At 36.2% G+C, this 144179-nt stretch overlaps 4 protein-coding genes, 3 long non-coding RNA genes and 1 pseudogene across 7 annotated transcripts; 4 read left to right on the forward strand and 4 right to left on the reverse strand.

The window, feature by feature from the left end:
* The first annotated feature begins 15319 nt into the window (after nt 1-15319).
* Nucleotides 15320-28420, forward strand: LOC113059684 (uncharacterized). Its single transcript, XR_003278129.1, has 4 exons — nt 15320-16017; nt 25523-25586; nt 27488-27577; nt 28405-28420. It is a non-coding gene; the product is annotated as an uncharacterized LOC113059684 (long non-coding RNA).
* A 15057-nt stretch (nt 28421-43477) lies between these two features.
* Nucleotides 43478-46319, forward strand: LOC113059685 (uncharacterized). Its single transcript, XR_003278130.1, has 4 exons — nt 43478-43576; nt 44405-44474; nt 44901-45082; nt 46047-46319. It is a non-coding gene; the product is annotated as an uncharacterized LOC113059685 (long non-coding RNA).
* A 1178-nt stretch (nt 46320-47497) lies between these two features.
* On the forward strand, nt 47498-56500 carry LOC113059334 (probable C-mannosyltransferase DPY19L1). The gene is made up of 22 exons (XM_026227760.1): nt 47498-47705; nt 48186-48210; nt 48295-48382; nt 48654-48791; nt 48911-49031; nt 49494-49587; nt 49744-49801; nt 49890-49981; nt 50186-50285; nt 52542-52619; nt 52704-52790; nt 53046-53105; nt 53185-53265; nt 53374-53475; nt 53552-53623; nt 53844-53914; nt 54020-54044; nt 54241-54360; nt 54482-54656; nt 54740-54839; nt 54940-55065; nt 55145-56500. The coding sequence occupies exons 1-22, from the start codon at nt 47498-47500 to the stop codon at nt 55314-55316; spliced, it is 2193 nt and encodes a 730-aa protein (XP_026083545.1). The 3' UTR covers nt 55317-56500.
* A 476-nt stretch (nt 56501-56976) lies between these two features.
* Nucleotides 56977-87419, reverse strand: LOC113059335 (sodium bicarbonate cotransporter 3-like). Its single transcript, XM_026227761.1, has 26 exons — nt 86984-87419; nt 81965-82046; nt 77687-77830; nt 77433-77571; nt 76731-76891; nt 76455-76643; nt 74212-74231; nt 71290-71385; nt 69088-69245; nt 68829-68916; nt 67856-68002; nt 67627-67730; nt 66633-66807; nt 66299-66432; nt 65210-65455; nt 65025-65130; nt 64454-64615; nt 64267-64380; nt 63264-63425; nt 62938-63189; nt 62793-62861; nt 62508-62681; nt 61726-61857; nt 61505-61599; nt 59746-59853; nt 56977-59140 (listed from the first exon to the last, which is right to left on the reverse strand). Exons 1-26 carry the CDS (start codon nt 87047-87049, stop codon nt 59059-59061), a joined length of 3405 nt encoding a protein of 1134 aa, XP_026083546.1. The 5' UTR covers nt 87050-87419; the 3' UTR covers nt 56977-59058.
* Nucleotides 87420-111782: 24363 nt separating this feature from the next.
* LOC113059336 (ankyrin repeat domain-containing protein 34A-like) lies at nt 111783-123871 on the reverse strand. Its single transcript, XM_026227762.1, has 2 exons — nt 123658-123871; nt 111783-116094 (listed from the first exon to the last, which is right to left on the reverse strand). Exon 2 carries the CDS (start codon nt 116000-116002, stop codon nt 114428-114430), a length of 1575 nt encoding a protein of 524 aa, XP_026083547.1. The 5' UTR covers nt 116003-116094; nt 123658-123871; the 3' UTR covers nt 111783-114427.
* Nucleotides 123872-128208: 4337 nt separating this feature from the next.
* On the forward strand, nt 128209-130701 carry LOC113059599 (DNA-directed RNA polymerase III subunit RPC7-like; annotated as a pseudogene).
* Nucleotides 130702-136710: 6009 nt separating this feature from the next.
* LOC113059337 (thioredoxin-interacting protein-like) lies at nt 136711-140789 on the reverse strand. The gene is made up of 6 exons (XM_026227764.1): nt 139334-140789; nt 138779-138854; nt 138544-138691; nt 138095-138454; nt 137551-137853; nt 136711-137451 (listed from the first exon to the last, which is right to left on the reverse strand). The coding sequence occupies exons 1-6, from the start codon at nt 139587-139589 to the stop codon at nt 137443-137445; spliced, it is 1152 nt and encodes a 383-aa protein (XP_026083549.1). The 5' UTR covers nt 139590-140789; the 3' UTR covers nt 136711-137442.
* A 32-nt stretch (nt 140790-140821) lies between these two features.
* Nucleotides 140822-142438, reverse strand: LOC113059338 (uncharacterized). Its single transcript, XR_003278082.1, has 3 exons — nt 142136-142438; nt 141303-141398; nt 140822-140952 (listed from the first exon to the last, which is right to left on the reverse strand). It is a non-coding gene; the product is annotated as an uncharacterized LOC113059338 (long non-coding RNA).
* Nucleotides 142439-144179: the final 1741 nt, after the last annotated feature.

Below are 144179 nucleotides of genomic sequence, written 5' to 3' on the forward strand. Positions count from 1 at the left end.
TAAACTATTTTTGTCAGTTTTATTTTAATAAAAATATTTTTTAGAGCTTTAGTTTTTTAGATAAAAATCAACACTGTTGCAGTATTTTTTACTCTCTCTCTCTCTCTCTCTCTCTCTCACACACATACACACACACATATATATAAAATATATTAAAACACAAAATATCTTCTTTCGTGTTTCACAGAAGAAAGTACGTATGATACTGAAGAATGACCTGAGGGGAGTAAATGATTAACGTAATTTCATTTTTGAGTGTTGCAAACCAACCCCAGCAACCACACAGAAACCATCAGAGCAGCAACCCACCAAGGTTTCGATTGTGAAAATCAGTAGTATGTTGTTTGTGGATGAAGTTTGAAGGTTTTATGATGTCCTGGGAATGTCAAGATCTGGGGATCCTGGATCACTGTGGTTATTCTTAACCTTGTTAGGGTCTCTGTACTGGAAGTGTTATTCAGACTCTGGATTTGAACTGTATTTCTCAGAACATTGAACTTTAGCCTAGTGTGCATGTGTGGGGTCAGGGAGGGGAGAAATGTTTGGAAGCTTGTAGTCGCAGGTCTGTCTAGGGTTAATCCTGCTCTCCTTACAACATCGCCAAAACCGCCAATTTACCATTCTCCCGCACCAGAGCAGAACAACTAACCACAAGAAAATAGTTCAAACAGAAATTTGCATGTGTCACAGAACTCTTTCCATCATACACAAGTTCTGTATATCCCCCACCTCTTGTGTTTTTAAATATATATAATTATTATTATTTTTTTGGTTTGCACTCATTTTTACCAGTTTAAATCAGATTCCCTTCGAAATTAGCACAGAAAATATGAAATCTGGTGATTTTTAGTTTTGTCATTTCTGTCAAAAGGAAAAACATAACTTTAAATTTTAATATTACATTTTTTAAATCTGGTTTATATGGCAATATTGTGAACTCTTTATGCTTTTAGTTGCTTAGTTGTTTTAAGTTGTCTGAACATTCATGTCATTTAGTTTTTTTTAAAAAGTAATTAATAATTTTATTCAGCAGGGACACATTCAATTTAACCAAAAGTGAAGCTAAAGACATTTATAATGTTACAAAATATTTCAAATTAATACTTTCAAACTTTTTATCCAAAAGAGAATCCTGAAAAAAAAAACGGTATAATGGTTTCCAAAAAAATATATCCTGTGCAGCAACATTAATAATAAGAAATGTTTCTTAAGCACCAAATCAACATATTAGAATAATTTCTGAAAGAAAAAAGTGTCATGTGACACTGAAGACTACAATCACTACTGAAAATTCTGCCATTATATAGGAATAAATAACATTTTAACGTATATTGTTATTTTTTAATAATATTTCACAATATTACTATGTTACTGTATATTTGTGTTTTAAAAAAAAATGCAGTCCTGGTGATCATAAATGCTTCTTTCAAAAAAAAAAAAAGAAAAGTAAACTTTTCAACCACTTATAGCAATGGTATAAAATATACCTTTTTAGCTTACTATATATATATATATATATAATATATATATATATATATATATATATATATATATATATATATATATATGTATATGGCATATAGCATCATTTACATCATATTCCTTTCAGATTTATACATTTTTTAATTTTTTTTCAAGAAAAATTAAAAAATCAGATTTTGTCAACAGTATATTGAATGAAAATCGTTTAATTAGCATTCCATGGGCCGTTTTTCATCTCATCTTCGTTATTGCTGACAGAAATCCTAAAACTGTTTTTTTTAATGACTATATTTGTGATGAAATTTACACTGGTTTGGGACCGACCTGTTCATCTTGACATTTAACGTTGTCTCCCGTTACACTGGCTTGACCAATAGAGGCGCAGAAAAATGCTGTGCTACTGAACGGTTTCCCAAATGAGTGTCCGAGTGATATCAGACAACAGGACTGGTGCTGACAATCCCTGCAATCACTATGTTTGTAGACAGTTAGTGCCTCAAGATGCCGTCAGGCCGAGGCGATAAGAGATGAGCTGACCGGCTGCGTCTCTGTATGTGTGTGAGATACATGGGCTCACGTGTAGCCCACAGACGCCCCAAGCAGAAGATAGTGGCACAGGATCAGAGACGGCAAACCGGTGGAAGGATGCTCTAACTGCCTGGGTCTCGCAGATTATGGGAGGAAGTGGCCCCCAGGAGCTCAGGCTCAGGCTCATTGGCTCTCTTCCGTGCCTGTCAATGCCCTCCGCAAATGATGGACTTTCTCCTCAATATTACAATGCATTTCTTATCCTGAAAGATAATGAAATCATGTCTGACATCACACAGTGACATTCTGCAGTGCCGCACCATTATTGACTAATAAACTCCCTTTATTCTCTCTAGTCATGAGTCAGACAGGAAATACATTACATGATGCTAATTTAATGAAAAACACCACCATGAAGTTAGAGCTTGCTGAATGGCCTAAAGGTAGAAAAATGACAACACTGAAATGGCTTCGCCAGCAAACAACCAGCATATTAATAGCGCGATACGGGAATAGGTCATTATGGTTTGGTTAACCTATTTACTTGCAATTCCATTTCCTTAAGTTAAACTCTCAATTTTCTGAAACTCTGTCATATAAGATGGATTTTGCACTTACGTGGTTCATTGATTTGGCTTGTGAGTGACCGGTTAAGTATTGTGCGAACGTGCACGCTGATTTCCGAAACATTCTTAATGGGATAGTCCATCCAAAAATAAAAAAAAAACATGTTCCAAACCCATATGAATTACTTTCTTGTGCTGAACATAGAAGAAGAAGTTTTGAAGAATGTTTATAAACAAAACCGCTTCCATTCCCATTGGCTTCCATTGCATAGACAGAAAAACAATGGAAGCCAATGGGGACTGAAATTCTTTGGTAACTTACCCATATTTTCTTTATGCTACACAGAAGAAAGAAAGTCATACAGGTTTGGAATGGCATGGTGGTAAGCAAATGATAACAGAATTTTAATTTTTGGTTGGACTTCCCCTTTAATGTAATGCAAACAATAAGAGGACACTACAACTTCTCTCTCACACTCCCTGCTTTGTGTTATCAGTATGTTTTTGGGATGGTGGGTGGGGGCGCTCAGGCCTGGTGTGGAGACGCTGTCGGCCCACTCCCCCTCAAATGGAGCCAGGCTTGGCTGATAAGCCGCGTCCCAGGCCTAGCAGGGAGCCAAGGCCTATCTAAGCCCCCTGAGTGACTGGGTGACACGCTCTTCCTTGGTCCAGACAGATAGACAGGCCATGTTGCACAGTGAGGAAGAGGAAGGAGGGGTTGAGGATGCAGCCATTGTCAATACCACTGGAAATAATCTTTTTCGAAATCTCTGTGAACAACTGGATTTGATTAGTAATGCAGGATGGCAAATGGTCAGTGGTATCATGTTTTGTTAATTAAAGAGGTAGTTTGGCAGAAAATATTGTCATCCACAGAAGAAAATCAGTCAGACTGGTTTAGATTGACGTGTGACAGAACTTTCTTTTTTGGGTCACCTAGTTGTGCAACCAGACCAAAACACCACTTGAACTATGGCAATTTTGTAAAATAGTGATTTTCAACTAAAGTTTATGATATTATAGATGGCATGTTCTATTAATTATATCGTATATGATACTCTATTAGGGGTTTTCAAAAATGTTTGATGCCAAGGACCCAATATGATGATCAAATAAATAATTAAACAAATATATCTTTATATTTTTATTTAAGCTTACCCATTTATACCATGCTTGAAAAATAGTAAACAGAATGTTATAAAGACAACATAATTTACATAATTTTACATACAGTAGTTTTACATTATTTATTTAAATACAGTTTAGAAAATTATTTTTCTAAAATATCTCTGAACATTATTATCTGAAAATATGTTCTGTAGTGTTATATGTATAAACCTGAAGAGAAATCTTTTCAAATTCTATTCTATTTGTATAACCCTTTTTTATATACAGTAAATATTTTTTCATGAAATTTTCCACAGACCCCAGAGTGCCCACTTGTTACCCTCTGGGGGTCTTTGGACCCCATTAAAACAACAACAACAACAACCACAACAACTCCACTATGTGTTATGGACAAAGTACGCTACATTTGCTGTTTGGATAATGTCACAGTCGGTCTACTATAATTAATACGATCTACTATCAATAATATATAATATAGTATGCACTGAATTGATGGTATGCTGCCACTAACTTGTATAGTTTAGTACTGATTTCATGCTTAAATAATTCAATGGTTCAGTATACCATATAGATGGTATGCCAAAACTGCATACTGTTCACAAGTTTGAAGAAGGATCTTATTCTCTTATTCTTATTACCAAGGCTACTGAATAAGAAACTAATATTAAAAAGTGGTGTCCCTGTCAACTATGATGAGCTACAATTGTACAACAGATTAATCTCTGCTTTAGGTTTGCTATACTATCTTGGCAGTATCTGAACAGAAGCACGGTGGTCTGCAGACATGTACATCAGCTCATTTCTCACACATTTGAAGTGCAGAGCAGAACAGAGCTCCCACCCTCACGGCGTGACGTAATGCAGAGAGATGACCGCTCAACGCTGACCGAGACGATACATGGCAGCTCTCGTATGTTGGCCAGGTATGTTCAAGAGAAGGAATGTGGGTGGTCAGGGGACGTTTGTGTGTCCTTTTGTGTGTTATGTGGAGACTGGGTGAAATTCAAAAGGGTCTTGTCACTCCAAAGGTATCGTGGTGGAAGACCACACATTTCTGTCAGGGTGACCAAAACAGTTTCGCCTGTTCAGTGACAAGAAGTGAGATTGTTTTGGACACTGAAACAGAGAGCTGATAAAGGCTACTGTTAATGTTTATGGGGATGAAATAAATCCACTGCCACTGCGGATAAATATAGACTCATGCAGGTCAAAAACTATTGATGTTGTTCTTTGTCAGTATGTGTATCATCATGTTTCTACTGCTCACCTAGGCTGCACTGATGCAAAATACTGTAAAAACTGCAATTTTGTGAAACATTTAAATAGCAATGTTTTTCTATTTTTAAAATGTAATTTATTACTGTGATGCAAAGTTGTATTTTCAGCATCATCACTCCTGTCTTCAGTTTCAGATGATCTTTCAGAAATATTTTTAATATGTAAATGTTTCTCAAGAAACATTTATTATTATTAGCAATGTTAAAATAGTTCAGCTGTTTTTTTTCCTTTTTTTTTGTGGAAACCATTTATTATTATTATTATTATTATTATATACCATTATTATTTTAAATTAGAATTTTAATGTAAAAGTATTTACTGTCACATTTGATCAATTTAATGTATCCTTGCTGAATAAAAGTATTAATTTATTTTCAAAAAAAAGGAAAAAACACATACTGGCCCCAAACATTTGTGTATTCTGACAAGAAAATGCCATATAATAAGCAGTTTCCCCCTTCCTTATGAACAGAGCAGAGAAGAAAAAGGAAATTAATATTAAGGAAACAATATTTTTTGTATGTATGTGTGTGTGTGTGTGTGTGTATATATTTATATACATATATATATATATATATACACACACACACACACACACACATTTGAGTATATATATTCAAATTAATTTTGATAAATAAGTCGCACCTGACTATAAGTCGCAGGACCAGCCAAACTATGAAAAAAGTGTGACTTTTACGAAAATACTATATATATATATATATATATATATATATATATATATATATATATATATATATATAGTCTGTGTATAAATAGAATAAAATAAAAATAAAAATGGAAAAATATGTTTATGTTTTACAATGATTATTCTTTGATAAATACAACATATATTTGAAATATAAATATTTTGTAACATAAAATTATTCTTATTAAATTATTAATACTTTTGATTAATTTATTGTCATTGCTAAATAAAAGTAAAAAAAAAAAACTAACGAAAAATGCTCTGACTCCAAAGTTTTAACCAGTATTTTGTCTATGAGCATGTGTGCACACAGTACCAGCTCTGAGACACTGTGCAGAGCCTCAGCGCTCCTTCAAACTCTGATAGTGCGTAAAGAACACCAGGCCAATCCCAAGAGAGTCTATGAAAAGCCAAAGAGAGGACGATAGGTAGTAGAGAGAACTGTAGTGGGGCAGCAGACAAAAGAAAGAGAAACAGTTCCAGAGAGAGAGAGAGAATGTGGAGTGGTAGACGGTTAGAGAATGGCTGCAGCAGGGTTTGATAGGAGCCGGCAGGGGGAGGTCTGCTCTGATAAGAGGGAGACAGGTAGGCTGGAGAGGGAAGCTGCAGCACTGATAGATGGAAACTTTCCTTCATCAGCCTCGCACACCCAGGACAATCTGGCCACCTTTTATGGCTGATTCAGATTTATATTACTTGGGGGAAAAAGAATAGTTAGCTGGTTAGTTACGGTAGTTAAATGGATAGTTTCTTTTCTTAAGCGAAATTAATACTTTTATTCAGCATGCATTAAATTGATCAAGAGTGACAGTAAAGATCTATTTCAAATAAATGACTCACTTCTAGTGTAAGCATACAGTAGTTATTGCTTTTTGGTGGAACTTTAAATATGTGTCACTGCGCTTGTTACACAAATCAGTCTGACTTGAGTAACACACGTTGCTTGTAACAGGCTATAGCCAAAACTGTATGACCGTTGGCAGTTTCACAAAGCTGGATTTCAAGAGGCCTTGTGTGAAGGTGGTTGACTTTGTTCAGTCTCAACTTCTCACATTCATCATCCTCCGGCATCTGGCAAGTCAGTCAAATTTCTCTTTATCTCCTCACATCGTAATGAAAGGGGTTTCAAGTGCTCCAATTCACCAAATTAGTCTGCAGCTCCAGATAAGAAATGATGTGCGTATGCTTGTGTGTGAGTGTTTGTTTGTGCACAGTAATGATCAATATTATGTCTGCCATTATTTGATGGATAAATAGATATATAGAATACAGCAGATTTAATATTGAACATAAATATGATATTTACAGATTTATAGTAATAATATGCTAATTTGATTTATTCCTGTGGTGGAGTCTTAGGAGTGTTATTAAAGAGCTGTCATTGTCAATGAGGAGCCACCAATAAGAGAGAGGGAATCTGTAGAGGGAATAAGATTACAATGGCAGACAATGTTTTATTAAGTAATTCGCCAGATTTATGTTTACAGCTGTGAACGTGTTGGCTGCCATGAGCCTTCATTCGTGAGCATAACTGAATTAATTAAATGTATTTATTTATGTAAATAAGAAATGAATTAGGTTAGAAAGATTAAAAAATAGATTCAATTTTTCACATGTGAAGAAATCAGACATCCTACTGAACCGTTAAACAATCAAAAAAGTATCATATTTGATACATTAGGCTTTTTTTTTTCTAAATATGGACAATATGGATCTTTTAGTAAGATGACATTTAAAGGTGTATGATAAAAACTCTGTTGTTTATATTGTTGGGGCAAAACATATAATGCATAAGTACTCTCAATGGGCTTCAGAAGCCTCATTTATCATATTTGACATGCACATTTTAACATTTTTAAATGATGCATTGATAATCAAGTAAATATAAGTTTCTTCAGTCCAGTAAGTATCACCTTGAAATATTATCAACATAAGTTATTCTTACATTTACTTTATAAAAATCAGTAAGGATTTCACAGCAAAAAGATGTGTGTACCTGTTAAATGTCTGGTACATTTTTAGAATTATACTAAATTCCATTTACTTGTTAAAAAATAAACTGTTGATCAGACAACTGGAGGAGGCATGCAGTAGATTGTGTTTTCGGGTTTTCCATTAACGTTTTGATCATGCTGATCATTTAGAGACTTTAAATATGAAGTGTGCGATTTCTGCTCCACAAGCAGCATCATAAAGAATGTTTTCAAGCAATCACCTTTTGTCTGCTTGATCCATTGCTTGGTCAAACAGGTTTTCCCGTCCACATCAATGCCATTGGCTGAGGCTGACCCAGTATCCGATTAATTGGGCCACTGTGTTGCAACTCTGTTCGATGGCACAAAATTCCTACATGTTTAAAGCACACTTTTTGCATGAACAAACCACTTTATGACTTTGTGGGAAGTCGTGGCCTAATGGTTAGAGGGTTGGACTCCCAATCGAAGGGTTGTGGGTTCTAGTCTCGGGCTGGACGGAATTGTGGGTGGGGGGAGTGCATGTACAGTTCTCTCTCCACCTTCAATACCACGACTTAGGTGCCCTTGAGCAAGGCATCGAACCCCCAACTGCTCCCCGGGCGCCACAGCATAAATGGCTGCCCACTGCTCCGGGTGTGTGCTCACAGTGTGTGTGTGTGTGTGTGTTCACAGCTCTGTGTGTGTGCATTTCGGATGGGTTAAATGCAGAGCACAAATTCTGAGTATGGGTCACCATACTTGGCTGAATGTCACTTCACTTTTCACTTTCACTTTCACTTTAAGTATTATGTGCTTTGCTGAAGGGCAAAATGGTCCAAATCAAACCACCAACAGTGTGCTTACCAGCCCTGAGTTTTAGCTGCTATGCCACACCACCTGTCTGATTTCTTGTTTTTCGCATCTCCTTTTAATAATACGTGACTGTTTCCTTCACCAGCCAAAACTGTTATCTCTTCTCTTAACTGTTAGCAATTAGTGAGTGGATAATGGGTCCACAGCCACACCAGACACTCCTGATCCTCATTTGCACCAAGCCTGGTTCTGTCAATGACGCACAATCAGTAACCTCATCGTGTGTGTTTATGCGGCTGCGGTGCAGACGGCTGGTTTGGTGAGCAGGTGCAGCTGTCATGGAGGGAGTTCTGTAAGAACTGGGTCTGCGAGTTTGTTTTGGATAGAAAGTGTGTGACGGCCCTTAGGGCTTCACTCTGCAATATCACAATCAACAGTGCTTTTGTTTAACCCAGGTCTGTTTTTAATGAAGGTTAGGGTCTCATGGGCTAATTCCCGACTGAAAAGAGCAGCAAATGCTAAATGTTAACAGACGCTCAGTATATCACAACAAATTGATGTTTCCGTGTTTAAATTAAACATAAGCTGTTTTTTTCAGGAGTGTTGCTCTTGAACAGGGCTTTTCAAACTGGGTTCCATGGGCCATAAGTTCAGGGGTGAGCCGATAAATTATGTATTTATTATTTATTTAATTACCTATTTTTTAAATAAGTATTATAAATAATAATCTTTGTAATTTATTCTGCTTTTTAAAGTTTGGTCATAAATTGAGATTGTGATAATTGTGTTAATTGATTTTTCCATGGGCCCAGTGAAAAATGTTGACATTAAAAGTAGAAATCTGAACTAGTTTAAAAATCCTTACTCCTGAGCCTAATAAGAGTCTCTATAATAATTTAAAATAAATGTAAAATAATAATTTTAAGATTATTTAGAAGTATAAATGGAAATATACAATTATACATTTAAATTAATATTTTTAAGTATTTTTTATCTAAATATTTTCAAGATAGTATTTTAATAATTTGCTTTAGTTAAATGTCACTTTTGTTTTACAAAGTTCTTCAATTCTGAAAGCAGTTTATTCATTTTAGAGCAATTTTGATAATATTTCTAATTCATAAGTTCTAATTGTAAATTCATAATTTTGTTCTGTGGACAGCTATTTTTCACCATTAAAAAGTCTGCATATCCACCTTTTTCATGGGAATCATATTGTTTTGTAAAAAAATAAATTAAAAAAAGACAATAAAAATCTAAAATTTTCCAGATGATATATATAGAAAACAACTTCATTACTTTTGTCCATTGCACTGATTTACAATATTTACAATATTACAGTACAGTAAAAATGCATCATCAGTCGTAATAATGTATAAAAGCCATCTTGATGATTTTTCTCTCTGCTGCATGGTGCTACTGTGGTGAAAAGGCTTAGAGTTTGGAATGTGTTGTTTAGGTTTAGGGTGATTTAGGGCTATGGAGATGCTCTTTACTGCTCTGTCATATGTCAGTAGAGGGAGAGAGAGAGAGAGAAAACCATGGTACTTTACCTCTACCCAGCTAAATTTTAGAGATCCTGGTGAGAGCCAGGGATTATCTTTGGCTCCTGACTTCAGATTCCACTGAGGTCTGGGGTCACTGACTGATTGGATGAGACTTGGTGTCTGCTCTTGACCCATCTCTGGCATAGTAACACTAAAGGGGGAGCTCACTAAAAAGAGACACTTTAAATGCATAGCTTTTTTCAGTGCAATAACCTGCATCTCATTCACTATAACCATCTTCAGGTAATTTGATTTGTTTATTGTTTATTTTGTGTGTAATAACATCTGCTTTTTTATGTAAATTATGTTTGGTACTTATGCCATTATTTCTCCATATCTTGGAGTATATGAATAATGCATTATATATAATGCATAATTTCTAGCTATTTTTGCAAGTTGTCAAGAGAGAATGTAACATTTGATGAAAAAGTCTGAAAAATGTATAATAAATAATCTTAAAAAACAATATAAAAAATAAACTTTAAATAATAGCTGTATAATTTACAAGCATAAATGTGAATATAATTAAAATTTTCTTTTTCTTTTTTTTTGGTAGGCTGTGGAAACGTTGACAAGGTAATCATTTTCTTTTTAAAAAAAATCATTTTCAAGTATAAATGTAAATATATCATTATACCTTTAAATGCAAGATTGAATGTATCTTTTTATTTTGGGCTCAGTGAACATGCTGACAGCAAGAAGAAATCTAGCAGAAAAAAAAATCTTTATCGTTGAGCCCTCAGTAATAACGTGTATTAATATTCACTAGGGCCATACGTATTTTATGCATGCCATTTCATTAGCAAATGCCAGCTTTTCATAAACCAGCTGATCATGTCAGACAACGTGGTGCATTAAAAACATCTCTGTTCTTCCCTGACCTTTCTCTAGAGGTCTCCAGAATTTGCAGAAGCCTTCCTGACTCTGACTATATCACTCAGCAGTGAGATCAGAAGAGCGTGCGGTGGCCATGATGAATGTACGAGCGCTGTAGACTCTAATCCTGTCCAGTCTCTCTGTCCCCCCAAATACCCCTCACTGAAGGAGAAAGAAAAGGACAGGAGATGGAGAAAGTGGAAACTTTATCGCCAGACTGTGGCGATACACTTATCTGCTACGGGACAGTCGGACAGGCCTGGCCCAGCTTATAGGTTCTTGTTAGGAGCAGCCAGCCAATAAAAGATAAGTCTGTGAGCATATCTGTGCCTTCCTTAGTGGAGAGTACACTAATGTTCTAGCTGCAGATATTATGTCACAAATACTCTCATAGTCTCTCGTAGTCTCACGAAACAGACTCATCCCAGGTCCCATATACTGTACCTTCTTCATTTTTCTAACATACAGCTGGGAACCAGGTAGTACTTATGTAAAAATCTTTCCTTTATCAAACCTTTGTTCCTGTAAACGGTGCTTGTGTGTGATGCAGAAACACCACAGCAACATCTCTACTGAATCTATACCATGAAACAGAGCAGTATTGATTCAGCTTGTGAAAACATAGCAGCTACAGCAAAAAAAAAATAAATTACATTAAAATTTAGACTTTTCCATCAAGCTATTAGTCCATGGAGATATAAAATTGAAAAGGTGCTGGCTAATGCTAAATGTAAATTCAGTAGGATTAATGTAAGATTTGCACAATTTATGTACTAATTTCGCCATCTGGGGATTACTAAAAGTAACATTAAAGAGGCGTGAGAACTTGCAAGTACCTTTTTTTTTTTTTAAACCTTTTTTATTTCTACCCAGTGGTAGAAACATGCTTCCATAATAACTGAATTGAATACATATATGCTGCCTCTTAAAAAAATAGTTAAAAGTCCATGATAAATTAGTTTGAAAGAATCTTCTGATGAATATATGATAAAAATAATAAACATACTATGATGTTCTAGTTTCATAAGATGTGCAGCTCTGTTACTCAGCCATTTTTGTGGTTTGTTCTTTAAAATTCCTGTCCAGTTGTAGTCGAATGATGCAGACTTGTCAGTCACATGACTCCCTCTATTCAACACATGCACTGGGAATAGTTATATCAGGTCGCGGAGAGTCAATCCTGTTACAGATGAAAATGTAGCTCTTATTGATCCCGCAGACTTTTATTGATTTTAGCCTTTTCTTGTTTTTCATCTTCCCCTCCTGCATGTTCTACTTTTACCTTTTCCTTTCTTTCATTCTCCTGTCATTCTCTCTATTGTCTAACTCTTGTCTGCTCATTCGGTCTCTCTCTCTCTCTCTTTTTATTTTCCTGTATGGATTCCTCAGTCAATTTGTTTACCGACCACTGTAACTACATCCATTAGTCTGACCCTAAGAGCTTGAGGACAGCCCTGTGACAGCCATCCGACTAATGCAGCTCTGACACAATAATTACACAATGACCTAAAGAAAGGGCCCTGCTGTCCCGTTATATGCGTGACAGGCAAACCTGGTTACCACAACGTCTAAGGTTTTGACCACTGCCACCCCCATAACCCACAAGCTCCAACAAAGCCACTCGGAGACGCATATGTTCGTATGACAAAGGAGAAATGAGGCTGTATGTTGATCACTTCTTCTCGTTTTACTAACAAGATTGATCAAATGACCCTATTAGTTTTACTTGGCCGAGTCAGTGCTTTCAAAGTTGTTTCCTCTGTCTTTGTATTGTTTCTAAAAATCTTTAAGTTTCAGTTCTGATTTAACTCGAATCAGTCGAATTCAGTGATGCAGAATGCAGGTCTATTATAACGAAGGCCTTGTGTATTAGTGATTTTCGACATAGTAAATAGATGTAACCATAACGGAAAGCAAAATTATTGATAAATTATCTTATATATAATAACCAAGTCCATGTTTTCAACAATAAAAATATGCACAGCAATTTGTTTTTATGTTTTTTATTATTATTATTATTAATGAGATATTTACAAATGTAATTTTATTTTAAATTTTTTTTAGATTCAATCATTAACCACACAAACAAGCCTTATTATTTTTGTTAAATTTTAAATTTAAATGTGTTTTTTTTTACATTTACAAAACCCCATGTTATTGATTTAATATATATACATATGTTTTTACAAATGAAATATTTACAAATGTTGTTTTTTATTCATAAAATAAAAGTTTCTATTTTGTACAATTTATTTTTTAATATAAACATTCACTTTTATTTTGTTTTTGCTTTTATAAAAGACGGCAACAACAATGTAATAATGTAATGTAATAACAATGTAATACCAGTGCCCATAAAATAATTACATTTATTAATAATAATAAAAATTAAAATATATTAAATCATTTTTCCACCAAGCAATAAAGTTCATTAGTCCAGCTGTCTTTATGTAGTAGTATAGTAGATTGATGTTAATATTCAATTGATGTTCAGTCACAAGTGTTTTTCAACTATTTTACAGTGACTTTGAATGTGCAACTCATCCACACTGCTGTGAGAACATGCTGGTCTGTTGGCTGCTTTTACATAAGACCAGCATAGGATAGTTTTATATTATTTTCCATCTGTTTTAAGTGACCGTAAATAATAATCATCATAATTTAATGGTTTCATCATATTTTTGGCACCAAAAAAATAAGACACAATGTAGTGTGTTAATATGAAAAAAAAATTTCATACTAATTTGTCACAGGTGTTTTACCTGTTTTTCAGTTTGCACACTCCATTGCGTTTTAGAGTTCAAGGACATGTCTGTAAACTTAACGTGTTGTGTCCTGGCACAAAATTACCATTACCGGTACCTCTTCTCTATTTTTCTGCAGATTTTTTCTGTGTAGCATCCAAACATGTCCCGCGCAGTTCCACTTTCACATGCGTGTCTCTTTGTACTCTGATCTCAGTCGTTACCTCTGCTATGAGGTATGAGCCCCCTCTCAGCACTCGCTAATGACAGACAGCTGAAGGCACACTCTCAGGACTCCAATCAAATTTACAGCCTTTTAATTGGATTAGAGGAAGCCGGGGGGAGGGTTTCCTTTCTCTTTTTGTCCTCTTGTTTGAGCTTTGGCCTGCATGCCAGTGTGGCTTGCAGTGGTCTGAGTGATGGACAAAAGGAGAAGAAGCTGTTAGCGGAGCTGGGCCAACGAGGGCCATATCTGACTCTTCCGCAGAGGCATGGCTGCTGCAGTCCATTGTGATGGGTGACAATGTTTTCTCTGCAGGCTGAGGATCTGTCCACAGACCGGCTGAATGAGAAGATCCTTTTCACGGATGACATAGAGAGCAGAAAGCAAAAAGGCAGGGCAAAGAGTGAAACATCACTTAGCTCATTCCCGCACTGCCAGCGCGTCCACTCTCCATCGCACGAGTTCAACGCCAGACAAAGCATGTCACTCCTTGTTTCTTTTAGTGCAAAGAACAGAACTAAAAATAGCAACGAACATCAACCAGAGCAGAAATCGTACATTAATGGATGTTGAACAATAGAAACTTTAGTGTATTAAAAAAAAGAATAAGATGAAAAAGTATGCTTTGGTTCAAAAGTATGGGGTCAGTACGATTTTTTTAAGATACTTTTATTCTGCAAGGACCAATAAAATGGATCAAAAAGTGATTGAAAAGACATTTATAATGTTACAAAATATTTCTGTTTTAAATAAATGCTGTTCTTTTGGATGTTCTACTCAAAGTATACTGGAAAAAAGTTTCCACAAAAATGTTAAGCCACTTAACTGTTTTTAACATTAATAATAATAATAATAATGATTAGAATACATGTCCCTTGTGCAGCTAATGAGCATATATAATGATTTCTGAAAGATCAAGTGAAGACTGAAGCGATGATGCAGGAAAATAAGGAATAAAATCTATAATAATATATTTTAAAATATAAGACAATATAAATAATTTAAGTTTTAATAAAAATAAAAAATCTGAATAAAAATGGAAAAGTCAAACCAGTTTAGAATGGTTAGGTTTTATATTAATTTCCATCTGTTTTTACGTGACTATTTGATATTTGAATGTTTCATCGTATTTTTTTCAGTAGTTGAAAACATGAAACAATGTACTGTTTTAATATGTATGTTAAGTTCACTGACATTTCTTTTAACCCTAAAACACAAAGCAATACATGAATCAAAAAACATGTGAAACACCTGTAAAAAATATATATATATATATATATATATATATATATATATATATATATATATATATATATATATATATATATATATATATATATATATATATATATACTTCATATTAACACTATTAACATGTGTACTCTTTTTACAGACTTTTCTTATAGTGTAATATTTCCCAATATTACTGTTATTTTACTGTATTTATATCAAATAAATTTAGCCTTGGTGAACATAAGAAACTAAAACATAAAAAAAAAATTACCAACCCCGAACTTTTTAACAGTAATGTGTTTTTGCAGAGTTCACAGGTGCTTATTCTTTAAGTAAACAACCCCTTGAAATACATACACATGCAATCGACTGGCCGCATAGTGACTGTCTTCCTGTCAGTGCTTTGTTCTGTTTCCTTCAAGGTTTATGATCAAAGTGTGCAGAAAAGGCCATCAGCACCTCAATTAAATTAGTTTGAGATGTAGCACAGCCATTGGCGACCACAGCTTCAGTGCTGCCCGCGGTGCATGTGTGTATGTCTGTCAGAGCGAGTGCATGTAAACACACACATGAGGGCTTAGCTTTGCCCCTATAGAGAGGTGACAGCGAACACACTTGTCACTTTCTGCATTGTCAGCAGTGTTGCTAGTGTTCCTGACACTCCATCATATGTTTTTTGGGCTGGTCCGTGGGAATGGGCAGGAATAGCTTCCTCTATCAGTTAGTTCACACAGGATCCTGTCACCTTCCTCATCACACACCTAACCGCTGCCATTCTTATCCCAGCAGGGTCCATGGAGATCTGCATGCCACTATATGGACACTGTCCATACTGACCACAGGACCAGAAGCCCAGAGCACTGCATGGGGCACCACAGATAAGGCCACTCTGCTGCCTGAAAGCTTAAAACAGAGACTCAAAACAGTCTCAGTTAAGTGTAAGTCATTAAAAACTTTACACAATTAGCAATGAATGGTACTTTTGACATTTACTTTTAAGTACATATGCATACAATTAAGATGAAGCAATATTATTTTACAATGTGGTAGTCCACCATGTCTGGATCACATGACCAGCTGATTAAATCACCAGCTATGAAGTAGATCAACAATTGACGCAAAAATGAATAAATTTCACAAACCCCTGGGGTTAATAAAAGCTAATAATTAATTGGCAAATTAAAAAAAAGCAAATGTAATTAATAAAAAATAAAAATAATAATTGAATGAATCTCTGCGTGTGAACCGCTGAGCTGTCTGCATACAGCTGAAATCAAACAGAGCGTCGGAGCGGGACTTCTGTTGATAAACACTTCAGCAGCTGCCATTCTGCCATGTAGACCCTCAGACAGACTCGAGGCAACTTAATCCCGTCCCACTTATCTTCATCCCTCGCTTTCAATCTCTCTCTCCATTTAACTCAATCTCTCACTCTCCCTCTCTCCTCACCAAATTTAGAAGAGGCGTGTGAGTGAGCGCAAGGCGGGAGGGGGCTGTTTGTCCTCATGAATCACTCCAGGTAACCTCTGGAAGCCTCCTTCCCCCGAACCACAGCTGACATGCCACAAAAAGAGATGATTGCATAAGCACCGAAACACTTGTTTTACCTGCAGGGGTCACGTAACATCCTCACCTGTGCTTTTTTTAATGCAATTTTAGTCAATGGCTGATTCGAAATAAAACCACTGTATTCCTCTTACCATTTCTGCCATATATACATGGTCTTCCGAATTCATCTAAAATTATCTTATAATTTACTGAACAGTGCAACGTTTATACTGCTTACTGCATAATGTTTTATTTTTATTTTTAATCTGCTAGAGCTAAAAAAGTTCTAGTGATACAGAAGTTATTTTTTGATAACATCAATATGGTTTGTCAGTTGACATAGTATCTTCGCATATTCAATTCAAATGTAGCTCTAATCCCTATTCAGACCCTCTCATTCGATAGCAGAGCAGGATCCTGAGGATTAGGGGCGAGTGCAGAGTGGCAGCTCTGTTTTCTGTCCCGATCTCCCACTGTTCGCAGACACTTAAGAACCTGGGATCGCGCTGCTAGTAATAAATATGTGGAGGAATTTTGTATAGTGTAAACATGTCCCTTGTACCAGAAGGTGTAAATCTCCTCTCGGGCGGAGTTAAAATGATGAAGCGGACTTGACGAGAAGCCTGTCTCCACCTTGTTGATTTACGGTATATTTAAACCTGTGACGTCCATGCGCTTACACGAGCACCTTGACCTCTCAGATGTTTATGTCTCTATGTGAATGAATATTAGTGTCAATGTTTCTGAGTGCACAGGAAAGTTTTTCCCACATAGATCTTTGTAATTTAGCATTAGCTTACTCGTACTGCAAGCCATGGTGTGAGCACAAGGCATAATGGGACATGATATAGTAGGCCTTTTAACCCCTAACTTATCTCATGCATAGATGCTGTGCATCACTCCATCAAACGGTGGTGATTGGTAGAGGCCCAAGCCTCTTGACCAAGAGCAATGGTCGTCCTTCTACTAAACGTAACTATTACTGTTGCACATATTTATGGTTGTGGATTTAAACAAAACCCTAACACTAAGCATTAAACTTCGGCTCATAACTCAACCAACACTGTGCTCTGGACATAAATGAACTCTCAAATCATTTACAGCAATCTGATATTTATATTTTTGCCTGGCAGACAATAAAATGGTTCAATAAAAATAAACATATAGTTACACTAAAGGAAAGATCCAATCCATGGACCAGTTGCATAAACGTAGCTGCTGTTAATGAGACTAGTTTGACCAACTAGTAGCTAGCCAAAAGGTAATCAGACCAACTTTTTGGATTAAAATTAGACCATTCTCCCTTTTTATAATTGACTGTAAAAAGTTATGACCAATCTTACAGAAAAAAAAAAATAGATGACAAACTTTTTAAGACTAGTCTAAGCAGTTTATACAACCGACCCCATATCTAAAGAACAGAATCTCCCTTAGAACATGTATTCTAGCAACCACCCAGAACACCCTAGCAACCTCTTAGCAATCAACCAAAACACCCTAACAACCCTGAACGTCCATACAAATGCATGGCATTTTGCTAAAAACCTTAAAAACTGCATAGCAACCCAAACATTTGTATAACTTATAAACATCCTGGCAACCATGTAATGACCTAAAGTTGCAATTCTATCTAAGCTAAGAGGAATGTCTGTTTTTGTTTTGGCACCCACTGCAAATATACCCAATAGTACTTTGTCAGCCACGGTTGGCAGCTGTGGAAAACCACAAGTATATACAGCCATGGAAGCGATCAAACGAACTGGCTCAGAGATCATGGATTCTACCCGATGTTAAAATGCAGATAAAACAGCTCATAAACTTACAGTGTAAGGCTTGTTGCCATCCATTGTCAACTGCACTCTTTCCTCTTGCATGTCCTCAATCTGATTACTCACGTGAGTATTGAATTTTGAATTCAGACTGCAATGCCCATTTCAAACACTATAGCTGTCAACAGTGATGGACGAAGTACACAAATCAAGTACTAGAGTAAAAGGAGATACCCTTATTAAATTATCACTCCAGTAAAAGTATTACATACTAATTTTCAATATTACTTGAGTAAAAGTACAACATTTATTGATTTTTAATGTGCTCCTTTATTAAATGTAACTGTACTTATTGATCGATGTTTAATTTGCATTAAAATGTTTTATCAGTTCAAAATAACAAGGTATGTCGTGTTTTATAAATTGTATATGTTTCTGTAAAAAGTATGACATTATGTTCGGAATGTAGTGAAGTAAAAAAGTGAAAGTTACCAAAAATATAAATTCTCTGTAAAGTAATTGGGGCACAACTGGTCGGTGATTAACAGAGGAGGCCTGCTGATGGCTATCAGACGTAATTACCTCTGCTTATGCAACACACTCTTTCCATAATTTCACATAATCTCCAGGTGTCAGAATTATATCAGATTAGCTTCACGCACATGCAGGTAACATTTGGTTTTTGGCTTAAACACAAAGATTGGAGACTCCTCAGATCCTGAGGTGCTATTTCTTTGGTATGAATTTAGTAATGTAATGCCCACAATTTATGAGACCAAAGTGTCCAAATGGATCATCTCAAAAGTAGAGTTTCTCTGCCCTGTCCCGGGGCTCTTAGTGAGGAGAGGAAATGTAAACCATGCTTCTGTATGAGAAAGTGCAAAGTGTGCTCCATCATTGTCTCCAAATCCTCCCAGAGCTTCAGCTGTCATTACTCTGTTCCTGTCAATGTAAATGGCATAATTCCATACATCAAAGTCTCTAAATGGAAATGATGACAGTTGGAATCATGGGTAGCTTATGTTCTTACTGAGAGTGAAGTGACCCCTGAGGCACAGCAGAAATGTGATTTATATTATTAAAGTAAGAACGTTTGAAGTCTAACCTTATCTTCCAGTATGAATATAAATGTAAAAGTTAATTCTAACTATGAGAAATAAAATAAATGGCTTGCTTATATCTGTTAACTAACACTTATGAGTGGACGTATCTGTTAAAAGCAATTAACATCATGTCAGGAATGACTTTTTGTGGTTTGTTTCAGAGGTGTGCCATATTGGTAAAACTGTATTCTTGTCACAACACAGATTTCTGAGTCCTCAGGGCAGCGTGGAAAGCCAAATGCTATAATTACTCGGTAGCTTTCACTTGTGTTTTTTTGGCAATTCCAAGACAGTTTTCCCCCTCTGTTTGTTCAGACACTTTATTGTGGTGGGTTTATGCCTCCTCTCAGTGGAAAATAATTTCTTAAAGGAATATTTCACTAGAAAAGTGAAAAATATGTCACTATCCTAATGTCACGTCACAAATGTTGTAAAAACAGAGTTGCAAGTAAAATAAATATTATTGGAGCAGGTTTTACAAGAAAATGCCTTTTCAGTATTTCTTTTAATTCAGTGTATTACTTTACATTTCTTTGTAATTAGTTGTGAAATGTAGGAATTTCTTTTCTATTTATATGATTCCATATGATATATTGTTAGTTCACAAAACCTCTCTGAATGATTCATTTAGGAATCAAACTGATATGGTTCTTGAGTTCAACTCATTGAATCAATGAACCAGCTTCCTGGTCATTGAAGAAGTATAATGATCAATGAATACAAAATTGTTATTACTCAAACAAAACTATCATTTTAGTCAGATTTACCACTTTTACACTGATACTCTTAAGGTGATTTGCTGTCATTTTGTTTGATCCTGAAATCTTCAGTCCCCGTTCATTATAATTGCATAAAAAAGTACAACCAGCAGAGTCACGAGCTTTAATGACATAAGGTTTGTAAATGATAACAAAAGAAAAATATCTTAAAGTTTTTTGTTTTTTTTTAGGCAAGAGGAAAGTAGCCTGCTCTTTTGCTCCTGGCCATATGAGGAACTGTCAAGTTCTGAAAAAGAGAGCACTAACAAGGTTATTTACACAGGGCACTTTCAGTTCCTTAGCAAAACAGTGTTGCAAAAAGGTTTAAGACAACACTCACATACATGTAAGCATGTAAAGTGTAAGTAGCATGTAAAGTGTAAAAGCAGCAGCCTTTTTGATGCAGTGACTTTCAGAATGTGTATAAAAACGGCTAAAGAAATGTATAAATGTTTTATGCTGTGGTCTGCAGAAGACAGAAACTGACCAAAAGAACAGAAAAGTGTTTTATGCTTACCAATGCTGCATTTATTTGATCACAAATACACTTAAAACACTCAAAAATATTACAATTTAAAAGAACTATGAACCAATTCTTATTATCATTGTTGAAACTCCCTGTGCTGCTTAATTATATATATATATATATATATATATATATATATATATATATATATATATATATATATATATATATATATATATATATACTGTAATACTTTTTAAGGATTCTTTGATAAATGAAAAGTTCTAGAGTACAACATTTTGGAAATGCGTATTCTATGTTATTATGTTTAAAAGGCTTCCTTACTGAAAAAAATCATAATCTCACAAACTCACATAGTGTTCCAAGGATTGTCTTTCCATAGCAAAAATGACAAATTACACACCGATCTATTAAGTCTGAAGTCTGAAGTCCTTTAGATACTTGAATATACTATTCAGTAGATATTTAAAAACCTTGGATTGCGACGGAGCAATATCATAATAAAACTGAAAAAACAATAGCCCCAAAATTTTGATTTTCATAGCCAACATACATGTTGCTATTATTTCCATTTATATTCAGCTATCACCACTTCTTCAAGTTACGAGCAAGAAACAACAACTGAATGGAAAATGTATGTTTTACTACTGTAATTATTTCTAATATAATGTATGCATGTGGTTGGTGGCTCTGAGAGATGTAAGGAATGCAAACAGACATTCAGCTTTATAACTCTTTGGCTCCGGTTCTTATCTGCCAACCCCCCAACACAGCAGGGCCAGAGAAACATGCAGTCCAAGTATGCGAGCAGGGTTAGGGTTCATATTCGGAGGTGATTTTACTCACTTATAAGGATCTTCGGCATGTATAAGGTTGAAGAAGCCTGGATGATGAAACATGAGTTATTGTAATGCATTACACCCAACAGTTCCCATGAGAACTAGAAGACTAGGACATAAATCTTGGACAATGCTTTCTGCACCAGGACTCGAGGTTCTTTTTCCGAGCCAATTCTTTACATATTGACTCTCATTCTCCTTCCGCTCAAGATGATGTCATCTGGGAGCTGCTGTTTGTTCCTCAGAAGGTGGATTCGGATCCCAGGTCCATCTGACCTCTGGAGCTTCTCACCCAAACTGTTTGTGGAGCCAGACTTGAGATTAGAGCGGCTGCGTTTCACTGCTTTCTTGACTTGCTTTCTTTTCTTTCTGCTGAACTTGTCCTTCGCCCCTTCCTCCCGCCCACAGTTCATGCTTTCCAGACATGTCACTCCAGCGGGGATATAAAGTACTTGAATAACTGTATTTTTCATGTATTTAAGGGGGATTTGTACTTTGATTGTTACTGAAAGTGAATTGCACTTTTGCTGAATCATATTTATGATTAAAATTGTTTTATTATATTTTTTAATCCTGGGTTGGGTTGGACAGTGAACAAATAAATAATGGACGATGGAAAACAGTGTTGTACCAGTGAGTCAGCATAAGTAAAAACACCCACATTACTTTTACACTACATCATTTATTTATGCATGGTATCTAACACACAATGCATTCATTTGCATAAATAAAAGTGTAAAGCGTGAGTCATTAGCTTTAAAGTAGATGTTAGACTTTCTTTTGATATTAAAGTTGTTTTAACTTTTTTTAACTTTAACTTCATGGTTGTCTTTCTGAGCAAACTTATTTCAACCATCTTTCAGTTGGACACCACCCCTTCTGATGTTACAAGCCAATGACACAAATATATATATATATACACACACTTATTGATATAATAATTTATAAATAATTTTAAACAAATAGTTATATATTATTTATCAAATTAAAAATACATATATTTTATAAACCAATATACTGATTTGTTTGATGATTTATTAATAACATATATATATATATATATAAATATTACATATAAAAAATATTTTTAATATGCATATTTATTTATTTATTTATTTATTTAAGCACACACACACACACACACATATACATACATATATATATATATATATATATATATATATATATATATATATATATATATATATATATATATATATATATATATATGTATGTATGTATGTATGTATGTATGTATACTTATTTATTTATTTGAAAATTAAATCATTCTAAAATTACAGAAGTTATTTAACATATTTACTTTCACTCAAATATGTTTTTGGCTGGATATTTTACTTACATTACGGTATAATTTCACAGTATTTTATACTGACTTGTGTGCCAAGGACACAAAGGCTGTAGTAATTAGATTTTCTGTGGCTCTAACCATGTTTAAAAGGGAAAGTGTGTGTGTGTGTGTGTTAGCCTATAAATGCATCTGTTGGCTTAATTAAAAGAGGTTAGATTTTGTGGTGTTAAAACATGTTTACGTTTGTCCCTAAATAAGTGGTTGTGTTGATTTTTACCATAATTGTGTTATGTGTTTGAAAGTGATAAAGCTCTCTCTCTCTCTTTCTCTCTCTGTCTGAGTGTGTGTGTGTGTGTGAGAGAGAGAGAGAGAGAGAGAGAGTGAGTGTTTGTGAAAGCAAATGACCAGGATAAGAAAAGGTCCTTGGCGCCACTGTGGTGATCTTTTTGTTCAGTCTTTCCTGACACCCTTCCTTCAGTAATAGCAATATCTAAGTACTATGCAACTGATTTTACAACTACTCATCTTTCAGCATTCTCTCTGTTATTGGGCACAGCTTCAAAGCGTTCCCATGCGACACACTGTATCAGCTCAAGAGACCACATATCTTTAATAAAAACCTACTCACCCACGGCTGTCTGGATACGACAGCTCACAAGTTAACTTTCCCTAATACGCCACGCAAATCAACTCGTTGGTCCTTAAAGCACTAGAAGACACTGGATACCGGCCGTTTGAGAATCACACGACAGCGAGCATGTGGAGAGCACAATCGATAGCCGGACCTCACACCAAGGTCACACCGTGACATGCAAACTAGCCTGGACCTTCCCGTCTCGCATGCTAAGTAGCCGTGACTGCTACTTGGGAAATGTTTGTCTCTCGGGAAAGGCTACGCAGTGCCATTGTCTGTGAAATCTAATAGGCTTGTGTTGTGTTCGCTCGCTTTATGCTGAGCTTTATTCCCTCATCGCCTCAGAGGCCTGTTTGTCCATTAATGCTCCATTAGGGAAATTAGTGCTGTAATTGGCGGGGCGAGAAGAGACCAGGAGACTAAACTGAAGGAGACATGATTGTAAGTCTTAAAGGGCTGCTGGATGTGGTGTGAGCAGAACCTGTGTGATTCTGAGGGAACTAACAAAATGAAAATGTCAATTGATTTACTCTGAAGCTGACACAGAATGTTAGAGGAACATTGAGGAAATGTAATAATAAAAGATGTTCTTAAGATAATGGTTGGCTTAAAAATACTGTGCATTATGCACTAAATATAAGATGCAAGTGGCCACAAAAAGTATTTGGACATGCAAGACACACTTGAAATATACAAATGTCATTGCATTAGATAAAGTATTAAAACGAATGGCATTTAATTTAAAGAAAGATAACACTTTCTTTACACAAGTTTATTTATGTTAGCTTTGAAACATTTACATCTAATTCAGTGACACTCATACATTATTATGTGTCTAAGAGTTGAGTTGTTGTAATTGCTATTCTTTTAAATGTTCTATTAATCAAAGGATCCAGAAAAAAAAAATATTTTTGTTTTCCATATATTATTTATTAAGCAGAACAACATTTTCAACAACATTTTCAACATTGATAAGAGTAAGAAATGCTTTCGAGCAGCAAATCAGTATATTAGAATGATTTCTGAAGGATCACGTGACACTGAAGACTGGAGTAATGATACTAAAAAATTCAGCTTTGCATTTGAAAATATATTTGAAAAGAAAACAGTTGTTTTAAATCGGATTGATATATCAAAATATTACTGTTTTACTACCTTTAATAGTAAATTCTCCAGGTCTGACCTCTTTGTTATAAGAGTTTTTGATAAACTGCAAATGATTGAAAGTTAGAGTAATCCCCATTTATAGACACTGGGATATTTGCTGTAGCAATTTAAATTCTGCAACCTGAAATCTGAGTTTGATAAACGTAAGCATTTGGAGACAACCATCATTATTAATATCACCTTTTTCTGTCTATTAATACTGCAAAGAATCTTTAAAATAATGGTTCCCAAAGGCATTTTGTAGCAATGCAATAGAAGAACCATTTTGAGTCCCTAAAGAAACGTTCAGGAAACAGTTCTTAAAAGAACCAATTTAACCTTAGTGTGAAGTACATTTTAATAATCTAAAGAACCACTTTCTATGTTAAATAACATTTGTGGAATGGAAAGGTTCCAATATAGATGTCACACCACACAGTTCTTTTGTTTTTTTGTCTTAATAATTAAAGAACTGCAGGAAAATTCTGTGTTTGTTTTCTACAGAAGAAAACAGGTGTTAGTCAGTTTGGAATGTCAAATGAAGGTTCTTGATTCTTTCAAACATACTGTCACTGATGTGATATCATTCTCTCAGGTCACTGCTCTCTGTCCAGTAGCCGTGTCAAAGGGAGTCAGACCCCTGTGGCTTCCTGCCAGACTAATTTCCTCAGGCTTTTCCTGAAAAAGACATCAGTAGCACATTTGGAATGAAATACAAACGCTTCTTCCTTTGCCTGGTGGTGGCATGTTTAAAATAGCACATCTGGTGTCACCAGTTTGTCCCGCCACCCTCGTGCACGGCCAAAACTCCCATACATGATGATTCATGCTCTGTTTTCTCTTGAAACAGCTCAGCATCCTGGCATTGTGAGGATGACCTAAACCTTGGGCCGACAGAAGCGTGAAGACCATGGGTATGGATTTTCCCCTGTGGTCAAGGAGATATCTGTCACCATATCAGAAAATGATTTCTACTCATTTCCACAATTTTTTTTTTTTTTTTTTTTTTGTGGCTGGGTAATTGACCCCGGATCGGTACTCCTAAACTCCACTGACCCCCCTCCACCTGTCTTGTCCCGGGACTTTTAACACCTCAGACTCCAAGCTTTTCCTCACATTTGAAAGCTATTGATGAGCCACTAAAGGGATTAGTAGCATAAAGGGTAACTGTATTCAGATATGATTATTCCCGAGCAGGACCCACAGGACTGAGACGTGTCAAGTCAAATCGTTCGATAAGGCCTCCATTAATTTCCCTTCATAGACATCAGCATAATCAGACCAACACATATCTGGAAAACAAGTCATTTCAATTAACATCTCCTCATCACATTTCCTTTCCTTTGGAAATAGTTGCTTCACGTACTATGACTTTATGACTTTATAACAGGTTTTCTTTAGAATGCAAGTCTGACAACTATTTACAATAAATAAATAGATATATATTTAGAAATAAATTAATTTAGAAAAATATAAATTTGTTATAAATAGTTAAGAAATATCATTATATATTCTTGCTGTATTCCTCATCTGTAAATCGCTTTACCAAATGAAACGTAAATATTAAAAAAAAAAACAACTCGCTATTTTATTTATTTATTCAAAAACATATAGATTTGAATTCCAATAGATTAAAAATCCAAATATAATATAAAGGAAATTCTACTGTATTAAAATTACTACATTTTCTGAAGAAAATATAAATATTGTTTATCTTGTCACAACCCTAGGGCTTCTTTTTAGTGTTTGCTAAGGTGTTCTGAGTTGAAATGTGTTGGTATGGAGTTTAATGGAGTTGCTAGCAGCTTTTTGGCCCAGTTCTCTTTAATGTTTGGTCTCTAGTTTTGGCTCTGGTCCCTCTTTCAGTGTAAGTTTATGGGAAATGGTCACATTGGTCTTTGCCGAGTAATGTTTTTGAAATGGAGTGGGGGGAGTTTGGGAAAGGGCCTGTCACTTTGATTCCATTAGATGATGACAAAAGGGATTATGTGTTAAGAGGAGTGCCATTGGAGGGATATCAGCTATTAGACCCTTTTCACTTTTACTGTCCAGTTTGCTGATTCTCTGAAATACTATTAGGGGGTTTGGTGGCAACACTCACCACACAGGGGTTCACTAAACTGTATGGGGGCAACAGAGCTGTCATTATGGGTGTGAATAGGGATATTATTCCATATCTGACCTTTTTATGAGATGGGGTGGGGCGGGAAATTATAGGGGCATTTTTGAGTTTTCGCGATTTAAGATTTGTCTATGGAGGATTATTTTAGGCATGACATTTTTATCGCACAATTCTGACTTTTTCCTTCACAATACTGACACAATTCTGTAAACTCAGAAAGATATATACCTGTATAAAAAAATCTGAATTGTGCAAAATAAAAAACTTGCAATTTTTTATCCCATGACAGAAACTAGTTTTCTCTGACGTCTCAAAATATCAACTTGAAATAAGACTTTCCTTCATGCAATGACTTTTTCCCTCAGAATTAAAAGTTAATATTGCACAATTGACACTTTTTCTTAGAATTGCATGGGAAAAAACATTTAATTGTGAGATGTAAAATAAGAATTGCAAGTAAAATTGTTAGAACTGTGAAAAAAAAAAGAAAAAAATATATATACCGGTATATTATTATTATTAAAAAAATATTCCATGGTCGGAAATAAGTTTCACACAATTTGTGCACAGGTCACTGTGATTAAACTTTTCTATCAATACTAGCAGCACGGTAAATATAAAGTTCTTCCTCTGTTTAGAGTTAAAAATTCATATAGATTTTTAGCATAACATTTATCTTTGTTTATCATGCAGATTCTTGTGCCATTTACAACATCACCGTTCCACTCCAGACAAGTGAAGGATGGCTGTGATCCCAGATGTGCTGCAGTCATAAGGATAAAGGTGCAATTCTGCCATGCTCTTGTAATAGAATAACTCAATCCCTATAAAAGCAATCGTAAGGTTATTATATTCTTAGGGTCCCATTTGTAGCGAGTAGCACTTAGGGAACGAGAGCTGGGGTCTAATCTCATAGTTGGGTTGCTTAGTCATCAGATTTACCTTCTGCCAGACACACTGAATGTCACTGTGGTTCTCATCCGTCGCTAATTTTAGTGGAGCGTTAGTGATAGTGGGAAGGTGAACAGTGGTGGATGACCCTGTCGAGGTGTGAATGTGTGGTGTGTTCAGATGTGTGTGGGTGATTCTCTCTGCTTACTGTACATTTTAAAAATTCATTAAGTTGCACCACTTTTTTTCTTAGTGAATTTCATCTATTCATGCAGACAGTGATTTGCGATGTGACTTTGTTTTTCTTATTTTCTTTTTATTTGCTTTATTTTTTATTAAAAAATATTTTATTATTATTATTATTTCAGTTGTAGTTTCAGAATAGGACTGCTTATTAGAAATTAACACAGCAACATTTAATCGTTAGTATGAGTGGGGCTTTGTACTCTGTCACTTTACACTCTCTCTGAAATGTTGTATAAATGTATAGATTAATATAAGTTTTACAAAAGTACAAAAATCATTATTTGGGCATGTTGCCATGTTTGTCGTGTGCTTTGTATTTCCCATGTAAAACTGGAAATGCTACTATGCAATATTTTCCATCATTTTTCCTTTAACTGAAATGTTTCATTTCCTATTAAATGTACTTTTTATTGCCTTTTTAAAATGTGCTGTTTTAATTGAACTCACTGGTACTATACTATGTTCTTCTTAAGGGCCGGGGCTGTCACAAGGGGCTTTTATAGACGATGGATGTCACAAGTGTCAGACTAAATAAACGGAGGGCAGATCTGCTTATTTGTATGGCGTTAACAGGCGCGCAAAACCCCAAAGAGCCATGAAAGAGCCGGGCCGCCACCCAACAAGCAGGTAAGCACGGGAGATGGCCAATTCCCACACACAGAAGAATTCACTGGCAAAATATACAGCGGACAAACGCGCACCCGCGCATACAAGCGTTTTAGCAAATAAAAAAGGCCTATGAGCGAGCCAGGTCGTATTGATCTTTTAACATAGGATTATACAGTCTGGCTCTATGGGCTTACCCGCTTTAATTCCCTCACAAAATAGATAGACTGACTTTGGCTCTATACATATATGGATCAATGCAAATGTACTTATGCCCCCATGGTTCAATTTTAAACGAATTCCATTAGCCATAAGTAAAAGTTTTCTAGTGTAATGTGATTAGGGTCCCCTCACCAACAGACTTTCTTCTCTGCAAGCGGTGAAATGTTTCTCTTTTTTTTCCATCCTCCTGACGGGCGCTCCTGTGATTGCGTAGTAGCGGCGTTAACGCCACCTGTCTCCTCTCCTCTGTCTTCCTCTTTTTAAACAGCACTTCCACTCAGTCTCACAGGCTCTCTGGTGTCCTCTTTGGTTATTCCCCAATCAGACTTCTCCATTGGCATCATCTAATTAAGGCTACTAGTGTGCATCCTCTCTCCTTCCCTGAAAACTAGACTTCGTTATTGGATTAACTGTGTGAGTTGGATGTCAGCTGGCATCCTTGACTACATCTTAAATGCTAAATCCCTGAGCCAGCGTGGCAAGTGAGACACAGAGCAAAGCTCTATGTAACTTTGGAAATGGCTGGCCACTTTTTATCTCTTTAGAGTGCATTTCTAATATTGTAGAACTAGATTTAGTGCTGTTTTCAATTGATTTTAGCAGTCAAGAAATATTGGTAATTTAATATAACAAGTTGTTAATAAGTTGGTCTAAGAAAATCTGACCTAAAAAGGTCTCAAAATTAATTGTTTGTTTACATTTTTATTTATTATTTATATTTATTTATTTAAATTTGTATTAATATTACTATTATTATGAACTTTTATTAGGCTATATTTATTTATTTAGCAGGTGTTGTTTTTGTAATAAATAATTAATTTGAATTTAAACATCATTTTTTTGGTCTCTTTTATTAGGCTGTTTATTAGTGTTTTCAGTTGATTTCAGTTGATGTGAGATAATGGCATCATTCAATTAGAATTAGCCATAAAAACTTATATATTTGTTTTTTGTTAGTTTTTTGTATTTAGTTGATTTTTTTTCTATTTAATTTTTATTTATTTAATGATTTATTTTCTTTTATTAGGCTCTATTTAATAATATTTTCTATTGATTTCAGCAAATAGGAAATAATGGCGGCATAAATTCTATTTTTATTTTTTTAGATATATTTCTTCTATGTCTTAAAACTTTGCCCCCCCCCCCCTTTATTAAGCTTTATTTATTAGTGTTTTTGACGATTTCAGCAGACAGGAAATCTTGAAACATTAAATGTAACTTAATTATAAAACCTTCCTCAAAAATATTAGTTTGTTTCTTTAAACCTATTTATTGATTAACTTTTTCAGCACTTTTATTAGTGTTCTTGAATCATATTGATTAATAATCCATAATAACACACTTTTTAAATTCTTTTTCTGATGCTTTCTGCCTTCGCCTGCATTGGTTTTATGTTTACATAATTCATCTCATCTTGATCATTTCACATAATGAATAATATCTGACAGACCTGTTACTCTCTACTTCTGATTCGATCTCACAATGTCTTTTCCCACATGAAAGTGTTGATCATTATGGACCCTGATTATGATCAGTTCAATAACGAATGCATCATCAACGCATTGCTCGTGCCCTTCACCCTAATCCCGTCATGACATCAGACATGTAAGTTGTTTAACAGCAGCTGCCAAGGCATGCAGCTAACCACTGACTGTTGTCCCCAGCCATTCAGCAAATGAAAATAAACAGTCCAGAGGGAAGCTCTCCCACCCTCCCGGACCCTCGGCCTGACCCGGAGCGTGTGTTTTCGAGAGAGAAGCTGCCCATGAGATGGAGAGAGAGAGAGAGAGTGATGCTGCAGATGATGAGGATGATGGCTGAGGTCGCTCTGTAATGGGAGCTATACTGTGCTCTGCAACATAAAGGCCTGCAAAAAACCTCATTGTCATCGCCAGAAAAACAGGAGACAGCCATCCAGTTGTAAAAATTTGCTGACAAGGAACATTGTCTCTGTTAGAGTAGAGAGGATAAATGTGAAGATTGATTCAAGTCATTAGGCTCAACATAATCAGATCACTCCCGGCAATTCATAGCTCCTCGGGCTTCTTGAGTGATGCAGACAATTGAAAATAATTTTCTCCCTACATCACACGCATGCCAAATTGTTAAAAGGAATGAAGAATAATTTTCTCCTTTTTACTAAATTAATCCACATCTCACAGCATTTTCTCCCTCTTTTGACTGACAAGTGTTTCCTTTTCTGCAGTGAATAGAGTGAGAAACGTCAATTGTTTTACTCTGAAACATTGTAAATTATAGCGTTTTTTTATTTATTTCATAATACAGTTAAGGTGTCAGTTAAACATCACTGGCAATGTAACTAAAGAAAATTGCTCATTCTTGTGATTCAGTACTCTGGATAAAATACTAAACTCAGTTCATATTGAATAGTTATTTTATTCCAATATCACAATTAAATTGTTTTATATAATTTCTCTGCATTGGTTTGAGGATGTTGTTGTTTTTAATCACCTTCCTTGGTGCTGCAACTACACTAATATCTAGCATGAAAAGAGTCAGTTTAGTGTCTTTGTGTTTCCAAAAATATATATAATATAATACAACTATATAATCTGAAATTACAATACAAGGAAATCCATACACATTCAGTTTTAGAAGGTGTCATTCAGGTTTTAGAAGGTACTGAATCTATAAAAATGTCATCTTAAGGTATATAACTGAGATATGAAGCAATATTCAGCCGGCTTGATCTCATACTCTACTTCTTTTTCCGTTGTCTTTTCTCTTGTTCAGTTCACAGTATCTGCGTCCAGTGTGAGAACAGTCTTGACCCACAGTTACTGGCATTGACTTCAATATAAACACCACACTAACCCAAACACGGCATCTGCTGGTGACTCTGCTCAGTAATGCTCATTACTATTTATATTAGCCATTTATTTCCTAACATATACTCCAGGTCCAACATCTCTGGAGCTTTTGGCGACATACAATTTTTCCTTTTCCCGAACGTATATGTGTCTCGGCGAGATTTAGAATCAGCAATTGCGCAAAAACAAACACACATTGACCCACAAATCACCATGTCCAAGTGCGACCATACCAAGCCAGAGGTTTATGTGGGAGAAGATTGTGATGCTGTGTGTGTGTATTTCCGAGAAAGGTGCAGGTCCAGCTGCGGGTGTTTGTTTGTCTTTGGTCTGTGTGACCCGGGACACTGACAGACGGCTGAAGCTGGTGGACGCCCGTGTGCTGCGGCCATGAGAGATATATGCTTCTGTGAACACTTCTGTGTCCCTCCTGGCAGCTGGGTTCAGACTAGCGCATGTGTTGGTCAACGCCCATTGCCTGTCATGTCGTGGTTTCCGTCCAGTGTAGCCAAGGTGTGAGTGTGTATTATTTTTTCCTCATTGCTCATGACATTTACAGTCTCTGTGAATTGCTGCCGTTTTATGATGCCATTGTTCAGTTTTCTGTGAACCTGGGAAGTGGGAAGTGACTGTTGTTGACTGATGCATATTGACAATTGAACACACAGAATAGTGTACAGTATATCCAACTGCAGCAGTTTTGGTCTTATATTTCAAACTGTCAGAAGTGCACAATAGATCCTTCTAAAAACACCGGTTCTAGCACAAAACAACCAGTAAGAGTAAAAGACTGGTGTTTTGAAAGGCTTTTCACTATTGATTCGATTCGATTAGATTATGTAACTTACTTAACATTTTAAATGTATATATCTTTATTAAGAAGCTAAATTATCATTGAAAAGAAAATATTTCACTGTAGTAATATTGCAGTAATTTTAAATATCAGGTAGTTCATTATATTTATATTTTATTTTATAATATTATATTTATACATTAGTTTTCTGTCAAAAAAAGGCAGCCACACACACATTCATTTAAATTTAGCTTTTTTTTTAAATATATTTTTATACATATTTTATATACAGTATAGCTAAATATTTCATATTTTATGTGTTTATAATATATATATATATATATATATATATATATATATATATATATATATATATATATATATAAATTATTAAATTATATTATATTATAAATATATTATACAGTACATACAAATAATTGTATATGAATGAATTTTTGTCTATTCAGCTATATATATATATATATATATATATATATATATATATATATATATATATATATATATATATATATATGTGTGTGTGTGTGTGTGTGTGTGTGTGTGTGTGTGTGTGTGTGTGTATTATTGTTTTTTTATACATTCACATGTTGTTACTCATTTTTAAAATCAAAATCAAATACATTTGGCTAAAAAAATTGACTACGTATACAAAGTGCAGTTTACTTTAGATGAAGGTTTAATTTCCAGATGAACATTTGTGGAGGATGATAGTGGAGAACATAAAAAATTACCTTATTGATTTTAGTCGTAATAAATGGCTTAAAGGGAGATGTAATTTGCTCTTAAACGCTCATATGTGCGCCTTCTATCTTTTTTTGTGGGCTTGATAATTAATACTAATCACCTCATTTGTCAGTACCACTAATTTCATAATAGCCTTCAGAAGAATTGCTCTGTTATTTTGGATAATTAATTAACGTCTGGTTTTCTATTCATTACGCATGTCAATATTTGGAGCAAAACAGGCATAGCTCTTTTACTCAGACTGTTTCGTACATGCCAGTGTGCATAACAAAAATGAGACACCCCGTTTTTCATCCTCCCATATAAACAGGACGGCCAGATAAATGAGTGCGGTGAATTCATACACAGGGAAATAGCCTGTGTTCCGGGAACAACTATAATCTGTTTCTCTTTATCATTCGTCCAGAATGACACCGTTTAGCATCGCTCCCCGTTCAGAAGGACTTCAGGACTCAGAATTCCAGGGCAGGCGATCCGCCTTCGGATGGCAAAACTAAATAAAGATGTTTAGTGACAGGCTAATGAACAAATGGGCCCTCTTGATTTAACCTTGATGAATGGTCCGGCCAGGTGTTTTCAATATCGACAATAAGCACTGCAAGCCACAGGCCCACTGATACTGGTATAATGCATTATTAGACCATTAGAGGCTAGGGATGGGAGACCACTTACGCGCTGCTCTATCAATAATGCTGTGTCCCAGTCTGCATTTAGGCCCGGGGAATTAGTCATACTGATATTCTATTTAATAAAAAATCACGAGAAGACGCATAAAGAATCTCATTACATTTTAACAGGGTTACAGTAACCCTGGAGGACCGCGGGTTTAATTTTCATAAGAGCATCCATTCTTCAATTATGTCAAGCAGAGAAAATGTAAATGGCAAATGGAATGCTAACAATATCTCTACAAGCGCATTGGCAGATAGAAACCCAGGGTCCGGATGGAGAGGGACAGTGCCGTGCACATGTGTGTGTACGTGTTTACGTGAACGTATTTCAGAGAGAGGCCAGAGAAGTGCAGTATGTTTTTGTTGCTTGCATCAGAATACACTTTTAGAGGTGTTTTTAGTTCAGTTAGAGATTGGACATGAAAAGAATAGCATGCAAGAAATGTGACAGTTTGGTAATGCTATCAGGTTTAGTTGTTTCATACGCCAGCGGGGGTGTAAGTGAGAGGTGTCAGTCCCTCAATTCGATGCCAGCCGCCCCCAGTGACAGCGTTTACCCCTGAAGTGTCAGTAGCAGTATTGGCATGTGGCTATCAGCGCCTGGTGCTGTGGGGCCTCTGCAATAATAAAGTGCTAATTGAAAGGCGCTCTCAGAGCAGGCCTGTTAGCGGGGAGCCAAGCTGCTGAAAGATTACTGCAGCACGCCGCCTCGCTTAAGTGCTGAAAGAGTCTATTACGCCTCTGCTCTCTACCTGTGAGGGAACCTGTGCTCTCACTTTCTCACTTTTTTTAGAGGGGACCAACAAGTGAGCCTAGTGTCAGGATAGAATCTGGGAGTAATGTGGCAACATTTTCATGCAAAGATTTATGCTGAGACTCAAACACATGGTAACACTAATAGCATGCATAAGTATAAACACGTAATTATAGTAAGTTTTGAGATTTCTAATGATTTGAATCTTACAGGTTTATATGAAGCCATTCATATGTAAGAGTAATATTCACCCCCAAATCAGATGCCTTTACTTTTGATCAAAAGTATAATTGATTTTCATAAATTCTTCTTTTAATTTTTTTGTAACCTCTTTTTTTATTATTAGGGGAAAACATTGTTTTAATTAATTAATGACAATTAATGTTTTTATATTTGTGATCATTTCATGGCAATTAAGCAAGTTTATTTTTCAATAAAATTATCCTACTGAAATTACAGATTTTTTTTTAAAATGATCATATTATCTTAAAATGTATAGAATATTTATATTAGTGTTTTGATATATTGCCTTGTTTTTGTTTTTTTTTTTTGCAATGAAGCTGCTAAGTTACAGAATATAATTTCATTTTTTATATTAGTTCATGTATATGATATTTTAGTTTTTTTTGTGTTTAATATGTTGACTTTATGCAGGTAAAAAAAAGATTTAATGTTATCATTATATTATTTTTAAATCATTATTTATAATTCTAATACTAACAAAAACAAACAAGAAAAGAATTAAATTTGTTTAATTGTTATGAATATATATTCAGATATATCTTCTAGCCACCTCAAGTCAAGCTCAAAGCCCCTGTCACCCGCCCCGTCTGGGCCTCCACGTGTCCCAGGGCCTTTAGAAAGCTGTAAAACAAGGGACCGTGTGCCGTCCAGCCATGCAGAAAACTCACAATCTTTTAATACGCACTGAGAAAGGACAGATTAAAACATTTGGGTGTTGACAAGTCACAGGGAGTCTCTTCTGTAAAGCATTCCGATGGGGTTCAAGATCAGGTCCTCCACTTTAATGAAAGTAATTGGCTTTCCACATTTCTATCTATAGATGATCAGGTATACCTCTGAGTAAGAGGCTTAAAACAAATATATATTTTGCATAATTAGCTGCTATGGGCAGCAGGACACCATTGGCTGGATCGTATGTCAGACAAATGATAGATTTCAAATTGAAATCCTCTCTCAACCTATCGCGTCTGCGCCACCCAACTACTTAACAGTTTGTTCTCTGTGCTTGTTCTCTTTATTAACTAAAGAGGAGCAGCTGCGACTTTGTAGAAAACCTTCTGTGTATTGTGTTGGGTTTGAATGAAAAGACATCTTGTAGGAGTAATTGCATTAAAGACCCAGTGTGTCTCAGCTGTGGTGCCATGTGTGTTTCTATGCGTGTAGGGGAGGAGGTTGTGTGCTATTTCAGCAAATAATATTGTCGTAGACTGCTGACAGAAATATCTTTGCTTTTGCGGCATCAGGCCCAATGTTAATATCTCGTGGTAAATTATGTTGGGTTTTAACTGCTCTCTCCCAGTAATTACGGTCTCTCACAAAGCCTGTTGCAGGTCATTTCTCTTTATGCTCACACTCACTGACGGCTTGTGGCATAAGCCCATCACATGACGCCATGTTCTGCACATCGGTCTAATCGTATGGAAGAGATGATCACAGGGCAGGAAATCACTGAACGGGGCCAAAGGAAACAATCTTTCTGCACTGGACTAAGCCAATCATGTCCTCTCCAACTTCCAACCACATCTTACAAAGAGCTTTTGATACAACTCTGATTAAATGTTCAACTGAAAGCGGCCAGCATTTATCTCCAAAATATCTTTATTTATCAGAATTTTTTATGTAAGTGCCACAGATTGTTGTGAACGCAATAAAGTTTAGTTCATTTATTCCCTCTTATGTCATTCGAAACATTAGGTATGTTGTTTGTGTGTGTGTGTAGTTATAATGATACAGTGTAATTTCTTTGGTAATCAGAGTCATTAGTGAAAAAAAAATAGTATAAAATAAATAGTAATTTAAGTTTCACTGAAAAATAATTTTCAAAATAATTTCCCCCAAATGTCAATCCAAAATAACACTGATAAATAAATTAAATATATAGTGAGATTATGTAATGCAGTTAAAGATTATTTCATTTATTGCCTTAATGTAGATTTAATATATATTTTTTTAATAAGTTAAGAATTTGAAAAAAAAAATACTATATTATGGTAGTAAGAATCACGTTTAAATGGTAGAAATAACACACACAAAAAAAAAACTCATAAATGATCATTTAAGTTTCACACAAAAATAATTTTCTAAATCATTTATTCCCTCGTATGCCCAAAACCACACTGATGCCTAAAAAACTAAATAGATAGTATAGTAAACATTATGAATACCTGAAAAATATATCTAATACAGATAAAACATATTTGATAATTTTTAATTGTAGTTTTTAAATGGTTTTATTTTTAATTTTCAAAATAATTAATAGGACTAAAAAAAAAAAGATAATTTGGACATTGTATAGAGAAAAATGAAAAATAATTATGATATTATTTTTTAAATAAAGAATTACAACTCTATGGTATTGAGAATCATTTTTTACAAAATATAGGACTAACACACACACACACACACACAAAAAAAACTATTAAAAATATATATCTTTTTTTTGGTGATCCGTAGAAATCAACATATGAATGGTTTATTTAGAATGCATACAAAGAAAGGATAGATGGAGCTCTTGTAGAATTTGGACAAAAAATACACACACCATATACTATTAAAATAAACAAAAACAAAAAGTCTATCACCTCAAAGAGACACAATTTGAAAGTTATCTTTGCATTTGTGTGTTTTAGCTAAACATTTATGATGATTTGAGGAACTAGAAATCACCATAAGAACAAGCTGCTTTTCCTTTTTCACAGAAAAGCCCATAATAGTCATGATGTGTATCTTGGGGATAAAGAAGAGGCTGACATAACATGTGTGTGATCACCTTGGAGAGGCAGCAGGTGACTGTAGATAGTGAGAGGAGAGAGCAGCTGTATCTGGATTAAAGCAAGGTCTGCAGACTTTACACATCACTCTGAGCAGGTGTGTCTGTACAGACAAGAACAGAGAGAAACCTTAAAGGAATAGCTCACACAAAAATCATCATTCTGTCATTATTTATTCACAAAGGGTCACTTTTGAAGATCATAGTTTAATAATCAAATGAATGATTGATAAAGCATGTCGTAAAGGGAATTAGGAGCAGACACACGTTTCTTGTGCTTTGCTCAGACAGCTGATAAACTCTCAGTGTGATTGATGTTCTGTTCTCTCAGATAAATGGCATCTGTGCAACCCAGGAGGGCTCTAATTGAATTGGTTTCCAGAGAATACTAATGGGGCGTAATGTTGAGATAACTGAAGCCCTAAGAATAAGTGATCATTGACAGCATGTGTTTCTTGCCAGTAATAAACATGTCACACAGACGGCCAGTCAGTAGCTGCAACGCAATTACATCACTGCACCACACACACACACACACACACACACACACACACACACACACACACACACACACACACACAGAGAGAGAGATACACAGCACTCCAAACACATCTTACACAGAATAGCACAACTATTTGTTATCACTAAAAGTGTGCAAAAATAGTTTGGGGTCAGTAAGATTTTTTTTTTTTTTTTATCTTGGCAACATTTAAGTAATAAAACTAATATTGTGAAATATTACTGGAAATGCAGATGCTCAAGAAATATTTTCTGACTTCTTCATCAGTGCTGCTTAATATATATATATATATATATATATATATATATATATATATATATATATATACACACACACACACACATATACATACATACATACATACATATATGTATATGAATTGACTTTTGTTTTATAATTAGATTTATTAATTTATTGCTTTAATGTTCATTTTAGTTAAAGTTTTAGTAATTCTGTTATTGTAATTAGTTTTTTTTAAATATATGGCTATATAGTTTTATTCATTTGTATTTCCGCTCCCCGCCATATATATATATATATATATATATATATATATATATATATATATATATATACATATTTTCACACATATTTTGGTAACATTTATTTTGTATTGTTTCATAGTTATCTCATAGTTTTAATTACTTGAATTTGATTTTACTCATGCATAAACTCTTTTGACACTCACATTCACACTTATAAACTTGGCTCAGCAAGTGAGAGAAAGTGAGCCAGTTTTCACTGTCCCATGATTACACTGGCATGTCTTTAGCCCGTCTGGGAAATATTTTTGCAGAGTTTTGGGGAACCTTCAGGGCACAAAAGCCCTTTACATAAACACTGATCCCTGATTCACTCTTCAGCAGGCCATTCGTACATGTGGTCAGTGGGTGGCTTTGCTGAATCTCCTTTTGATAATGGTACATTTTATCATCAGACTGAACTCAAATGTGATGTCATCACCTCTTTAGGGCATTTTTGCAGAACAGATTAGACATATGCAGATGAAAATAGCATTTTAAATAATATTAAATGAGAAAGATTTTTTCATGTTATACAATAAAAATAATATTAGTATACTATGCTTTGTCATGTACTTAATTATGCATCAATTTTCAATCTATGTGCGTAACTCAAACCACACAAAAATGTGAATAAAAAGCCTCCTATTCAACCTGCCTTCCAAATGATGATACAGCTGCCTCTGCTTGTTGGCTTTCATGATGGGCCAAGTGTACTGGCGACCCCAGCGGCTGGACCGGAGGTGTCATCAGCTAACAGCAGAACCCATGCTCTCACCCTCCAAACGGGCCAGATCTCAGCTATGTTTGGTGAAAAAACAAATTCCCTCAGTGTGGCCACAAGCTGTGCTAACAACCACCGACATTTCAGTGGCATCCATAACCATAACTTTCAAGATGGGCACAGAGTCTCGTTATTGTGTTTAAGTTATGTCTAGTGCCAATGATTCACTCAGAGGCCATGAAGGGCCATGGTGAAGATCAGTACAGCAGTGGAAAGCAATTCATCACATGGCACCCAAGACCATGACTGTCAAGTCAAGTCAAAGAGATTAAGTAAATTGTAATACAGTATATAAGGTTAAAAAAGCACTTTATTAATGTAAATATATGATATAATCCACAATCTAAAATAAAGTACTTTTCAAATAAATGAATTATTATATAATTAATTTATTTGTGTATATATATATATATATATATATATATATATATATATATATATATACACACACACACAAAGATATATATATATAATCTATTGTTTGACTTTAATTGGATAATCTATCATTTTTAATAATCTAGAATTATCTTTTATAAAGTTATTTATATTTTAATAATAATTTTTAATAACTAATATAATTACTTTTTATTACATATTGATAATACATGTGATGTTATATAAATAAAAACAGATATTTTGTATTAGATCATTTATAACAAGCTATTTTTTCTTCTTCTAAGGAAACAAGTCAAACTGTGAGTAAGACATTGCATTTGTCAGGTTCTCATGCATGCTTTCCAGTGAAAGTAAGCATCTTTCTGATCCCAAGGCCTACAAGTAAAAAAAGACAGTGAAAACAAACGGTTCCTCCTTCAGATGCCCTGTTGAGATGTCTGCTCTGGCGGTCTGGAGATGAAGAGAAACCTCACAAGCCTAATTCTCAGCATGTTCCAGACTAAACAGATTCCTGTTGCTTTAGTTCCTTCAGCTTCACTTAAAGAGCTCTATCCAACTTATTGTGGTACCATCAAGAATTTCATAGTAAACACACACCACTTATTAAACTTTTCACAAAAAGTATTTTTAAGACACTTAAGCCACACTTAAAATGTATGAATTTTAATGCATTTGAAATAAATCTTGAACAAAATGGCACCTGAAACCAGTGATTCTATACATTTTCTCAGATCTTCTGAGATCTAAATGTACTTTTGTAAGCTATTTTAAAATTATAAAAACTGGACCCAAAATCATTTTATTGACTCTAAATCTTTTTTCTTTTTATTATTAATTTTAAAACCAACAAACTAATTATGCGAAATAAACTGCTATTTTCTTCCACATAAATGTTTTGTTATGTTATGCAACATTTATACATTCTTAAGTGTGCAACTTCTAATTGTCCCAAAACTTTTTGTCGCAACTGTAGATTTTGTTTTAAAAAATAAATAAATAATTTACATATAGTGAACACGTGCATCTTAAAGTAAATTACAATTATTTGAGTCATTCCTCTTTTTAATTTATTATTCATTTAAACAACTAATCGTGAAGAGACACTTAGAACCGCTTAAATATTATAAATATGATTGAATATCCATTTAAATCAACAAGTTAACCATAAAAGCCTATTATATGAATTATAGCCCGCTTTCAAAGCTCGTCTGGCTCACAGCTGAACTTGCTGTATCACAGCGACATCTAGCGGTTGCTCTTATCTGAACGCATGGCCTCGTGTCCATTCTCCAACGGATTACTGAGCCAGTTCTTTAGTGAATGAGTGAATGAATTCGATATAGCATTACTTACTATTTCTTCAATATCTTTTGGTTAATGTATATATTTTTGTCTTCGTTTTTCAAATGACATTTTTATACAATTGGGCCTGTAGTTCAAGAAATAATTAATTACGGGGAAGTCGTGGCCTAATGGTTAGAGGGTTGGACTCCCAATCGAAGGGTTGTGAGTTCTAGTCTCGGGCCGGATGGAATTGTGGGTGGGGGTAGTGCATGAACAGCTCTCTCTCTACCTTCAATACCACGACTTAGGTGCCCTTGAGCAAGGCATCGAACCCCCAACTGCTCCCTTGGCGCTGGTGTGTGTGTGTGTGTGTGTGTGTGTGTGTGTGCGCGCGCATTTCGGATGGGTTAAATGCAGAGCACAAATTCTGAGTATGGGTCACCATACTTGGCTGAATTGTCACTTCACTTTCACTTTTTAATAGCAGTTTGAAGATATTGTTCCTTCAGATTTTAAACATGCTGTGGTTCAACCTCTGATTAAAAAAATACAAATAAAAATCCAACCTGGACGCTATTGTTCTCTGTAATTATAAACTTTTATAATACTAGAGAAATGTGTCTGTGTAGGCTACAGTTGTAGTCTTTCTTAGACATGCACAGATTTTTAGAAAGCTCTTCATGGCACAGAAATGGCACTTTTAAAGGTTTTTAATGACCTTTTATTGGTCACTGAATCAGGAGATTAAGCCATTCTTATGATATTAGATCTGACTTTTGCATTTGACACCAATGATCATAATATCCTATTTTCCCGGTTGGAACATGTTGTCAGTATTAAGGGTACTGCTCTGGAGTGGTTCAGTTCTTCACTTCCAGGACTTTTTCTGTCCACCTTGGTGACTTTGTTTCCTCATCAGTAGGCTACCCCTTCCATTTGGAGTCCCTAAACTTGAGGGAAACTAAATGTTCTGAGAATGGACCCTAATGGGAGCATATACATGGAAAATAGCATTGGGCCAAGAATAGAGCCTTGAGGTTCTTTCTCTGTTATGCAGATGACACATAAATTTATTTGCCATTGAAACGGAAACATGCCAATCTTTTAAAGGTCCTGTTTTTCATGCTTTTTTGAAGCTTTGATAGTGTTTACAGTGTGCAATATAGCATGTGTTCATGTTTCAGGTGTAAAAAAACACAGTATTTTTCACACAATTCACCTTCATCTTCACACAATTCATCTGTATGCCGCTGTTTTCACAGTCATAAAAAAAAGGCTGATGTCTTCCTTGATCTATAAAGTTCCTCCTTCAGAAATACGTAACGAGTTCTGATTGTGCCAGCGGTTCCTGTCTTGTGATTCGACACCAGCTGAGCGCACGCTGACCTCCTGGAAACGCGATTGGACTATTTTTGAGAAGCAAGAGGGTAGGATTTGTTTTGAAAACCTGGCAATCCTGATCTGAACCATAGACAGTAAAAGAACGCACATACGGGAGATGTACTTATAATCACAGGAGAGTTTTTACAGACGAGATGCGCATGAAAATCGCATTCGATTTTTTTGCACAGCCCTAACATCTAGTTAACAAAGCTAAACAGGGATGGTAGGATGTAATCCAAATGGGTCGGTTTTTGTAGGCGAATTCTGTTAAATAAAATATCTCGCATGGCATTGAACTTTGAGCTTTAGAATATTACAGATATTATTTATACTCTAACAACAACATTATACACTAACTAAAGTTTAAAACATGGGATCACGAAGAACGGGACCTTTGAAACTTCTGTTTGCCTCACTGTAACAAATTTCTGTAGTTTTCACAGCATTATTACTGTAAAACGGGCAAATGCTTACTGTAAAACCTGTATACAGCATGTTACTGTAGATCTGCAAAGCATCATGGTCAATTTTCAATGGTGGGAAATTCTACAGTAAAAATATTTTTTTCTGTGAATCACAATGCAGCAATTTCTAGAGGATTTTTTTTCCCCCAGAAATGGAAAGCTGAAAAGCTAGATTCCACACTTTCATTGGAATTTTAACTTCAGAAAGGTAACTTTGCTGATTTATTTCCACAGTTTACTCTAGTCAAGTTAACTATTTGTTCAACTAATTTATTATTTATTATTATTTGTTCAAGAGTGCACTGAGAGAGAGAGAGGTAAAAAGAGCGGGACACTTCCTAGTAAACTCGTGTCTTGTGTGCATTTTATTAGCAAAAAAAAAAAAAAAAAATAGTGCATAATTTCGATCGATTTTCTAATCTGGCAACATTCGATAACGTCATCAGTTTAGAGAAGGATAGCATTGTTGAATAAAAATTAAATTGGAATTGTGTATGTGTCTGTTGGTGCACTAGAAGGAGTTTTCTCCAGCCAGCTAACGTCAACTGTCACCGCCGACACCGGGTGCGTGCGTGTGGAGCAGTGAAGCCAAGCCAGCCGACTCCAGAGTCCAGACTCGACAGAAAACGCAGTTAGAGGTAAGACTTAACACATTTTTCATAGGTTCATGATTTTTCTGAAAATCATCGCAAGTCAAACCGCAGAAACAAGATTGTTGATAGTCTAATTTGAAGTGCCATTCCCGACATGTGGGAGCATACTGTATAAAGATTTGTCTTCTCTGGCAACATTAACGTACATTTATAACGTCTTCAGTTTGATTAAAGAGTAACGTTTAGTATTGTTGAATAACATTAATTTGAAATTGTGTATTTGATGTATGTGCTGACGCGGTAGACGTTTGAATAATCTCACTCGTCTTTTTTTTTTTTTTTTGCTTGCTATTAACGTTGGCGCCTGAAGAGTCAGACATTTAAGCGGGCCGATTCGAAAGTTTTATTCATTCGAGAGTTTTATTCATGACACGTGGAAGCATAATAATATATATATATATATATATATATATATATATATATATATATATATATATATATATATATATATATATATATATTAAGATTTTTCGAGATCTTACTCGTATTTTTATTTGCCATTTGATTCATTTCTTACAGCAAAGAGGCCTTAACAATTAATCCAGGTAACGTTACATAAATTACATGAACTGGCATGTAACTATACAGTGTTTTTCAAATGCAAGGAATGTTGTTTCTCTTCAGACACAATCCCTAGAAAGTGCACATAAAACGTGCAAACATTAAGACATTTTGTGCGTTACAGACCTACATGTACCGATATTACTCAAAACCTAAACCAGCTAACGTTAGATCTCAAAAGACACACTTTCCCTTATGAATATTGTACTTGTGATTTCTAAAAGTGTTTTTTCTGTTTATTCTGTGTTACAGGAAACTTCACCCCAAGCAGACGTTGAGGACCAGATTTCTCTGCCAAGCACTCTAAGACTCATCATGCTCGGTAAGATCCCAGCACTAGACATACTCAATAGATCCCCATTTTAAGTATATATGTATATTAAGTGTTTAGTATATTTGTATCGATTCACTGTGTGAACAAGGTTTTACGTCATTTTACACTGATCCAATAGAAAAAAATGAGGTCAATGCATGTATTCAAAACTTCATTTTAAAAGGTCACACTCACTCATCCTGTGTAATCCATGTCTCCAGTATTCTGTTATATGATCAGGACTTTACAGACACCCAGATTTTTACTAAATGAAGTGCACAAATTCTGCACTGTGCATACATGTGCATACATGTGCAGGCTCACTACCTGGCTGTGCATCAGAGGATGTTATGAAAGTGAACTGGGTAGCAAAGTGTTTTTTTTGCCAAACAGTAAACCCTATCAGATTGAATGCTATACAAATTCATTTTTTAGGAGAGTCCATTCTGGGGGCAAATAGGTGGATGCTTTCCATCGAGGGCAGAGTTCTCCAACCAAATCCAACTGAGTGACCGTTTCGAATTCACTTCTGCTCTGGCTGTCCTTTTTGCATCATACTATATATTTAACATGGAATATCCTGCGGAGGCAGCCACCACATTAGAATGTATCCAGAGGTAAGCACTTATTTGTTGTTGATATATTTTTGACTAGGAATGGGAACAAATATTTGAGTACTCATTCTTTAACCACCTACCTGATTAGTAAAATACTTATCAAAGTGTTTATTTGGGATTATATGGACTGTTGTGTAATTTTTAAACATCAAACTTTTATTTTAACTCACCATGCAAATGGTAGAAAAGTAAGCACAGCCGCTCTAAAGTCTAAAATTCATGCACATCACATTTTCTTTTCGTCACTTTATTACTAAAGTACTTGGTTTTTAGAGTACTTCTAAATTACTCAAACTTCCCATCTCTACTCTTCACACTTCCATTATTGTGCTCACTGTTATGAGCATATAAAATATCAAAACTAAAAATATTTATTTAAAAGACCATTTGTGAAGCTGTTTCATGACTAACGTCTATGAATTGTTGCAATATGATTTTGTCAAAGTTTAATAGACAGACAAATTGAAAGGTCACGATGACCGAGATCACAGTCTTTGAAGATGAATTGAGCAGCTCTATTTTATAATCTCTCTCTCAGCATCTAAGCAGGGCAAAGGCTTTTCAGTGTGTTCAGTCTCATGTCTCTTTACATGTCCACTCTGGATGTTACAACACTTTAATACTCCTAGATAACAACACATTTCATCCTCTCTTGGAACGAAAGTGGCTAACTTCTGTCAACCTCATCTACAAGCAAGAACATAGATTTTAGATTCTGAAATAAAAAAATAAACGATTTTAGAATCTATGCAATAGCTAGGTGAATCGATTTTTCTCTCCAGGCCCTAATATGTGTGTTTTAAGTAAGAGTTTTGGTTTATAGAGAAGTGGACATTGTATTACATGTTGTATTACACGTTGATTGGCTAAATCAAATGATCCAATCAAACTTTTATATATTGTCATCAACCCATCTGTCTTGCTTATAAACCTTTCCATTAATAATTAATTTCTTCCACTGCAGGGTAGAAGACTCCAGCCCAGGAAATTGTCTAATTCAGGCCCGTTTCTGAAGAAAAATACAGTTCTGGGAGAAAAACAACATTCAGGGACCAAATTCTACTGTTTGAAATCCTGCTGTTTTTAAATAATTAAATTTGCCTTTTATACATTCTAATTTTAACCGAACATATTAATCCATTTGAACAGGATTGATTTGTATGTTCAGAAAAGTGTTGTTGTATACAAAACTAAATGAAATGTTAACAGACAAATGTTTACCTATTGAAGATTTTTTTTTTTTTTTTTTGCTATGCTATTTTTATTTTATGAATTTAGAAATTAAAAGTGTGAAAAGTTATCAATAAATGGCATTTTTTTTGCAAAAACAGTGTCTTCATTTTACAGTACACAAAATTAATGCTGTAATCCTTATTACAGTAGTAAAATATGTGAGGTGATGAAACACAGTACTGTGATTATTACTGTAAAAAAAGTTTACAGTATTTGTAAAGTTACTGCAGTTAAGTTTACAGTAAGCATACTGTGAAATGAACTACAGCAACTTACTAGCTAATTGCTGCCAGCAAGTTGCTGTAAATTTCACAGTATTCTTCTTACAGTGCTGCCTCAGAGACATCAAATGTTGGATTTTATATTCTAATGAGACCAAGACTGAACTTATGATATTTGGTCCAAACTACTAATAAGGCCTCTAACATTGATCTGGGCACTTTGCTTCCCCATGTTAAATCCACTGTTAAAAATCTGGGTATAATAATGGACATGGATTTTAAACTTGACAAACAGATAAACTCTGTAGTAAAGTCAAATCATAAAGTTTTATCAGTTAAGGCTTTTATCTAAGATTAAGGCTTTGTTAAATGTTTTTATTTCATTTCGTTTAGACTATTGTAATGCCTTCTATGATGGTTTCAACTCTCACACATTGCAGTTAGTGCAGAATGCTGCAGCTCGACTTTTAACTCAAACACATAAACGGGAACATATTTCCCCCATATTGTCTTCCTTGGCTTCCACTCTGTTTAACAATGGGTTTTAAAGTTTTAGTGGTCTTATACAACTGTAGGTTTCATCCAGGTCTTTGATGTCTGCTGACTTGCTGGCTGTCCTAAGCACAGGGGAGATTGTGCATTTGCAGTAGCTGCCCCTAAACTCTGGAATTCATTACCACTGTAAATTCCCAATGAATAAAATAGGCTACCAGTTTATGTATGTGCAGAGTTACCATGGGTTATTCAAACACGTTGTCATGTTTACTCGACGTCAAGCGGACAGTTGAGCGCAGCGTCCAGACGGGGGCGATGGCCGCTTCATTCAACAGATCAGTGGAGTCCCACAGCACTGAAACTGTGCAGAACCACAGATGTGAGGCGCAAGGAAGAGTCAAACAACTGGTTTTATCGCGTATCTACGCTCCTGCCTCTCACCTGTAACAGACAGAAATATGAAAACATGGTAGTTAAAACCAGAAAACCAAATGCCAAGGACCAGAGCAGCGAGAAGGACAGGAGTCAGTCCGTGTCGGGGACCAAAACCAAGCGTGTGAAAGATGCAAAGTGCTCGGCTTTGAGTAAAAACGGACTTTTTGTGGGGTTCATTAGAAACAAATTAGGTTTGAGCCCGTCCGCTTTTGCAAGAGGAATTTCAGTATTGGTCCTCGGTAAGGCGTTTTTTCTTAGCCGCGAACGTTAGCTAACGGTTATTCAGATTAGCATCTAGCATGATCTCAGTGTCAGTTTTGTAGCCTCTCGCGTGTAAACAACAAAGATGTAACGCTATAGAACTAATATTCGGATTTATTCTTAAACTCCAAATTACCAGTTTAAACTTCAAGGTTATTGGGGAATGCTCACATGTTTACTCTAGTTAGCAACCAATCAAATTTCATTCATAAAACTTCAGTTATTAACCAATGATGACCCAACATCAACACATTTATTTGTCTGTAACATATAAACTACCCGCAGTTTTAACACAGATATTAACTGGTTGAAATTACTGACCAGAACTACTGATTTGTTTTAAAGTAGGAAGCTTCTATCACATCATCTAATAGAGACTCATTCTGTTTGGTCAGATAAGAGTCCCGTGGCGATCAGTCTTTGGACAGTCACCTAACCTTATGTGTTTATTTCCACAGCTCTTATTGTGGGATTTTTACACTGGTAAGTAGCTTTAGATCTTTAAATTCTGAACATAGAGTATTTCCTCCTGTTGTGACAAAATAAATACTGTCCTGTGTTTCTCAGGTATCATCTCTCACATATATTTGAAAATGACAGACACTTTTCCCACATGTCGTCCTTGGAAAAGGAGATGGCCTTTCGAACAGAGATGGTTATTGTTGCCTCCTTTTTTATTTACACATTTCCAATATGATTACTATATAATTAACTGTAATATACTATGTTTGTCCAGATAGGTTTGGGTAATTTATTGCTATTGTAATGACAGGGTCTGTATTATCCTGAGTTAGCCCTACAGTGTATATATAGCCCTCCTTCACCTTGCAACTCATTTGGTTAAATGCATAGCTTGAACTTTAATTGACATCTTGCTAAATTAGGTAATTTTCTCAAAGCAGCATTATCCTATTTTGTCTTTTTAGGGACTGTATTACTCATACTTTAAGACCATCATTGAGGCTCCTTCTTTCATGGACGGTCTTTATATGATCATGAACGACCGCCTCACTGAATACCCTCTGGTGATAAACACTCTAAAGAGGTTTAACTTGTACCCTGAGGTGAGATGATCTCTTTGGCATCTTCTGAATATCAGTGAAATCTTTTTATTCCACAGTATTTGCTTAAAGTCTTGAGCTCTGAAGTTAAAAACCTTTATTGCTCTGTTCTGTACTTGCAGGTGGTTTTGGCCAGCTGGTACAGAGCGTACACCAGCACAATGGATTTCTTTGGGATCCCTACTAAGATGTGTTGGAACATCAACAGAGGGGAGGGTCTAGATCCGGTGGAAAGTTGTGAAGGTGAACACATCTATTTGTTGTTTAATTTTAAAAGCATTTAAAGTACATTGTAAATAACTGTAGAGCCCCCCACACGATATTCAGACTCAACTCATTTTAGTTGGATTGTGGACCACAAATGAAGTATGCATGACCTGTTAATTAATTTAATAGTTTTTCTTTATAAAAGTCACCTTTAATTTGTCTTGCTGCCTTAGAAAACTTTCCTTCATTGTTGTAATTTAAAGTGCATGCTTTAGAAATAGGTCTTGAACCTTTTTTTTGTTTTTGCACTCGCTGACGTTTTTTTTTTACAGCTTTCACTTCTGCTAACACACTCATCATGATGAGGGTTTATTTTTGTAAAGTGGTATTAAGCTGCAGAAAAAAGTGAAAGCAGAAGGTGCTTTTTATTCACCGTGTCACTGACTGCCAAAAGTTCTTAATTTCATGGATATTTTACTTTGAGTGGCTTTTCCACAGGTTTGGGGGATCCCGCATACTTTTATGTCACATTTGTGTTCCTGTTAAATGGGGCAATGATGAGCCTCTTCTTCATTTATGGAACATATCTGAGGTAAGGCAGCCTAGATGAAACATCTCAGAGTCAGTTAATTGATAAGGAAAAAAGTGCATATTTGAGTTAGTTTTGATTATAAATGAGTTGATCCTGATAGCATGGTTTTAAAAGCTACATCATAACATGTACATACTTTTTTGGCTGTTCTTATAGTGGCAGTCGACTGGGTGGCACTGTTACAGTTCTGTGTTTCTTCTTTAATCATGGAGAGGTAAAGCAGATTGTTTTCTAAGCATCTCAAGCGAATGAATTTTTTCACTACAGACTTTCTGTCTCTCTTTTGAACCCTTGAATCCCAGAGTACTCGGGTCATGTGGACACCACCTCTGAGAGAGAGCTTCTCCTACCCCTTCCTGGTTCTGCAGATGCTTCTGCTCACTTACATCCTCCGGTAACTTGCTTTCTTCCCCAAATTTGGTGTAATCATAGCAATTTCACGTTCATATTCAACCTTTCATGTTCATGTTCACCCTTTTTCTTCGTGATTTGAAATCTCACCAGACATATTTAAGCAGTGTTTGTGCTAATGTTCATTCAAAGTTTGATTATTTTGTACAATTAAAATTAATCTTGTTGGATTTTTGATTTTTTTAAGGACAAGGAACCCAAGCAAGAACACCATGATGGCTCTGGGAATCTCCAATATTTTCTTCATGCTGCCATGGCAGTTTGCTCAGTTTGTTCTTCTTACTCAGGCGAGTGGTTTGAAGAAAGCAGCTGAATATTGCATTTTGCTTCTGTAACCTTTCGTCCCTAACATCCATGGATAAGTGTTTGACTAAAATACACTAGTTGTAAAAAGTTTGGGATCAGTAAGATTTGAAAAAAGTTTTTGAAATACACTTTTTTTCATAGTTTGGCTGGTCCTGCGACTTCTAGTCAGGTGCGACTTATTTATCAAAAAAAATTTGACATGAACTGAGAGAAATGAACCAAGAGAAATGAACCAATAGAAGCCACGAGAGGGCGCTCTATGCTGCTCAGTGCTCATTTTGGAATAAAAAATTATATATATATATATATATATATATATATATATATATATATATATATATATATATATATATATATATATATATATACAGTATTGTTCAAAATAATAGCAGTACAATGTGACTAACCAGAATAATCAAGGTTTTTAGTATATTTTTTATTGCTACGTGGCAAACAAGTTACCAGTAGGTTCAGTAGATTGTCAGAAAACAAACAAGACCCAGCATTCATGATATGCACGCTCTTAAGGCTGTGCAATTGGGCAATTAGTTGAAAGGGGTGTGTTCAAAAAAATAGCAGTGTCTACCTTTGACTGTACAAACTCAAAACTATTTTGTACAAACATTTTTTTTTTCTGGGATTTAGCAATCCTGTGAATCACTAAACTAATATTTAGTTGTATGACCACAGTTTTTTAAAACTGCTTGACATCTGTGTGGCATGGAGTCAACCAACTTGTGGCACCTCTCAGCTGTTATTCCACTCCATGATTCTTTAACAACATTCCACAATTCATTCACATTTCTTGGTTTTGCTTCAGAAACAGCATTTTTGATATCACCCCACAAGTTCTCAATTGGATTAAGGTCTGGAGATTGGGCTGGCCACTCCATAACATTAATTTTGTTGGTTTGGAACCAAGACTTTGCCCGTTTACTAGTGTGTTTTGGGTCATTGTCTTGTTGAAACAACCATTTCAAGGGCATGTCCTCTTCAGCATAGGGCAACATGACCTCTTCAAGTATTTTAACATATGCAAACTGATCCATGATCCCTGGTATGCGATAAATAGGCCCAACACCATAGTAGGAGAAACATGCCCATATCATGATGCTTGCACCTCCATGCGTCACTGTCTTCACTGTGTACTGTGGCTTGAATTCAGAGTTTGGGGGTCGTCTCACAAACTGCCTGTGGCCCTTGGACCCAAAAAGAACAATTTTACTCTCATCAGTCCACAAAATGTTCCTCCATTTCTCTTTAGGCCAGTTGATGTGTTCTTTGGCAAATTGTAACCTCTTCTGCACATGCCTTTTTTTTAACAGAGGGACTTTGCGGGGGATTCTTGAAAATAGATTAGCTTCACACAGACGTCTTCTAACTATCACAGTACTATCATTTTTTGCACCTCTTTATAGGTTTTCCCCTCTCTAATCAACTTTTTAATCAAAGTACGCTGTTCTTCTGAACAATGTCTTGAACGACCCATTTTCCTCAGCTTTCAAATGCATGTTCAACAAGTGTTGGCTTCATCCTTAAATAGGGGCCACCTGATTCACACCTGTTTCTTCACAAAATTGAAGACCTCAGTGATTGAATGCCACACTGCTATTTTTTTGAACACACCCCTTTCAACTAATTCAACTAATTGCCCAATTGCACAGCCTTAAGAGCGTGCATATCATGAATGCTGGGTCTCATTTGTTTTCTGAGAATCTACTGAACCTACTGGTAACTTGTTTGCCACGTAGCAATAAAAAAATATACGAAAAACCTTGATTATTCTGGTTAGTCACATTGTACTGCTATTATTTTGAACAATACTGTATATATATATATATTATTCTATTTTATTATTTTTTTTTTTTTTTTAGGATTCTTTTATGAATAGAAAGTAAAAAAAAAATGCTCATTTAAAATCTAAATGTTTTGTTCCATGTTTACTGTTTCTTTTGATCAATTTAATGTATTCTTGCTGAATAAAAGTATTAAATTATTCTTTAAAAACAAAAAAATCTTACTTATCCTAAACTTTTAAACAGTATTGATAGTTTCCTAATAGAAATATAAGACAGTTCACCTCCACCTGAAGAAAACCTACCGTAGATCAGCATAACATGATTGCCTGTCTCAGGAAAATCATGCAATGCACTTTTCAATTTCATCCATAATGAGAAAATTGTTTTGCTGCAAGATAGCAAAGGATGCTATAACAAGAATGTTTGCTTGTTTTACAGGTGGCATCACTTTTTGCTTCATACATCTTGGGATATCTGAGTCCGGCAAAAATCCAGTCCGTCTTAGTGACACACATGGTAATGTAACGTGATCTAGACTTGACTGATGGAGCCACAATATTGCTCATGTTGTCTTTCTGATTCACCGACTGCTCCTCACAGATCTCCCTGGCTGTCTGTTTTCTTCTGATGTTCGGGAACTCGATGCTGCTGACGTCCTTCTACGCCTCTTCACTGATCTCCATCTGGGTGAGTTGGAGAGATAAAGGCTCATTTGCTACTTGCTCAGGAAAGCACACAGGGACGTGTAATCGGTTTCTAGGACACCAGAAGCTGATATGATGAATGCTGTCTCGTGTAGAAAATGCTGGCAAAATAGTGCCATAGTCTGGCCAAATAAGTATCCATGAGTAAGTACAAAGTACCTACAAATAGGTGACCTCAAACACAAACATACTGTGAAGAAACATGTCAGTTTTACTGGATGGTCTGCTTTCATTTCAGGGCGTAATTTCACTCAGGGATCGTTTGGTCGGTATATTCAAACCTGGATTCTTCACATGGGTAAGAGCACCAGTATTGACTAATGCCTCAGTAAAATGTGCCTGAACTGACTACCAAAAAACAATTGTGTTCGTGTTAGGTCATGCAGTGTCTTGCATGGGTGGTCTCCACTGTTGTTCTGAAGTTCATGCTCTCAGTGATTTTTGGGGCATCAGATGATGTGAGTAAAATGAGAGCAGTGCTGTTTTCTCTTGCTGTGAACATCAGTTAGCTTTAGCTTCAGGGGTCCGCTGGGCTTTTGACATTTTCATTTTGTTTTGAAATATAGGCCCACATCAGCAGTCTGATCAAATCCAAGTTCACAAGTTACAAAGACTTTGACACAATGATGTACACGTGTGCGGCTGAGTTTGACTTCATCGAAACAGAGGTGGGTAATGTGATCTATTTCCTTGCAATCAGTCATCCGTTTCCCCTTTTTTTCATTGTGCTTGATGTATTTGCAGACTCTCATCCGGTACATCAAAACCATGCTGCTTCCAGTTAACGTGCTGATTGTGGCTTTTATTGCTGGAAGGGTGAGTTGTTTTCACTTCAATAATGGATGATTTCCCTCTCTTAAGTTTTGGTATGCGTGTTCTGCTTTTATCTATAGGCACCGATATTCTATGTTTAAAGTTTTCTGTCGGTTTGGTGTTTATCAGTTGGTTTATAGAGTTTAGCCTTTTCTCATAAGCATAAGGAAATCTACACACTAAAGTTCTCTCCATATGCTTCCTCCTTGTTTCCTGAGTACAGACTATCCAGGACATCATTGGGTTCCTCAGAAATGAGAAGACCGAAAAGTCAGATCATGATGAAATGGAGCAGTAAGTATTTTATATATCTTCAGCACTTCACTGGCATGCTTGATTTGAACAGTAAACAGACAATATGTGAAATACGAAAGGAAAAAATATAACTGTCTTTTGCAGAAGCCAGATGTTGGCAAAGGGAGTGGTAAGATGCTTTAGTTTTATTATGTATAGCTTTTTGTTTTTGTTGTATTATTTTTTCCTTCTGAATTGAGATATATATATATATATATATATATATATATATATATATATATATATATATATATAAGAAATGAATGTGACCCATGGCACACAAGTTGATATCCAGAGGCTGTATTTATCTTGTGATGTTTGTCTAGCTGGTTTATCACGGTCTGCAGCTGGTGGCGTTTGCAGCGCTGGCTGTGCTCATCATGAGACTGAAGCTCTTCCTCACTCCTCACATGTGCATCATGTCCTGTCTGATCTGCTCCAGACAGGTGACTGACCGTTCACGCTCTGTCACTCACCCATAAATCTCCACAATGCAAGGAAGCTGATTTGAGCAAAAGCTTTTAAATGAAAAATGTGATGTGACTAATGTTTTGATTTCATCTGCAGCTGTTCGGCTGGGTAGGAGAGAAGTTTAAACTCCAGCTGACTGTCGTGGGAATATTGTCCATCATGGCAGTCCAAGGAATCGCCAATCTGCAGAGTCAATGGGACATCATAGGAGAATTCAGTAACTTACCTCAGGAAGAGCTCCTGGAGTGGATCAAGGACAACACAAGGCCTAGTAAGAAACTTTTGCAGTTCATCTGCACAGAATGAAACAGTTGAGCAGTGTCTGACTCCTGCATCCATGTAATATTCCCGTAGATGCTGTGTTTGCTGGTGCAATGCCCACCATGGCGAGTGTGAAACTGTCCACAGGAAGAGCCATAGTGAACCACCCGCACTATGAAGATGCAGGATTGAGGTAGACATGATTTAACATACATTTTCCCTAATTAATATTTAATTCTTATAGTAATGTTCTGCCATTGTAAAGCGTTTGATTTAATTTTGTCCTTATTCAGAGAAAGAACAAAGATGGTGTATGCCATGTACAGCCGAAAGCCAGCTGAGGTAGTGAGGCGAAACTTGATAAAGCTGCAGGTGGACTATTTCATCCTTGAGGACTCGTGGTGCACCAGACGCTCCAAGTAAATGCCGCATACTTTGACTTAATACCAATGTTTGAGCATTTCTTCTATCTCATGTGTGTTTCTTCTTCACCTCCAGGCCCGGTTGCAGCATGCCTGAGATCTGGGACGTGGAGGATGCCCAGAATGCAGGAAAAGTGCCACTTTGCACCATCATGTGGAAGGATTCACGTCCTCACTTCTCCACTATCTTTCACAACAGCATTTACAAAGTCCTACGAGTTCCCAAAACCGTGAGAGATATGAGATAACAGCAATTTTCCCATCACCTTACTGTTTTCCTGTCTTTGATATGGTGTGTGTGTGTATATACACAGCTTTTTTTCAGGTCAGATGGGTTTTCTGGAGCCCTGCTATTGCCACTTTGGTGTCCGTTTTGTTTTGATAAGCTGTAAGAGATGTTTCAACCGCAGTGAGAGAGTCAATCAGTATTGAATCAAACCCTTTTCAATTAAAGGAATAGTTCCCCTAAAAATGAAATTTGCCAAAAATTTACTTACCTTCAGCTCATCCAAAATATAGATGAGTTTGTTTCTTCATCAAAACAGATTTGTTCAAACGCACACTCATTCTGACGGCACCCATTCACTGCAGAGGATCCATTGGTGAGCAAGTGATGTAATGCTAAACTTCTCTGAATCTTTTCTGATGAAGAAACAAACTCCTCTACATCTTGGTTGGCCTAATTTTCAGCAGATTTTCAGTTTTGATGTACTATTCCTTTAACCATCTGCTCTCATGCCTGTTGAAATGTCTTTAATGGGATGACTGTGATTCTTGCCATCGATGGTGCTGCTGTTTGACAGTTGTGTATTGGTCTGGAGAATTGTTAACTTAAATCCTGTGCAAAAATGTTTTATTCAATCTCTTTTCAACCTGTGAAGTATTGTAAAACACTTTTCATGTATAGTTTTAACATTTACTTTTGTTGTGGTCAGATGCCATTACCAAAGTGACCTACAAAAAAGTTATATATATAGTTTAAGGGAGGATTATGATAGAAATCTGAAAACTCAATTTAATTAGTCAGTGGTTGTAAATAAACTGCTTTTTACTCTATATGTGTGGAAATCATGGTCAGTATTAGAGAATCTTAGAGTATTGTTTTGTTTTTTTGATCCTTTAAATGTCTTGCTCAGCTGTATTTTAATTTAGATCATGGCGGTATCTGTACTGAGGTTTACCAATGCTAGCTAGTCTTGTGCTCATTTCCCAACAGTCAGGAAATAGTAACAGAAAAGTTTTTGTCCCAGGTTCTAATCTGATGTCATGTAATAATAATCCTTTTAAAAACCAAGCTGAAGGTCTGGAATCACTGCCATAGTATTATTAAAGATATCAATTTGTACTGTATTCTGTTGTAATTTAGAACTCGATTTTTCATTTCATATCAGAACATTTTTTATTGCACCAATTAAATGTTATTTGAATCATTCATTGGATCTTTTCGTTGTTTCTGAGTATATTGTTGATGTTGAAATTGATGCACAGTGTGTGTTTTCATCCAATGACCACAATGTGGTCAGATTATTTCTCTGATTAAGTTTGTTCCTTTTTTATTTGTATATTGCTAATAAGAGTAAAACAATTTTATATAGTCCCCATTAATGCTCAGAAAAAAATTTTTTTGGGCTAGTTATAGTGTGACTTATCTTATTAACTTATGAGTTCTGCGGTTGTACTTCTGTTTTTTTTTTCTTCTTTTTTTCGTATATGTGGTTCGAGGCACCGGTGAATGCATGGATAAAAGTAATCTTATCAGAGCATGTTCAAAACAAAACTATAATCAGGAACTTATTTTAAATGTTGCCATTTTTAATGATCTATTGTCGTTTGAAGATTCATGCAACCCGCAGTAGAACTATGGATTATTCAGGAAAAATCCCACACATTAAAAACCAACACAAACGCTTAAGACACATTTCCATTTTTCCTTTAATAGACAACTTCAACATTACAAAAGACAGCTCTCTCCCCTGTGTGTGTATTTTGTACAAATTCAAAACTAAAATGTCCTACATTTTCTTAAATATTGATTTGGCCAAAAGGGAAACATCGGTCTAAACTGAGCAGATTTCTGTAAAATTACATGTACATTGTGCAGACAGAAGCTCAGAACATCACGGCAGCAATACTTGTTCAAAGTCTTACTTCAAAAGGCTAAAGGAAGGTACTAACTGCATATGACTGAAAATCTGAAGGAGGATATTACATGTTTATTCCAACCCACAGACTCCAGCATTTATTGGTCATTATTTAACAAGCAACTTGCAGCAAGAATGAAAGTGTACAGAATGAACCTACTGATTTACAAATCAAAGAGTGCTTTCACATACAGTATAGCAGTCAGAGGTATTTCATTTTCACTGTAGGATCTATGAAGGGCTGTGAGCAAGCTGGTTTACTACTGCATGTATACCAAAATACAAATGAGCTATACTTGTCAACTCCTAAACCTATGGAAGTTTGCACCACAGACTAAAAAATACAAGGTAGATTCTACCTTTTATCTAACAATTCAGACTTTTCCCCCTTGCAATTCACAATTATTTTTTTTATTTTTTTTAATTGCAAGAAAAGAAAATCTGAATTACCTTTTTTCTTTTTCTTTTTTATCCATGGTGGAAATAAGCTTTCACGCAGTATAAACCAGTTCAAAAGAAATTCTCTCTCTCTTTATATATATATAATTGACACTTTGCAAAAAAGGTCAACATCTGTAGACTGTTAAATGTTTTTGGCATGAACAAAATGGCAATGGCACAACTATTTTGTCCAGTGTAATATTAAAAGACATGTCTCATTAAAATGAAGAGTAAAAAGGAGGACATGTGATCATTTTTCAAAGTGTGGGGAAAGAGTGCAAAGTTTCCTGAGACTACTCTAGATTAAATCAGTTGTTGTCAGGCCTACAGCCGCGATGGCAAGCCTACCTAAAGTGCACATTAACACCAGTAACAGAAGAGGAAAGAAATGACAGGCCAACAACACTGCAGCAGTCCTTCCTCCATCATACCTCTGCATCGCCTGCTTAACCATTAAATGACCATTAATAAATTAGTTGATTAACACATTGAACAAATCATAAGTACTAACAATACAAAATTCTCTTTTACAACACTAAAAAGAGAATTAATATAAACACTTAAAAATAAACGTGGGGGAAAACTCTCAATTTACATTACTTAAGGTTGAATTTTCTGAACTGCTATTTATTTTCAGAGTGACTGCAAGAATTGATCTCACTTTGTTCTCAATCTGACTGTTATAATATAGAATTTGTACATAAATCAAGTAATCTGTCAGACCGTCAATTGGAATGACATTGTTACAAAGCACAATAATAATAATTTACGTTGTAATTCATATTTAAATGTCCTTCATGTGACATTTTGAAGTGTTCGCTTTGCACACTCTTTTCCCAGTAGTTTGGAAGGTCTGTCATGCAGCCTAATGTCACCAACTTTGGTCTCAGTGAGACGTTTTCTCATATATGCATTTATATAAAAAAAAAAAAAAAGCAGCACCCTGCAACAAACATCATTTTAATGTACTTGAAAAACATCCAGGGTGATAATCTGAAAACTGTGGTACCATGAGAAATAAGATTTTGGAGTGTAAAACTAATTCTAAAAGACTTTGTCTTCATATCTATCTCAAGAAAAAATAAATAACTAAATGAAATAAAAATATGAAACCTAAGAGTCTTGAGTTCTGCATAACATACCCTACAGTATATGCTAGAAATCATGGTGCTTTATTCATATTAAAAACTAAAAGTACAAAATAAAAAGGTTTGTTGGTTTGGTTAAAAATAGAAACTTAGATAAATATACCTGGAAGTCATTTCTCAGCCCTCTTTCGGGCATCTCTACCTTTGGCTGGACTTAGGCAGGTTGGTAGGGCCAAAGGAACAGAGCAACACTGTTCCAGACTAGAGGATTCTGGGAAGGGCCCTGCAAGTGTCCACAGTGAGCTCTTAAAGTCTGTCTATCATAAAGATGTCTCTGTATCCACACATTTATCCCCTTGCTCGTCTTCTACATTGATCTTAATACAAACCATCTTCTCTTCTCTGTAAAACAAAAACAAAAGATTAAGGAAATATTTATTCGAAGCAGATTCCCAGCAACATTTTTCTAAATGTTAATATCGTCATACTTGTAACACACAATATCACAACCAATGAAGCGCAAACAACGTCATTCAAAGGAATATTTAAAAGCAAATCCAGCAAATTTATAAACAATGGATAGAGGCCTGGTCACATGAAGGTAATAAATAAAAACATGATAAATAAAAATAAGCAAACTAATATTTTTTATAAAATGTATTTTTTTATTTTTATTTAAAAATATACTTTTATAAAATAAATAAACAATATTATAATTTTTAGTTTTAAATTGATGTTATTGTTTTCCTTTATGCCAAACAATTTCATATAAACTAATAAACTTTATGAATATAAATGTTTTATATACTTAGAATTATATAGGCATCATATGCAATAAATAAACTATTCATAAACACTGTCCTGTATAAGTAGTTGCACTGAATCAAATTTAACAATACAGATTAAAATGTAAACTTGGGCAAACAGGCTGATGAAAAATATACCATTGTTCTGTACAGCTATGCAGGAGAAAAACAAGCACGAGGTTAGAGGGTCAATGGCTATACCTGGCACTAGGTTTCAATACTTTGGCACTGTCAGAGCTCATGGCAACAGCTTTCCACACAGCAGTTTTGGGCATCTCATCAGATATGTTAACCATAGAGGGGTCAGTGCTGCAGAAAAGACACATCAGAGCACTTACAGCTGGTCGGCCACACTTTAACACACTCATTTCTCTTCCTGTTCACCAGCACTGTGCTTGATGGCCTTTTGATTTATAAAGCAAGGAAATCACATGAGATGAACCAAGGAAAGCCTTCCCAGCGCAGAACCCGTGTGTTATTTCAGAGGTGAGCATTTAATGTTGTTGTGATGATGTTCATGAGCAATTTGTCATGTTAGTAATCAAAGCACCTTGATTGCGTCATCTCCACCAGCAGATAGACAAATGTCTACTTGCTCCCTTGCTGAAAGCAAATCAACCGTTTGGAATAGTTTTTCTTCAATAAGACCCCTCCAGATAAGATAAAGTAACTATGAAATGAACACTAAGCAGATCTGAGACAAAATGGACCGAACTTCCCAAACAAGAACAACAATCAATCCTCGGACTCTCAAAGATAAATCAGTGCAATCTTTAACAGATGTAATGGTTTAATAACACCAGACCATTTAAAAATGTGTACATTTATAAATTGTAATTTATTCTTAATGTAAAATCAGATTATTTTTAAGATTTTTAGCTCAAATTGAAGACTTTAAGAACTTTAAGACACAAATAAAATTAATGCCATATGAGCAGTGTAGGGCAATGGTAACATTAAACTGTAAAATTACTGTAAAAAGCATGATTTACAGGTCAAATACAAGTTTTCACAAAAAATTTGTATTTTCCTTAGTTGTCAGTTATAAACATCAAAATTAAAAGTGTGTCTGTGTGTAATGAATGAATTTAATATACAAGTTTCACTTTTTGAACGGAATTAGTGAAATCAACTTTTTGATGATATTCTAATTATATGACCAGCACCTGTACCTAACCACATAACTGCATAAACTGACTAGGGCTGCAAGATTAATTGCATGCAATTGTTATGTGTGTCTCTTTAGTAAAGCTGGTCCTGTGATTAGCAGTAAATATTATAACGGAGCGGCACTTAATATACAGAGCCGTAGTTCGCTAACAAGCTACGCAATATCGCGTTCATAATCGCAGATGAATCACATTAGATTATGAACGCGATATTGCATAGCTTGTCAGCGAACTATAGCTCTGTGTAGTAAGTGCCGCTCCATTTGAAAGCAGGTGGTAAAACATTTACTGCTAATCACAGAACCAGCTTTACTGACGCGACATGCCTGACAATCGCATGCGATTAATAATGCAGCCCTACAATGTAAATCATGAGCAACAAGCATCATCTGAAGCTGTTCTGCATTGGGAGACGATGAGTGGAGCTGAGCTGTTAGAGGAAGATTTGACTCTTAACAATGCACTCACACAGTGTAAAATACTCTGCGTTAATTAAATGTAAGTGATGATTAATAGCTGTAAAGAGAAAGTATGTGGTAACCAGAACTCAAGCAGGCCTGCAAGTAGACAAAAGACCAACCAATCTGCTCGTGTCTTCCTCGTATGAGGTGTCGGAGACTACGCTGTCAGATCTGTTTCAAAAGAAACAGGCCAAAACTTACTGAATGAGCCCCTGAATGATGCAAACACAGGGTGTTTGAAAGAAACCCACAACAAAGAAATGCTTTAGCTGCAGTATGTAAGACATCCTGTGAAATCTAACTATATATAAGCGATGTACTTTCACCAACCTGACTTTAAGGCTCTTCACGGGGATTTCCAGGTGATCACCATTATCATAGGGGCCCTCCATTGCTCCTTCAGCCTCCATCAAGCGCTGTGCTTCCTGGTTACACACATCAAGAGGTCTCTTTTTTTATCAAGAGAAGATAAAGTTAAATGCCTATGAAAAGGGAATGGGACAGCTATCTCTAAACTTTCACTGTGCAATATCCACATCCTGAACAAGTACCTCCTTAGCCTTTTTCTTTTTGTCGTCTTCCTTTTTCTTCTTGCTTTCTGGCATTAGGTCATCCAACCAGCTAAGCTCCCTCTTCAAAAAGCAGAAATCCAGAAGCTTCCTCACAAATACCAGAGCAAGAACCTACAGAAGGCAAATACAAGACCATGTAATACAAACTAAAACATGTAAAAATTGATGATTAGCAGTAGAATCTGAATGATTAAAAAATAAATAATTCTAAATGTTATCTACGAGCATGCATAGATGTGCTTAACTCTCTCTCTGAGATAAATCAACTTTTATGTAGCAAGAGCAAAATAAATTAGATTTTCTTTTATTATTAAGAAAGCTGCACAAATAATATGCAATAATTAGGTTATACTACAAATAATCATAAACTGTACATTACTTTGATGGAGCTGTTATGTGTATTTTATTCTTGCAATGTGAAAAAGATATCTAATCAACAATATTTCATTATATATTGTAGGATTTTACTGGATTACACTTGAAATCCAAATTTTCTACTCAAAAATAACTCTTTAAAACCATTCCAATCCCTTTGAATTGTTTGTAAAGAAAATAAAAAGCAGCAAGAAATGACAAACTATCATTTTGAAGTGTTTTGAATATCGGTCAGGGTTTCAGTTTACACAACATCTGAAATGGTGATTTATTTTTTGTGCAGGTAAGCGTTATCTAATCACACTGGAGACACAACTCAATATCAAATACACAAACCGCTGGTTAATACCAGGTGTAAAGGGGAACTATGAGAATTTTAAACGTACCATCATAGGGAAGACCACCGCGGCCGCAGAAGCTTTGATGACCCACAGCAGTACCAGGCAGGTGAGCTGAACTATTGTGAATATGTGAACCTTCCACAGCGGCACATATCTCAGGTAGATCAAGTCAGGCTGGTGCTTTGCAGGCATCCCAAACAGCTTAATACGGTCAAAGAACTGCAGTGCAACGAATACACAAACAACATGACCACACATTCATCATAGCCTTCGTTTCAGCTGCATGTACAAGACGTGCATCAATCCTGTAATTGAATAAAGTGTGCTAACCTGTATGCCTTTGAGTGAGGACACACCCATGTAGAGGAACACTCCATACAACACGGGCATTGGGATAAACTAGAGAGAAATTAGAAACAAACTCATTAAGAAAAATAAAAATGACAATTAAAAATACAGTTAAACAGAGGCATACCTTTAGAATAGATGTCATGAAGACAGACAGACCCATAAGCACGAAGATCATGAGCCCAGTGACTCTCTGCTCAAGAATACCCAAAAATTTGGGCTGTTCTCCCGGGGCTGAGCACTCAGACTCCACCTTTAAACTGTTGACATGAGAGATGGAGAGGACGGTGGCAGCGACAAACCAGGGCAAGCCCATCACAGAACACACACCGAGCATCACGGCCACCACCAGCAGGTCAAGATGATACCCACAGCCTTTCTGCAGAAGAACAGAATCATGAGCCCCAGGACCACTGCAGTTCTCTGACAGACAGGATCGGGGCCCGAACTGACCTTGAGCTTGTGTTCTTTACGGTTGATGATGACAGCGGTGATCTGCTGATCCATGAAGATGAGGATGGTGCACAGAAGGGCAGGAATGGCTGCTGCAAACAACGTCCATGTTGGGTTATCGCCCAGAGGAGAGATCAGCCAGCCCCGGCTCTTAGAGGTGGGCTATTGGACAGAAGGAAAACACTTAACATTAATGTTCTTTACTTTATAATAAACATAAAATGTGTTTTAATGTGGATGCACATTTATTTGTGTAATATCAGTTATCAGTTTATATTAGAGAATGCTTACTTTATTGGTATCTGTATTGTATTTTCAATTTTATATATGCTTATTTGTCCTGTTTTTACATTTAGACCACCTTTGCCATTATCTAATATTCAAATAAAGCTAATCTTTAAAAACACACACAGTTGAATGACATTTAATGACCAGCATTTATTTGAAATTGAAATAGCTTTTCTAACTTTATAAATCACTTTCTGTCACTTTTATTCAATTGAAAATGTCCTAGCTGAATAAAAGTATCAACTTCCTAACATTTTAACATTATTAAACTACTGAGCATTACTGATAAAGGGCAATACTTCCAAAAAAAGTGAAGCACCTGGTTCATAGGCTTTACAGAAAAACAAGAGAGGTTAAATCAACAGTCAAAGCTCAGCAGGATAACAGAAAGCAGAAACAGCTGGAGTGGCTTAGAGTCAACGAAGACCTGCTAAGTGCCTTTTCTGTTTATTATGGACTATTTACAACAAAGTTTTGCCTCCATTCACATGATGATGCACTCATTTAAACTGTTTTCGATGATATAAAGCTTCTGAGAAACACTGTTCCAACTTTGCTTTGTAAAATAACTATTGGGCAAATTTAGAAGAGTGGAAAGGTCAAAGGTCAAAAGTCCAAAAACCAGCCAAACATGTTTTGTTAAATCTAGTTCAACAACTCATCAAATTAAGATGACCAAAAACTAACTAATAATAGACAATTACATTTATAGTACCTCAAAGGTATCTGGGACGTGTAGTTTAGGAGAGGGGACGCCCACCAGGTAATCAACCAAGACCATAATCAAGATGGTTAGAAAAACTGCAAAGTCACTGATTGAAGAGCGGACCTGGAGGACAGAAACTAAAGGTTAGAGTAAATAACACTCTATCAGCACATGATCTGCACATGACTCTACTGACCTTAGTGGGGAAATAGCGCTTGGTCTTGAACTGCTTGAGGAAGGATGACAGGAAGAAAGTGGTGAAGAACAGAATGACAGACCAGAACAATACGTCAGGGATGTACGGGCCATTATGCCCACAAGCAGGACCCACAAACTCGCCTTGGAGTTTCTTGCAATCCTTTAAAAAAAGAGAAATGAATAGCAAGTAATAATTAAATATATTTGATTTATTTGATATGGATTCTAGTGCAACTATATATAAGATGTTAAGCTTTAAGATAAAAAACAACAGCACAATAAAAGAAAGAAAAAAAGAAAATTAGTTTACTTTTGTGAAAAGCTCCACAGGCATTTGATTTAGAAAAATAAAAATAGCTGTAAAAAAGTTGTTTCTTTTTCATTTACAAAAAAAACATACTTAAAACTGTCCTTATTCTGACTGTCCACTTTATTTTGATGTCTTTTGAAACTGGACAGATAAAATTAAGTCAGTGTTTAATGCCTTTATCATACTTCTCCTTCTAATGTTAACTTTGGCAGCATTATTAAAAACACTTCAACCGTAGTCTGACGAAAGAAATGCTTACTGGCACATCGAGCTCACTCCAGTTTATGGTCTCAGGATTAAAATCTGACTGATTCCAAGCCTGAACCATCTTCTCTGTGATATTGGATGGAGGTGAACACTGACATCTAAGAAAAAAAAATGTAACACATAATAAACATACTGCATAACATAAAACAATCAAAAGCAAGGTAAATATTTCCTTACGTGTAAAACGTGAGGTTGTCCAAATTGTCGTGCATGTTGAAAGGGAACATCTCCCCCAGCTGGAAGAGTTTCTCCAAGGCCTCATAAATGAAAATGAGGCAGATGAGAGCAGCGAAGGCTTCCTCTGTGAATCTTGTTATATAGCACACTAGAGAGCTGGCGTCTGTGGCAACCAACACAATGCACAAGAAGGCCGTCCACAGGCCAATGCTAGTGCGCAGAGGGAGGTAGGACAGACCGTAGTCACTGAGGAGAGACAAACAGATGTTATATATCACTATCTGGATTAAAGCATCTGCTAAATTAAGAAACATAAGTATCTTCTGTGGGATTCATATAACCAGCAATGTGTTTTTGTATAGAGAAAGGGATAAAAGGACTTTTGAAACCAAACAATTATGCATTTTTATTTATGTATTGCTGCAAAAAACATACAGACACTGATGGGTTTGTATAATTGCACAGTAGGATCAAAATGAGGCTGTACTGAACTTAAAATGTGTGTTGCTCCATCAACTCTTTCCTGTACCAGCAGATGGCGCTATGGTACTCATAGTATAAAAATCAACCTTTCACAAAAGAAGCCAATCAAAACTGTTTTTCTAGTCTAAATTGTAGTTATGTCATATGTTATTCTTTTTGATAATTTTATATATATTTTAACTTTTTAAACATTTGTTAGTTAAAAGCCAATAATTTGACTGGACAAACAGCATGACAAGAGTGCTGATATTTCATAAAAATGTCAGTGTGAAGTACTCAACATTCATTAATATATAAGTTTGCAAGCTAAATAAAATAAAGGATTCAGTTAATCACAATGATATTCATTATATTGTTATTTGGCCAATACGTTGGTAATGTAAGTTTGGTTTAGTTCGAGTCAGTTCAAAACTGTTCATCTTAATGAATCATTTCATGGAACGTAATACAACAGCTCAAATTTAACCACATAAAACTTCAACTACATAAAATAGTCACAAACTGTTCCAGTTTTTCAGCATAACCTCTAAAATGTGAGAATAACATATTAATGTAATGTAAAATGGTGAACATTGTGTCATTATATTGAAAGTGAGTCTCCCTCACCTGCAGAACTTAAACAGAATCTTCTCAAAGACTAGAACTGGCCCAGTGCTGCCCAGGATAGTGAGAGGCTGACCAGAAAACAAGGAGAAGGCCACACCAGTCAGTGAAGCTCCAAACAGAGACTCGATGGCACTCTAAAACAAACACAGACAAAAAAAAATGTTAGCGACAATGTGGGAGAGTTTCAAACAAAGAATAAACACATTCTGTGGAAGCAGAAATTATATCTTTTAAGGCATAGGGAAGGAGTATGCTAAATGCTCAATGTTCCACTCAATAGAATAATCCTCCATTACTCTTTCCAGACAGAACCAAGTCTGCAAGTCTGACTCACTATGTTGTTTTTGGTGGCTTCCCCCAGAAGGCCTCCGAAGGTGATGACGGGGGACATGCAGGCACAATAGAGGAAAAGGATGGAGGCCAGACACTGCAGGCTGAGAGCATCTCGCACATCGCTCCAGTAAAACGGAGCTTTCCTCTTAACATCTAACACCAGACCCCCAAATATCCTGTGATAAAGAAAGAAAATAAAAGGATAAAATGTAAAAAAAAAATTGGTTGTTAAATGTTGTTGTTATATATTTTGTCTTTTTACATATCCACTAACTTCTAATAAATAGAAAATGATGAATGACTGTTGGGTATAACAGTGAAGTTAACTATGTAAAATACCACCGTTAATGGAAATAAAATTAGCAAATGCATTTGGAAATGATATTATAAGGGCTTCTCATTTTGTACTAATGGGGTGTGCTGTATTTTCAGAGCGCTCTGGAGCTCTTAAAACACGTCTTAATGGACGTCTCTCTTACACAACTGTCTCCAGCCGACCATTTTAAGCTGCACATCAAAGGATGGGCGCCACTGTTAAATATACCGCCTTTATTTAATACCTCCAACATGAAAGGCTTACAAAATTTGCACCATAAAAACATTTTTACCCCCCTCCATTTAATGCCCGTTTAATAAGGTTCTCCTTCATCAAAAGAGACTTAAGTAAATCCAACACCACCCCGTTCTCTCTCTCTCTCCCTAACACTTTGTTCACCAGGGTTCAGGTTTGACACACATTTATACATGTCCTCAATGTCCAGACACCTTACTGGCTTAATATAAGAGAACAACACCTCTAAGTAAGTCATGTATATAATCCCATCAGCCATATTTAGGGCATGAATTTCTCTGTGCTTTGCACCTCATATGGATCCAAACTTGTAGTGGTACCTGCTTTAAATATAGATAAACTCAAAAAATAACATGGCTTATGCAAAAAAATAAAATAAAAAAGCATGCAGTATAGAAATGATGGAGGTTGGACTAGCTCTGACCGTCCTGTCCTCTGGAGTTCAGGACCAGTGTGGTGTTCCTCTTCTTTGATAATCTCTGATAGTGGAGAAGAGCCATTAGGCATGGAAGGCATCTTCCTCTTCTCCTGCACACATGAAAGAAGACAACAACAACCCCATTAACCCTGTTGCTCATAGCTGGTTTCTTTCAAACCTCTGGTTACACTACTAAACATCTGCTCTAACACCACATCTCTGAGGCGTTGATTACCTGAGATGGGACACTCTTTGGCGGCTCGATTCGTATCGTTGGGTCCCATTCTCCTGGAGGCAGCACTGTCACCTGGTCCAAGAACTCATCTATGCCAGACAGAAGGTCATTTCTGTCTTTGGCTTTGTATGCTACATCATGAAAGATCTGGCATTGTGTTAGAGAAAATGTGGAAATGTGATTATGAAGAACTAAATGGAACTGTTGCAACCATAAAATGATGATTATGACTAAAGACAAGCTGAACTTTCGCCCTATTATAATATATTTTGATACAGTATGTAATATTTTCTTGTGATGGCAAAGCTGAAATTTTCAGCAGTGATTACTTCAAGCTTTCAGTGTCACATCATCCTTCAGAAATTATCCTAATATGCTGATCTGGTGCTCAAGAAACATTTCCTACTTTTACCAATGTTGACTGTTATCTGTGTAACCTGATCATTTCGAAGGATTTTTTGATGAAAGTTCAAAAAACATAATTTTGTAACATAATAAATTGTATTGCTTTCACTAGTGGTAAATGTATGTATACTTGTATAAATAAATGAACAAATTTCTTAAAAATAAATAAATAAAATAAAATAGAAAAAACACCTTACTGACCTCAAAATTTTGACCAAAAGTGTACATCCTAAATGCTATAAATGCTATGGAAGGCTTTAAAATATGGTTAAAGCATCTGGCTAGAATATATCTTGATCTCTATGGACCGTTTGTCAGTATAACCGACTGAACTTGTACTTTTTTTTTTTTATCTCTGACAGCACTGCTTTCATTCATTTCAAATAACATTATTATTTACATTTATGCCATCCACAGATGTTTTTTTCCCTATTGTAATCAAGGTATACATCTTTTTAGTTCATACGTTCTTTGGTAATTGAACCCACGCTCTACTGTTATAGCTATACTACTACTAATATAACTATACGCTAGACTAGTAAATACTTATTCGAAGTTGATACCTCACCTCATCTGTCATTAAAGTAGCTATTGACCTGCCAATCTCATGGTATTGGCCCCCTTTACCGGAAGGTCCCAACAACAAGAACAGAAATCTGTAAAAATATATATATATATAAAAAGAAAAATAGTTGAGGAAATAAAATTTCAGGAAAAAGTTGCATAAAAAGCTTCACATAAAAAGCCAGCCATAAAAGACAAACTGAAACAATTCATGGTTGTTTGTGTAAAAGCAAGCCATGTTTTCAGGGGTGAAAGAGTGCTACCTTGTTGAAACGGGCACTTCAGTCAGTCCGGTGAGAAGAACAGCAGGTGAGAGACGGATAAAAGCAATGATTGGACGCTCAAGGAAATCAACCTCCCCCACCAAAACATTTGAAGCCTCAGCACCTGGAGGAATTTTCTTCATGAAATTCATGTCAACCTATAAGAGCACGGATAAGTAGAAGATCAGGTGCGTAGTGCTTATGTGTTTATGAACCTCAAGAATGGTTTGGGTTACTGGGGTTATGTAGCTGAAAAAGTTACAAAAGCTGGCATTTAAAGTAGTCTACTGGCAAATCTGGTAATTTCTGGTAACCATGCATCAATTAAAACAGGTTTCAAGACTCCAGGAATTGAATTTCCGCATAACTCTGGTTAAGCCAGTTTAACATGGTGATCAACAAACTTCAGGTGAACTATGAAAAACACAAATATAAATGATGAGAAACTATTCTATGATAACCATTGACAATGAACAAAAACATCAATTGCACAACCACATCATACACCAAACCACTGACACATGACAGAGAAATGATATTTCACAATCCACAGGACAGCAGAATCTAGACCAGTTTGGCCTGGAGAAATGTTTTTCCTCTTAGCGAGTCACGTTTTTCTAACCAGGATCAGGCTTCATGTGAAGATGTCACTTAAATCCTAACAAAACAGGACATCATCTGAAGTGCAGGACCAATTGCAAAATCAAAATAAACTATCAAATTAAACCAGGTAAAGAACACTTCCCATCTTCTTCCAGTGAGGTTATTCATCCAGAACCAGGAAGACATTTGTTGAAAAACAGAAACAAAAAAACCCAAAAGATATCGGTCTATAGTTTGTTTTATTTTGAAACAAAAACAAACATAAGACTGTGAGATTTTCAAACCAATAATTCACAATGTTTTAACAGAAACAAATTATTTGCTAGACTTATGTTACCCTAGTGGCAACAGAAGATTTAATACAGCCTCAGATTTAGAAACACAGTACTACAATATTGTTAAAAGAAGCATTGCTCCTTCTCACAAGACACTTCAAACAATCATTTAATCACAACACTCAATACAGTAATGAAAACCAGAAGACATCACAGAAGACCAGAGTCACAAACACATCCTCATGAAGCACTCAATGATGAGACGGCACACTGCAAGACAGGTTATAAACTGTAACAGCGTTGAGACTTACTGCAGGCCTTTTTCCGCACCCTCCCAGAGAGCCACAACTACAGTGAAAAGGTGATTGGCTGTCCTGATACCAACCAGACAGACACGGAGAGTGTTCAGTGTTTGGATCAACTTGCCATGAGACTTTTTATGGCGAGAATAATCTCCTCACCAGTAATTAAACGGGTCATTTGATCCACTTACAAAGCTAGTGTTTTGCACCAAAAAACAGTCATAATCTCCAATTTAAATTTAAACTCCATACTTTACTTAATCTGCTTGCAAATCCTAAATTACATTATAACATGTTTTAAAAATAGTTGGTGGTGAAAAGAATGCTTCCCAAACAGTTTGAATGATTTTGTGATAATTATCTATATTTTGAACCTGATTACTTACATTATGGTCTATATTAGATAAGCATTTTCTGAGACAAAAACAAAACCCAGGGCTGAACAATTTTGAGAACCAAAAAAAAAAAAAAAAGACAGAAAAACTCAAGGTTTGTAGAAATGCACACTTGTGAAATATATATATATATATTTCAATATGACTATAATATTATATTGATAATAATAGGCTAATAGTAATGACTTATTGTTGTTAAAAAAACTATATGTATATATATATATATGTATATATATATATATATATATATATATATATATATATATATATATATATATATATGTATATGTGTATATATATATATGTATATGTGTATATATATATATATGTATATGTATGTATATATATATATATGTATATGTATGTATATATATATATATATATATATATATATATATATATATATATATATATATATATATATATATATATATATATATAAACTTTATTATAAACTTTCTTATTCCACAATTATTTAACAAACTCTCCTACTAGGAAGCAGAGGAATACAGGAATGACACATGTGATGGCCAGCTTTCTTTTATAAGAGTTAAATGGCTAAACTATTCCTTTAAGTGATAGCCATTAACAATATTTACAACAGGACATGATGTAGAGGCAGCTCACCCTGCTAAAGTCCACAGTGCTGTTCTCCCTGCTGCCACCGCCACCGTTCATACGGCTTTCACTGGGTTTACTGTTCTCCAGGTTCCCCGGGGCCGACTGGGGGATGCAAGAAGGCCTGTTGGGATGAGAAAAAAGGAAAGTGGTAGAGGAAGGCAGTGTTTAGATGTTCATTTGTGACTCAAAGCTTTGATATGCAGGGAAGGTTAACTGCACACTCATCGTGTGGTCTGGAGTGTGGACATGCAGAGTAGGTCACATGCTTTCTGGATAACATCACACTACAGTGAGTACATTCATGGACGCTATGCTGTAAGGTTGAATTTTAAACATTTAAAAAGTGATATTCCCAGAGAATTTGCATAGACCTTTTTATGGAATGAAAGAATGGGTTAAGGTTAACCCATTAACTGAGGTACAACAAACTGTTCCTGGCTTCTGCATGAGGATTGTAACTTCACAAAGCACAATCATCAAAATCCTTCTCCCAACATCCTTAAAGAGGCACTGTAAAACTGTTTAGCCCTGGGATAACATTTCATGGAAACAAGCTCCCCTGCTATCTGAACCTGCTGCTCGATCTCTAACAAACTTAAAAATAAAAGGTAGCAAAAAGACCCTCCTTCTATGGTCTTCCATGTTAACACATGGAACAGACAAATCAGTCATTACAATCATTTAATGTCAGCCGTTAGAGCCTGGTCAGGTTTGCAAACACGCAAGCTGCACACTCGGTCAACGTGAACACAGCAAAGTACAACAAACAGCGACCCTATGACCCACTCCCATATCAACAGGCTCTCTTTACACTTCTTGTATTCCAAGAGTCTGATGAACTAAAGCATCACAGAAAGCTTTCTGCTCCTCAACATGACAATTTATTAGCACCTGTAAGGTACTACCACCATTCAAAGTGCACTTTATTTGTGGCGATTCATTTTATTGACCAGGTTTCTGGTGTGCATGTGCCCCAATAGCTACAGCAGCAATCTGTGACCTCATTGAGCGTGGAAGACATTTAGCAAACCCAGACACTAAAGTTTTAAATCAAAATGAGGTACCCTTAAGCTTGCATGATACAGAATTGTATGCAAGAGATACTGTGGCTCCAAATGGTATTTAAACACTTTTGAAGCATCATTTGTGTGATAATGAGGGGTTTTGTATTCAATGTATGAGCACTGCAGGAGCTATGTATGTTTTTAGATGTTCTGTGTTCATGTGTATTCTCAAGGAAGGATAAAACACAGTGCCAAGTCGAAATGTCTCATATGGACAGTCAAGCTCTCATGGAAACATCTGGATTGGTCATGGTCATAGTCATGGCAGGGTGTGAAAGACAGGTTTGGGAAAGAGACAGGAGAGAATGTGACAATGTTGGAGGTACTGCACTGAAACTACACAGTATAAAAAACCTGTGACATTTACAATAAAATAACAGCAGTTGTGTTTGCCAGAAATTCACTGTAAGAAAATGGTAAAAATATTTTAGGTTTTACAGACTTAACTTGAATTCACAATAAACGTTATTACTGTACCGTATTTTATTTACTGATATAATATTACCGTAATAAGTCAACATATTAAAAGTACTAATATCTGTTTTGAACCATTATAAATGCACTGTTAAACCACCAAAAACTGGTGGTGATGAGCATTGTCACATGATGAACCAAAGCTCATCACAAACAGCTTTTCAACGAGCAAACACAAAACACCATCATGGTAACACACAGAATGTGGAAATATCCCAATAACATTAATTTAACAACATTAGATGTAAGATAAAACCATAATGCACACAACCGAAAAGAAAAAACTAAGAAGAAACAGTTCTTTCAACAACAACAAACCCCAATAAAATATGAAGGGAATTTCTTTTTCACTTCCAAAACACTCTTCCAAAAAGTCTTTTAAAATCATCAGTCTGTTAAAATCACAATCATATTTTATAGTGTAGCATGCATAACCAGATTGTTTAGGATGTGTTATTTATTTATTCAAATATTGTTTTTCATGTCAAAACCACAGGTTTGGTTTTGTACTTTATTTAAAATATTTACAGTTTCATTTTTCATTAAGTCTCATAAATTCACCAAGGCTGCACTTATTTGATTAAAAATGCTGTAAAAACAGTAATATTGTGAAATATTATTAGAATTTAAGATCCTTCAGAAATCATTTTTGAGGAAACTGAGATTTATTTTTTCCAGGATTCTTTGATGAATAGAAAGTCCAAAAGAAAAGCAATATTTTGAAGTACTATTTTTTTTATTTTAATGAAAACGTTTTTGTTGTCACATTGATTCATTTAATGCAGCCTTGCTAAATGCAAATGTTTGAACAGTAGTGCATGTGCCATCATCAAAAATAATCACTCAAAATTCCCATCGCTAATTAGGACATGGTGTAGAGCATTGTCTATTAAAAAAATAAAATTATAATAATGTAATTAGTGACTGTTTCCTTGACTCAAACACTCATGACAAATATAAAGAGTGAGAGGCTGAGCAAATGTATCATGCAGGTGACACATCATGCTAATGGGCTGGATATTTGCCTGACTGCGGTGGGGACAAGAGCTGTGCCAGCCTGGCCGGGTCATGCACCACCCGCTCTTCCTGAGTGGTGGAAAACCATGATTGCGGATCCTCCTCCTCCTCTTCGGGTGGGAAAACCACAACCTCTGGAATGTCCCCTCTCCATCCCTGTGCCACCAGCAGCTGTGGTCCCTGCTGAGAGGGTTCTGGGGAGCGGAGAGATGATGAAGCGCGGTGGGCAGTGGGCGGCGTGTTTTGAGGGGAGGAATTGGCACTCGTCAGTAGGTGGTTGAGAATGAGGGAGAAACGGGAACCGCAAGACTCTCTGGAGGGACAGCGCGATCTGGGGGGAATAGAGGTGGAGGAGGTACGTCTAAGGAGGGACAGATGGGAAGCTGAGAAACCCTCTCCTGATGAACCAAAGGAGGTCAAAAAGGATGAGGGAAAAGTACGAAGAGAGGAAAAGAAAGTAAACAGACTGCAGATGGAATAAACAACATTGATGAATAAAATAAAAGCAAATATGTTGAGATGAGAGAGCTGGGAGTGTTAGAATGAAGTCAGGAGGTGAGATGGTGGCAAGAACGGACAACGCAAATCAGTTACATGATCCAACACCCAAAGACATGACCATCACACACTGATCATAATTAATTTTGCTAGATTGTTTTTGGTTGTAAACCATCACAGAACACTCACTCAACTCTTAAGAATCTGGGTTAGACCTGTTTCACAGAAGTTTCTGAACGGAGCCTATTTTAGCATCACAACAACCTCTGAGCCAAGCAGAAAACATGTTGAAAATGCGCTGTAAACATGTTTAATCAACACAATCAATACACATTTTTCTATGAAGCAAAATACAACAATAGTGCGAAATACATAGAATGTTTTGCTTGGTTTGAAGAAGGTTACACATGCAGTGACATAAACCAGTCCCTCCAGGATTCGCGGAACTTTGTTCAAATTTTTTACAGCCTAAAATGACTGATTTTGCTGAGGCTTCTATCAAAATTTGCAATGATATTTGCTGCATTTCTTCTTGTTTTGCAGTGAAAACATACCACAGACAACATTCTTCTAACACTGTTATGACTTTTCTGACTTCGAGAACCACTGTAGGTCTCCAGACTAACGTTTAGCGACACCAGCACTAGTGCCATTAAGTTCTACAGAAGGTGGCTCCAGCACCTGACAGTAAAGCACTCATGCCAATCACACATGTACATCTCGGAGACATCCATATTTTTAAATAATTGTTTGCTTTCCTACATTATGAAATTTTAGTTTTATACATGGGGGAAATCTATGAAGGATGAACAAATAGTCACATTAAAAATAACTTTCAAATTCTGTAAAACTTTGTTGTGTGACGCGTTTAAAAACACTCGCATAAGACCATTTCTGCCACAAGTTGTTCCTGTAGTTTGTTAAATCAATGGTGAATGGTGGTGGAGATTGATGTTTATTGAACAATGTTATTCCTGGTTTCCACATTAGTGTCATTTGTTCTGTAGCTTGCTGTAGCTTTAACTGAGTTCTGCAGCAAATTCCCACAAGATTTAACAGATGTTGATTCTGTGGGGAACTCGACGGCTTTCTTCACAGTGTATCTACCAGCGCTGTGTACTTCAGTGTCTTGTGATCGAGGTCAGTCCGCGGCTCCAGCTTGAGCAGATAAACGGTCTGCGCTGCGTAGCCCAAACTAGTAGCACAGATTCGTTCCACTTTCAGTTTGTTTATCCAATATAGCTCTTGTAAATCCAACAAAGCTCATGATGAGAATGCAAGGTTGTTCATTTCATTTTTGGAACTGAGAAACAACCTTTCTTCGACTGAATGCACATTGCAATGACGTCAAGGGACGCATCTCGGCCCAAATTCTGCAGAAAATTTGCGGCAATTACGAAAATGTGTTATTTTTTTCCGATTTTGTGATAAATTCAGCGATCCTGGAGGGACTGAATGATCAGTGCTTTCTGTTCATCTGTAATTCTGAAATTAGATGATTCTAGCAGTTTAAAGATAAATTTTGGGGTCCGAGTTCTCATTTACATTAATCAGTTCAAAAATTTGGGGTCAGTATTCTTTTTTAAGAATTGAAAATTAGCAAGGATACAATAATTTATTTGAGATATTTATGTTACAAATAAATGTAGTTCTTATGAACTTTCTATTCATAAAATCATTCTTTCAAAAACTGTTCTGTTGTGCAGCAGGTTCACACTATGCTAATGCGTTTGGTTTGAAACAGGCCTGATGCACACAATATTAACACCATGACTTTAGCTCTTTCCTTGAGGATGTTGTGTTGTGAGTAAAGAAGGAAAAATACCACCAACACAGCACACAGAGATATCAGTCAAATCATTCAAAGAAAAGTCATCAAATGTTGCTTTTACCGCTGAAAAGAAACAGAGCATCTATTCACATATACTCCCTTCCAGTCGTTTTTAATAACTGCTGGCCACAGACTCAAGGACCTTGTGCACCCCTACTTTCCTTCATTTCTTGTTTTTGAGAGTGAACAAAGGATTAATAAGTGGTGGTTTTAATGGAATGTTAATCAAAAGTTAACTTTTGAGTAAATATTAGAGAGAAAAAGTCAATCACAACAAATGCTCTCACCATTCCTCTCAAGCAAGTGCGGGTCTGAATGTTTCTTGCCTATGTCGGCGAAGGAGCGCACGAGCGGGATGCGATTGCTGAGTTTCTTCTCATTCTGGTGGTGGTGTCTCTTCAGCACGGCTTCCCGAACCTTCTCCCTCAAACTCTCGTCTAGCTGCTCAGAAGCCACCATGTTGTCTAATACCATGTCTGGGAACAGGTAAAAGACATTCATTTTTCAGACGTTCATTTCGCTCATCCTGAGATATTAGGGTTTATCTAACAGCAGAACGTTACCGGTAATATCCTCAATAGTGTTTGCTCTCATGTCCAGCATGACTGTGCCATTGAGAATGTAACTCCGTAACTCAAACAGGCTGTGCAGGGAAAGTGTAGCGACGTAGGGCTTACTCCAGCGCTCTCCTCCATCCTCGACGTCCTCCTCAAACTTCAACCACCTGCACCAGATAGGATTTGACGTTGAACGAGTATTAAAACAAGTATTCTGACACTTTCTGGTGGTCAAACATTTAATGCTCATATTATGAACTAAACTGATTAAATAACATAAAAAGCAAATGATTAAAACCACCATGGAATATTAATAAATTAAAGTACAATAAATAAATAAGTCCTGAAATACAGTTAATGTAACATGAAAAAGGATGTGACTTGAAATGTCTTAAAATGAGAAAACTCATGTAATACGAAATTAAATACACCTTGAAATAAAATAGACAACATAAAACAAATCAATATCAAATCACAAAATAAATAAAAAACATAATTTAATACTTTAAATCAATAAATATAAGCCTAATAAAGAAAATCCTGTATTTCACACCTTATTAATTCATGCTTACATTTGTTCTTTTATTTATTGGAACATTCCACAGCGTATTTAATAACATCTATTTATTTTTTCATTAATTCATTGTCAATGCTGAATCACTCATGACACACACATGAACATTCTCAGGCTTCGTGTTTTTTCCTCACCTGGCCGTCTCCTTCCACTCGTAAGCCTGTCCATCCCGGAAGGACAGCTCATCGAGCTCAGTGAAGAGATCATGAGGAATATGCTCCTCATCATCATCCTCAGTGCCGAGGATAAACTGGACCCTCTGTGAGGGAGTGTCTACAAGCATTGAGCGAGGAAAAACACAGCCAAATGAGTCAAGATACTTAAAGCCAAACAAGGCAGTATTACCACACATTTATGAGAATTAGACATTTTAGTCAGTTATTCTTACCATACACTGGGGATTCTCTCCCATCCTCTCGGTCGCACCCTCTGTCCTTCCTTTTCCGATGGTGCTTGTGACCACGGTGGCGATGTCTACGCCTGCTTTGTCTTCCAAAAGGAACATGTACGCCCACGTAAACTGCCCTGTGACCTATAAAGAGAAAGGCTTTATTACTCTGCCCTGTGCTGCAAGTAAGAACACGTTTAAAATCCTATTGGTATGTGAAAAGGCATATTATTTTGTCTAAATAATTTAGAAATAAAACACTAAATGAGTACTACTCAACGTTGGTATAATGGGTAGAAATTGTTTAGGAAATACAGAAGAACCAACATGGTACCGACATAATCCGCCCAGAACACTCTAGCATCATAGCATCATTATTTTACAAAACTCCTAGAGCAAAAGGTGACACAAATGCTCTTATGTTCTAGTACAAAACTTCCAAACTTCTGCTGAACAACCCTCTTAAACTTCACGAAAACCAAGCTGACACTGTGAACAAACTGTACAAGAAAACTGGCTTGTTTTCAACAAACACATAACATATCTCTCTCTAGCGTGCTTTAAAGGAAGCTTAAAAGTTAAATGTGCCACCCATGCTTGAGTTATTGTGTTGAAGGCAGACTTCTGGGAAGCAGACGCTGCATGCGTCACAAGAAAGAGGTGAACAAGGAAAGAAAATACTAAGCAATTTAAAGGTAACTTCATTCAGCCGGCTTGTGTGTGTGAACATGTGTTACATGTGTGTGAACACATGTAAACGCCTGCTGTGTCTCCACCAATTTCACACGCTTGTCTGCGTAGAGAATGCAAGGAAGGCTGAGAGCCAAGTACACACTTTGTCAGTCACAACAGCTCTTGAAAACATCTTGCAATTTTTTCAGACACACAGACGCAATGAAATTGCATCACAAAACCAGCAAAGAACTTATCTCTTGTGCTTCAATCTTTAAAAGCACTGCTGACTTCTTCAGCACCTGAATCAAAGGTCTCCAAAACACATAATTAAATAAATGAAATGGCAACTATTGGTTTTAGTTTACATGGAAACCATATTTAGATTAAGAAGAAAACAGCAGTGCGGATACAAAGCAACACATTGTGAGCAATAAGGAATGGGGGGTGGAGGTGAGTCGACCAATACTAAAGCTTCCTCCCATATTATCTTGACACTCCCCTAAACACCAGCTACAAAACAACAGCCCTATGCAGAGCTGCAGGCCTGTAAAAAACCCATCCTCGTCCTTACTAATTACAACTATGAGCCAAGGCACTTAGATGGCAGGAAAAACAAGAAAATGATAAAGATATCAAAGGGCACAAGGCTGAGGAGTTCAAACTGGCACTTAAAATGACAAGTTATCTGTCTGTCAAGTTATCTGTCTGTTACGATAAAATCATCATTCATGTCTACCAGAAAGTCATGAACAAAGGTAACAAAAGAATCCCATCTAAGATCTAGAACTTTAAGTATTATTCAAAAAAAAAAAAAAAAGAAAAGAAAGAAGGAAGGTATATTTTAGGAAGAATGCTCATGCTGGTCCATACAGTGAAATTAAATGAGGACTAGGTCTGTCAAGCTCCAAGCAAGTAAATGAAAGTAGTCCATTCTTGTGCTATATTCAAAGTGTTTTAAAGCTGCTCGATAGGTTTGTGTGATGTAAAATCATTCAAAAATTACTGGTTTGAAAATCTGTCTGTCTCTGCTCAGTGTTGTCCAGTGAAACAATGTTTATATATTAAAGACAATGAAAACGAATATAGTGAAAGTCTCCAAGTATGGGCTATTATGTGCAAAAAAGGGGCTAAATCCCATTAAATTGTAACATTACAATCTAAAAACAATGCTTTTAAAGCAGAGGATAAATTCACTAAAATAAAAATGAAAAGAAATAAAAACAAAATCACAGATTAATTTTATTTTATTTACATTACCTCATTACAATAGTCAATTCACAGGTACTTCCATCATAAAATACTCTACACATGGCACATTTATTGTCCAGCTACACATATTTCATAATTATTGCGCTTATATTCTGTGGCGCTCGTTTGTCTGTGAATTTTAGCAGGAAATTACATGCAGAAGGCTCATGCTCTCCTGAAAACAAAATGGAAATATTGATATGACTTTTATAACACTTAAATATGAAGAATATGAGAAAAGCAGCACATCTCAAACACATTTAACAAGAAGTGCCTGTCAACAGCACATGTATCTGTCAGAGCATCAGGCTGGGCAAGCCACTTTAAACTATACGTGTTAACTATATCTTACGAGTTATTTACAAGCCCTAAATATAAGCATGTCTCATGTTTAGGATAAACTAGATTATGGACTTTCCCCGCAGCAGTTCACACTATGTCCTCTGCTATTTTTGAGTATGCACTCGTATAGAACTGTATATCAATATACGTGGTATTGCCTCATACCATATAGTTTATAAATAATATATTGATATATTGTACTGTACAAACTCTATATACTGCCCAGCCCTAGTACTTTTTTTTTCTCCATACTATGGAAGTCAATGGCTACCATCAACAGTTTGGATCCCAACTTGATGGGGTAAATCATGTAAGAACTTAAATTTTTGGTTGAATTATCCCTTTAAACATCAGGCTTAAAAGTAAGTCAGTCATGAAATGATATAAGATTGAGGAAATTACAAATTTTTCATTTTTAAAGTGAACTATTCCTTTAAAGATTGTATTGAATAAATATTCCAGTAAATGGAACCGATTCCATTTGAAAAATATGCTTCATCATTATACTGAATAGGGCATAGGGCTTCCTGTGACTTCCCTTAAAATGATGTCACCTGTCAAAGTGAAAGTGAAAGAGGACAAACAAGACAACTAGTTTAGCAAGATAAGAAAATAAGGCTGTGAGGGACAGAAGAACAAGTCATTCTATTTAGTTTTGAGTACCTTAGTGTCAATTCAAAGATGTCTATTTCAACTCTTCATTATTCTTGAAAAAAGTTAATATAATTTTTATTTTTATTTTTTTTATTGTTTACACAAAAATATTAAGCAGGACAACTGTTTCAACACTGATAATGATAAAACATTTGAGCAGCAAATCAGCATATTAGAATCATATGACTGGTGTAATGACTGCTGAAAATTCAGCTTTGCCAGCACAGGAATAAATGACATTTAAAAAACAGAAGTAAAAAAAAAATGAAAACAGTTATTTTAAATAATGATACATATTTTTAAATAAATATTATGTTATTGCCTCTTAAATAAAATATGCCCAGCCTTGGTGACCATAGTTTACTTCTTTCAAAACCATTAATAAAGTCTTACAAACCCTAACCTTTTGTATGTATGTGAATATATAAATACATACTACCTTGGAATTAATTTGATACAAAATCTAAATATTAAATCTGACACATTAAATAAGCATTAACATTAAACACATTAAATAAGTTTATATATATATATATATATATATATATATATATATATATATATATATATATATATATATATATATATATATATATATATATATATATATATATATATATAAAATGTAGCAGCATTACATGTATTAAATATTTAGGTTTTACTTTGTAATGACTTACGAGTAGGAGTTTGTCTGATGTAATTAATTAGTCTATTTTGAATTATTTACATATATATCAGTACATATCGGTCAACCACTACTCGCACAGTCTTGTTGCCATTCATGCCAAAATAAATATCCCACTTACTTTGGCTAAAGTCTGTGCAACTCTCATGCGAGCGAGGGAATCAGTTCACAGACTATGAATGCCATAGTTGTTAGTCGTAGGTCAGATTTTCCCTCACACTAAAGGCACAAGTCACTTTAAGAATGAGATCTTGTGAGTTCGAGACATTTCTTGTCTTACTCTTCCGGCAAAGCACTGTTACCAAACACCTAGTGCCTCTTTTACAACATGCACATGCTTCCAGAACACACTCAGAAGGCTGACAGCAGGATCGGATCACCAGGAAACATACTGCTGACCCATGGGAGAGCCCTCAGAGAGGAAGGGGGGCAGTTTAAAGTCAAAAACCTCAATGAACTCAGCCAGAGAGTGAAACGAGGTTGAGTGGGAGGGATGATTCTAATCATTGTGCTTTAAAACACACCCAGAGTAATGAAAACACAGCAGACATTTATTGCACACCTCCATGTGCCAAAAGACCAGATGGTATGCTTGAGGATAAGACAGCACACACACACACACACAAAAACAACCAAGCATATGATTATGAGGGGTACATAAAAAAGTGACTTACTTTCAAGTTCCTCTTTTTCAAAGTTCGTGTGGATGGTAGAGCTGGTTTTCCCCTGATCAACAACAGCTTCCTCATCATTGCCCTGAATAGAGAGAGATAAAGGAGGATATATTTATGTCACACCAGAGTAAACATACCATCCATAGCAACACAAGAGGGTGCCATTACAGTTACTTTTGCTTTCGTCTGGCTTTAACTGAGAATTGTGCAAGAGTTTATACCATAAGTTGGGCTTCAGACTTTTGTTTTCGACAATGTGCTCCTTGGCACAAAACTGAAGTCAACAGACTACACAAAATAAACACCTAGAGTTAATTTTGTCAAATGAACCAAAACTCAAACAAAACTACTGCCTCAGCCAAAATGAACATAATAGCTCATACTAAGAGTTAGGGATCAGAAAAAACATCTTACTTAAAATATTAAACTTTGCATGAACTATAACTCATCCTTTAACTGTAGCCAAATTAAAAACATTTAATCGAATAGCTCGACCAATCGACCATTATAATGTAATTAATAATCCGGTGTTAATCTGTTTAAAGTCATACTCAAAGTAAACACAAATTGAATTAAGACATGTGGAGTATTCCTATTTTTAGTCACATTAATGAAGTGCAGTATAGCCACGTACACACACCATAATCAACTTTTATCATCGTGTAGGACTTTTCGCCGCATTTTGGGGCAGGATACACACACAACAGTGGTCAACCGGCAAACAAAAGAGAATGGCTTCTAGCAAGAAGGCACATTTTTATCTGTTTGCTCATATATCATGACCTGTAACTAAGTGCACTTGAAGTTTTCGCAAAATGAAAAACTAAACATTTGGATGGTGTCTGCCATTAATCGATCTATGAACTATAACATGTCAAATGGGAACATGAAAGGAAAATTTTAACTGAGCCATAATAATGTCTTATTGAGAATAAGGTAAATAATTAGATCCATGTAAACATATTCAGTGATCAATATAATGAATGATAAATAATATAATATAATATAATGTATACCATTAGATAACATAATATACTGTATATAACAGTAGTAGTTCTCAAAGAAATATTAACAATAATCACATTTAATATTAATTTGCTAGTTTCTTTTTATGATTTATTTATAATGATCATTTACATATTATTGTATCACAAAATGCTGAAAAAAGGTTTCTGCTTATCAGTTATTGGACACTTACATTTAAATATGAAAATATGATGTATTGCCATCAGTCACCATTCAAAACTTTTTCAGGAAGTTTTAAAAAAATATAGTATTTTTTTAACCTCTGCCCATAATAACACGTCTCTAAAATAAGATGTGCTTTGAAACTCTATTATCATCTAACAGCTGCTGTCTTTTGGCACCTGTCTTGTGTGCAGGGAAGCAGGATGTGAAAAGCAGTGGGGACACATTAAAGCAAGAGTCTTTGAAAAATAATGATTATATACTAAAGTGAGGAGGACATGTCCCCCCTTAAATGATAATGGTTTTTATATCCTTGATTATCGATGCTCAATCATGAGGACCTAGGATACAGGACACTTCAATAATGTATAATTTTGTCTAAGACAGGGCTTAAACTAAACTTCTTTAAATGCATGCTTCAGATGTCCACTTCCAGTCTATAATACGTCTACTGCACAATATTTTCCAACCACTTGGGTTTAATAGGTTGAGTGAGTCACATTTGGAGACAATATAAACGAGTGATTTTATTTGTTATATGCAGACAATGAGCTTTAATTGGGCACAAACAAAGTTAACTCCACATCCGCCATTTTCAGGACCAAGCCACAATCTATGGACACTATGATTATTGTGAAATGAGGAACATTTTCCACTTGCATACTAGAATACACTTAAGTGCACTTGGGACAAAAGAGAACGCACCAGTTAACCTTGTCCTGAATTTCCCAAGAGACCTCTGCATGTCAGTGAGAACATTTTGGTGGTCGCTGTAGAAGGAGCTGGTGTATTAGAGACTGTGATAATGTGCCATTTTTCCAGATGTGACCCAGGGTATTCTCAGGACTATGCCGGAGTCCCTCTACTGCATATTTATGTCCCCAGACAATAACTCAATTCCCACAATTCCCTACCACTGCTGGTGCACAGGCCAAGTCTCCAAACAGAACACTGCATAGATCTGTGAGAAGACGGAGTAACCTCTTCCATTTATGTGACACCAAAAAAAAAAAATATAACAAAAAAAGTACCTTTTCTAAACCATGTAAACAACTAGTTAACTACTCTGGACTGTCAAATAGGAACAAATCATCTAAAAATAAAAACTTGGTTAAAATGAATGAATGAGATCTTGTAGTAGATTGTAGTCAATGCACAATAATATTAATATCATGCATTAAGAAAATACATGTGGTGACTTTTCATTTTATGACTTTTCCAAGAAAGAAATCTATGCAAACGTTCTAAAAACTAAAGCACAAAATGATGTCATGTAAATGCATATCTAAACTGAATTTCTAAGAATAATTTAGACAAATTAAAAAAACCTTACTAATCGACTAGTTGGCTCTTGGATGACTGTTTGACTATCATTGCACATTCCTGCTTAGAACTATAAAACAAACAACAGACGTTAAGTATGTCCTCTGGGCAGCTGCATGACAAGGATGATGTAACCATAGTTAGACCACATTCACAGCTATTCTTACCCCGAAACTATTTCAGACCATATTTTTCTAAGCTCACTCAAAAGGAGCAGAGTGTAAAAGTAAATCAAGCCACAACTAACCGATATTGCATAATATGTTGGCGATCATGGTAAAAGAATGTCCACATAAGTCTTCCGTTTTATTTTATTCTTTTCAAACATTATTTCCTAAGCAAGTTATTACAAGTACGCAACCTGCAAGGACTGGGCAATATATCGAGTTTTTTACGATATTTTGATATTTTTAATAGGCAATATGATATGAGACAATAAAGCCTATATAAAGTAGTTTGATGCTTACATTTCACAAGTATATTCCATCTGAGAATGTTAGAAAGTAATGGAAATATTTCCATTTTACTGTTAGGAGCCTTTTGCATGTGATTCTCCACTAAACTTCACAGACTTTAGTGAACGAGCGCAGCCACGTGCATGCAAGCCAAACAGACGGAGCGCAACAGAATAGGAGCTCATTAATTGTGTCACATGTAGAATTTTAAACCTACACTAAGTGTAGTTCATGATAGCAGATGGCTGTAATGGGGTAATCAAAAATAAATTGCAATTAATCTGTGCTCTTGTTTATTTACTTTAATTTAGAGAATAAAACTTCTACCTTTAAAAGTATTATTTTTTTTAGATTGTAATATTACAGTTTTAGAAATAGACTGTAATGTGATTTTAAGCCCTTTTTTGCACATAATGGATAGCATTGCCTACTTTCACTATATCTGGTTTCCTTGCCTTTAATATAAACATTGTTTTATTGCTGCTGCGTGTGTAGTAAGCAAAGTGTACGTGGTGTGCACCCGCCTATAGGCGCATATTACATACTCGCTCTTTAAATAAAGAATAAATATTGTGCCAAATTTTAGACCAGGTTTGAGTTGGTCTACGGTGCAATCTATTTTCAGTTCCTCAAAATAGCAATGTGCCAACAATGCAACTGAACACACCTCTTTTTAAAACCAGCACGACCATGGTTGCACAAATGGACACAAATGCATTTGCCATTTAAACATCACGGTGCAGGACCAAAAAATGAGAGCTGCATCGGGCTGAAACTAAAACATTTGAGCCACACCTTGGAACGTATTGTGCCGGGCAAATGATAGGGCCCTTTGGGTTTACATAATATATGCGTGTGTATGGTGTATATAAAAAAAAGTGAAAGTGAAAGTGACATACAGCCAAGTATGGTGTAGCCTGACTACAGCGTCAGAGCTTTCTGTTTGCCACCAGTCTGGAAACAGCCGGGCCAATCAACGAACAGAGGGTGGGCTGAGAGCCGTGACGTAGATGCGTAGATTAACTTCGCATAATCTGCAAAAGTCGTTTACAGCCATGTTCACTCCGGTATTTCGCTCACATCATCATGTGTTTACAACAGGTTTACAGTGGAAGTTCAATCATAGATTTGAGTTCGATGCATGATGTCTGTGCTTCGATGGGGCTGTACAGGCGCATAACATACGTCATAACTAAACGTATCTGATTGGCTTACGGGTAACCAATGATTTTAAACTTCAGACAAGCACCCCCTAGCGAGAGAGAAAACACTTCTCTATTATGCCATTCCAGACTCTGTCTACGAAGCAAAGTGAAGTAGCAGAGTCTGGTATTACCAGGCTAAGTATGGTGACCCATACTCAGAATTTGTGCTCTGCAATTAACCCATCCAAAGTGCACACACAAACACACCGTGATCACACACCCGGAGCAGTGGGCAGCCATTTTTTTTGCTGCACCCATGGAGCAGTTGGGGCGTTGGGTGCCTTGTATGTGTATTTATATATACACATAATAAATATAAACAAACAAATATACTATATAAACACGCTTTTATTTTGGATGTGATTAATTGTTTGACAGCTCAAAAATATATACATATATAAATACATATACATTTCTATTCATATATATTATGCAGCAAGGCTATATGCAGTGAGATGTGACATGTTCTCTTCTAGTACATTCGCAGAGAGTCTCATGCATTTAAAAAAAAAACAAGGTGGCCCTGTCCCGCCACGGGCCTCTGTCCAAGCATTCCTGAGTGCCGTGGCATCAGATATCACCCCAAAGGGCAAAACACAGCAAAGGGTAAAATGTGGACGTGCCTCTTTTCAATGAAATGCCATCAAATGTCACTCATGTAAACTCAATTTAAATCTAAATACACTATACTGTGTTCAGGCAATATTTTGAAACCAAGCACACAAAGCAAACACTAACACCAAGACAAAGTATATTCAGTGAGATATGCAGAATCAGAATCATGCACCAAGCTCAAGAAAAACTGCATTAAGTCATTAGATAACACAAGAGTGAGCCCCAAAACATACCGAGAATCTTGTAGCTCCTCTGATGGTCCTTAGATTTACGACCTCTCCCCAGAAGCCTTGCATCATTCACAGACCCTGGGGAGGGACTTGAAACTTCGAGAAAATCCAACAGCACTTAAGACCACAAGAGCTTCAATGATGCAGGTCTGGAAATATTGATTTTCAGCTAGTACATAAAAACAGTCCACTACTAAAGCTAAAGATGAAAAATAATCAAAGATCAACCTGAAGTGTTAAATCAATTAATTAAAATCAAAAAGGACTGGCAAGCTACTAACAGCATCAGTGGAAGAGATAGTGTCCACACACTTCCTTAAAGCAGCAGTCTACTTCTTCCAAGAGAAGCAAAAGTGTCTATGTCACACTGAAGCTGAAGAGAGAGAGAAATGCTGCAAGACACTGCCAGTGCACGCTTCTCATGCTGACGTCGGATGGGTCTCACTCCTGGTTGCAAAGACCTAAACATGAGGAGTTATTTATATTTGAGTGTGACGGTGTGTTGTTGTGAGTGTGCATGTGTTTTTCCACGAGTAGGGGTGAGTGCATGGCCTCAAACAACACTAGAGCTATACATGGCATGAGCGAGCTGCCCAGGACAGTGTGCTATTGCCCTGAGGTGTTAAAGGGGTCATATGATGCGATTTCAATTTTCCTTTTTCTTTGGAGTGTTACAAGCTCTTGGTGCATAAAGAAGATCTGTAAAGTCGCAAATACTAAAGTCTCAAATCCAAAGAGATATTCTTTATCTAAGTTAAAACTCCATAAAGCCCCCCTAAAATGGCTCATTCAAACATGCCCCCATATGTCCACGTCGCTATGTGGCAAAATTTGCATAATGCCGCCCAAAGGTTCACACAAAGAAAGAAGGCGTGGTTTTAGTAACAGAAGTTAGTGTTGAAGCAGCCATGTCACGGACATGCTGTGTGTATCTAGGCGAAAGCAAAAGCACTTTATTTGTAAATGAATTTAGGAATCTTTAAGATTACTTACAAAAGAACAGCAACGCATTTTATGGACGACCGTTTCGTGAACCTAGGATATGAGGTACTTCTGAATTTGCTACTACAATCTGGCGCTTTTGAATCAGCTACTGTAAGTATATTTTGTTTATTAGTTTAAGTTTTTGCTTTTGAAAGTTTAAATGCAGAGTTTTGCATGTCGTGCATTTGTGTATGTGTGTGTGTGTGTGTGCGCGTGCATGTGCGTGAGAGAGAGAGAGAGAGAGAGAGAGAGAGAGAGAGAGAGAGAGAAAATCACACAGTAGAGTCAGCTGTCTTAACCGTCAGTGGCTTGTGTACTGCAAGGACATACGAGCTTCATCACTGTGTCTGTCACGACACTCTGTTCCTCTTTTGTGCTTGAACTGATGGTAAAACTAAGGACATTATTAACTGTCTTTACATTTATTTTGAAAGATGAAGCTCGGGATTATGGAAAGGGGCTTTATATTTCCAATGAGTGCTTGCAGTGTTCGGCCAATCACAATGCGGGTCAGTTGGCCAATCAGAGCAGACTGTGCTTGTCAGAAGGAGAGACTTTGTAAAAAATGTTTGAGAGAGGCGGGGAATAGAAGACCTGCAATAATGTACAGTATTTGAAAAAGAAAAAGTGTTTTTATGAACATTAAAGCATGTCAAAATATCCGATTACACCAAATACACAAAATAATGATTTTTTTTTTTAAAGCATCATATGACGCCTTTAAAGGCATTCAAGGTTTGAAGCAAAAAAATATTTCACAGGCTACTACCAAAGCTAAGATAATCATAATAATCAACCAATGTGTCTACACTGCACAGAAAATCTCTTATTTACACAGTGTCTACACCTTTTAGATTATTATGGAGGAAATTATGTGAGAAGTAGCAAATATAAAATCAGATTTGTTCAGACTAATTTAAATGTCCCTTACTCACCACTGCACGCCACTTAATCACCATTGTACTTTTTAAAAAACACCTTAAAGGCATGGTTCACCCAAAATGTACAATTCCGGCATCATTTACTCACCCTCGTGTTAACCTGAATGGTAATGTTCAACACAAAATAAATTATTTTGAATATTGATGGCTATATATTATTGGTAGCCATTGACATTTTTTTTTTTCCCGGAAGTCAATGGCTATAAACAACTGTTTGGTTTCCAACATTCTTCAAACCATCTTCTTCTGTACTCAACAGAAGAAACTCATACAGGTTTGAAACAACTTGGGTTGTGGTTGAGTTTGATGACAGAATTTTCATTTTTGGGTGAACTGTCCTTTTAAGAGAACTAAATCAATATGGCATAAATGTTAGAGAGAGTAAAATATAAATTATATTTCTTTCACTAATGGTCCCTAACAGTGTTGGGCGATATGCTCATATTGTCAGCCTGGGAGATTGCTGATGCATAATACCATAATGCTAATTTAATTATTCACTTAGATTCATAGCCGGAGAACGAACCATCTCCAGGGTAAGGCTATGGCCTAATGTTACTGTAATCTATTAACTACAGATTATATCTTTTTTAGGCAAGCAGCGTATGGATGTCATGTCATAAAATATTTGAATATCTGAATTTGTATTTAACATGATAACAATTTAATAGAAACATTGTGAGTTACTAATTATAATGCTTAAATTTCCTCAGTTATTCAAACAGCAGCTCAGGAAAATGAACAAAGAACATCATCACGCTAGCCTGAGTTTATGCAGCTTAAAAACACTCCTATTATAATTGCATTCATAAACTCAACGGAATTGTGTGTGATTGGTTATAATTTTTCCATAAACATGGAAAAAAGATCAAATTATCCCTAATATTATTTAGGTAATAATACTAGCCTGATATAATCATAAAATAATATTAATAATAATAACAGTCTTGCTATCGTAAAAGGTAACAGCCACAAGTGATATCTCTGACTATCGTTGATACACAATACTACTGTCTACCAGCACAACCCTACTCCCTTATAGCAAGTAAGGGGCGGAAAGTGCACACAATGCAACTAAGCTGTAAGTAAGCACTGATATTATGCTCATAAAGAGAAAGACCAAGTACCTGTTGCCCCGACAACAGAGTAACCTTTGTGGGAAGTCAGTGCCATTTAGCCAGTGAAGCTGTTAATGCCTGTAATTAAATCTGAGAAGCTGCGAGAATGGAGGGGGTTTCAAATAAATAAAATAAAACAAGTCACATTCTAATCTAGGAGGAACCATTGTTAGATGTTTTCTGAAAGACAATGTGGATGGCTTCAAGAATTCACTCGTTCATTTTATTATCAGTTGATGTACTATGAAGAATTTGAAAAAATTAAAATACATCCAAGCATGGTAACCCAGGTTTACAAACTAAAACTCAGTTTTAAGTATGAACGGTGTTAAACATGAAATGGGATTACCCAAGATCACACTTAACCAGGGTTTAGAATGAAATTTCAATTGTGAAAAGTAAAAGGTTGAACATATAAGGTGACATAGGAAACACAATATGAAGAAAGAAGACTGAAAAACAATGAGAGCGATAGAAATTAAATTATAGTGTTTTAAAGAAAACTGAGGATAACAGCTTTCTTTAAAAATTTTCTTTTTTACTGTGTTTGTTTATTTTTAATGTGTGTGAGCACAATTTCATCTGTGGACAAACTAGATCTAAAATTTCCGATGTATTCAGCATTATAGTAGCTTTATGGATAAAGTAGTTTGTTTAAGCAGCGTAATGATGTTGAATGACAGTCATACACAAGCCAGCGAGCTTTGCATGGGGATTTCTTTTCAACTTTGGTTCCGGTCTGGCCCATTACACCAAACTAAGCATTATAAATCTAACTTAGCTATTTAGGTATACAATACTTACGTAAAATTTAAATCACAATCATTTTATTAGATAAGCTCATAAAAACATAAAACATACCAATACTACTAACAAGCATTGGCAAACAGACTTTGCACTGTTTTATATTTACATACATCTAAATAAAAATGCCTCCCCTAAATATTTGTGGTACAAATAAAAAAGCAGTATTCTCAGCTCCATTCTGCAGATTCTCTCTCAAAATAAAATGTTTCCAAATTCCCTCTATATGGACAGTCAGTCATTGTGCCAACATTACGCCTGATCAATGCTGAGTTAATGAATTGCATTTTCAAAGAATCACTTTCAACAGATGTCAACAAGTGGGACTCGAAAGACTTGTTGTGAATTAGCTGTAGCAGAGCAACTGTGTTGACTACTGCACACAGACAGGTCACAGCGCCTCCTACTACTGTCCCCATCTACTCTAAACCTGCTGAGCTTACGGCTGTGCCCTCTGTGGCTTTATCAACAGCATGGTCTGCTAGGTCTGAGAGCTGCTGATCCTACTGCCAGAGAACAATGACAAACTTCCTGTCTAATAATCTTCCATCTGAACAAGTGAGGTAATGTTATGATACCACACACTCAACGAACCCTGAATTCTTTCCTCATCGCCAATATCCCGACAGAGAACAGAGGAGCATCACTGTCCTGAAGACACCTGAGTGATGGATAGCAATGAAATAAGCAACAGGTGGAAATCAAAACAAGACTCGTTACACAACAGGAACTGGCCATTTCAAACATTTGCAGTTAAATAGAAAGCTAACTCTGTTTAGTGACATCTAAACATGCAAAAACCCAAAACCTTTTCTTCATCTGAATTCCAGTCTCAGATTTAAACAGTATTACATAATATCGATAACATACACTGTTAAATTTTTTTGAAGCTGTTAATAAATCAAAGATTAATAAAGTAGGTTTTACAAGAAAATGCCATGTCACTTTTCTGCTTGCAAATTTTCTGTTTAAAGGGGGGGGGGTGAAATGCTATTTCATGCATACAGAGTTTTTTACACTGTTAAAGAGTTGGATTCCCATGCTAAACATGGACAAAGTTTCAAAAATTAAGTTGTACGTTTGAAGGAGTATTTCTGTTCCAAAAATACTCCTTCCGGTTTGTCACAAGTTTCGGAAAGTTTTTTTCGAGTATGGCTCTGTGTGACGTTAGATGGAGCGGAATTTCCTTATATGGGTCCTGAGGCACTTCTGCCGGAAGAGAGCGCGCTCCCGTATAGCAGAGCACTGAGAGGCTGAGCACAGACAATCACTGATCAGAGCGAGAGCATCGCGAAATGTCAAAAAAGAAGTGTATTTTTGGTTGCCAGGGCAAGACAACCCTGCACAGATTACCAAAAAAAAAAAACAGCATTAAGGGACCAGTGAATGGAGTTTATTTTTACAGAGCATCAATGGAGTTGTGCAAGTGTTTGTGTTTGTTCCCTGCATTTCGAAGATGCTTGTTTTACAAACAAGGCCCAGTTTGACGACCGATTTGCGTATCGTTTATTTCTTAAGGATGATGCAATCCCAACGAAAAAGGGCCACGATCATGTGTTGGAACCGCAGGCGGTGAGTAAAACTCCCATGCCGAGACCCGGGTTCGAGCCCCGCTCGGAGCGAGTCGTTGCTGCTGCTGCTCTTGTTCAGTTTCAGCCTCGGCATCTGATTCTGGATCATAAATATACGCTGAATCTGACTGTTAGCCATGGTTTGTTTTGGTTGTTTTTTTCCTCACGGTGTCACAGCTTCCAAACTCTCTCAACTCAAAAGCCTACTGGCGCTCGTGATTCCTTTGCTCCGCCCACACATCACGCCTCCAGTCGGTCGTGTTTTTCTGGGAATAATCGGTACAGACTATCTTTCTCTTATGATCAATGTTACCCAGAAAACAGGATACAGGTTTAACTCTTTTGAAATACTTCTGCTAAATGTTACTCTGTCAGACATGCAAAAGAAATCTAATGTATCTCTTGCTCTGGCTACTGTGTATAGACCACCAGGGCCGTATACAGAATTCCTAAAAGAATTTGCAGATTTCCTCTCAGACCTTCTAGTTACAGTTGATAAGGCGCTAATCATGGGAGATTTTAATATTCACGTTGATAATGCAAATGATACATTAGGACTTGCGTTTACTGACCTAATAAACTCCTTTGGAGTCAAGCAAAATGTCACCAAGCCCACTCATCGTTTTAATCATACACTAGATTTAATTATATCGCATGGAATCGATCTTACTGCTACAGAGATTGTACCTCGCAGCGATACCGTCTGGGCAGAACTATTGTTCCAGCCACCAAAGAAAGATTCGCAAATAACCTGCCTGATCTATCTCAACTGCTATTTGTACCCAAAAATACACATGAATTAAAAAAAAGTTAGAGAAAAACGTACTGTACCATGGTATAACAGTAATACTCACTCTCTCAAGAAAGTAACTCGTAGTCTTGAACGCAAATGGAGAAAAACTAACTTAGAAGTTTTTAAGATTGCATGGAAAAACAGTATGTCCAGCAATAGACAGGCTCTAAAAACTGCTAGGGCAGAGCATATACACAAACTCATTGAAAATAACCAAAACAATCCAAGGTTTTTATTTAGCACAGTGGCTAAGTTAACAAATTACCAGACGCCACCTGATTCAAATATTCCACCAACGTTAAATAGTAATGACTTTATGAATTTCTACACTGATAAAATAGATAACATTAGAAATACAATAGCGGATGTAGATTCTACAGCGTCTAACACTTCAGTTTCATCCATCGTACCCAAAGATAAACTGCAGTGCTTTACAACCATAGGACAGGAAGAGCTAAATAAACTTATCACTGTATCTAAACCAACAACATGTTTATTAGATTCTGTACCCACTAAATTACTGAAAGAGCTGTTACCTGTAGCGGAAGAACCGCTTCTCAATATCATAAACTCGTCGTTATCTTTAGGACACGTCCCAAAACCATTCAAGCTGGCGGTTATCAAGCCTCTTATTAAGAAACCAAAACTAGATCCTAGTGTACTGGCAAATTATAGGCCTATTTCAAATCTTCCATTTATGTCTAAAATTTTAGAAAAAGTTGTGTCTGCTCAATTGAGCACCTTCCTACATAAAAATGATCTGTATGAAGAATTTCAGTCAGGTTTTAGGCCCCACCATAGCACAGAAACTGCACTTGTTAAAATTACAAATGACCTGCTCCTTGCGTCAGACCAAGGCTGCATCTCATTTCTAGTCTTACTTGATCTTAGTGCTGCGTTCGACACCATAGATCATGACATACTCATAGATCGATTACAAAACTATACAGGTATTCAAGGGCAGGCTCTAAGATAGTTTAGATCCTACCTGTCCGATCGCTACCATTTTGTTTACTTAAATGGGGAGTCATCTCATTTATCATCAGTAAAATATGGAGTGCCACAAGGATCCGTCCTAGGTCCCCTTCTATTTTCAATATACATGTTGCCCCTTGGTAATATTATTAGAAAATACGGAATTAGCTTCCACTGTTATGCTGATGATACTCAGCTATATATCTCAACGAGACCAGATGAAACTTCCCAATTATCTAAGCTAACAGAGTGTGTTAAAAAAGTAAAAGATTGGATGACAAATAATTTTCTCCAATTAAATTCAGATAAGACAGAGATACTAATTATTGGACCAAATAACACCACACAGAATCTTGTAGATTACAATCTGCAACTAGACGGATGTACTGTTACTTCCTCTACAGTCAGAAATCTGGGTGTTATATTAGACAGCAATTTGTCTTTTGAAAATCATATTTCCAATGTTACAAAAACTGCATTCTTCCATCTTAGAAACATTGCCAAGCTACGAAACATGTTATCTGTTTCTGATGCAGAAAAGCTAGTTCATGCATTCATGACCTCTAGACTGAACTATTGTAATGCACTTCTAGGTGGTTGTCCTGCTTCTTCAATAAACAAGCTACAGGTAGTCCAAAATGCAGCAGCTAGAGTCCTTACGAGGTCAAGAAAATATGATCATATTACCCCAATTTTACAGTCTCTGCACTGGCTACCTATTAAGTTCCGTATCAGTTACAAATTATCATTACTTACCTATAAGGCCCTAAATGGTTTAGCCCCAGCGTACCTAACTAGCCTTCTACCACGTTACAACCCATCACGCACCCTAAGGTCACAAAACGCTGGACTTTTGGTCGTTCCTAGGATAGCGAAGTCCTCTAAAGGAGGTAGAGCTTTCTCACATTTGGCTCCCAAACTCTGGAATAGCCTTCCTGATAATGTTCGGGGTTCAGACACACTCTCTCTGTTTAAATCTAGATTAAAAACACATCTCTTTCGCCAAGCATTCGAATAATGTATCTTTTAAATTGTGAGTGTAGTTGCATCTGATCAAAGGTGCTTTTTTATTCATTAGCTTGGGTTAAACTAATTTTACTTCGTTGGATCAGCAGCTATGCTAATGATGTCTGTATTTTGTTTCTATGTTTCGCCACGGGATTTACATCCCGTGGTAACTAGGATTTACACAAGCTCAAGTCTGGATCCAGAACACCTGAGAAGAGATGATGCTGACCCTCAGAGGACCTCAGATGATGCTAACCCTGAATCAACAAACAGAACTAACAATTATTGCTAAATGTGTGACTGAATCATATAATAACTTAATTAATAATATCGTCTAGCTGACTACGTCTTGTATTATTATTATTATTATTTTTATTTTTTCTAAAATCCTGTCAAATGTGCACAAACTACTAGCTACTACTAAATATTGTAGAAACATAATTTTCTGTAAAGTTGCTTTGTAACGATTTGTTTTGTAAAAAGCGCTATACAAATAAACTTGAATTGAATTGAATTATGAATATAATAAAACTAAAGACTTTTTGGAGTTATGAAGGATGCAGTACTACTCTATAGGTACTCAAGATTAACAGGATATTGAGTGAAAACTAGAATTTCACCCCCCCTTTAATTCAATGTTAGTTGCCGTGTCTTTGTAAAAAATAGTGAAATTTAATAGCATCTTTCTACACCATTTTTAAGTGTACCTGCACCAACAGGTATTAAATCTTATTTTGCCACAAAATAAAAAATAGAAAGAAATAAACAATATGGTATTTTTGACTTTTTTTATAATTCAGAGTTTATATCTAACAATGACTTTTTTTTACTCTAAATTCTGAATCTGTCACACAATTTTTACTTTTTTCTCAAAAGTCTTAGTTTACATCACAATTTATTTTTTTACAGAATTAAAATTATATATTCTGTATTAAAGGTAATTGTGACTTTTTTTCTCACAATTGTGATTTCATATCTCATAATTACCTTGTGTATTTTATATTGAATGGCAAAAAAAAGTTTTCATAAACAGACTGGCAATTGTGGAAATAGCAAGTTATGTTAGCTTTGATAATATTAACCATACTGTACTTCTGTGTCAGTAATACACTGTCTGTTGAAAAAAAAAAGAAAAAAAAGAAAATCAGTGCAGCGAGGGCCCACTGGTTAATGTTTATATGAAAACACAAGCCCTTATGTTCTGCTTTTGAAAAGATAAGAAGTAACAATATTCTTGAATGTAAATAAAACAAGCATAAAATAAAAAAAAGGAATTTATCCTTTGCATGATCTTAAATGTTGCGAATCAAGCAAAATATCATGCCTAGATGCACCAAATATAACACTATCTTTGCATTAAACAAGCCATCCAATGTCTGTTTTGGCTATGTGACTCATCAAATCTATTGCATTTTGGATGTTATGAGACACAATACTGTCAGCTACCGCTTACTGACATTTAGTTTTCCACTTAAAGGATTAGTTCACTATCAGAATAAAAACATGACATGGGATGTCAGGAAATATTTATTATGGAAATGAACTAATCCTTGAATTTCTTTCATGTATTCATAAGAAAAGTGTGCATATAAGCTTATATATTAACAGAGTACTTTAATCAATAGATGCTACGTTGTTGATATTTGTAGAAGATGTAGTACTGTTCGTATGTAAATATACACAACCACTGGAAGCGCATCAAGGTTGTTAGTATCTATTGACAGCACAAATGATTTGTGAAGGGAAGGAAATATTTACTTAAGTTGTTATGACTACATGTAAATTAAGCTTCTAGAAAACTGAAAGAGTGGGACAGAGGAAAGGGCGCACTTACTCATATACTTAAATAAATAATAATAGCCAGAGAGAGAGAAACAATCATCAATTGTTTCCTATACAAATTCATGTTGGCTAGGTAGATATTTTAGTCTCCCACTGACAAATAAGTGCATTTCATTGTCAAGTGTTCATATCCTGAGAGGATGTTATGACATCTTATCAGAAAGTCAAATAAAAAATGTTAACAAATAAAAACTGTGGACACATTTCTGTTTTTAAATAACAAATCGTGTAAGCGAAATACATAAAGACAGAAATAAACTCCAAACTCTTGCTTTAATGTTCATATATTTTCTCAAAGTTTTATCAAAAAAAGAACATTCCTGTGAGGAAAGACAATAAAACATTCAACACAAGTTTTAAAGTGTATGTTTCGTGGCAGACAGAGAGAGAATCATAGCCTACTGCGCTCGTCTTTCACCGTTATTGTGACGCAATAATAGAACGACACTTCCTGGCAGACGCGTGCTCACCCCAAAACAATGAAAGTACATTTCCACAGCAATACAATGTCAAAACAGACACCTTCCAAGCCCATTAAGACAACGTGGAAGCTCCTTGGTCGTTAACAACCCAAAGGAAGTGATGCTTTATACCAGTCCGCATCCATTTCCCTCATCACCGTCCCTTTTCTTTCTTTGAAATGAACGCGCGGAGAACCGCTCCCACAACCACTCAAATCAGAAGAGACAACAAAAATAACTTTATGCTTACTGTGGTTAAGAGGGGTTTCATCTGTTCAGTGCTATCTTGCTCCATTTGTTCAAACTGTGCACTTCCTCCGTCGCCGGAGACTGATTTGAATAAGATTTTTCGAAATGCCCCTTCGCTCGTGTCACAGCCACTGAGAGCGTGTGAATGGTATTTTTACATATATCTGGGCTTGGCAAATCCCGCCCTTTCAGAGATTGACAGGTGATTTCATCCGCTCACTCTCCGGCAACCGGCTTTTTTTCCTAGCCAATCACATCATCGGAACGACGCTTGTATTTGAATATTAATGAGGAGCGGAAGATTTGATTGACTATTGATTGGCCTGCAAAATTCCCAAGAGAAAAGAGAACTCGCGGTGAGGATGAGTATGTGGATACCGAAAGTGTTGGCCTATTGTGTTATACAGTGTGAGAGTTAACAGTAAACAAAAAGGGATTTTGAAACTATCTTAACATCTCAACATAACTTTTATAATATATATGGCTATATATATATATATATATATATATATATATATATATATATATATATATATATATATATATATATATATATATATATATGTGTGTGTGTGTGTGTGTGTGTGTGTGTGTGTGTGTGTGTGTGTGTCTATAGATATATGTTGTTGTAACTTATGGATTTTCAATCTTAACCACAAACTGTCTGCAGACCCTAAACGTGGTACTGTACTTCATGTCAATATTTTTTGTTGTATCATCATTCAATTTTACTTTAGATCCACGCTGAAGACTTTTTTAAACCCTAATGAAGGTCCATCATATTGCATATGTAGCTGTAACTGTAACTGTAGCTGGTCACTATTTCTTTTCCTCAACAGTTTTTAGAGGTACTTTGTTGTGGCAAATGAGGACTGAAACAAAACAACACGTGTTCTTGTCCCAAATTATATGAAAACGTCTTTCTTTATTTATAGTTATTGATGGAATAAAAGATAAAATAATTTAGTTTTATTTTAAAAATCCTCTAGGCACAACTATGCATGATTAATAATAGCATTGATTCTGAGAAATGTTTGAAAAAGACAAAAATACATCAGAAAAAGACCGATTTTACTTTTTAAATATTTTAAATAAAATAGTAATTTCTTTATCTTTATTTCTTTATCAGTATCGTTGCCAATCTGAGAATTGCTGGACAAATTCTATCCTTGTACTGCATCTCCTCCTAGTGTTTGAGAAGTTCTCTGCATCCATTTTTCCTTTCATCTGGTCTATATTGATAAGGTCTTTTAAAACATAAAGTCACATGACATTGTTCTGAGTTTTATTACATCATTTAACTATTTAATTATATGTGATGATTATTATAATATAAGTAGAGGCATTTAAGGTTGCCTGTATTGTATTTTAACAATCAAACTGTTTTTCAATTCAGTTTATTTGCCAGACTCATGTCCAAAAGCCACGCAAGACAGGACAGGTAAAAACAAACAAAACAAACAAACAACAATCAGTAAAAAAAAAAAAAAAAAAATAGCAAATACAATAATTAAAATACATACAGACATTTCAGCCAATGCACTCTCAGTCTGGATGTGTACCTGTTTCAACTCACTAAGGGATTTGAGAGTGCCACCATGATACTGTTAGTAGTATTTTCGATGTTTAATACTACATTTATATTGTAATATTAACTTATTTATCACTTACTTGTTTCTTAATCACCTATTCTGATACTGAAGCTGGGACATCTAGTCCTGTCAATCCAAAACACTTGTCACAAGTGGGAATTTAACCCACATCTCCAGAAATCTCAACATTAGACGATAAGTCTGGCCTTAACCACTAAGCCATTCTGACACCACAGTTGAACACTAATACAAAAGATAATAAGCTTCCTTGATTGCATAATATGCCATACTCACTTTTTTAAGTTGACCCTTTTGACTCAAAATGCCCTAAAATAGGCAAGTCTTTAAAAACATCCAATATTTTGTACATTTTAGTTCCTATCCTTTAAAATCCTATATGTATAACCAGCATTCCCCCAGTGTTTACATCAGTGTGACGTTTAAGATGAATCTTCATATTTTGTGGAGTCATTGCTTTTGGCAGAAAGACGATTTCTTATTAGGAAAAACAAAAGGAAATTCTACTAACACATACTACTAATCTGAATGGATTTTAAGTTGGTGGCTGAAATATTTTTCTTATTCTAAGTATTCTGCACATTTATCATCCATCTCTCTGTGTTTGTGGGTTAAGTAAAAGCTAGAATAATCAGCTACAACAAAATACCAGTTTACATAAATCATTTTTATTTTTTCATTGTGGTTATGGTTGCAAAAATATACTGTGTAGATGGTTGATTTGTAAGTTCATGCAGATCTTATGTGTTGTGACTGGCAGGATCAAGAGAACATGTTCTTTCTAAACTCTGTATGGAGCACCAGAAAATAATGACATCTCCTGTGCCATTATCTTGAAATTGCGCTTTGAAGTTCCATTGAAAAAAAGATTGACAAACAAAATCTAAATCAGCTGTCTTTACCAACTGTTTGATTACCTTGTGATGTGTCATCTGAGCAACTCTTCAGTAAATCCTGATTTTCAGCTTTGGGAATGTGCACAGTGACATTTGGTTTCTCTTCCTCTTGGTTGACAGCAAAGAGAAAAGCATGCTTTTAACTTCTGTAGGGTCCATAATTTGGAACTGATATTAGTACATTAGTTTGTAACCGAAAAAACATTAAGTGCATCAGATTCGGAACTGGATCTGTGACAGTGTCAGTTGCATGTAAAAGCTACACATGTTGGGTTAGTCTGAATATGTAATAAAAATTATTTAACATTTCATTAGACTACACTGCATTACATTTTTACCATTTCAGGTTAGAATCTCGAAATTTCTAAACTGTTTGAATTCCATAGCAGCTGCTACCTCCATCCCATTTCTTGACAGTGATGTAAGGGTCTGAATATATGTCCTGCTTTCATTCGTACAAAATTAAAGGGGTGGTTGATCAGCTTTTTTTCGAAAGCTTGATTGTGATTATAGGGTGCATGTTTCATAAAAAAAGGCATTATTTTCATATATTCTACCGCTGTTTCCATTCTCTTCAAAACGGTCTGTTGCGTTCCTGGTTCTATGAAGCCCCTCCCTCAAATATATACGCAATGGGCTCTGATTGGTTAAAGGGCTCGGTGTGTTTTTGATTCGTGTTTTGATGTTGTCCGGAAATGTCACACCCCTTCCCATTATGGGTACCTGTGTGTTCCCGGGGGTGGGGTTTATGTAAACATGGGGGTTAGTAATGTCACAAACCCAGGAATTTCTTTAAAAGAAAAGATCTCCCTTTGCATTGAACTCCAAACATCACAATTTTGCCGATGTTGTTTATGCTCTAACAGAAACAGTACACACTAACTAAAGTTCAAAAGGTGAAATCGGTGAAATTTTAGTTTGTGAACGTCCTGCACTGTAAAAAAGAATTTGTTGAGTCAACTAAAAATATTTTGTTACCCCGCTGCCTAAAATTTTTTTGTTATCTTGACAAAAAAAATCTTGTTGAAACAACTTCAAATTAGAGTGGAGTTAGTCCAGGTAACAAATTTCTTTAAGTTGACTTGACTATTATTTTCTAGTCCAGTCAACTAAATCATGTTGTGTCAACAGGGATTTTTTTTTACTTCTATCAATAATCATAAACAAATGTTACTCCACTGCCTTAAATGTTTAAATAAAGATGACAAAACACTTTTTTTAATGTAATTTATTTAATGATAGAGACAACACTTTCATTCACATTTAAATTGAACAAGCAATTTGCTGTCAACACATCAACTGATAATTGATAAACAAAACAAAAAATGCAAAATACAAACACGTCTAAAGATCTGAACCGACACTTGAAAGTGTGATGTATAATAAATAACATTGGCATGGGATTGAGAAACAAATAGTTGCAATTCAATTCATCAGATCAAAACCACAGGGATTGTTTTTAATTTCATAACGCAATATGAAAATCAGAAGGTTGAACTCTGCATATTAACCCTGCACAAGATCACATGCACTCCCCCCACCATAATGCAAGTCATGGTCAAAATGAGAAACCAAGATATATGTAATATAATATCACAATTAGTTACAAAAAATGAGTGTACTGTACTTCTGTATAATAAGATATAAATGGAATGAATGCACATGGAAGCACAAAGATCTAAAGTCAGATTCTAAATTTCATAGCACAACATGACCAGACAGAGGTGTTAACATCAGAAGGATCTTGAAAGTTTCCAAACTCGTCCCCCATCATAATGCTACATACTGAAAATGTGTACATACTGTTTAAGAAAATGAGAGGTGAAAAAACATTTGTTTACATGAGAACATGCATATTCCAAGTCATGACATGTAAACTTTAATGTACATTCTATATAGTGAAAGGCACAAGAACCTTTCCTTATAAAAAAAAAAAAACACTACTTTTTAAGAAAGAGTGCTGTGGAGCCGATGGACACATCATGAACACTGAAAAGTGAAAGTGACATGACATACATTTGTGCTCTTCATTTAACCCATCCGAAGTGCACACACACACACACAGCAGTGAACACACACCGTGAACACACACCAAGAGCAGTGGGCAGCCATTTATGCTGCAGTGCCCGGGGAGAAGTTGTGCCTTGCTCAAGGACAACTTATTTGTGGTGTTGAGGGTGGAGAGAGTGCTGGACATTCACTCCCCCACACCCACAGTTCCTGCCGCGGTAGCGAGCACATGGTGGGAGCAGCTGGTCTTCACAAGTTTTTGCAGAGCCTCAATGGTGTATTTAATGCGCTGGAGGTGGTGGATGTTCACTGCATACAGACCCATTAGGAGTCCATATGCCTTGGGGACATGGGAGACGTCAGTGATGACAGGATGTCCAAATGAGACCAATGTTGGTTATTCCTTGGGAAGCACATCACATTGCTGTTCCTCAGTTACAATCAGAATGCCCTCTTCAATTTCTTTCGCAACATCCTTAATGTCACTGGATGGCTGGGAAAAGAAAAAAAATATTACATTACTTAATAAATTTATAAACGAACACACATATGTACATACACTATTAAAGTTGTGTGTTTTGTTAAAAGCACAGCTACCAATTAATGCAAAGTGTAATTCACCTTCAAGTGGAAGATATTTAGAAAAATGTAACCAAAAATGAAAGTCAACTGTAAATGGTGCTCCTCAACGGTTTCGTTTAGAAACATTCAAAATAACATCCTGTATTAAACTGTTAAAAGCCTGTACTAAATTCTTTGTTCTGCTGAACACAAAGAGTTTAAAATCCCATGGGAAGATAAGTGTAAAATACACCCCCAGAACCAACTATGCTAAAAATGGGGGGAAATTATTTTCTTCACTGGTATTCTACATGATTTCTGAATGACATAAAATGTGACAAACCAATACAACATTCAGGTTTTTTTTCTTAATCTGATTCTAAGTGTCTAATCTGTCACACCATTTATACAATGATCAGAAAATATATTGGTGTAAATAGGTATTCCTTTTAAATAATAGTCTGTTGCACTGCATGTTCAGAGTAAAGCATGACTCCTAAGGGCCGTTTCATAGTCAACGCGGGAAACGCGAGCAAGAAACACGAGCGACGCACTCCTTTTCATAGTCTAAACAGTGAACGCAAGCGTCACGGTTGATGCGTGTATGCAATACACGGCTCACGCAACAGGGGGTAGTAGAGTCGGGTGATATTAGTAGAGTCGGGTCGCGTGATATTCAGATTACAATGGCAACGGAAGAGGAGTGTATTCTGTTGCTGATGAACTATCGTATAAATGTGGATGAATATGTATAAGTTCGTATAATTTTTCCTCTTCGCCCGCCATTGTATTCAATTCATTGTATACCTTCTTCTTTTGTAAACACAATATACTTGAATTAATGTACAATACTTGCAATGTCGCCCCCACCGACAACGCATAGTATTGTGTGAATCGGCACGTCGCGTATCAAAAACTAGGACCACACATTTGGCTACGCACCGACGCATAATGGCGGCCGAAGCATAACGATGCGTAGCCTCGGGGACACGTATGCCTACAGATGAGTTGACTATGAAATGTCCCTAAAGGGTTGGTTAACCCATGTATGTTTTATTCACCCTCATGGCATCGTAGGTGTGTATGACTTTCTTCTTTCAGACAAATCCAGTCGGATTATATAAAAAAATATTTATGGCAATAGGTGGGTGTTTTTTTCAACAGTCCAAAAGTAGTCAAATAATGTGCATCAATTCATAATAAAAAGTACCTCACATGGCTCTGGGAGGTGAATAATGTCCTCCTGTAGCGAATCCATGTGTTTTGTAATAAAAAAAATACATATTTAAAATGTTATTCAAAACATATTTAAACCCTTTTCTCTCACTTTCGTAAGAGCCATTCCGGGTGGATGAAAATAGGACATAGGGGTCATGCATGCACCGGTGATTAGTGACGAACACGGAAGAGCGGAGGAGACAACAATACGCCAATCACAAAGTAGAATCACAAAATTAGGCTTGCACGTATGATAGTCAGTGGAAGAGAAAAAAAAGTGTCTACAACTTTTTAAATATGGATATTTTTCTTACAAAAAGTGCATCGATTTGCGACAGGAAGCCTTTATTCACCCCCCAGAGCCACGTGAGACACGTTTTATTGATGAATGGGTGCATTTTATTTGACTATTTTTGGACTGCTGAGAAAAAAAACACACCTGTCTGCTGCCATTAAATAACTTGGAAGAGCCAGGACAATTTTAAATTCAACTCAGATCAGATTCCTCTGAAAGAAGAAAATCATATACACATAGGGTGCCTTGAGAATGAGTAAAACATGGCCTAATTTAATTTTTTTGGTGAAACAATCCTTTAAGCAAAGTTGCGAATGGCCAATATGCTAGAACTGAAAATTTTTCAGGATTCAAAACAGTATTCAGCAAAATAATAAAGAATGGCTATGTCCATAAACAGGGTTTCTGGTGGTTTTATGAAGATAAATTCAACACTTTATAAAGACATTTTAAATACCAATTATAGAAAATTCACGGAATAAAACTGGGGAAAATAATGTCAAATTATGTTCTCTAAATTTTGAAGCTGTTTTCCAATGCAAATATCTACATTTTCGTAAAGGGTTCACCCAAAAAAGAAAAAGAAAGAAAATTGTCATTTACTAAACCTCAAGTTGTTTTAAACCTGAATTAGTTTATTTCTGTTAGTCCCAGTCCCAGATCGTCTAACACAGTACACAGATCGTCTAACAACGAGTTACAACCCCAGATCACCCAGATTTCTTCTTCTTCTTTTACCTGGATCACATCACTGCAGACTGATGGTGCTCAGTTTGGTCATCCACAAGCGTAATCCCAGCAGTCATGTCCTTGATGAATTCCTGCGCAGAGCCTGTGTGCTTTAATAAAAACAAAGGGATGCATTAAACAGGGCCTTACAATCGTAAAGCACATAGACTCCAATAAATGTGCATTTATAAATAAATAAATTTACTTACAACTTCGTCCAAGCTCTACAATGTAAATGCCATTTCCATTATGTCTGCATATCTTTTTGATGGATAACTGCAAAAGGACTCGCTGTGGTCCATCCACAGGAATATTGAATTCTGCGCTGAATCTTCAGTCATTCAAAAATATCATAAACATGAAAAATACAAAAACATGTTAAAACACTGTAAAATAATAAACATACATATAAATAAATCTTTACAGAGAAAGACAAATGTATTGACAAGTTTGTATTAAATGCCAAAGACAAACTATACCATCCAGACAATGCTTTTAAATGACACAACACATAATTATAACACAATAAAAGGAAATTTAACACATTTGTGTCGATCGTTATTGTATCTCTATTTATACAAGATATATGATATTATTACTTTTATTCTAAAATATATAGATTTAAACGTACGCAATTTACTTATGACCGTATATTCACCATAGACTATATAAAAACAGATATTCACGCAGTATTACACTGGGTTCTAGGTTCTAGCGAGGCACTTGAATGACTAACGTTACTTCAGAAAACTGAAAGAAGAGTTTGTAACGCTACCTTCAGAACTTCATCTGAACCGTAGACTGTAAAAAAATCATCAGAACTAAGCTTATGTCAGCGATATCAAATGTAACGTTAAGTTACGCGCTCCAGAAGAACTCTGAGGGAGGTGCTCATCTATGGTGCTCATTTGTTTCCCTTATAACATGCAGAAAAGACACAGTTCGAGTAGGAATCTTCTTTTTTCTCCTAATGTTTCATCGATGTAAGTTATATTCTGACGAATGTCTTACGCTGTCAGGTCTAGAGCAGTTCCTTTTTTTTTAATTCCCGCCGTTCTTAATCAGTGATCCGCGTTGAGCTCTCGCGCTCTGTTTGCACGGCCTCTAACGCAGCCCTGGGCTCAAATAATACATACAAACTGTATTTTTATCGTGCTCCACATAAGTTTAGCTCCGCTGTCACGCATGGGAGAATATCTGTTTTAATATTTATAAGGAGAATACTGTGGAACCGCCTGTATTTTGAGGCTTCAGAGTGCCGCGAAACGAACATTTACATACAGTAACTTACATACAGAATATACGACTCTTTAAACAATACTTACTCTTCTGAGACAACAAATGTAATTTTACACATTAAGCCAATAAATACGAATATTTTACTTACCAAAGTTGTATTCTAGTCAAATGTCCAAACTTTGAGGAGAAACTGACTAGAATGGCTGACGACCTTCTCTCTTCAACAGAATTCAGGAGAATGACGAGATCTCGCGATAAGTGATGTTGTGAACGTGATATTGCTATTGAATTGAGTCAACAATTTTTTTTAAGTTATGAGGACAAATTACCTAGTTCAGTCAACTTTCAAACTAGTTGAGACACTGAAAACTTAAAATTTTTAGTTGAATGAACAAATTCAGTAACTGCAAGTTGTGTCAACATAAAAAAATTCATTGAAACAACTAAACTGCTAAATAATTTTTTACAGTGTGTCTATAAACTCACTCAGGGTGTGATTCTGATTCTCTTGGTTTTCTGTGACGTTCTGGTCTTCATCATCTCTGTAATTGTTGCCTCATCTTCCTGTGACTGCTGCAGAATGAAGGTAAAAAGATGAAGTTCAAGAATCTTTTATCTTAAAACTGAAAAACTGACAAATTTACTTTTGCAATGTAAGCCTTAGGTCTTCTTTTAAAAAGAGTTGTGTTCAAGCTCACAAATACTCATAAAAACCTACAAAAAGCAGTTGGACATAAAAACAGTTACATTTAATGTTCTTTTTTATACTCCACAGAAGCAACTGATTCAAACAACAATGATATATAAGGTTTTTCTTTCGAAATGAATCACTGTGTATATCAAGTTAACCACCATCATAATAGAATCATTTATTTTTAAATGTGGAAATGCTGAATATTTTTATAGAAATTAATATTACATTTACATATTGGTACTTTCATGGACACAGATAGAGCCACTTATTATTAGCCATTTGTGATTTATTATTATTTGTGATAGCTCATAAGATTCTTTTATAAGTGTATATCTGTGTTTTTACAACCTTGGAAATGAGTTAGAAATTCTGTTTTAACAACATGTCACAGATACTAGCATTAAAGATCATACTGTATTTAATATTGTAATGTTAAACGCATTTGTATGTTGTGTAAATATAAGCTGACATTATTCATCATAAAACATTATCAAAATAGTCTCTGCCAGCATGTATTTGGTATTTTCTGACATTTAATCAGCGGATGTGACTAAAAAGAAAAAAAAGGAACAAAAAGAAAAGAAAATATTGCTGCAGATTGTATGAGAGAATACACCCCAAAATAGTGGAAAGTTTCTTAAACATTCATTTTCAAAACCCCTTGTAGGGTCAAGGGGATGATGGAGCGTCTAAAAATGTTGAGCATTCTCAAATTTCTCAGAGGGAAAACACAGTAACGTGCTGTAAACATTAGTAAATGATATTGTTTACACATTGTACTCATTGCAGTTGATTATATTCGCCGTCTGCTGGAAACCACAAAGATTACTGACACTAGCTACAGACACAAAGGTCTCTTCCGCTGCAGTGTGAACACACACACAGTTTACCTCCTGCCTGTCACGTGAGAGTAACCGCGGGACCAGGTGGAGTTCCATAAACACAGAAACCTCACATACAGACGTAGACCTTCTTGATGTGAGGCGACAGTCGGCGCTACTGAGTCAATTTCTGGAGATCAAGTCAACTTGTATGGGGGTAATACAAAATTGCTCTACCTCAAGAATTTCTGTATTAAATATTGATATTAGGTGCGTAAACAAAGAAAAACGTATTATTTTCTCTGACAGGGTCTGGAAATATCAACATTTTGGGGTGGCTTGTTTTAGCTTGTCTTGTGTTTTGTAAGTATTTCTTCCTTTTCTCATCAGGAAAACACTGTGTGAAATACTGAAAAAAAAAAAAAACATACCAATCATGTGTCTGGTCAGTCAACTTAGTCAAATCCTTTTTTTACATTTTCCTCTCAACATGATGTATGGATGAAACGTGTTCACATGGATGTGAAACAAATGCGCCATATAGGTTCAAATCTCTGTCTCGTCCTTTAGCATAGAGTGGCTCACTGGCAAGGCATTATTCAGTTTTATGACAGAACCAGATCTAGTGTGACTGCACAAAATACTGTGATTGTACCTGACGCATCTGCACTGCCAACTTTTTCCAATTCAGTTTGTTATGTACTGCCATCAGAACACGGTCCAGCCAGACGGTCCTATTATGAAGAGCTTCAAAAATTAGGGTGTGTGAACACAAATATATAATGATATTTATCATTCATCTGATCATAATGGTATTTAAAAAATTTGCAAACCTCACTTCTATGCTCATCCTTCAACCACTAACTCCACTGTTGTTTATATTCACCTGTTGCACAATATAAAAAAAATTATAATAGTCCATGGGGTAAGACTAGATGTAACCTTAAATGGATGCACTTCACCTTTTTGTCAAATTACTTGTTTTTAAAAGAATAAGAGACAGATATTTTCCTGTGAGAAACTTGAACTACCATGAAACATAGCAAGTCTTAAACACATCAAATGTCTTCAATAAACAAAAAATGAAGACTAAAATACTTTTGTACCTGTACTTTATATACCATGTCCCAGTGTTAATAACAAACATTGCTTGTTTTGCTTTTGAACCTTACTCAGCCATAAGGGAAAATTGCATTTACAATACAATAATAATGTTTAAACAATACAATTTTATTTCATTGATGTTAAATGACATCGCCTTCTACCAGTAAAATTATAATCTATTCACACGTGCTTCACATTTTTGGAATCAAGAGGAGTATACTTTTAAGGCATCTTATAGTGAGCTCATTTTAAACTAGAATATATATATAAATTCAATTTAAAAATAGAATTGTACATCCACATGTTTTTTCTAAAGTCTTTTTATAAATACAATAACTCAAAAGACCAAAGAGTCAGTGTGTCATGCATAAATTATTAAGTCCTTTTATGGGAAATATATTTTGTGGAGCTGTTGACCAGCACTGGAATACAGTATAAATGCCTTTTTCAAAAGATATTGATGATAGTGATAGGAGATGTTGGTGGATTTTGATATGAGAAAAACAACAGACAGTAAATCACAACTCATTCATTAAACAACATTTTAGTGTAGAGTACACACAGATATTCTGAAATGTAAAACAATTTACTTCACACAAATTTTATGTATTTATTTTTTTTGAATTAATTGTTACCTATAGGTCTATAAAACATAACATGCCTACGTTGTTATAGTATTAGCTATGAATGTTATTATTCAAAAGTAATAGGTCATGCATTTCAATCATTCCTATTTAAAGGCTTGGAACTCATTAACTCATTTTGTTGGTTGAAGTTTAGGAGTATTCTGTTTTCAGAGTGTTAAAAACCTGTTATCATGGGACTGTTTTCACGACTACAAAAAAGGGTTTAAAGTGGAGCGAACACACGAATGGCTCGATGAAACGCCTGGTGGTGCTTATGGGATAGATGATAGGTATTTGTCTACTAAAAAAGTTATTTTTCAATATATATATATATATATATATATATATATATATATATATATATATTGCTATTATAGAGGTCTTTGATCATCAAGAACCTCCACCCTCTGTAGTCCTCCCTCCTGTAGAAGAGCAGCTGGAGCAGGACGTCCTCCAACATCAGGACATCCACACTCCAGTTAGTTTGACTGAAGAGGACAAGGCGGAAGAGCTGGACAAGGGTACGATTACTGCCATAATCTAAAACAATACACACATTCTCAGTTTTTCAACGGTTTGCCCAAATGAAGAACCACCCTAATTTGAGTATATTTCATTCATATTATTTATGTGATTTCATATTATTGTTATTCCCCTCTTTAGATCAGACTTCTCTACAGCAAATTGTAGAGATTCATGATCTTTGAGAAGCTCCAGCCTCTGAAGTCTTTCCTGCTCCCGAGGACCAGCTGGAGCAGGACGTCTTCTAACCTCAAGATGTCCACACTCCAGATAGCTCGTCTGGAGAAGATGAAGCAGAGGAGGCAAACAACAGAATGAATAATAAATACTATGAGAATTACAAAATGTGTTTCAAAATTCTAAAATGCATGAAAAATTAATGCTCAACATTCGTTCATCTTTTAATAGACCACATTTTTTGGCTATATGAATTTCGATCACAAGCTGGGTGAAAGAGGCTATGTGCATGCAGGAACTCGATGCAAGGATGGCCTGAAGGTTTCTTTCTTTTTTTACAACACTTTCCATACCTGTTCAGTATTCATGACAGGAATGATCTCTGTGCACATGCTAAGTGTTTATTCCTTGTTTTGTTGATCAGGTGGCTCTGAAAATGGCTGACAAGACACCAGATATGCCATATATCAGAGTTGTAAGTTGCCTGTACTCTATATTATGGCTTCTTGGTCACTGTTTTTAGTTTCTAACATCTTATATTATTGTTAATCTGAGAAAGCAACTGCATCTAAGCATCATATGTTCTTTGTTTTGGCCTGGTCATCCCAGACGGCTCACCTTAGAGATCGGCCTGACACTCATGGCCAGTAAGGGCCCCAGCGTTTCACAGATAATTAAACTCCTGGACTGGCAGGATGACCCGGACCACTACATCATGGTCTTTGAGCGGCTCATGCCTAGCATGAGCATGTTTAACTTCATGTAGGGGGCTTATCCTGGAGGAGATGCCGCTGCATGACTGGTTTACGGTACTAAGATTAGAGTCTAAGATTTGCTAAATGTTTATTCATAAAAGCTTTATGTGTAATATATTTAGATAAATAACAGTTAATTATGGTTTTGCTTCAAGTCATGGAGTAAGACATGGAGAGCAGCCCCTCTGTTTTTGTAAGTATATTAATAGCATAATAGTAGAATAAGTATAAAAATAGAATAGAATAATAAATATAATATAATATTAAGTATTAAGATATGTATGCACTATGTGTTCTGTTAGCAGTGAGTGACTGTAAATTGGAAATTAAAATTTTTTGTAAATGTTTCTTTTTCCAAACCGCTGTAATCAACCACTTGAATGTTTGGTATGACAAAAAGTCTTCCATTCACCACTGTACACTCATCCATGACACAGAATTTTAGTGTACAGTGTACACGAATACTCAGAAATGTCAAAATTACATAAAAGTTATTCACTTCCCATAAAAACAAATCCAATGTTAGCTTGACAGAATTTTTGATTTAACTGTACTCAGATTTCTAAAGCACATTTAGCCTAATATGTATATGTTCAATTGATAATACATACATTGAGCACTTAGCATAACTTAACAGTGGACTGAACATTTCTGTACTCAATAAAATGAATACTTTGTTCATTTTATATAAAGAAACAACATTATGATAACAAGGTTTGCAGTTTCATTGTCAATTTCGAAGACCAAAACGAACATCATTCCCGAGAGAAAAATAAACCTTCAGAAGTGAGCACCGAAGTTTTGCTTTATTATTTAGCACAATTTAACATAATTTTTCCTTCCTGTCCACCACCCTATTAGAACAAACCTTAAACATACTGTACCACTTGAGAACCACAGATTTATGATAAATTAATGATTCAGTCTTGCATTTATTCAAATCAGATAAATGCTCTTTAAGAAAATGATCACCTCAGAGAAGTAGCACAACAGGGATTTTAGTTTTAAATAATTTAATACTTTTTAAAATTATTTGGTTTACTACATTTGACCTGTGTATCACACTAAACATACAAAATAACAAGAAATAGTTAATCCATAATCCATTAAATGATACACTGACAGTGTAACAGTGACCCTTCTATGTGAATGGAGAGCAGAACACTGGGGTACGGCTCAAACTACCCAACAACAGATGGAGGTCAATTGTGTACAGCACCTAAAACACCCTTTACACTATTAACATCTTTTCAGGTACACTTGGACACAATTTCAACTCATTTAAATGTTTTTGTACAGCAGGTCAGAAATAATGGAGATATTTAGATACAAACATTTAGAAACAAATCAAACTCCCGGTTATCTCACTTGTGTGTTAAATGAAAAGAGGAGAATCGCTAAAATCAATGAATACACGGCAAAGTGCCAAGATTCTCGTAATTGCACCAGGATTACAAATAGCTAGGTAGTCAGAGATCTGGATTTCAGTCGGACAGTTGTGTTTTATCACGATTGTTTTCAGGAAGATTGCTGTAGCCATTGAGCTCCGGCTGCTCGTGTATTATTTCCTACAAACATCCTGGAACGTCCAAGTGAAAATGCACCACCAACAATCCTGTAGTAAACATTAAAATTTGTTTCAATAAAAATAAAAAATGACAAGAATAAAACCCTACAGGCATAAAAAAATATTCCTCTTTTTGTTTTCATGATACATTTCAAGTACACTAAAAGTTTAATTCACATCAAGTATAGAACATCTCAAAGCAGAAGCACTAAATTCACTCACATCATAAGCTTGAGTTAAACTATGTGTTTGACACGGATACACTGTGCACTGCAGCTCTTTAGGGAAATTGATTCTCATGTATTTTGTGCAGAGATTCCTCCTCTGAATGTAAACTGAGCTCCAAGCTCGTCTTTAACTATTTGCAGCATGTTACCACAGACACACATCCAAGTGATTGTTCACATTCACAATAATAATATGAAATCAGTGCTGAGGCAGCATAGAATATTGCACGTTCAAACGCTTGAGACACATTTGTATTCTGTACAGTATGTACACAATATCTGTGCTCTGTGTCTCTCTCCCCATCCACTGAGTTGGGTCAGGGTGGATCTGTGTGGTTTTGGATGGGCTTGGTAGAGTTTCTTTGGGATTTTGAGTTTCAAGAATTGCACTTCACTTATTTTGTATCACTTAGAAGACTTTAAGAAAGATAAACAACCCATCCAAAAGCCCTGAAACATGCAGTATGTTTAACTGGTACAATTATGTTTTTAGTTATATAGCTTTTTTAATGTTTATATGCTAATTGATTCCTCTAGTATTTTATTGCACTTTGATAATGCAATTAAATTTTCTTCAGAAATGTGTTCATCATCTAACACTATTGTTTGTTACAGGAATATTTATCAGTCAGACATCTCCGATACTCTAGTGTACTACCAGTGGGGGAAAAAAAGGAAGCTTGTCATTGCCAAATTAAAAATCCTTCAAGGACTACAATTCCTAACCTTCAGTCCAAAACAATCACGCAGGAATAAATATTGCATTAAAAAGAATTGAGCACTATTATGTACAAGTAAAATTAATCTCACATTTGAATGTGAAACTATTGAATCAATTTAGCTGTTCTGTAATGGCAGAAGAAATTAATTTTAGAGAAATTTTGAACTACATTTGATGTTGAGGGATGTGCATTTTATCAGGAATATTAAGAGTATTAACACAATTATTCCACAGGATCATCACAGAAAAAAAAAAACATGCAAAATTGTGCTTTTAGGTTTACATCAGCTTATTGGGACTCTTATTGTCATAATTGTACCTTATTTACCCCTAAAAATGTATAGTAGTAACTAAAGTGTATATATTACTATTCTTAGGTACAAATATGCACCTTTTGGGGGTAGATAAAGTATAAATGGGTCCTTTTATGGGTTACCTTCCCATTAACAAGCAACTGTACCCCCTAAATGTAAAATTTTTGCATTTTTGTTTTCTGACAGTGCACAACAATAAGAAGGCTGATAGCCATTACAGCGCTAATACTTAGAGAAACCTGTAGAACACAAAATCTGTGCGTTTTTTTATCTGAGGGTTGCAGCAATTTCAACAGCACTTCGATTGACACTAATGGGTCCATCTTCAAGTATTCTTAATGATCAAGGAATAATCATAAATAACATTAGAAGGGTCTCCAAATTGGGAATAACTGATCCCTTTTATGATCTTGAATGACCGTGACTCATTTTCTCTTTCACTGTCTGGATTTGCAGATGTGTTTGTCTCCACAATGCATATTTTTGATGTATGTATTGATTTCTAAAGGAGCTAAACTGGACCAGAGAAGGTTTGCCTCAAAGATGATGTAGATGAACCCAGTGATGAAAAATCTCAACCAGCTCTGACTCTCTTGTTTTTCTTCTCTCTTGCCCTCAATCTCCATTCATCTCCATCACCTTTTCTGTGAGGATTTCCCGGAAAGTCGAAAGCTGCTTCATCTGCTCTGTCTGCATCGAGTGTCTTCTCATCAGTTTCTTCTTCATCTTGAAGTCCGGTCCACGTTTTGGGGATGTTGGCGCAACCGGCAGCAGGATCTTGCTCCCAGAGTGAACGGGAGATGTGGGCTTTCCATTGGCTCGGATATCAGGAATTGGTCGCTGAGGGTTGACGTTGAGAGGAGGAAGGAACCCAGGTCTTGTGTGGGAGATGTGGTCCAAAAGGAGAGTGCCTGATCCCCGCCGTTCCAACAGTCCTGTTGGACGTCGCCGCATTGTGATAGGAGACACAGAGTTGGGAATGCTCTCCAGAGACTCTCGAGAAGAGCTGGTGAGCAGCGACAAGGGAGAGGCATTGTACTTGCGGCGCTCCACTGAGACACGTCCAGAATCTGGAGATCCGGGGATGGAGGCAGGGCACAGGTGGGTGTCCGACTCGTAGTGTTCCATGCGGGTAAGTTTGGGGTGTGGTAAGCCACGGATCCCCGTCGGTGCCTGAGCAACATTGTCCTGAGTCTCAGGGGCCGTGTTTCTACGATACAGTGACTGATGCTGATGGACTTTATCCGCCCAGGAAGAGCCACACAAGGCTGCATAGTCTTCCGAACAGGACCGGTCCATCAGCTTTGGAGAAGATGGGTCATGGGTCTCAATACTGTGCCTTCGGGACAGGAGAGGTCTACCTGGACCAGAAACTGTCATCCCATTCATCTCCGAAACCAACTTGTCCTCCTCTGTTAAATCACCCTCTATCCGCTCTGCTCTCTCAGCAAGAACAGAAGGAGCCACCAGACCCCATGGTTCAGAGTTGAGTCTTTTCAGAAGCTTACGAGGTGGTGGTCTCCTCTCCCCTTGTGGTCTGCTGGAGGGTAGTGGGAGTACTGAAGTCATGGCGAAGCTGAAGATACCTTCCTCCTCCTCACCGGGGGCAGAGCCAGAGGTATGGATCTCCACCTCAGATGGAGACATGCAAGCAGGGGAGAGCTTGTCCACTATACCCGGAGAAGGTGGAGAGTTCAGGTATTGTTTGGTCTTTTTAGTACCAGAGGGAGATGTATCAGTAGTAATTATGATAACCTCTTTACCTTTGGCTTTGCAGGCATCCAGCAGAACCTGGAGAGTATCCCTGTCACCCTTATTGATGGCGTGTACAAGTGCTGAGGCCCCAGAGTAATCCTTCAAGCTGGGATCAGCGCCGTTTTCCAGTAGCAGTGACACCACCTCTTTGCCTGCCTGTTCTGCACACGCATGCATCAGGGCAGTCCGACCTGATTTGTCGGGGATGTTCGGGTCTGCTCCCTTCTCAAGCAGGTACCGCACCATTCTCTGCCGGTTCTGTGGTTCATCGTATCCTGCCAGACAGGCCGCTATTATGGGCGTCTCCCCTCGCTCGTTCCCTTCATTGATATAGGCTCCGCCCTCCAGGAGGAGGCGAGTGAGGCGGAGTTTACCTTGGAATACTGCCTTCAGAAGAGCATTGCCCTCTGTGTGCAAGGCCCCTCCATCACCCATGATGTCTCGCTGTCCACCTCGAAAATCCCAGAACCCCTCTCCTCCTCCGGCCTCAGAACTTTTGGGACATCCCAGCTCAGACTCTGGTGAACCTGGAATGAAAACAAATAAAAGTGATTTATCATGGGGGTTGTTTTACATTTGACTATGGACCTTTTTCACATTTCTGGGTTTCTCAGTAGCGGAAGTCACCATAGTTGGGTTAACTTAAAGAGCAGTAAATGGGAGAGTACCACAAATATATTTTTGCATTCCCATTTGCTGAAATAGCAAAAGTAAAACTTCTCAATAGTGCTTTCATAACTTTTAATAAAAGATAAAAATTGTGAGAGACTGATAACGGCAGTCAGAAGAGAGAACAATAAAATTTACCATCTCTCCCATAAACGCTGCATTTCAAAACACCTTTGCATTATCAATAAGGTTTTTTTTTTTTTTTTTTTTTTTTTTTTTTTATAAGTAAAGGTGACATAATACAAATAATAATGTTATAAATACACATAATTAAATAAAAATACAAATATGAAAAACTTTTGAGGATTTACAATGCTAATGACCGTTAAACACCTCATAACAGACTTGTGAAAAGGGACCATTGCTAAAGAAGACTCCAAAATCAGAGACACTGATCTGGCACCAAGTTTCCACAAATTTAGTCTATCTATCTGTCTGTCTGTCTGCCTGCTTGCCTGTATGTCTGTATGTCTGTCTGTCTGTCTTTCTGTATTTCTGTGGGTCTGTCTATCTATCTATCTATCTATCTATCTATCTATCTATCTATCTATCTATCTATCTATCTATCTATCTATCTATCTATCTATCTATCTATCTATCTATCTATCTCTTTCCTTTTTTTAAAATGAGGCTTTGTAAAGCCAACATTTAAACATTCAACACATTTTAGTCTGAAATCTAAAATTATTTTGATCAGATTCAAAACCTCATTATCCACAGCACACAAAACTCTCTAATTTATCTATACTGTCTCACTAGTAACATTTAACTATGAGCTTAAAGCATTAACTAAAACGAATGTATACAGCCTTATTGTAAGGTGTTGCCATCTTACTCGGTTGTGTTCTGAACACAGTGTCTTGTGGACTGACACTTGTACCACCCTGTACTCTTAAACACAGTCTCCTCTCTGTCTTTTCTTGAAGGCAGGAGAGAGATGATAATGGTCTAGTAAAGAAAAGGAAATGTAATTCCGGAGTGGTGCAAAGAGCATCAAGACATGTAACGAGCTCAGTCAGCTCTGCAAATGTACAAATCATTTATGACATGCATTCATCTTACACACAGATACCAGGCATTTACTAACACAAAAATTATGTTGTTTGAAATTATTTTTTATTTGTTATCAGATATATTACAATTGCAAGGTACGGTAAATAAACCATAATTCAAATGCTTAACAATTGTTCTTGAGAGAACAGGATTTTGTTTGGACTGAAAAAAAAAATCTGCTAGTTATAATGTGAAACATGATCATAATACCTAAAATATCCCATGCTTTCGGGTGCACATTCACCCTCAATCAGAAACATTCCCATCATGCAATCCTTTAGCTATATGGAACGTAGGCCATCAGATCATTACACTAACTATCTTGGTAAGATGATTAGAACAAACGACAGGGGGTTTGGCAGGAGGGCATCCATTCCAATAATAGCATAATTAACATGCTGCATCCTTCAAAATCAGCTTGAACCAATTTGAAATTCATTGAGCCCAAAGTCACATAGTATACTGATATAAGCACTGTGAGGACAAAGCTCTGCCTCTTCTCAAACAGAAACTGAGCTACATAAACCGGGAGGAAAGGAGAATGAAATTGGTTTGCCTTTAAGTTGGCGGTCGATCATGTATTGTCACGGAGAGTTGTCAGGGAGGTTCAGCTATGGATGCTGGTGACGTTAAGAGAGTTATTATCTGCGCAAGGTCAAAAAACGAACATGTTATATATTGTATTTTCTTGCTTTTTATGTTCATATTCCTTCACAGTCAGATTAACTGGAGACAATGAGACCTATATTCTTCTATATATAATTTGTTTGATTTATTTGTCTTCCTCTAGCTCCATGCACTCCTGAGCACTGTTATAAAGCAGAGACCTATGCAGGCCCAGGACAACACATTATGGATAACAGCCCATTACAGTATAGATAATGATAATTGACAAACTATTTATGAAAAAAAATTATCACAGTTTCCACAGAAATATAAAGCAGCAACTGCTTCGACATTGGTGGTTATAATCAGTGTTTCTTGGGCACCAAATCAGCAGATTAGATAGATTTCTGAAGAATCATGTGACACTGAAGACTGGAGTAATGCCTACTGAAGATTCAGCTTTGTATCAATTACAATACTATTTTTGATTGAAAAATGCAGCAAGAGACATCTTTACAAAACATTACAAATATATAATAAATAAATACATTAACGTGTATTGTATTACCTAATTAATTGACATTTTTATATACAATGCATTTTACGTGTGCTTTGACAGGCTTTAAATAGCTGATAAATAAAAACAGTCTCTAGGAAGTGATGATTCCTGTGTTGCACCCAGTGCTGCTTTACAAAACACTGCATAATCTGCATATGCCAGGATCTGTGGTTTAAAAGAAATGGCCTGAGGATGGAAAAATACATTTTTCCTTTAAACCTTTATATATTTACATTATATTGTAACTTGACCTCAACAACCATCCCTAAAATCGACCAGCCCCCAAGAAATAGAGTCAGTGCTTCCTACTCTATCTCTGGCGATGTGAAGAACATTGGGAACGTCAAGAGTGTGTACAATCTGTGCAGAATTAATATCCTCCTGAAACACACCAACACACCCACCGAACCCAAGCTGCTCCTCCTGCCTGCCTTCTTAAGGAATTCTCTGTGATTTCTGAGCCAGCTCAGCCCAGAAAAGCAAGAGGAATGCTGTTTTTGCATACTGATTATGGGAAGTATAGAGGAACATTGATAAAAGAACTGTACTTTGAAAATGTAATCGCAAAAAAAATCCATCTTTAAGAGACTGGGGTCTCCAGGATTCGAGACGGTGAGGTTAATCTCCTGTCTCACACACACACGGTGCAGCATGGATGACTCATCTCCATGATAGACTCACTAGAGAGATGTGGCGGACATCGTCTCTCAGGAGATCATCCTGCTGAAACCCACAGGCCTCCTTACATGCATCCTGACCTGACATGTGCATTGTGACCAGTATGTTAAATGATCCATAGAGAATTAAAGAGGAAAAAAGGAAAAAAGGGTGGATGGGGAGTCTTCATTTAGGGTATGTTTAAATGACAATGATGTATTAAAAATGGAAAAGCTTTTACTTTGCGTTTTAAAACGTTTAGATGAAAACATTGTCAAAATGATTCCAATTCAAACATATCTGTGAGAACAGGTTTAAAAAAAATAAATAAACCGAGACAATGACAATTCAAAAACCTGCAAGTGGAGATTTGTTTTCAAAGGTTTGCATTTTCAAGCCCCCAAAACATAGTTAGTGTGTAACAAATGACTTTGTATACTGATAATATTGTTGGCATTGTGATTGTTGGCTTAATGCTTTTCTAGGCACTCAAAGCACTTTACATAGTCAGGGAGTATCTCCTCATCCACCATCAGTGTGCAGCATCCACCTGGATGATGCAACGGCAGCCATATTGCACCAGAATGCCCACCACACACCAGCTTACTGGTGGAGAGGAGACAGCGTGATGAAGCCAATCAGCAGATCTGGGGATTGTTAGGAGGCCATGATGGTCAGGGGCCAATGGGCGAATTTAGCCAGGATGCCGAGGTCACACCTCCACTCTTTTCAGGGATTTTTACTGACCACAGAGAGTCAGGACCTCGGTTTAACTTCTCATCTGAAAGACAGTGCTTGTTGACAGTATAGTGTCCCCATCACTACACTGGGGCGCTAGGACCCACACAGACCACAGGGTGAGCACCCCCTGCTGGCCTCACTAGCACCTCTTCCAGCAGCAACCTAGTTTTCCCATGAGGTCTCCAATCCAGGTACTGACCAGGCTCAGCCCTGCTTAGCTTCAGTGGGAAACCGGTCTTGGGCTCCAGGGTGATATGGCTGCCAGCTTATGCTCTATATTTTAACTTGCTTAGAATAAAAGCGTCTGCTAACTGCATTAAATTAATCTGTTTATTTCAAGACCTTTATTTTGAAGTTTAATACTATTCCTCTTGTCTGTGAACATAGTTTACAGAGTTCTTTGCTTAATCATTGGTCTGTAAAAACATTCCTCATGTTTCCCTTGTCTTTGGTCAAGTAATCAGTTTCACAGTGAAACTCACAATGTTTTATGATATTAAGAACTAAAGTGCAGCTTATTTTGTGATTTTCATTTCAATTTAGATTGAACAGTTGAAACAGTTTCCTATGTAGACAGCTTTTTTTGGTTTTATAGCAGAGCTAATTTAAATGAATATATGTATAAAATATGCATACTCCAGCATCTGTGATTTGTAAATAATAAATTGTACTCTAATGTAATTTGCATACTTTATAGATACTCTAGAACCACAACTGTTATTTATACACAGATTGATTAAACAAGCAACACCTGGTACAATTCAGGGAGAGATTGAGAACACTACATTTGCCGATGTTTTTTTGCAAATTGACTTATGTTGCATTGAAGGTATACACTTGATCAGTTTTGTCTTTAACCCCACAAAACACAGGCACAAAACCACAATAACCTTTGCATTCTGTAGATAAAGGTTCTTCTCAGAACTATTGATGCAAATAAAGAACCTTTATTTTTAAGAGTGAACTTGTTTGCAGCTATGTTTGGAATTCACTCAGGCTAAATAACCATGAGGCAAATGCTGCAGAGGATTATGCTTAATAATTGGAGAGAAACTAGAAATATGATTTATGGATTTATTGATGCATATCAAGCAGCTTTATGACTTCCATAACTGATTCTGTTATTTTCCTGTTAATCACTATAAAGCTGCTTTGACACAATCTATGTTTAAAGCACTGTAGAAATAAAGGTGACTTGACTTTACTCATTTTCTCTTGCATCCATTATGTATTGAAGGATGTCAGGATGACCAGTCAATATTTGATGTGTAAATATATCAGATATTTCCTACACTGTTTGAACAAATGCATCCAATTTTATTCACTTGAAAAATGACAGAAGCAGACTGCCCAAAGATTGAATCTGACAGATAAATTGGATTTATGTGCCATCTGATCAAAGCTTTTGTCCTTTCCAGAATTCCCTATGGATCTTTGAGTGTGTACACATCAGTGTAGTGGAGAGCCATTCGACATGACCAAAATAAACATGCCAATTTCGCAGCATGTTGAATAGCACTTGCAGAGGGTCTGCATTTCAGCACCCCACGGGTGGAGGGAGGTGACATACCGAGCTGTCTAGTTGGGACAAATTGTATCTAATTCTCCATGCTTTTCCTGACAGAAGATGGAAATGAATAGCATGTCTTCAATCTCACGCCTCTGAGAGCCCCCACCCCTGGCTTTGTGTTTTACAGAACAACAGTGTGTGTGTGACTCAAGGCTACATTGGGGCCCATGACTAGAAGGGGCTGCGCAGTCAAGCGTTATTGCCCCACCGAGAGTGCCATGGTGCCTTTGAGCCACTGTTTGCCTCATTAGATCACACGGATCGAGGAAGGTCCAATCACTTTTACAGCAGCTGAGTGAAATGCATCCATCAGTGTTGCACCGATGACCCTTTGACCCAGTTGCATCAGAACCGCTGAGGCAATTCATCTCTCATATTGGCAGCTTCAAAGAGAACCATCCTGCAGAAGGGCAATGAGATTATCTCTTTCATACTAAGTGTCCTAAGCGATCCTGCCATGTCCTCTGAACTGTTGTACATTTATTCCGTATTGTTACTGTGGCATGTTTAGGTCATGCTGTCATTTTTAATTCCTTACATGTCATGCCAAGTTCATTTTTCTTCTACACTTGGTCTTTAATGAGATGAATGACAGCTAAACCACTTGACTTGACTAGACTGAGTGTTCAGTGATTTACAGAGCTGAGACTGAAATTCTCCAATTCGAGAGCAATCTGTCTCCTTTCACATAACTGCACACAATCGCATACCACTGCATTCTTCACTGCCCTCGAACAGCAGATCTGAGAAATAAAAAAAGGTTTTATGCAGACAGGAAAGCGACTTCATGTGATCAATGCAGAAATACGATTATTCATATACTGTCCAATATATAGGGGATACATCATGCATTTAGGATCATTATGTTTGTTTTTACCATTGTAATATCTCAGTGAACAGTAAAAATATTGTCCAATTATTTTATTTTATTGTAAAAAACAAAACAAATTGTGCAACAAATAATATACGAGCATAATGAATAAAAACGTAACATCTTTTTTTTTCACATGGCATTCATAACTTAGTATTTTATACTACAATAATGAGAACTGGGGTGTAAGATGTACTTAACTGTTAAGAAAATCAAGAATCCTAACCATTCTAAAAATAGGCTTCATTTTCTATATGCAAAATACAATTACTTTTGTGGAGTGAAGTATGACTAGGGCATCTTTTTGCATTTTTTGTGAGCTTCTCCTACATACCTTATCTACTAAAAGAATGTATGCATCATAGTATTTACACAGTGCTTCAATAAACTCCAAGATTACCATGGTACATGTCCAAAAACATGGCATTGCCATTGCTGTTCAAAAACCTTGTTAACAGCATATTCATTCCAGTACAATGATATTATTTTCTTCTAATATAAACAAGTAACATGTTTTGATTCTGCAAGTGGAAATTTTGCTCAAAACATACTGAATGCTTTTTATATGTGTCGCTGTCCGCGGTGCTGAATGTCATTCGCAAAGCGGAGCAGATACAGATTTTGAAGCGTTACAGACCCGACTCACATCTCCAGCTGCAAATATCTTCAGCTCAGGACTATTTTTAGTCTTAAAGCATCAAAATTGGCGTCTATTCACGTCAGCTCTCTGCCTGACGCAAAGCTTCAGCGTCCACAAATGAACTTCCAAACAGCAGACACACACTTCAAGCTTCTGTTAAAGCAAACTTGCACCAATCACCACATAAACGCTCAAATTGTAAGTTTTTGTCAAGTGAAAAAAAAATGCACATTGCAGCAGCATTAATATCAGTCTTAAATCGTCTCCTTTAGATATCCAGCAAATCTTCAGTGATCTTTTTAAAAAGCGTCTCGAGGAAATGCCAGCAGACATTCAGTGTAACTGAGAATCCGAATTGCGTTGCACGAATTCGCAACGAACGCTCATAAAGCCTTATGAACAGCTGCAGCCACATGCACATCGGTCCTCCAACTCACACCTAAAATAAGCAACCAGCAACCATTTCTGATCAGCGCACATGCCAACAGAAAATCGTTAGCATGCTTCACAACATCGAAAGACTCGAATATTGCTCTAAGTAGTTTGCTGCGTAAATAATAAGAAAGACCGTGCAATGGAATGTTAATATATCTCTTCAATTATGACCACGCTCAGTTGAGAATAATACAAAATTAAAATGAAATAATAATAATAAATGTTATCTTAAACATGACAAGCATTTTGAAAGCAACATTTGCAAGAGAGTATCTTGACAGAGTCTCACCGTGTATCTGCGGTATTCACTCCATCAGAGCGGGTGATTTTAGCCCGAGAATCCAGCTGCTGTCTGCTGATCCCCGTGTCTTACACCCCCCACATCATCTCTCCTCCCGCGACCGAGAGTTTGGGAGACTCTGCGGGGGCGTGGAGTGGGCAGTGAGCTGATGCGAGGCTCCCACGATCACGCACAGACGCACTGATGTCCAGCTTCACCGAGCAAACACTGACTGACGGACTGACTGACTGTTCACATGCACCGCTTGCGGTGAATTTATTAGATTATTTCAGTTCTTTGATCATTTTAAGTTTATCATTGTATGATTCCCTGATATTATTTATTGATTTATATTATTTTATTGGTATTTTTTTATGCACCCATGCATCTGTGCCATAGTGTGCTGTTTCTCACAAGCAGATGAAGATAATTTGATGCAGAAAATGTAAATGAGTTTAATAATAATAACAGTTTTGTCTACGAAATAGACTAAATTTAGCTTGTTGTGATTTGATACATGAAAACATTTAAGCATTGTGTGTATTCGCTTTACATGCATTGCCAAGTTAAGGCTGCTCAGAGCAGGCTCTAAATTCCTGCTTAAAGGCGCAATGGCGCATTAAACCCATGCAAAATATAAAATATGCCTGCCTTGACCCACTTAAGTACCCTATTATGAATGTAAATGATGCAGCATTGGTGCAGCCTGTTGTTGTCATGACAGAGCATTTATTTTAGAATTTAGCATGTTCTATATTCATAATTTTATTTTTGAAGTACTTTAATGACATACTTGTGCAATCTTTGTAAATGCATGTATGCAGCCTCCATGTCAGCTTTGCAGAGTAAAGAAGGCATGTATTAGGTCAATTTAACATTTAAGCTAAAATGCACTTAACACACATTTTTAGAGGAGCATATTCTCCCTCAACACAAATCTGGATTTTTGCTTGACTTTTTTTTCTTTTTTTGGGGTCTAAATATATATCAAGGCCCTCTCTGCAAGAAAGCAGGGGGTGTGAAACAATTCTCAGACTGCATAAATACTAATTCAGTGACTATAGCTATTATTGAACACTGTTTCTATGGCAACTGATTCAGTGGATTCCAACAGAAGCGTTCCCACGGTGACATGCACATGCTGCAGGAGAGAGAAGGTTATAGTATGTATGCCTCTAATTCTACATGTTTAGGTTTAAATTATAGTTTGAATATTATATCCCAATACTTCAGTTAATGTTTTTAGGTTTTATGTTATGTTATGTTTTGTTTAAACAAGGTTACCTTTTTGAAATCAGCACATGCCTAATTTCTGTCTCTCATACTCACACACATAATTTCTGATTTTGACGGGGGAGGCTGTGAGTCAGCAATATCATGGTTAGTTTTCCTTTCATTGTTTTTTTTTTCTCTCTCTCTCTCTCTCTCTCTCTCTCTCTCTTTTTTTTTTTTTTTTTTTTACAAATGCAGATTTTGGCTGAACTTCAACTGTTCTCAGGTTTTCCAGAAAAGCATAGTGCTGTGAGCAGCTTCACCCAAACAGATGGGAATGGAACTGCAGTGATAAATTATTGGTGCTTTTGGACTTTTAGAAAGAAAAAAAGCTTTTTTCACTCTGATTATTTTATAACCTTTGTCAAGTAACAATCATGGACACACATCAGAAGAATTGTGTGATTTATATTTGATAAATATTTGATATGTTTGATGCTATTCTAGAATGACAATTTAAACAACTTTTATATTTTTTAAGTATCCTATAAACACATTTAAATAATATTTCCACACTTTTTCTTCACAATATGACAAAATTATAGCTTGATGCACAATAAAATATGTAATGTCTACACAACACATGTAATGTCAAGCTTGCTCTTCCCCAACACTTGTTTGTTCCTGGCAACCAAGTTCATTAACTTTTAAGAAAACTTTATTATGAGAAATTACATTTAACCGTGGGCCAGTCATAGATTTTTGGATGAAGGAAAAAAAAAAAACGATTTTACCATGTTTCATAGTAAATAATTCAACTTTTTTAGATCACAGTTTCAAACGTAATAATTATTTTATTTATTTATGTTTTTATTGTTAGTTTTAATTCAAATCAGCCCTTGGAATATAATAAAAATGAACAAAAAATCTTATTTTTTACAATGGTCAGCCCTCAGAGCAGTTCCAATAAACCCTTTTAATATTATTATTATTAGTTCTGCATGACGGAAGTGCTAAAAAACGCTAAAAATGGCCTTCACTTGTCTCTATTGAGTTCCAATGGGGTCGCTGTGTCAATTTCTTTTACTGTCTATGATAAATACCTAGACGCCTCATTGGCCGCTCGACCGCACGTCAACGTCGCCGCCATATTGGAGCGGGCAACTCTCATAACTCTCACATCAGGACAGAAGAAAACATACTTGACTCATCGACTGATTGGACACCTACAAACCGTCACACGATAATAAAAACAGACTCCGAAGTGCTGATCTGAATCAACAGAGTCGCGAACAGACTCCGAAGTCCCGATCTGAATTAACAGAGTCGCGAACAGGCTCCGAAGTCCCGATCTGAATCAACCGAGTCGCGAACAGGCTCCGAAGTCCCGATCTGAATCAACCGAGTCGCGAACAGGCTCCGAAGTCCCGATCTGAATCAACCGAGTCGCGAACAGGCTCCGAAGTCCCGATCTGAATCAACAGAGCGAACAGGCTCCGAAGTGCCGATCTGAATCAACCGAGTAGCAAACAGGCTCCGAAGTGCCGATCTGAATCAACCGAGTCGCAAACAGGCTCCGAGGTGATGATCTGAATCAACAGAATCGCGAACCGGCTCCGAAGTGCCGATCTGAATCAACAGAGTCGCGAACAGGCTCCGAAGTGCCAATCTGAATCAACCGAGTCGCGAACAGACTCCGAACAGGCTCCGAAGTCCCGATCTGAATCAACAGAGTCGCGAACAGGCTCCGAAGTGCCAATCTGAATCAACCGAGTCGCGAACAGACTCCGAACAGGCTCCGAAGTCCCGATCTGAATCAACAGAGTCGCGAACAGGCTCCGAAGTGCCGATCTGAATAAACCGAGTTGCAAACAGGCTCCAAAGTGCCGCCCAACATACATTAAAAAACAAACCACTGTTTCAGAATGTGTGTTTTCTGCATGAGTGTGTGTAATGTGCATTATAGAACAAAATGTCAAGCATCGTCAAGTTTTTTACATTATTTGACTCATTAATTGAATAAAATAGAAAATCTTGAGGGAAGCGGCGGGGAATTAATGTTTATTAGTCAGGTTTTGTCTTCACAAATAAACCACTCTATTCCCAGAGAAAGAAAGAACTGAAAACTTAAATGTGTTTCTTGAGCTGAGATTGATCCAGAGGATTTTCTATCATATATATATATATATATATATATATATATATTTATATATGTGTGTGTGTGTGTGTGTGTGTGTGTGTGAGTACATGTATATATTATACTTAAGGAGCTCATTAATTAAACACAATTTGGAACTCATGTCCACAATATTTTTGTGTTGTGTCATTAGTTGTGTCTTAATTTGATTAATAGTTAGTATTTTAAAATTACATCTCAATTTTTTTTTATTTTACTATTAATTTATTCTACATTTTTATCTATTCTGTATTATTCCACCCTTTATATTACATATTCTTCTTGCTATTATTAGCCTATTGTTGTTCAGTTATTTATTATGGTATTATTCATATTATACAAAGAATTTTATAAATCTATTATATCTCATATGTTATTGTACCGTTGTACTCGCTTTTCATATTATTCACTTTACTTTAAGTTGTACTAAATATACTTTTTATTATAACATATCACTTTTACTATATTTCTACTGTGCACTGTATCAGTGCATATTTTCATTTTCACTGTATCCATAGCCTCATCAGTTACATGTGTCATTATTTGTTGTGTTATTCTGTAGGCTATAGTGCTATCAAAATGAAAAGCAGACTTCAAGTGTGTGATTTGTATTTACTTTTTTTTATTAAATTTTCTCAACGATAGTAAATTATTAGTGTTTAAAGATGTATTATTTAGGTTTTATCCCAGTACTTCAAAGGGAATGGGCTGTGTTCTGACCTGAGACAGAAGAAAGAGAGAAAAAAAAGAAAGAAAAATGTTGGGATTGAACACAGAGAAAGCAATAATACAACTACATATCATGTAATGTACATTCAAATTACATTACATGAATATGTCACAGTTAAACTAAATTAACAGATTTGTAAACCGAAAAAATCAACGAAATCATGAAGTGAGACAAATGTGAGCTTTCAATTAATAATCTAGTCTAGGTATTTATATGTCTATGATTTGGATTTTACTGCCCAATTTTACAACATCAGTAAAATCTGAATTTCCATAAAAAAACAACTGCGTATAATTTTCACGGATTATCCAATAAATGCTTTGCACAATGAAATGAAGTTTTAAATAGAGAGGGATTTTGGCGGAACTTTGTCTGTGAGTGAAAGAAGCGTGTTTAAATATTACATTTCGGTTTAAACAAATACATCTCAGTGTTTTAGATAATGGCAGGAAGAGGCAGAGGGCACCATACTTTCTCTAGGCAAATGGAAATTGGCGGAATAGGTCAAGGAGAAAATCTCCCTCCATCCTCCCCTGTATGTGTTTCAAGATAGAATAAACCCTCGTCGGACTGATACGCATCGTTTTACATTACATCAATGCACTTGGCAGACGATTTTATGTTAAGCGACTTGTACTGTATTCATTGTACTTGCATTACCTGGGAATCGAACCCAGGATTTTGGCGTTGCTGGCATAACGCACTATTGTTGGATCTACAGAAATTTGCTCCTGTCCTGTTCAACTGGTTCAAAAACATATCTCATATCCATCAGATATCCTTTAGTAAAAGCTCATTTATATAAACATTTCGTTTAGTGGAGAGTTAACTGTCCCAGCAGGTGTTTGTTTGACCCCTGATTGTAACCAGATGTGTATCAGCTGTCCCTCCGGACGTTTGTTTGATGTTTCAGCCCTTGGATCAGAAGCCGGTGCCTCTGCAGGCGGGTGAGGAGCCCGAGTACATGCTGGCACTCAAACGAGTTTAGACGAGCCATGAATACACTCCCCTTTTACATCCACCCTGCTGTACCCAAAACAGGTCAGTATGGGGTCAAGGATGAGCTCTGGCATCGTTAAGACATCCTGGACAAAACACTGGGACACTTTTTGAGACAGATACTGTATCTTTATTCAAAGTTAGACTGAGTTATTTATAAATTAATGACAAATATTCACCATAAGTGTAAATACTCCTTTCTATAGCAATGTGTGATTATCAATTTGAAGTTATTTTGTCCTCTTGACAGATGTGGAGAGTTATTCTGACAGATACCAGAAAATGTAAACCTCTGACAACAGTCTGGAATGGAAACCAGGTGAGTGATTCACTTCAGTGCTATTTAAGTATTGTTTATATATTGTTTTAGTTTTTAATAATATTTTAAAAGAGCTTTTATTTTTAGATTTTACAGTTTTTATTTTTAATTTCTGTCATTTTGTTGCATTTTTGTGCTTCTGATATTTTTAAATAGTGTATATGTTTAGAAAAAAATTCTATATAGCTTTAATTTATTACTTACTTACCTACTATTACTTACTGGCATAATGTTGAATTTTGATAAGCCCCTCCTTTTATTTGCCAAAAATGGGAAAACCCTGGGTTACAGTAAGATACAATACAAGTTGATAAATGTTAAAATAGAAAATGTTTTAATAGTATAGTTACCAGATGTAAACATTATGCTTGAATATAAATCACTTACTTATATTTTCTGTATATAGTTGCATGCAATTTTACAACTTTGTTGGCAACATTAAGCCTAAACACTAAAACTGTAAAAATCATGAAAACAACTTCACAGCTCATAATACACATTAAATGTTTTAAGTATTATTTAAAAAAAAAAAACTAAATATCATTTCTGAATCTATTTTTAGTTTTAGTTTTTTAGTTATAATTTTTTTTCAGTTATTACATTTCTAATTTCAGTTTTATTTTATTTAATGTATATATATAATTTTTTTTTTTAGCTTAATTTCAATTAAAGATGTTTTTAATACTTTAAGTTAACAATATCAACAGTGATTCACTTGAATGTGATACTCTACATCCATTTGCATTTTGGATTGGAGGTGTTTTCCGAAGGAGCTGCGCATGAGGGACAAAGAGACCCCTGAGAGACAGTGAGTGTGTCTGATGCTGTTAACTAGCTCTTACACTCTAATACTGGACACTGTGTTATACTGCAGTGACACCCAGTCCTGGAAGCATGCGTTTGTAAATGTGTTCTTTTTAAAGCCCTAGTAAGGGAGCAGGTGAGGCTGATGTCCTCATGAATGAGTGTGTAAAGATGTGCTTCGCTCTCTGACTCATCAGTGTCTCTGGAGAAATCAGAGATACGACTCTTAGCCTCGCTGCACACACATCTCCAAAATGAAAGGATAGAGAGAAAGAGGAGATGAGAGAAGGATGAAAGTTAAGGCTTGAAGAGTGTCTGTCACCAAGAGAGAAGCGAGATTATTTTTAGTCCTTCTGTGTCTTTTGTCAGAGGAGCTGTGATCAATGAGTTGATGTTATTTTTGGAGGATGTTGCTGATGTCATTTCCACTGTCACAAACACGGTTTTGCTTATATGGCTGCAGAAAGCCCAGCTGTTCCCAGACAACCCAAACAGCCACGAGTGAACAAAGAGGAGATGATACGCATACTGGAGGTGCACAAATACCTGTTTTGGGTGCCACTGTGTAACACACTCAGAAATAAGGCGTTTTAATCTATGTTAATAAACATGTGCATATATAATGTGACAGACTGTATGTGTTTCTCTGTAAAGACTCTGGAACAGAAAGAGGAAGAGGGGAGTTCTGTTGAAGAGGAGGGAAAGAAAAAGAAGCCAGAAGAGGAAGAGGCTGAGGGAGAGGAGGAGTATGATGAAGAGGAATTTGATGATGTAAGTGACTCCTTTGTTAGGATATTAAGTCAGTATGTTTGAACAAGAAAAACAGGGAATGTAAATAAATGGTGTTTAGTTTAGAGGAAAAATTAGCCTGCAATTTAAATATTTACAGTTTTAATAAAATGTATTCCTCGAATGCATTGTAAGTCACTTGGATAAAATATTCTGGTCCATTGATATGAAATATTCTTGCTTTAATACAAAATAGGATCAATTGGAAGCAGAGTTATTTTAGTATTATTTATATACTCTAATGCAAGGATTTATCAGTAACACTTTACACTAAGGTTCTCTTAGTTAACATTGGTTACTGCAATAAATAACATTAACTTACAGAGAGCAAGAAATCTTTGTTAACATTAGTTAATAGAAATTTAACTATTGTTAGTTCATGTTAGCTTAGGTCCATTAAATGATGTTAACCCTGGACCACAAAACCAGTCGTAAGTTAAAAATTTTCGAAACTGAGATTTATAGATCAGTTGTAAACTTTGCAGTTGTCTTTTGTGGTCTTCAAAGTTGCCTTTGAAGATGTCCAAAATAATTCTTAGCAATGAATATTACTAATCAAACATTAACTTTTGATATATGTATGGTAGGAAATTTACAAAATATCTAAATCTATAATTTTGACCCATCCAACGTTTTTTTCCCGCTATTGCTAAAAATATATCCCAGCGACTTAAGACTGGTTTTGTGGTCCAGGGTCACATATTTCAGTTCATCTTTATTTCAATCAATTCAATAATTATTTCAATAATTATTGAATAATTTCAATAATTATTTCAACTTGTCCCTTCGTTTATTTACCAAAAAAGGGGTCAAATCTGAGTTACAGTGAGAACTTTTTTTGAGTCTGAGGCCCACGGCTGGAGGACACAGAGAAAGACACAAAGTCACAAACTTCTCTCTTTTATACATCTTAGATTTGTGAAAAAGACTAGTGAATGTTTATTTTATTATAAATTCTCGTGTCAAGTGTTTGTAAATATTCATGTTAGTGCAATTTTATGAGAGATAAAGTCACACTGTGTCAAGACTTTGTCTCAGATAGATAGATAGATAGATAGATAGATAGATAGATAGATAGATAGATAGATAGATAGATAGATAGATAGATAGATAGATAGATAGATAGATAGATAGATAGATAGATAGATAGATAGATAGATAGATAGATAGATTCCTTCATTCATTCATTAACAGTTCTGTCATGTGGCCTGTAGGGGGTGTGATACTACATTACTTAAGTACTTGTGGCACAATCATTTCTACTTACTGTTTTGTGTAAATGTGTAATCAATATTAACACACATATCCAATAACCATACATAATTTTAAATGGGAACATTAAGTGTATAAAAATTGAGCACTTGAGAATAACATTTTTATCTTGAAATAATGAAACTGGATTAATAACCATGCACCCTTTCCTGCATTAATAACAGGACAATCTGAAATTGTATAGATATTTTATATTGTAAATAGAAACACTGCATAAATATAAAAACTTCATTTATCATGGATCAAGCACCTCACATAAAATTTTCAATACACACACACACACACACACACACACACACACATCCATATACATACATACATACATATAGTGTGTGTGTGTGTGTGTGTGTGTGTGTGTGTGTGTGTGTGTGTGTGTGTGTGTGTGTGTGTGTGTTGAGTACCACAATTAATGTCCTTGGTTAAGCTGAATCAAAGGTCTCACTCTCATTACTTTTGATTTATTGTGTATGATTCTTTCACATTTCTGGAGTCTCATTGGACCAGATACACCTGAAAAGAATCCAAATAGAAAATGTCATGTTCTTTGGAGCATATGATCAACAAAGGAGAAAGAATTGTTCTTGACGTGACTCTTCATCCCGAGAACACTCCATCAGCTGAGCAAATTTGCTGAAGATGAATTTAGTAGCTGTCTCAGGCATGCTTTACAGTGGACAGGCAGAGGAATCCTTCCAGGAATAAGTCTGGGCTTTTATTCAAGGAAGCAGAAGGCTGTTCATCTCCAGTGGAAGATTACAGCAGCTGAAGATGACTGACATAAGAGCAGTCAAAAGAATGTGCTGCAGTGATACAGTATATTCACACTCAATGCCAATAATCAGAGAGGAGAAATCTGGAATGCTCAGTTAAGTCAAAGATATCCTGATTTTAGTCTAGCTATACTGTTGAGCTCAGGGTTAATGACAAATGTCAATAATAATGTACAGCATGTTTATGCTTAAGAAATAATGCCAATTCTGGCAGAAAATTTGGGCACCACCTCACCACCATAAGAGGGCAAAATTAAGTGGTCATACAATACAATACAAGTCTAATTCTAAATCTGTCTCCTACAGCCTAGGACTAAAGCCTTACAGTGTATCAATAGTTTAATATACTATATATTCATATTTATAAAAATAGAATATTTATTTATTTCTCAGATATAATTGCACCACACCACAGTGGTTTTTTATAAAAAAGAACTATTGAGAACAAAATGGCCAAAAATAAATGTGTTATGTTTAAATCATTTCAATTGAAAGTTTTGAAATTAAAAAATTAAATGCATTAAAATGTCATGGTGGATGACCTGAGGGTGAATAAATGTTTATATTTTGGTGAACTATCTCTTTAACACATTGTACCATGTTTAAAATCATTCTGCACATTTTATATCAAAATTCAATCTAGGTTTGGTGAATACCCTGAGGATCCTTTTAAGATGAAGTAAAGAAAAGCACACACACACACACACACACACACACACCTACCAGATCAGTTATTTCACCTAAGGAGGCGAGGATATGTCCTCTGTGCTTCAGCTCTGTTAATTAGGATGCAGCACTCCATCTGGATGGCCATGTAGTGAAAACAAAAGCAACGCAAGTACCTTACATAACAATCTCCAACCTATCCTGCCCTCAGTAGAAGGGTGAATGATTGAGTTTTATACAAAGAACTCTCGGTCCACAAACACTTATTCCAGGAACATTATTCTTTTTGACACTTGAGGTCTTAGACTCTAGGACGCTCTGCATAGTAAAAGCATTATCCATGTTCACATCATCACTCATACCACATGAATAAGACAGAGAATATAAAAATCTGCTCACAGCTTCAAATACACTGCTAAAATGAGTTTAGGCTATTCAATTGAAATGGTTAGTGAAAGCATCATGCGAGTTGAATATGGTACTATTGGCGTTCCATATCACCTGGGCCCACAACAGTGCTCTTCAGTGGAGAATTTCTGTGGCTGCATCACAATAAATAGGGCCACTTGAAGAAAGAAGCCACCGCTCTCAGCTGCGTCACCCGCGTAGGAAGCAGGAATGGCCATGGAACTGACAGAGGCAGATGGAGAGGTGGTGACTGACGTGAGAAAGGCCTGGAGGTCATTAACGAGTTCCTCCAGGACCTCTGCTGATGAGGGAAGCCTGGGGTCCATGGTGGTAAACATTTCCAGGTCCAGTATTCTTTCACAACACAAGATTGTTTACTGAGCAGCAGAGCAGATCGTGGAAGCAGAGGGCACGTGTGTAAATAAAGACAGATAATAGTTCTTGGGTTCTTTGCTGTTATGATTGAAGTTATGTCCTTTTGCAGGTGGATAGAAGGTGAGTGGGAACGAAGGAGAGCAGGATTGAGGGAGCATTGGTACAACTAAAGGAAAGAGTAGACAGGTAGTCAGTTCATTTTCAGCAAGGTAAACGGTAAACCGGACAGTGTGGGCCTGAGTGCAGAGATACTAGATGGCTGGTGAGTGGCTGCAGGTTCTAATCTCGGGTGATTAGAATTCAGGTGATCTGGTGTGTTTCGGGGTTGGTGACTGTGACTGCAGAGATTCCCTGACAGTTACCATGTTAAAATGTGTCATTTCTTTAACACTAGAATCACCAAACAGATTTTCAATAACAAAAAACCCTCAATCCCTCAATTTGGAATGGTATGGGGGTGTAAACTGTAGTAGATGTCCCAAAACTGGACCTGTAATTGTTGTGCGCATGCATGAGTAAGTTTCAGTAAACAGAACCCACCGTATTAGCTGTGTGTGTTATGGATGTATTACTTCATAAATTATTTTTTGGTGTACAATCTGTTTAATTTAAAAATAAATGTGCATTTTACCTTTCAATTGTTTATTTTACAACACCACTGAGATGCTATTGTATATTTATTCTACGACACAGGAGAAAGAAAACAATAAACTATTTTGACTTGAAGTATCAAGGCACATACAATTCCTGTCAGTCACATCATTAAGTCCATGCATGGTGCTAAGCAGCATTTCTCAGCAGGAAGATCTGGACTACACCACTCAAATTACTCCCGAGAAACTAAATCTGGATAACTGGGCTAGAACAAAATAAATACATAAAAATAAAAAACTGCACACTATATTGCTGAACAATTATACAATAGAAATATTATTTATTATTTCTACAATAGATTAAAAAAAAGCTTTAAGATTTAAGGTGAATTAATCATGATTGGCTTAACTGAACATAAGCGTCAATGAGATGTTAACACAAATATACTGAATTTAAATAAATCTATGCTGCCTTGCACCTCTGTTTAGTCTGACATTTTCACTTTAAACTGCTAAGGAAATGCAAAGAGTGATAAATTCCAGCAAAGGTTCAGTCACGTCCCCCTTTCTGACCTATGCAGTGGGCTTGAAAGTGAAAGTGAAGTGACATTCAGCCAAGTATGGTGACCCATACTCAGAATTTGTGCTCTGCATTTAACCCATCCGAAATGCACACACACAGAGCAGTGAACACACACACACTGTGAGCACACACAGCAGTGGGCAGCCATTTATGCTGCGGCGCCCGGGGAACAGTTGGGGGTTCGATGCCTTGCTTAAGGGCACCTAAGTCGTGGTATTGAAGGTGGAGAGAGAGCTGTTCATGCACTACCCCCACCCACAATTCGATCCGGCCCGAGACTAGAACTCACAACCCTTCGATTGGGAGTCCAACCCTCTAATCATTAGGCCACGACTTCCCCTTCAAACACTGATTTATTTGTCTCACACAACATCATGCAATCACATTACACAACACATTCCAGTCTGATAGAAACTTATAGAAAAATCAAGAGAATGAGAGTAGACTCTGGATTTCTGGGAAGGTTCAAGTTCAAGAGCTGCAAATAGTATGTGAGTGAGACGGGGGTGGGTGGGGGGGTCTTTTTGAGTGAGCGCTATAAAGAGAAACAGCTGCAAGGTGAGTAAACAGCCGCTTCAGGTTGCTTATGTCTGATTTAATGGTTACAGAATTGCTAACCTCGGCTTTGACTCAGTTCCATCCCTGCACGCATGCAGTCCTGCACGGATGATTGCAGACAGGGCAATACCTTTTTGAGTATCTTCACATTTTATTTTATTCTGTGCACTTTATAAATTTTTTTGGTACTGCATATACTTATTTAGCAACACTTTTAGTTTACCAAACAGTAAGAAATTCTTGGAAAAATACTAAATAGAAGCATTATCACTAGTGGACTTTTAGACCAAACCCAACCAAAAACAAGGTATCAATATATTTATCAATTTGACAAAACTCACAATAAGCACAGAATACTCTAAGTATACTCTAAAAGGTTTGATATGCTTGGTGAGTGAGTCATAGTTACCAGCACGTTCACTTTGCCCATTGGATTAGAACATACATAACTGAAATGCTATTCTGAACACAGCCCCATGGATGGAAGTGCTTTGACCGTGAGGAAATAGCTCTTGAATATTTTCCAGCCAGAAGATACTCCCTTCAGATACAAACAACAGGTGCTTATAACACTGCTACATGTTTTTGTCTCTGTCTAACAACCTTTCCTCTACATTCATCCCCATGCCAGGAATGTAGACAGACTTTCAGCTAATGTATTTACAAAGATGTTTCATAAAACAAAACTATACTCATAATACAGTAACTATGGAATTTCACAGTAATCAGACAGACAGACAGACAGACAGACAAACAGATAGATAGATAGATCACATACAAATGACACTTGATTGCATTTGATCATTACATTTTTTTATTGTATTCTGTTGTTAACTGTAGAACTGATAAATTCAAATAAAAATCAAAAGTACAAAAGCACATAACAATCAACTTCAAAGTGGAATAATCTGACACTAATACTCAATTATATACTAGTAAAAGCTGATAAGATATACGAACAGCTATATAGGCATATTCTATATAATCATATAAATGCATATTCTAATTTCTGTATTCAATTAGAAATACACATGCTGCTGAGAAAGATTGTAATACTAGACTAACAGCTAATCAACAGCTTAACAAGTAACTCAATATGATATACAATCTTTTTCACTCACAAAACTGCATCATATTTTAATGCATCATAAAAATATTGTTCATAATCTGAAGTTTTTTATACCACAAGCGCTTTCCAATTTGAAGTGCTGACAGAATATTACACCAATATGGCAAAATCAGAAATAATAAAACCCTCTCAGATGCTGAGGATTGTTCAGAATTAAACATGAAGACGTCAGTGGTTATTTTCAAGAGGTGAACTCTTACATCAGCAAAAGAGTCCGGCTTCAGATGACTTTAGCAACTTGCAATCGACCAGTTCTTGGCATGACACAGCATTTCATAGTCCGCAACTCTAGAGTAAACCATGCATGGTCCATTAGCAGCGTCATTCGGAGATCTTCCTGCATTTTATCTTTTGTTGGAGTTTAAAATTTGGCGACAGCAAGTGAAGGAGAACTCCACGTCCAATGCAGTCTTAGTTTTGCTGTTCAATCACAAGAAAGAGAGACACAATCTTTAGTGCAATCTCAACTAGGGCTGATGCTGTGTTTATATACATATCTATTTATATGTGCGTGTGTACCTCAGTGTATGACGGGGGAGATGGGGGGAGATGATGCTCGCTACTGCGCATGAATATAGGACTGTCATCCTCATCATAATCATCTAAGAGGGGAATGAAGGAACTATCCATGCGATTGTCCTGGGAGATCTCGCTATAGCTGGGTGGACAGGATGGGAGTGACACGCAGGTGCTGGAGGTATTATTGTTGTCCTGGCTGCTCATGCTACTGGTGCGACTGTTCATGCCATTGTAGGGGATCGTCCCGATGACCAGAGGAAGATCTAAGAGGAGCTTCTCACTTCCTGGGATATGCAAGTAGATCTAAGCCGGAGAGAAAGAGACACCATACACTCTTTAAAAAAGGTTCCAAAAGAAGGTTTTTGCAGTGATGCCTTTGCAGAATAATTTAAGGTTCCCCAAAGTAAGTGAACAGTTCTTAAAATGTTTTATTCTTAGTGTGAAGAAGGTTCCATCTATGCTCATAAAGAACCTTTATTTTTAAAAGTATAAACCGCCGGTGGAGTATAAAGCATTTGCATTGATTATCAAGGATTTAACTCACCCTTAGACAATAGTCAACATGGATAATGTCACAGCCAAGGATAGTTGGCTTCAGCTTTGGCACAGGAAGTACTCTCCCCCGCCACACATCACACATGCCGGAGATGATGTGGTTTCCTCTGACAGAAATTAGTTTCTTGTGAAACTCTTTGGTGCGGCCGTTCGCCCGGTAAATGTGCTTAGCTATGATGGCGGCTTTAGGAACGACAATCCGAGAACAAGAGTTCTCAAATTGAGCATCGATGCAAATGTCTTCTCCTTCACAGTAACCCTTCCGGCCTATGCAAGCGGACACGGAAACACTGCCATCGGGAATAAACATGCAGGTGACTTTCTTGTGTTTTGCTCCTGTAACTGGATCCTGAGAGTAAGCAGAAGGGGCTGCGTTAGTTTCTTACATTTGAATCATGCCATTTCAAAGAAATGTGTCATTTGTCTGGACTTAATCACCGTGAGCTCTTGGGTGTTGACATCAATGGGTTCCACCACCTCAAAATACTGCTTACATTCCGCATATGGCTGGCTGGATTTCTCTATGACTGCCTTCACGTAGTATTGGACTGAGCCAAACTTTCCCACATAGGAGGAAACAAGGCACCTGGTCAGAAGGGGTAGATCTTACATTAAAATTGTGGATTATTTAAATGCAACATTTGTAATGGGGAACTTTGTAAAGAAAACCCACCCTGCCGGTGGAAGTTCGAACCCGAACATGAACTCGTATCTGTTTCCAGGCCTGAGAGTGATGGGTCCATCTGCATCTGCGAAGGAGAAACATTTGATTCTCATTATTTACTAATGTTCATGTCTATTGAATTTTCAATTTAGATAAGATTTTAATTTTAATAAACAATTGTTAAATTTACATTCAACTCCTACCAACCTCCCTCATTTATTAATTTACCACCTTTTGATTTTTGCTCTATGCACAATACTAAATTCTAACAAAGAGACCAATTAGACACTAAAAAGGCACAAAAAACTAGGGGAGAAAGTTAGTCAGAGCCAACCATTAGAGTTCTTTAAATTCTGCATTATGTTTAAAATAAGTACATTTACGATTTAAAAATTTTTAATTACAACTTATCACTTAGATTTAGTTAATATATTTCAATATAGCAAGTTATTTATTTTTGTTCAACATTTCTTTAAGACTGTTGACGGTTAGATAGCTTTGCAAAAACAACGTTAAAAGCCCTCCGGAAAATACTGATTGAGTTAATCAAAGCTTGTGTCTCACCTGTTGGCTGATGATCGAGGTGAAGAACTTCTTCATATTTCAGGTACTCAATCTCCTCCCTGCAGTGCATCTTCCCTTTTTTATAATCGACTTTAGCGCATCCGATTCCGAACAGTTTAACTGCGGAGATGTGCACCACCTCGGCCACCTCCACTATCACCCGCCCGGCCACTTTATCTCCGCCGCTGTACGCGCTCTTGTTCGGGTCACTAAACTGAACCTCGAAGGCCTTGGGTTTCTTTGTTAGTACACCCATTTTGCTGTTTTATTAATATTAACTCCAATAATGTCACTAAACGTTTTATTATAGTCCTAAAGGTAATTCTTTCTAATGTAACTGATTTAATAAGCTCACCACTATGGCTGATATTATTAATTATTTACTTAGTATTAGATGCTTTAGTCGTTTGTTGATGATCTGATCTGTCTGTAAACACTGAGTGAGTGGTTTTATAGTTCACACGGCCGCTGTGCCGATGATGCGAGCTGGACACACATGGGCATCAGTGCTGGAGAGCCACATGCGCCTCGTGGATCTCTCCGAGCACGTCTCTCTCATAGGACACACAGGCTGTTTGCGTCCACCCAGGCCAATGAGAGCCCGTCCCAGGCGCGTGGACTGCTCGTGGGTAAGGGGCAGGAGTTGTTGAGGGGGTGGAGTATCAACGCGCACTGGATACTCCTGTGCCCAGCTCCAACACAACATGTTAGAGAATTTATGGCACCAAAAAATGTGGTTTTCTTAGAAGTACATAGAGTTCCATGTAAATGCATTGCGCAGTATTATTATATTATTATGTTACTGTCGAAGTATGACGGTGCTGTCACATTATGTTTATTTAAGGGTATACCATAGTAACAAATGATGACCAGATGCATTTGCCATAGTATTTAAATGGCACCCCATATACAGTATACTTAAGATAATACTATGGTATTACCTTTTGGTAGCTATGTGTCCAAAATATTATTGTATTGCAATAGTACGAGTATGAAATATCATGGTGTTACCCTAGTACATGTCAAAATACCATGGAATTGCCTATGTTCATGGTCAAAATATGTCATCACCCTGGTACATGTCAAAATATCATACTAGTGCAAATAACATGGTATTACCCTTGTATGTTGTCAAATTCCATGGTACAATCCTGATACATGGCTAAAAATTACAATATTACCTTGGTAGATGTCAAAAATACCACAGTTTTACTCTGGTACATGGCCAAAAAAATCATATTACATTGGTACATGTCCAAAATACCATGGTATTATTCTGGCACATGTCAAAATACCATGCTATTCAAAGGTGTATGTCCAAAAAATATGGTATTGCCCTGGAACAGGTTAATTTTGTTTAAAAAATTTTTTTATCATATTGTATTTTTGGTACTTGGTGAAAACTAAATATGCTAGAGATATTAAACTGAATGGACATGTACAGTGAAGTACAGTGGTCATCAGATATCCCCCCCCCCCCCCCCCCCCCCAAAAAAAAACAAGCATGAACAGTCCACATGCTCAAAATGTGTGATGAAGACTAAGTTCATATTGACTGTTCCGTTTGGATGAGCACTGCCATCTGTTGACTGATCCAACACACGTCACTGCACGGGTCCCTGCAGAAAGTTTAGGAGGAGTCTGTTTATCAAATCTTCATGGTGATAAAAGCACATAATCAAACACATAATTCATTATGCTGTCTGTCTTTAAGCCTCCATCTCCAGTTACAATGCTGTTTAAGGAAGGGGGACATGCGTAATGCTTGACTCCCTCTGTTTTAGGTGGCTGTCTATATGTTTTATCTGTCCTATACACTGTATGAACATAAAACTAGCATAAAAAGAATAGTGAGTTATCTTTTTAAGGTAAGGGTGCAGGGAAAAGTCAGCTTTCAATCACATAACCCAGACCATTATAATATAACATTCAATTTCATACAAATGAACACCAATCCAATGTCACTCACGTGTGAAGAACTTAGTAGTCACCAATTTTTGATCATTCACAAGGAATGAAACCTCCATCAACTGTGATCCTCAGAAACTGAAACTGAAGCCTCCACCTCACCCATTGCAAACAATTATTTAACAGCATAAATGATGCATTACTGTAACTTCAATCAACAGATGATTCAGAAGGGTCGAAGATTATTTATGGGAGAAAAATAACAGAAAAAAATTGGATTCTCTTGATAAATTTCCCATAATTTACAAAAAGAAAAAAAAATAATAGAACTAGTTTGATAGGAAAATAATGCAGTCCTTTTAGTTTAGCTTTGTATAATTCAATTTTACAATAATTCATTAACACACTAATTGCAGTAACAGAAAATGTATAAAAATGTACCATTGCTTACCAAAGATTTTTTTAATGTACCATAAATATAGTAATATCTCATTACCATATTGTATAGCAAAGCAAAGTATTACCATTATTGTATTATGGTACTGACAAATAATTTTTTTGTGGACACAATCCTTTACAAAGAAAATACCATGCTGCAGTAGTAGGCTACTATACTCCTGGTAATAATACTAGAAAAAAAATAATTTAAAAATACTTTAAAGTAACTTTAGTACTTATGCTGTTTTTTTCTTTTTGTTTGTTTTTTTATAATGTTTGGTTAAATGAATAAACATAACCATTGTCAAACACATTAATAGCATTCTTAAACACATTAAACGTGAAATCCTGCACTTCGCAAAATCATGTTTTACCATGTAAACACAAACATTACATTATATATTGTATTGTTAATTATTAACTACCCATGCATATAAAATATAACTAGAAACTCACTGAATCAGAGGATTCTCTCCTGTGTACCGTCGCTGAGATCTTTCCCAGTTATTTGTGTCTCTGACGCGCTCATGTGATGGACTCACGTGCGGTGTGACCCCCGCGCGTCACCGTCCCGCACGAGGGAGACGCGTAAATCACCCGCTGCGCGCACCTGCCACACGCGCACCAGCTGCCGGAGAGCTGGTCCAATGGCTCTGGGAGCTGTTTGTCAACACACAAATATGTAACTTTCTAAAGATGTTATGTGTCTTTTATTGATTTATTTAGCTATTTGTACTTACTTTGCAAGGCTTCTGGTGCTCCAGTTAGGTTACTTTTCCTGTACAACAACAGCTCCTTTCTATTGTAAACTTGCAATTTATGATCATATTATTTGAATCTATTATCATTATCATAAACACACCGGTTTTCAGCGCAAACAGCTGAACCTTTACTGCACTTTTATATCTATTCTTCTAGCTATTTACTTACAGCGGTTAATAGTCCGAGCATCTCGCACATGCGAAGAAAATAGGGTGAATACTGGTAAAGTGGGACACTTTCTGATAATTTATATTATGCATACTTTTTTATTATGATCCAAATGTCTTAGCCGCTCATATGATACTATTCTAAATAGCTTAGGAGCTCTACTATACTATACACAATAAAAAAGAAAGAAACATTAAACACAGGATGGATGACTCTTCCTCAAACAAACAATGACCCCAAACCACATTTTTCAAGGCGCTATACTGTCAAACTGGGACACCTTTATTGGAAAACTGGGACACTTAAAACACATTCAGTTGTTATTCAAGTGTAGGCCTTATAAATTAAATACACAATAACAATATAAACAACAACAACAATAATATAAACATCACTTTTTTTTAAGAAGGGGTGAAGGTACAGCAAATTCAACCCACCCCCTCCCTCGTCTGCCCACAAAATTTTATATTGGGTTAAATTAATTTCATACAAAAAAAAAAAAAAAAAAAAAAAAAAAACCTTCATTAGCATCTCTTCTTGTAGGAATTAACTGATTGCACACAGGCTTAATTTAATTTCTGTATGGTAGGTTAATCTACACGTCAATACAGCCACTGCAAGTGAACGCCTCCCCGTCTTCAATGAGGCCATTCTCCTCGCCACACGTCTCATGGAACCAGTCCTCGCAAACAATGCACATGATCCAGTCCTCTGTCTTCTTTGGATCATTTGCATTACCAAATTTGGCTTTAAAAATATTGCAAATGTCCTGGCCATCCGAACATCTTTCTTGTTTTTTTTTTTTTTTTGTAGGCTTTGTTTGTTTTTTGACAAGTGTTAAAGGGACACTAAGTAGGAATTACTCCCATCTAGTGGTGAAATTGTATTTTGCATTCAAACTAATTTTGCTCTCCAGCGCCTCGCTTTTTCAAAAGCGCGTTGCATCTACGGTAGGCCATATGTACCAAAAAGCTTTGACAGGATGTTTTCTAATAGCACTTCGTCGAGTTTTCCTTCAGGTGAACAGGTGTGTTATTTCAAACAAACTGCAACATGACAACTAACAAACGAATGTTACAGTATGAATTACTGACTGTGGAAAACATGAAATATTGTAATTAGTAGTTATGTCTAATTTATTCGTTATATTTTCTGAATTATATGCATTGTTAGATATAAAAAAATATTATAATATAGATTGTAACACTGACTTACCTGTCGAGAAGAAAACTGGCCACTTCAGCGTCTCTTTTGAAATCTTTATCCAGCATTAGCTCTTTCCACCTAGAAAAAGCTTCCTCGACATTAACTCTTGTTTTCTGTAATCTACGGTCACGTTTCCTTTTACGTTCTATTTTTGACTGTTTTGGCGATGATGTTTTCTTCTCCTGTGGCGCGGCATATGTATGGTCCATAATAAGAATGCAATCCAGACTTTTAAACTTGCCGGTGCAGTTTCAAGCGCCTCTCACTGCTCTGCACCTGCGTTTCTGGCTCTGACCGAAAACGCGCTGTGGAAACGCGTTGGCTTAGTACTTTTTGTCCCTCTCTGCTATTATAGTTTTGCAAG

Source organism: Carassius auratus, chromosome 41 (assembly GCF_003368295.1).
Source record: "Carassius auratus strain Wakin chromosome 41, ASM336829v1, whole genome shotgun sequence".
Lineage (NCBI taxonomy): Eukaryota > Metazoa > Chordata > Actinopteri > Cypriniformes > Cyprinidae > Carassius > Carassius auratus.

Excerpts from the sequence above, each read along its gene's own strand:
- LOC113059334 (XM_026227760.1), top strand. The coding sequence starts at position 47,498 with ATGGTAGTTAAAACCAGAAAACCAAATGCCAAGGACCAGAGCAGCGAG. Across the intron at positions 53,106-53,184 it reads AACCTGGATTCTTCACATGG|GTCATGCAGTGTCTTGCATG; the intron begins GTAAGAGCACCA and ends TGTTCGTGTTAG. Across the intron at positions 53,266-53,373 it reads TTTTTGGGGCATCAGATGAT|GCCCACATCAGCAGTCTGAT; the intron begins GTGAGTAAAATG and ends TTTGAAATATAG.
- LOC113059335 (XM_026227761.1), bottom strand. The coding sequence starts at position 87,049 with ATGATGCAAGGCTTCTGGGGAGAGGTCGTAAATCTAAGGACCATCAGA. Across the intron at positions 67,731-67,855 it reads CAAAGAGTGTCCCATCTCAG|GAGAAGAGGAAGATGCCTTC; the intron begins GTAATCAACGCC and ends TCATGTGTGCAG. Across the intron at positions 66,808-67,626 it reads GAACTCCAGAGGACAGGACG|GATATTTGGGGGTCTGGTGT; the intron begins GTCAGAGCTAGT and ends TCTTTATCACAG.
- LOC113059336 (XM_026227762.1), bottom strand. The coding sequence starts at position 116,002 with ATGGGTGATGGAGGGGCCTTGCACACAGAGGGCAATGCTCTTCTGAAG.
- LOC113059337 (XM_026227764.1), bottom strand. The coding sequence starts at position 139,589 with ATGGGTGTACTAACAAAGAAACCCAAGGCCTTCGAGGTTCAGTTTAGT. Across the intron at positions 138,692-138,778 it reads TTCGAACTTCCACCGGCAGG|GTGCCTTGTTTCCTCCTATG; the intron begins GTGGGTTTTCTT and ends CCTTCTGACCAG. Across the intron at positions 137,854-138,094 it reads ATGTTGACTATTGTCTAAGG|ATCTACTTGCATATCCCAGG; the intron begins GTGAGTTAAATC and ends TCTCCGGCTTAG.